This window comes from Scyliorhinus torazame, chromosome 16 (assembly GCF_047496885.1).
Source record: "Scyliorhinus torazame isolate Kashiwa2021f chromosome 16, sScyTor2.1, whole genome shotgun sequence".
NCBI lineage: Eukaryota > Metazoa > Chordata > Chondrichthyes > Carcharhiniformes > Scyliorhinidae > Scyliorhinus > Scyliorhinus torazame.
The window spans coordinates 57879682-58003839 of record NC_092722.1 but is presented as its reverse complement, the minus strand read 5'-3'; the positions used below and the strand labels follow the sequence as shown (position 1 = coordinate 58003839).

Below are 124158 nucleotides of genomic sequence, written 5' to 3'. Positions count from 1 at the left end.
CCAACAGCGTCGCCAATACTGTGGGTATTTCTATTTATCTCGGTGAACCACAAGTCTTTCCCTTATATCGGTCAAATGACCACACAACCAGTTAGTCAGTTCAAAAGATGGTTTATTTACACACACTAGGATTACTTCGACATGCAAACACAATATCTACTACAAGTTAAACTACACCTATCAGCTACAATAACCTATACTTAACTTCAGGGTGACCGACACTGTGCAAATGGATAAGGCCTTTATCTTGATTTCATGTGGCCGGTTCAAAGAAGTGGCTCTGTCTCTGCTGGGCTCATCCATCAGGTAGCGATCGTTGGTCTTGAACTTGGCTGGCTGTTCCTGCTAGAGTTGGGCTGGCACAGGCCTGATCCAAAAGAGGCTGGCACAGGCCTGGCCCAAAAGAGACCGAACACATGGCTCTGTCCCTTTTTATCCCTCTGGGATTTTGCACTCTTTGGGGCGGTCCTTGATCTTGGGCTCTGATCACTGTCTTCGATTTTGGCCAATAAAGGGGCGGGTGCCTTGGTGGCTGGGCGGGTCTTTAGCGGTCATTGACCTTGGCAGTTGGATTCTCTGAGTAAAGGGAGTGGCGCCGATCAGTCTGTGGCTGTACCGGTTTCTTGATTGGAGTCATATTGTTCTGGGGAACGGGCCATTAAAAAGGAAACGAGTGGGGGTTTTGGTCAGGTCTAGCTACCTGCGTTTCAAATACACAGAAGCTCTGTATCTGTCTGAGTCCTGGGTTGGCCATTATTCCCATGATCCTTTGCAGATGGCCATCTCAGATGGCCACAGTGTTTGTTATTCACAAATTGGCGACCGTGTCCCCTACATTTCAACAGTGATTAATCTTCAAGAAATACGTCAATGGCTGTAAAGTTCTTAGATGTCTGATAAACACTAAGGGGAGAATCTTACCAAGTGTCAGGCTCCGAATGAAAACTGGCGTGAAGTTCTTCAGCTGCCCAGACCAGTTTTCTCACCAGATCTTGAACCTATCTGAGTTTTAAAAAAGTGGCCGTGATTTACACCATCACTCTGGTGGGGCGGGGCCTGATAGTACTGGCACCTGACTCCAAAGAAATGGGGGCGCCATCTTTAAAGGGCACACCGATCAGAATTGAACATCAACTCCACCCCCCACATCTAGAGGTATCGGGGGCTTCCCCACCAAACCCAGACAATCATCAGGGGCTGCCCACCCCCTCAGACGATCATTGGGAGCTCACATTCCCCACGATCACTATGGGCGTATCGCCAGCCTTCCCTCTCCCTCAGTGCTTGCTCTCCCCCCATGCCTACAGGTTCCCCTCTCACTGCTCGCACTCTCCCCTCCACCACACATAGATGGCATGCAACCCCCATCATGGGGGTCCCACGAGGGCCAGGGGTCAGTGCCAGGGGATTGCCGGGCATGTCCTTCTCCTCCTGGGGGCTATATTTATCTTTAAACCCCGGCGATATCCCTCGACTGAATCTTGTTTTAAAATATCTGTTGTAAATATCGCCAACGTGACATCACGCTTGCGAGGTATGAATATTCAGTGAGGGGAGATCACATAGTGGGAGGGGCTGGATAATAGGAACATAGGAATTAGGAGAAGTAGGCAATTCAGCCCCTCGAGCCTGCTCCGCCATTCAATCAGATCATGGCTGATCTCTTCCTGGTCCCAAAGTCACCTCCCTACTTGTTCCCCATATCCCGTAAACCCATTTTTCAAATCAGAAGTCAGAAATATATCTATCTCAAACAGAGGTGATGATATGAAAATTTATTCAAATACATTAAAATTACGTTCTCAACTTTAGCAGGCATGAATCTTGTAACCTCACCAGTGAGGGACAGGGAAAATTCAGAAATGCGATCTCGCCGGAGAGAATTGTGTTGCCCGCTTCTCTCCGGATTTTCCGCCCACATCGCCATTCTCTCTGACGGTGAATGTGGGTTGAACATCTCCTCCTATATAAACAGATGTCTTTCATTTCTCTTGGGATATCCTGAGGGCGTGGATGATAGACAAGAGAAAGACTTGCATTTCTCGTAATCTTCCCAAGGATGATGCACCAGCAGAAATTAGCTGGTGCATAACTGAATATACTGTACAATAGTTTGCCATCTATATCCTGGGATGTACTACCATTAACCAGAAATTTAACTGGACCAGCTACACAAATACTGTGGCTACAAGGCAGGCAAAGGCTAGAATCCTGTATTTTGTAACTCACCTCTTGAATGCCTAAAGTCTTGCCACTAAAAGGCAGATGTCTAGAATTCTCTCTAATTGTTTGATGAGTGCAGATTAAAACAGCACTCAAGCAGCTCAGCACCATCCAAGGCAAAGCGCAAAGACAAATTGGCTCACCTTACACCACCATGCCTGTAGTACTTCTACCATCTGCAAAATGCACTTCAAAAGTTCAAGACTTAGTGAGCAGCATCTCTTAAATCTGTGACCTCTAACACCAAGAAGGACAATGGCAGTGAGCATGTGGGAACGCCACCGCCCCAAAGTTCCCGACCAAATTGCGCACCTTCCTGACTTGGACATATATCATGAGTTCCAAAGAAGAATCATATTGGATTTGAAGTGTTAACTCTACTTATCTAGGGCCGCACGGTGCCGCAGTGGTTAGTGCTGCGGCCTCACGGCACCGAGGTCCCAGGTTCGATCCTGGCTCTGGGTCACTGTCCATATGCAGTTTGCACATTCTCCCCGTGTTTGCGTGGGTTTCACCCCCACAACCCAAAAATGTGCAGGATAGGTGGATTGGCCACGCTAAATTGCCCCTTAATAAAAACAACAGACGCTACCAGGCATTTTCTGTTTTAATTTCAGATTTCCAGCACCTCCAAGATTTTGCTTTTATTGCTATTCCTTTACTACAGCAAAATCAAAAACTGTCTTTTTCACAGCACTGTAAGAGGTATATTTACCACAAGGACTGCAACAGTTTAAGGAGGTTCATCACCGACTTCTCAAGCACAACATGGGCTTTGAATTAAATACTGGCCTTGCAGCCACACTTGCATGCACAGAATGGACACATTTATTAAAAGCACAGCATTTTGAGGGAGAATTCTCCTCCAAACAATATTTATCCCTCAATCAACATCAATGGCAGAGCAGTTCTGATGGTCCGAGAGGCCTACTCCTGTTCCTGTGTGTTCTTATGTTCCATGTCCTATTTGTAAGACCATAAGATATAGGAGCAGAGTTAGGCCATTCGGCCCAACGAGTCTGCTCCGCCATTCGATCATGGCTGATATGTTTCTCATCCCCATTCTCCTGCCTTGACCCCGTAACTTTACACGTCTCAAACACTTTTGCACCAGGTTATGTCCTAATTGAAGGCGGGGCTCGCAATTCCTGCCACTGCTGTTGTTTACACTTATGGCTATGTCCATGTTCATTGAAATCTAAGTGACAAGGGAGCTGTGCTTGCCCCAAAGACCTGTGCTTCCTGGGTGACCCGGCTCTTTGCTGTGAAGTTTCCGGAAACAGCCGAAGGAAGTGGTGGCGGGGCGGGGGGGAGGGGGAGCCGAGTCTTTCCGGAAGTTGCCGAGCAGCCGGCGTCGAAGTTCTCCGGAAGTTGCCGAGGGCCGCCGGGCGTCCGTCTTCTCGGACTGAGAGCGGCTTGGTTCGCCATGTTGGTTTGTGCGTAAAAAATCGCTTGCATCCGTCCTAAAGTTTGACTCTTTCACTCAAAGGACGAGCCCCGCTGCTAGTTCATACTCTGGGCCATCTACCAATGCTATTATTTTTGTGATTTGCAGGTAAACTCAAGTGGGAAACGTCCTTCTGAGGGAGGACACCCTGAGGTACATCTCTCTGTCTCTATACAACAAAAAATCCGCCTGGTTTTTCCTTTTTTTTGTCTTCCTCAGCCTGAAATGAGCTTACCACAGAAAGCCAAACCACAGCCTGTAATAAGAGGACTACAACAGCCTGCTTCGTATCCTTCACTTTTTGGGAAACATTCAATTGATCGATATATGTATATATATATATATATATATAAAATTCCAAAAAAAATAGTGACTTAAACCGAGGAGATATTCTTCAACCTTATTTTTTTGATTACTGTTGGTTCATTTTTTTTGGAGGGTCTGGGTGGTTAACGTTGTCACTATAGGTTACTCGGGGTTAGAAGTAAAATCTTTAAGATCTGTTTGGTTTCTGGGCACTTGTTGCAAGTGTGGATGGGTTCAAGGTTTTTTAGTAAAGCCTCTTTTTAAAAAAAGAAATTACATTTACTGTTCAGTGTTTCTGAAAGGAATTGCTTTGTGCCTGGGCTGATTTAAAGGAGGGTGACTGAAATGTGGAAAGAGGAGGGATAGAAAAGAAGCTCTTAACGACGAACAGGGAGTAATCTTGTTTCGATTTTTCTCTTTTTTTAAAAACTTAGCCCCCCCCCCCCATTCGCCCCCCACTCTCCAGTTTAAAAATAAGGTAGCAACACATCTAGAAACCTCTCTCTGTCTATTTCAGGATTTGAGACCTAAGTCATAGGCTCTTTCTCCCTAAAGGAGACAAAAATCCTGTAGAAAAGAGAATCTGGTGAGATTGAAGACTTTTCTATTTCTGAGTGGGGTTGCTCTCGTGTTCATACGTTTTTTGTGTGTGACTTTTAAAAATAAAATAAATGAAATATTTTTCCTGTAGAGATTTTTTCCCCTTGAAAATTTGTTTTTTTTTAAAAGAAAGCTTGGTTGGGGAGGAGGAGGTTAGGGACTGTGTGCATGTTGTGTGTGTTTGTCTGTGTGTGTGTGTGTGTGTGTGTGTGACACGTCTTCAGAAAATGCCGGTTACAGACAGACACCAACCCCACTGCAGTCAGCCTGCAGCTCTCCATTAAAATCTGCAGGCCTGTAGCCCACAGATCTAGTTTAAATCCACAGTGTTTTATACAGATTGATTTTTGTCTTTTCAAAATAGAAACAATCTTGACAAATGGAGAATTATGGACACAATTACGTGTTTTGTGCAGCGACATACGGCGAGTTTACAGTATGGCGCATATTTCATATTCCGACTCAGAAATTGTACTCTGGCCTCTCCCTGAATTGGGGGTCTGGAGTCTGACCATTTTCATTGTTTATTTTTCCTGGGAATTTTTTCAGTCTGTAAACGTGTGTATTCTTTTTACACTTCCGGGCTTGAAACAAAAGCCTTGTTACAAAATGGAGAGAGATTGTTGTACCACTGGGATGAAGCCCAGCCAGAATAGTGGGTAGCGATGATCTCTTCGGGTTGTTCATGTTTGATTGTAATGTGGTGCAATCTCGACTCATGGTTCTTGTTTTCACATTGTATTATTTATAGAAGACCATATGCTTATGGAAGAAAGTACATGCTTTATAATTAAGTTCTTTAAGAATTGCGAAGAGGGGAGGGGGGGGGAAGAGGTGGAGAGAAAGGAATGTTGCTTTGTAAATTTCACTGTGACTTGAAACAAAATGGTGTGTATTAGTTCAGTTGCATTTTAAATTGTAAGATTTGGTTTGTGAAGGGGCTTGATGTTCAGCCAAGGACATGGCTATTAGGAAACGATTCAGTGATTTGCTGTGATATTGAATAAATCATTGTACTAATAGGGATAATGAATGGGTGTGTTAGTGTGGTTTGGGTTGAATCGCATTTTTTTTGTCAGGATGCGCAGGGATGTTTGTTTCTGATGTTATGTTGGTTTGAATGAACTTTTCAATGTTAAACTGCCCTTTAAGATGTTGTGGTAAATATTGTTGCCGTATTAACTTAAAAATACTAAATAAGAGTAAAGCAGAGCAATTCTTGTTTCATTTAGAATAAATTACATGTTTGGTTTGTGGGTGCTTTATTGCGATATAGTTTACAGGTCTTAATAGAGATCAAGCTTAGAAATTTGCATGGGTGAAGCTATTTTATTGAGTGGCAAATTCTAAAAAGCTTTATTTTGTTGCACCAAGTTCAAGGCTGTAGCTTTAGGCCTTGGTTTGGGATGTGGTTTCTCGGCTAGATAACTGCTCTCCCAATCCCACAGTTGATGCTGGGCATGCTCAGACACCCAGCAGTAGTTTCCTGCTAAATAGTGATTCGGAAACGGAATAAAGCACTTCAACCTTGCTAGATAGTGTGCTACCTTTTAACAGCCATAAAGCATGCAGACGCATATCTGATGCAGACTTCCTAGTAAATAATGTACTTGGTGCTGACTGATGTGCCACACAGGTACCGTTTTTATCTGGTATATTAAAATCTGTGAAGCGTTAAACAAAAAATTGGTAAAATTGTATTTAGCTTTATTCGGTATGTAGCTTCATTCGGTATGTTTGGCTATGCTTGCACATGGTGTTAAGGCTGTTGCGTTATTTCTGTATTAAAGTAATCAGGATTACTGTTTTAGCTCATATAAGCAAGCAATTTTATTGTGTAATACAGTCAATTGGTAATTGGCATTCGGAAAAAAAGACTGTGATTTGAATGCATGAGTTTTAATTTGTGAGCATATGTGTAATTTTTTTGTATATACGGCTCTGTTCAGTTGCCCACACCCTAATGTGAACGCAGCCTGCAGTAACTGGCTGAATTGAGTTTTCTGCTGGATCCCTAGGAGTAAATTATCAATGCCAAACATTTTTAAATTTCCATTTATTTTAAAATGTGTACAGAACCAGTTTTACTAATTTCACTGAGTAATAATTTTATTTTGTTCTACAACTGAGGTTAAATATGTTTTTGGGTGATGGAAGCCCTCTTTAGCAGTTTCATTTTTGAAGGTTAAGGCCAGTGTTGCAGCAAAAAAACCCAATGCTGTGTGAGTGCAAGTGTTCCATACTGATGTATTGTTTAATCCGACGGTCACAAATCACAGCTGTGCAATGAAAATATGGCAGTGTGTGGAAAGAATGCAGGGTGGGGAAGCAGTAGAGGGGGAGGGGGGGGGGGGGGAATTACAAATATTGAACTTTTCTGCTGTAAGATTTCAGTTGAGTTATTATGGGTCTTCATTTGTGACAGTTTAAGTTCTTAACCTTTATAATAACATAGAACATTAGAACATAGAACATACAGTGCAGAAGGAGGCCATTCGGCCCGTCGAGTATGCACCGACCCACTTAAGCCCTCACTTCCACCCTATCCCCGTAATCCAATAACCCCTCCTAACCTTTTGGACACTAGGGGCAATTTAGCATGGCCAATCCACCTAACCTGCACGTCTTTGGACTGTGGGAGGAAACCGGAGCACCCGGAGGAAACCCACACAGACACGGGGGGGGGGGGGGGGGGGGGGGGGGGGAGACTTCACCCAGACAATGACCCAGCAGGGAATTGAACCAGGGACCCTGGCGCTATGAAGCCACAGTGCTAGCCACTTGTGCTACCGTGCTGCTTGTTAAAACTGTTAACGGTTGATAAAACCGTTAAAAATATTTATTTTGGCTTGTATTTTTTACTGCAGCTTTCAAATTGAACCGAAGTACTTATGGAGACTGATTTGGTCTCACATGAAAGTTAGCACTTTTCAATATGTATGGATTTACTTTTATTTTGTATATTTCTGCCTTTGCAATGCAAACTGTTTCCAAATGGAAAAGGAGGTTATCGGTTCCCAAGCCTCTGGAAGAGGCTTACCTCCATGAATTTGCTGTGAATATTACATCAACATGATGACCTTAATGGAAACCTGGTTGAGGGCGATGACATCTTCCTTACCTTGTTAGCCCTTCCACCTATTGCCCTGCTGGGACTGATGGAGGTGGTGGTAGTTTCTTATCTGTTGCAGTTACTTATCTGTCTAACCACAAGCTCAACTTTCAACTTTGTCTTGTCCTCATTAAAATGATTACTTTCTCATCCTTGCCATTCCCCGAGTACGACGCTCATCTCCACTTTTAAGTCCAAGAGACACATGCTAGGAGAGAAATCTGGTTTAATTGTTCAGCATCAGATCTGGACCATATAAAGCACTATTGGGTTCTCCCTCATCTGCCAAACTGTTTGCTACTCCAACGGCATTTCTCTACTGCAAACCCTTTCTCTCCTGTCTGCTCTAGCAACATGTGCGAGGAGCTCATTGACTTGTTTGAGACTATCTGATCAGCTACTTCTACCACTTCTCTCCTTTCTCCTATCCCATTGGGCTAAACCTTCCTACCCTTGCCCCAAACTCGCATCTTTCTCTAGTTTCTCTCTGACCTCCACTCGTGCTCTCTTCAGGCTCATCTTGTTTGCGAGATGGCTTGTATCAATGTCATAAATGACATCCTGTGTGACTGTGACAAAGGTATACTTTCCCTGTAGGTGTTTCTCACGCTGTCTGCAGCCCTTAACAGGGTTGATCACATCCTCCTCCTCTAATCTACTGTCACCCAGCAGGGTGGGGCTACAGCTGTCTGGTTATCTACCCTTTCGTAGCCAGAGAATCATTTGCAATGCCTTACTTCCTCTACTGACATCTCTGGTATCTTCTGAGGCATGGTGGCACAGTGGTTAGCACTGTTGCTTCACAGTGCCAAGGTCCCAGGTTCGATTCCGGCTTGAGTCACGGCCTGTGTGGAGTCTGCACATTCTCCCCGTGTCTGCGTGGGTTTCCTCCGGGGTGCTCCGGTTTCCTACCATAAGTCCCGAAAGACATGCTTGTTAGGTGAATTGGACATTCTGAATTCTCCCTCGGTGTACCCAAACAGGCGCCGTAGTGTGGCGACTAGGGACTTTTCGCAGTAACTTCATTGTAAGCCTACTTGTGAGAATTATAAAGATTATTATTCTGCGGATCTAATTTTGGCATAAGAAATAGCCTTATGTACATGTTGCACATTGGTAATGACATCTAAAAATGCTGTCAATTTCTTTGCATATTCTGATGGCACCCAGCTCTACATCACCATCTCTCTTGGCATTCCACTGTCTTAAATTGCCATATTGCTAGTCTGACACATAGCACTACATGGATGGAAATCACCTACAACTATACATTTGGAAGCTGACCAAAGCCAGTGTCTGGCCCCCAACATAAACTCAGTTCTCAAGCAGCGAACTCCATCCCACTCCCTGATGAATAGTCTGAGGCTTCTGCCCACATATCCACCCTATCACCAAATTGGCTTGATTCCACCTCCATGACATCACCTGAATTGCCCCTACCTCAGCCCTCATTCCTTTGTTACTTTTGAATTTGGCCTTTTCAATGCACTCCTGGTTAGCCCTCCACATTCTACCCTCTGGAAACTTGATGCGATCCAAGCAACTGCTGCCCATGGCCTAGCTAACGCCAAGTCCTATTCTCTCATCACCCATTTGTTTGCTGGCTATCAGTGGCTCCCAGTTATGCAGTGCCATGATTTTAAAAATGGTCATTCTTCTCCATAACCTCAAATTCCTAATCTTTGTTATCTTCTTCACCCCTACTGCCATCATATTTCTGTTCCTCCAATTCAGACCATATGAGCATCATTGATCTTAATCATCCCATCATTTGCAGCTGCTAGATCCTAAACTCTGATTTCTCTTACTAAACCACTCCACTTCTTAAAACCTACTTACCTCTTTGAGCAAGCTTTGGTCGCCTGCTGTAATATTGCCTTGTGTGGGATGTTTTGCTACATTAAACGTCCTTTTTAAATCCAAGTTGTTGTTGATATGTGGTTCAGTTTGCACAGTGCCTAACTCTTGTTTCTTGGAGTGCTTTGTTTCTTTGGAGCCTTACCCAAGGTGTCCTGGTTTAGCTCGGAAGCATGTTGTGTAGACTGGAAAAGCTTGATGCTAAAAACTGCAAAATAATTGTTCTGAGAAAGCTTTATGATTCCAATGTATGCAAATTTCCACAGTATTGTTGAAGATTTGAAGTACTTCTGTGTAAGCTTCTATTTTTAAATATGGATTGTCACAGATTTGAAGTATGATGGGTGTGCATTGCTACCTGGAATTTGAAAGACCTAATGTTTCTCCTTTTTATTCTTTACATTTGTCTTGGTCCAATTATGATAAATACGAATTATTTCCAAGTTTCACATTTTAACAAAACTGAGAAAGAAGACTGATTTTATTTAAAAGCATCAGCTTAGTTAAAAATGAAATTTTCGTTTATGAATGGTTTATTTATCTCAGCCAGTCTTTCCCCACTTTGAAACTGGTGACTCTTGTGCTTTGACAAATGATGGAAGCCTTCCACACCTTGCTCTAATGACCATTCTTTGTGTGAGAGCTTACATAGTATTGGTAGGCTATTCTCTGCAAAAGGCATTGCAGGTAAGCCTAAGGCAGGGCATAACTAAAAGCTTTACCAAGTCTTTTGCTCTTTCCCCCAATCGCTGTACCACAGCTGCTGTGGTAGACTTAACATGGATCAGGGACTGAACCAGGGAGCATGAGGCTTATTTGGTTCCGTGATCCCAAAGGCTGTGTCTTTATCTGCTCCATCATTAAGGGGGAGGTCTTAATTTTGCATATTTTCATTTCTAGCTATACACCACATGTGGCAAAAAGCACATGCAGTGAGCACATTGATTCAAAGTTTATGGTGTTGCTGGGGATTGGGAGTAAATGTTCTAATGGCCCTAGGCTTCCGAAGTAGTACTTGACGGAAGTACTGGTACGCATTTAATAATTTTTAAAAAGCTTGACTGAAACTACACATCAAACCAAACTCATCACACAGCTACTGCATGGGCAAAGACGTATTGGATAGAATTGTAATAAATATGGTGAAATGCTTAGTACATTTCTTTGCCTGTTAAATAGCTTAATGCAATTTGTTTTGCTATTATATAAGTTCAGTACTGCATTATGAATTGGTGATTAGACAGAGTGATCCCTGTAGTATACAGCTGAATGTTTCTTTAATCAACAATGGGGTCGGTAACTAGAGAACACAAATTTAAGATGACTGACAAAGAAACCAGAGGGGATTCGAGAATTTTTCAAAATAAGTTGTGATCTGGACTAATGATGGAAACAGATTCAATAGTTATGGACTTAATCTGGATCCCAACAATAACATATAAGTAAGGTTTCAGTTTTGATCTCGCTGTGTGTCCTCTTTTTAAAAAAAAAAGTATTACTTCTGATTCCCAGTATTGAATTCTCATCCATTGATATAGCAGGAGATGAAGGTTTTGATACTTAAATTTCACACTGTAAATGGAGCTCCAAGGATTAATGGTGAAACTTATTTAGTGGGGGAAAATTGAATCAGTCAAGGCATAAGTTTTATTTTTTAACCATTGGAAATTGATGCAGCAGAACTACATTGTTTTATTTTTCATCTAATATTTGTAGACAAGGAGACCAGAAATTGGAGTAGTTGAGAAGACTATTGTTAAACATTAGATTGGCACATATTTCCATGTAAATGAAGACCAAATGTATTGAGTGCCTGCCCACTACCTTTCAGGGAAAAAATAATTGCCAAGCAAGTATCAAAGCTTGTTTGACCTATTGCAGCATAGAATAGATTGTGAAATTTGACGAACATTTAAAAAAATTTAAGGGTTAGTATTGAAATGAAAATAAAATATTCTTGGTTTGACCTAATTCTTAACCTATTTGAAGCTTGATGTAAATTTGAATGAAATTCCATTTAATTCAAAGGCAGCCGTTGTATTAAATGATAAATCAGTTCCAGTGAAAATGCTAATAAATTGCATTGTACTTTCTGGTGGGAGGACTATGCATCAAAGTGGTCATTACATTTAACTTTAATGAATGATGTATTTTTCAGGCAGCTTTCTGCTGAGTTGGTACTTAATTTTGCAGTATAAAACTTCACAACAAATAATTTTATTGCTGTTTGTGAGCAGTGCTGTTGCATTGTGCATTTGTAGCCTTATGAATGAAATTATTTGTTTGAAAGTTTCCTAGGAAGTGATGTACGGAGTTCGGACAATCCAAGCATATTACTTAACGCCTATTTAGAAGCACTTTTGGAGCATGTCACTTCCAGTGTTCTGACTTTGCCCCATAGATACTGTGTTGCAGCTTCAATACGGGTGGGAATAATCGTATTATGCATCTGTATTTAACTGATGATGGCTGACTGCTGATCATCTGGTCCAGTCATAACTCCATTTAATTTCATGGGATGTGGGCATTCTGGCTATGCCAGCATTTATTGCCCGTCCCTTATTGCCCTTGAGAAGGTGGCGGTGAGCCACCTTCTTGAACCGCTGCAGTCCATGTGGTGTAGGTACACCTACAGTGTACTTGGGAAGGGGGTTCCATGATTTTGACATCCAAGTCAGGATGGTGTAACTTGGGTGGGAATTTGCTGGAGTTCCCATGCACTTGCTGCCCTTGTCCTTCTAAGTTGGCGAATTTGGAAGGTGCTGTCAACAGAGTCTTTGAGTTGCTGCAGTGCATCTTGTAGGTGGCATACATTACAACCATTGTGTGTTGGTGGTGGAAGGGGTGAATGGTGAAGGTGGCGGATGGAGTGCTAATCAAGGGGCAGCTTTGTCTTTTATGGTGAAGAGATTCTTGAATGTTGTTGGAGCTGCACTCGTACAAGAGAATGTGGCGAGTATTACAACACACACTTTGTTCCTTTTAAGGTGGTGGACAGGCTTTCGTAGTCAGAAGGTGAGTTATTCATTGCAGACTTCCCAACTTCTTATCTGCTCTCATAGCCACAGTATTTATATGGCTAGTCCAATTACGTTTCTAGTCTATGGTAATCCCCAGGATGTTGGTTGTAATTGGTAGAGCTGCTCCGGAGCACATGGTTCCTTAATAATTACTCTAGAACATCGGAATATAAGAACTGGGAGCAGGAGTAGACAATTCAGGCCCTTGAGCCTTCTCCTCCATTCAATATGATCATGATCTCATATGCAGCACGGTGGCGCAGTGGTTGGCACTGCAGTCTCACGGCGCCGAGGTCCCAGGTTCGATCCCGGCTCTTGGTCACTGTCCGTGTTGAGTTTGCACATTCACCCCATGTTTGCGTGGGTTTCGCCCCCACGACCCAAAGATGTGCAGGGTAGGTGGATTGGCCATAGTAAATTGCCCCTTAATTGGAAAAATTAATTGGGTACTCTAAATTTATATGAAAAAAAAAATGACAGATCTCATCTCGGCCGCCACTCCACTTTCCTATCTGTTCTCCATAACCCTTCAAACCATTACCAATTAAAATTCTGTCTAAATTCACTCGTCCCGTCACCACACTCTGGGGTAATGAATTCCACAGATTCACAACGCTTTGAAAGAAGTAATTTTTCCTTCTCCTCGGTTTAAAATCTGCTACCCCTTATCCTAAAACTGTGACCTCTCATTCTACATTACCCCACAAGAGGAAGCATCTGCTCTGTCTAGTTTGTCAATACAACCCAAAGATGTGCAGTGTAGGTGGATTGGCCACGCTAAATTGCCCCTTAATTGGAAAAAAAAGAATTGGGTACTGTAAATTTATAAAAAGAAAAAAATATCTACCACCTCTCAACCTATGTCTGTGACCTTTAAGATCATAGGATGTTGGCCATTAAGCCCGAGGACTTGTCTGCCTTCAATCCCAATAGTTTGTTTAGTACTTTTTCCCCTATTGACGATTGTTCTAAGCTACTCCCTTTCTATTACCTCTGCATTACTTGTTACTATTAGGATGTTACTAGTGTCGTCCAGTGTGAAAACTGAGGCAAAATATTGATTTAGCGTCTCCACTATTTCTGTGTTCCCCACTATTAACTCCCCAGTCTCATCCTCTAAGGGCCTAACATTCACTTTAGCTACTCTTTTTCTCTCTTGTATACCATAGAAGCTTTTGTTATCCGTTTTTATATTTTGCGCTAGTTTACTTTCATAATTTACTCTTTTTATAACTCTTTTAGTAACTGGTTGTTGATCTTTAAATCATTTCTCAATCTTCCAGCCTGCTATTGGCCTTTGCAATATGGTATGCCTTAGTTTGTGCCTTTGTTATCTTTAACTTCCTTGCTTAGCCATGGATGTTTTTCCCCCTATTACAATCTTTCTTGATCTCTGGAATATAATAGTTGGGAGGAATTGAAGATTTCCTTTAACAGCCATTGCTCATCAACTGTCCTACTTTTTAGTCTTCCTGCCCAGTCCACGAGACTCATCTTTCATTCCCTCACCCTACAGTATAAATATCTCCCACTTTCTATGCCCCTAGCTTTGACAAAGGGTCACCTGGACTTGCAGCGTTAGCTCTTTCCTCTCCTTCCAGATGTTGCCAAACCTGCTGAGATTTTCCAGCGTTTTCTCTACTAGGCCCAAATCTGTCCTCATGTCTGCGTAATTACCTTTGTATAACAGCCAAAAGGTGAGTTGGTACTTAGAGCGACCATGTGATAAGTCTCCATTGAAATTTGATCTTTTCATTGCTGTATATTTTGAATAAACATGGAGGGAGTATTTTGAACAAAGGGCTGCTCTTTTTCTTCCTCCGCTTTTGTTCATAGTAAAGTGCTAAATTTGTGCTGGATACTTTTACCCAAGTTTTTTTTGTGTGTGAAATTTCCTGATATTCTCTTCTTCCTCATTGATGTCCTTCAAGGTCTGGAGATCGGTATGATGCAGGGCTAACCCCAGCAACCCATTGGTGAATCATACTAGTGCTGCTCCTTGGCTTTCCTTGTATATCAGAGAATGTGGAAGCATGGGAAGTTACTTCATTACGTTAACCTTTGAGGAACTATGAGTGGCACGGTGGCATAGTGGTTAGCACTGTCTCACAGCTCTAGGGACTTGGGGTCAGTTCTGGCCTTGGGTGATTGTCTTTGTGGAGTTTGCATTTTCTCCTTGTGTCTGCATGAGTTTCCTCCGGGTGTTCCGGCTTCCTCCCACAGTCGAAAGATGTGCAGGTTAGGTGGATTGGCCACGCTAAATTGCCCTTGGTGTCCAAAAGGTTAGGTGGGGTTACGGGGTTAGGGTGGAGGCATGGGCTAAAGTAGGGTGCTCTTTCCAAGGGCCGGTGCAGACTCGATGGGCCGAATGGCCTCCTTCTGCACTGTAAATTCTATGATCTAACTGACTGCCCTTTCTAGTTATTAATTGGAAATGTGTGGCATCGTCTAGAACACTTTTAAAAAAAAAAAAAATTTTTAAAAATTTAGAGTACCCAATTAATTTTTTCCCAATGAAGGGGTAATTTAATGTGGCCTAACCACCGAGCCTGTACATCTTTGGGTTGTGGGGGCGAAGCCCACGCAAACATGGGTAGAATGTGCGTACTCATAGGTACGTGCAACAGGGCAAGGTTTACAATTGGGGGAAGGGTAAATACGATATTGTCAGACAAGAATTGAAGTGCATAAGTTGGGAACATAGGCTGGCAGGAAAGGACACAAGTGAAATGTGGAACTTGTTCAAGGAACAGGTGCTACGTGTCCTTGATATGTATGTCCCTGTCAGGCAAGGAAGAGATGGTCGAGTGAGGGAACCATGGTTGACAAGAGAGGTTGAATGTCTTGTTAAGAGGAAAAAGGTGACTTATGTAAGGCTGAGGAAACAAGGTTCAGACAGGGCATTGGAGGGATACAAGATAGCCAGGAGGGAACTGAAGAAAGGGATTAGGAGAGCTAAGAGAGGGCATGAACAATCTTTGGCGGGTAGGATCAAGGAAAACCCCAAGGCCTTTTACACATATGTGAGAAATATGAGAATGACTAGAGCGAGGGTAGGTCCGATCAAGGACGGTAGCGGGAGATTGTGTATTGAGTCTGAAGAGATAGGAGAGGTCTTGAATGAGTACTTTTCTTCTGTATTTACAAATGAGAGGGGCGATATTGTTGGAGAGGACAGTGTGAAACAGATTGGTAAGCTCGAGGAAATACTTGTTAGGAAGGAAGATGTGTTGGGCATTTTGAAAAACTTGAGGATAGACAAGTCCCCCGGGCCTGACGGGATATATCCAAGGATTCTATGGGAAGCAAGAGATGAAATTGCAGAGCCGTTGGCAATTATCTTTTCGTCCTCACTGTCAACAGGGGTGGTACCAGGGGATTGGAGAGTGGCGAATGTCGTGCCCCTGTTCAAAAAAGGAACTAGGGATAACCCTGGGAATTACAGGCCAGTTAGTCTTACTTCGGTGGTAGGCAAAGTAATGGAAAGGGTACTGAAGGATAGGATTTCTGAGCATCTGGAAAGACACTGCTTGATTAGGGATAGTCAGCACGGATTTGTGAGGGGTAGGTCTTGCCTTACAAATCTTATTGAATTCTTTGAGGAGGTGACCAAGCATGTGGATGAAGGTAAAGCAGTGGATGTAGTGTACATGGATTTTAGTAAGGCATTTGATAAAGTTCCCCATGGTAGGCTTCTGCACAAAGTAAGGAGGCATGGGATAGTGGGAAATTTGGCCAGTTGGATAACGAACTGGCTAACCGATAGAAGTCAGAGAGTGGTGGTGGATGGCAAATATTCAGCCTGGATCCCAGTTACCAGTGGTGTACCGCAGGGATCAGTTCTGGGTCCTCTGCTGTTTGTGATTTTCATTAATGACTTGGATGAGGGAGTTGAAGGGTGGGTCAGTAAATTTGCAGACGATACGAAGATTGGTGGAGTTGTGGATAGTAAGGAGGGCTGTTGTCGGCTGCAAAGAGACATAGATAGGATGCAGAGCTGGGCTGAGAAGTGGCAGATGGAGTTTAACCCTGAAAAGTGTTAGGTTGTCCATTTTGGAAGGACAAATATGAATGCGGAATACAGGGTTAACGGTAGAGTTCTTGGCATTGTGGAGGAGCAGAGAGACCTTGGGGTCTATGTTCATACATCTTTGAAAGTTGCCACTCAAGTGGATAGAGCTGTGAAGAAGGCCTATGGTGTGCTCGCGTTCATTAACAGAGGGATTGAATTTAAGAGCCATGAGGTAATGATGCAGCTGTACAAAACCTTGGTAAGGCCACATTTGGAGTACTGTGTACAGTTCTGGTCGCCTCATTTTAGGAAGGATGTGGAAGCTCTGGAAAAGGTGCAAAGAAGATTTACCAGGATGTTGCCTGGAATGGAGAGTAGGTCTTACGAGGAAAGGTTGAGGGTGCTAGGTCTTTTCTCATTAGAGCGGAGAAGGATGAGGGGCGACTTGATAGAGGTTTATAAGATGATCAGGGGAATAGATAGAGTAGACAGTCAGAGACTTTTTCCCCAGGTGGAACACACCATTACAAGGGGACATAAATTTAAGGTGAAAGGTGGAAGATATAGGAGGGATATCAGAGGTAGGTTCTTTACCCAGAGAGTAGTGGGGGCATGGAATGCACTGCCTGTGGAAGTAGTTGAGTCGGAAACATTAGGGACCTTCAAGCAGCTGTTGGATAGGTACATGGATTACGGGAAAATTATATAGTGTAGATTTATTTGTTCTTAAGGGCAGCACGGTAGCATTGTGGATAGCACAATTGCTTCACAGATCCATGGTCCCAGGTTCGATTCCAGCTTGGGTCATTGTCTGTGCGGAGTCTGCACGTCCTCCCCGTGTCTGCGTGGGTTTCCTCCGGGTGCTCCGGTTTCCTCCCACAGTCCAAAGATGTGCGGGTTAGGTGAATTGGCCAATGATAAATTGCCCTTAATGTCCAAATTGCCCTTGGTGGTGGGTGGAGGTGTTGAGTTTGGGTAGGGTGCTCTTTCCAAGAGCTGGTGCAGACTCAAGGGGCCGAATGGCCTCCTCCTGCACTGTAAATTCAATGATAATCTATGATTAATCTAGGACAAAGGTTCGGCACAACATCGTGGGCCGAAGGGCCTGTTCTGTGCTGTATTTTCTATGTTCTATGTTCTATGTACTCCACCCGGACAGTGACCCAGAGCCGGGATCGAACCTGGGACCTCGGCGCCGTGAGGCAGCAGTGCTAACCACAGTGCCACCTTCCTGCCCTGTCTAGAACACTCTCTGGCCTTGGGTGATTGTCTTTGTGGAGTTTGCATTTTCTCCTTGTGTCTGCATGAGTTTCCTCCGGGTGTTCCGGCTTCCTCCCACAGTCGAAAGATGTGCAGGTTAGGTGGATTCACGAACTGCAGGAAGGCTCGTCCTGACATTCCTTGGTGTATATTTTCATTGTGAATCCTGACCGTGTACCATCTGCCATGTTTTGAGTCTGAATGGATGACTCTTTGTCAAAGAAACTTACTGTTGTCTTGAGCATTGTGGCTCCTGGGATTTGATTTCTATCCTGAAAAATGCAGTAGCACTTTCCTTTGCACTCGTAAGTACTTTTGTTGGTTGTGTCGATGAATTCGTTGGCTTTGTGGATCAAATACCAAAACGTGACCCAATATCACTGTTGCCTATGGTTTGGGATAATGCAAAATAAACCATGGCATGAACTAACCTACAATTGTATAGTTCTCTCTTTATTGTGAGGAAGCAAGGAGTTGTCAATTGACTAGGATTATTTGGTAAAAATTCCAGCAACCACCATGTCTGGTCATGGCAGTTGGTACAAGGTCAGGATTCACAATGATTTGATAGCTTGTGGACCGAGGTACTGAAAAATATTTCAGCTTCACTCAGTCCCTTTCAATTTGTTCTGCTGGTTGGTTTAGAAAACTGGAAAATATAAAAATGTCAGGGTGAGCCTTCCTGAAGTTCATGGAGTCTGCAATTAGGATTTGACATAAGAACATGGGATAATTCTTTAAATACTTTAGTGCCCCATAACTACCAAATAATTTAGTAACAAGAATGTATTTGATTGTTCCTCAATCAAGCAAATACAGCTGAATATTTTGAGCTGTTCAGTAGCTTTTGATCTAATAGTTTTTTTCTACTTCAGCCATTACTTTCAGGGATTGAGCAATGTTACTGTAATATGAAGATTACTGCAATTTCACTTTGTTTCCCTTTAAACTGTTTAAATAGCCTGGACAGACAACTGTAATATTCAGTTGTGTGGCCATATCATAATGGTGACTGGTATGTAGTCTACAATGTTTACTGTTCGGTTACCTTTTACTCACCTTAGATACTGTGTTAATGCTTCAGAATTATTTTTCCTTGTTTCACCCATTGTGTTGCGTAAAAGATTTATAAATCTCAGTTTTGACTTTTTTTTTTAGATCCCTGAGCCTCAGCAATTTTTTTTTGGGGGGGATTATCCAATTTTCCACTGCCCTTTATGTGAAGAAGGGCTTTGTAGTATTACCGCTGAATAGCCCATCTTTAATTTTGGTGTCCTGCCCCTTGTTCTGGACTGCTGCTCTAGAGGAAATAGTTTCTCCCTATCAGGAGTTTATAGAATCAATAATTAGGGCGGCATGGTGGCACAATGGTTAACACTGCTGCCCCACAGCGCTAGGGACCCGGGTTCAATTCTGGCCGTGAGTAATTGTTTGTTTGCACATTGTCACCATGTTTGCGTGTGTTTCCTCCAAGTCCTTCGGTTTCATCCCACAGTCCAAAAATGTGCAGATTAGGCGGACTGGTCATGGTAAAATTGCCCTTAGTGCCCAAAAGATGTGCGGGTTCGGTGGGGTTACGGGGATGGGGCAGGCGTGGGCCTAGGGAGGGTGCTCCTTCAGAGGGCCGGTGCAGACCTGATGGGCTGAATGGCCTCCTTCTGCATTGTAGGGATTCTATTCTTTGCCAAAAATAAATAAAATTTAGAGTACCCAATTATTATGTTTTCCGATTAAGGGGCAATTTAGCATGGTCAATCCACCTAACCTGCACATCCTTTGGGTTGTGAGGGTTAAACCCACGCAGACATGGGGCGAATGTGCAAACTTCACATGGACAGTGACCCAGGGCCGGGATTCGAACCTGGGTCCTCAGCGCCGTAGTCCCAATGCTATCCACTGTGCTACCGTGATACCCTGAAGGGATTCTATTCTATGGATCTTCCAACCTCGACTAGGTTACCCTATAATCCTCTATAGTGAAGGAAATACAGGCTTTGCAACTTTTGCTGATGTCCATTCCTCTATTTGTCCCATTCCGCCTCATTATTTTTCTTGTGAATCTGTGCTATACCCCCACAAAGGCCAATGTATCTTTCCAGAGATGAAAAAAATGAAAAATCGCTTATTGCCACAAATAGGCTTCAAATTAAGTTACTGTGAAAAGCCCTTAGTCGCCACATTCCGGCGCCTGTTTGGGGAGGCTGTTACGGGAATTGAACCGTGCTGCTGGCCTGCCTTGGTCTGCTTTCAAAGCCAGCGATTTAGCCCTGTGCTAAACAGCCTCTTTGGTGTGCGGTGCCGAAAACAATGCAGGATTCTATACAAGGTCTAATGAGAGCTCTGAATGGCTTTAACACAGCTTCATTCTTTGTATCTAGTCCTCTCGAAATAAAGGCAATCAGTCATTAGGCAGCACCTTCCAAATCCATGACCACTAGCATCTAGAAGGATAAGAGCAGCAGATACATGGGAACATCACTATCTGGAAGTTCCTCTCCAAGTCGTTCACCATCTTGATTTGGAAATATATCAGCGTTCCTTAGCGGTCGCTGGGTCAAAATCCTGGAAACCCCCCCCCGAATGCTTGCCTACCCAGCGAAGCCCTGTAAAAAGTAATGAAAAAAAAACATCTCATTACCCGTTAATTTTTAGGAACATTCCATATTTTTAAAAGTAATTTATCTACATAGTTCTAAATGGTCTGGCCATTTAGAAAATTCTCATTCATCTTATCTCCCACTTTCACACATTGAACCCCTCAGTCATAGTTTTGCTCCTACTTAATCTAACCTTGTTCCAACATTTACTGTGATACCAAATTGTCATTGACAGAAAGCCAGGTAAGGGTGGCAAATTTCCTTCCCTAAAGTGAGCCAGATGGGTTTTTACAACAATTGACAATGGTTTCATGGTCATCCTTAAGACTTTTAATTCCAGATTTTTATTGAATTCAAACTTCACCATCTGCCATGTGGGATCCAATCCCAGGTCCCCAGAGCATTACACTGGGCCTTTGGATTACTAATCCGGTGATTATTGTTGCTAATTTTGCCTTAGTTTAATTGCTCTGTTTCATTACCTTTACTCTTGAGTCGCCAGGTATCTTTATGATTCCGCCACGTGGTTCAAGTCAGAGTAATGATCAATAATCCAATACACCGATTAGTAAGATTTAAATCAAAGCACATTTATTATACACAGTAATCACTACTCCTGCACAAATTCTACGTTTAAGCTACTTCTGCAACTAACAGGCCTATACTTAACTTGGAACTGGTCCACCAGGTCAGGGAAACAAATGGCCTTTCGTTTGGGTTCTGAGCCTGCGGGATTCGAAGTTGGCACAGATTGATAGCTTGGAGCGCCTATCTAGTAGCGAACGTTGAAGTAAGACTTACAGGTTCGATCGGCTGCTGAAGAGTGACGAGAGCTGGAAGCGAGCCGAAGAAGAAGAGCTGCAAGCGATGGAAGAGAGAACATCTTGAACTTGGGGCTCAATTCTTATAGTCCCCAGGGGCTTCCCGCCTTTCGGGGCGGACCCTGTACCTGGTCCCAAGTGATTGGACTTTGTCCCAATCGCTTGGTTCGATTTTCTCCAATGCTGGAGTGGTTCCCTGATCAATGGGCGGTCTTGAGGTGGTCGTTCACCTCCCTTTGTGTAGGCTTCTGCTGCCGCCGAAGAGTCTTGCTTTGTGTCTAAATGTTGCTCATTTTTCCTGGGGATTGTTCATTAGTATACAGATGGCTGGTGATTTGTTATGCTGATGGTTGCTGGTATCGATCTTGTCTGGCCTTTCCAGAGGTAAACACCAAGCCAACCTGTAGCTGCTCGTTTTTGTTCTGTTGGCTGACTTTCCCATCAGCCTTTGCCGTTCGCCATTTTAAATCGGGAGTTGGCCATTTTAAGTGGCTACATTATGTCACTGCCGTCCTTATATAAATATATATTTATAAATATTGTAGGAAAATGCTGATGCCCAGTGCAGATTTCTAGGCGACACCACATCCTACCTATTTGAGTACATACCCATTATCCATACTTCATTCTACCTCCTATTAAATTTCCTTTCCAGACAAATAGGTTGTTTCCAATTCCACGTGCTCTCGCTTTAGTTAATAGTCTGTTGTTCAGAGCCTTGCCTAATGCCTTCTGAAAGTCTGTACAAATACCATCCATAGGCACACCTTAAACTCTGTTTGTTACTTCCTAAAAAAAAATGATTTGTTTGACGGAACTTGCCTGTTGTCCATAGAATACCTACAGCATAGAGGGAGGCCATTTGGCCTATCGAGTCTGCCCCAACCCTCTGAAAAAGCACCCTACCTAGGCCCCACTACCCCACCATATCCCCACAACCCACCTAACCAGCACATCTTTGAACTGTTGGAGGAAACCGGAGCACCTGAGGAAACCCACGCAGACACGGGAAGAATGCAAACTCCACACAGATAGTCACCCAAGGTTGGAATCAAACCCGGGCTCCTGGCGCTGTGAGGCAGACATGGTAATCACTGTGCCACCGTCGCTGTTCCAATCCATTCTGGCTCCCTTTGATTAACTCATATTTGTCCACTGGCTCAGCCTTCTGTTAAAAATATATATAATTTCCTGTTCTTTATCTTTGCCTAGCTGGGCTAACCACAATCTGTGGCTTAGAGAGTTGTTGTGCTATCTCCCAGATCCTTACCTATGACATGTCAACTACTAAGGTAAATTGGTGAGCTTGAGAATGCCTTTAATTTCATCCCTCCCGCTGTTGGGAACACCTGGATGTCCTCATTTAATTAAAATAACAATTGAATGGTTATCCCATCACACTGCTCCAGCTTTTATGAAGGTACGGTATAATAGCAGTAAAAGTTCCACAACTAGACTACTAGACAGCAACTTTATGATGAATTTAAACCTAATCATGTCAATTTGTGAAATTAAATCCAATAAAAGACTTCAGAACAAAATGACCATGAGAACGAATTCAAAGGAAAAATACTGGAGCTGCCGGAAATCTGAAATAAAAACGGTGGAAACACTCAGCAGATCTGACAGCGTCTGTGGAGAGAGAACTGAGCTAAGGTTACAGGGTGACGACCTCTGACAAAATGTTATCAATTCGAAATGTTAACTCTGCACGCTCTCCACAAGTGCACACGTACCTGCTGAATTTTTCCAGCATTCTCCGTAAGAATTGTTAGATTGTTGTAAAGTCCATTTGGTTTACATAGGTTCTTGAAAGAAGACCATGCCACCGGAATGAGGCGCCGGAACGGGCAGCATGGTGGCATTGTGGTGGGCAGCACGGTAGCATTGTGGATAGCACAAAAGCTTCACAGCTCCAGGGTCCCAGGTTTGATTCCGGCTTGGGTCACTGTCTGTGCGGGGTCTGCACATCCTCCCCATGTGTGCGTGGGTTTCCTCTGGGTGCTCCGGTTTCCTCCCACAGTCCAAAGATGTGCAGGTTAGGTGGATTGGCCATGATAAATTGCCCTTGGTGTCCAAAATTGACCTTAGTGTTGGGTGGGGTTACTGAGTTATGGGGATAGGGTGGAGGTGTTGACCTTGGGTAGGGCACTCTTTCCAAGAGCCAGTGCAGACTCGATGGGCCGAATGGCCTCCTTCTGCACTGTAAATTCTATGATAATCTATGACCACCTTTGGTCTATCTGCACGTGACACCAACCCCACAATATATGATTGACTCTATGCCTTCTGAAGTGGTCTGCCATTTCAAACAAAGGATGGGAAAGGAAACACAGCCTTGTCAGTATAGTCCACGCAACAAAGTGTGGCCTGTTGTGATGCAAACACGGATCTCTCTTCAAAGTATAATATATTTCTGTTCTGTATTATCTAATTTTTATGATAGCTAGTTACTGGAGTGTTTTAAATGGAAGCAGTTGTGAGCTTTGAGATGTCTTCTGTCCTTTTACTTGCCATTAGGACAAGAGATGAGTATCTACATAACATTGTTTCTGAGTTTGCCATTGAAGTCCCAAAAATATGGTCATTTGTTCAAATTGGTAGGCAGAAACCCCCGGCTTGTAAAATATATGCAAGATTATATTTGTGCGAGGGATGCATAATTGTCACTTCTGTCAACCTGTTGGTGATGTTTGTGAAGGTTCAAATGCTATTCATTAATGTTGCATCTATCACCCTGTAAGCGTTAACTGATAACTGCTGAAAAAGGATCTGGGGTTCCTATAAGAAACATACGAATGAAAAGAAAGTTCTCTTGAATACGTTCTAGATGCAACAAGGAGACAGGCAATATTAGATTTAGTTATGAGTAATGAGCCCAATTCAGTTAGTAGCCTAACTGTGCGTGAATGTTTATCAAACGGTGATCACAACAATTCAGTGTAGCATTTGAAAGTGAAAAGAACGTTTCAGACACTAGAATTTTACACTTGGGTAAGGCTGACTTTAACGGGATGCGGCCGAGACTGTCCACAACTGGGAAGATTTGTTAATGGGTCATCCAACTGAAGATCAGTGGAGCATATTTAAAGAAACATTTAAAGAGATGCAGAGCAAGTAATATTCCCCTGAGAGGAAAAGGCTCCCCTTCACAAAAAAAGCAGACACGGACAACGAAAGAGGTTAGGGGCAGCTTAAAACTAAACTAAAGAACTTCCAAAAATGCAAGACGTAGCACAGATCTGGTTGAATGGGATAGGTTCAAGGACCAGCAGAGGGTCACAAAGCAGCTTAAAAGAGCTACAAAAAGGGATTATGAAAGGAAACTTGCAAGGGACATCACAATAAGAAAATTAAGAGTTCTTTAAAGGGAAAGCGGGTGGTGAAGAGCAGTGTAGGCCCACTAAAAGCTGAAAATGGAGATATTGTCAGTGGTAATGAGGAAATAGCCGACATGTTGAACAATTACTTTTTCTACTGTAAATACTGAGGCAAGGAGGATAACGTGCCGGAGGTCCTGCAAAAAATTTTTTTTTTCTTTTTTATAAATTTAGCAGTATCCAATTCATTTTTCCAATTAAGGGGCAATTTAGTGTAGCCAATCCACCTACCCTGCACATCTTTGGGTTAGGGAGGCGAAACCCACACAAATACGGGGATAATGTGCAAACTCCATGTGGACAGTGACCCAGAGCCGGGATCGAACCTGGACCGCGCCGCTGCGAGACAGCAGTGCTAACCACGGCAGAAGTCCTGAGAAAATGAATAGTTTAAAAAAAATTTTTTTTTACAGTACCCAATTAGCTTTTTTCCCAATTAAGGGGCAATTTAGTGTGGCCAATCCACCTAACCTGCACATCTTTGGGTTGTGGGGGTGAAACCCACGGAGACACGGGGAGTATTTGCAAACTCCACACGGACAGTGACCCAGGGCTGGGATTCGAACCCGGGTCCTCAGTGCCGTGGGCAGCAGTGCTGACCACTGTGCCATGTGCCGCCCGGAAAAAATTAATAGTTGACAGAGGACAGGGACTTAACATAATTGACGTTAGTACAGCATCACTAACTAGGAAATTAATGGAACTAAAGAGTGACCAATCCCCAGGACCTGATGGTTTCCATACGAGAATGTTAAAGGAAGTAGGGGAGCACATTGTAGATGTCCCAGCTATAATCTTCCAGAGTTCTCTAGATTCAGGAGTAGTCCCTCTGGATTGGGAAATTGCACATGCCACTCCACATTTTAAGAAGGGTGAAAGGTGGAAACCAAGGAATTACAAACCAGTTAGCCTAACATTTGTGGTTGGGAAATTGCTGGAGTCTACAATCAAGGATGGAGTAACTGAACACATCACAAAATTTTGGTTGATTAGGGAGAGCTGGGATGGATTCGGGAAGGGAGGGCTTTGACTAATCTTATTGAACCTTTTGAAGAGGTGACTAAGGTAATTGTTATGGGCCAGGGTTTAGAGAACCCCAAAGTGTATCATGGAGTTCACCTGACTCACAACTTTTAATAGATTGTGGTATGGGGAGCACACGGCCCACTCTACAGGTGTGGTACAGCAGAAATGGAAAAGTATTTTTTAAAGCAAAATAATGTTTATTCTATGAACTCAAGTTAACTTTTTTAAAACATACAGTGAACATCTTAGCAACATTAATTCAAATACAACCCCAAAGAATACAACACTAAGTAATCTTTAAGCTGTCCTTTTAACATCCATAAGACTTGAAAAAAAACCTTTAAACAGAAGCACATCAGGTTAAAGTCACTACTGAGAGCAGTTATTAGGTTTAAATCGCCAAAGGATCGATTTACAGTTTTTAGATTACAGAGAGAGAGACTAATACCCCTTCCGACTGTGACTGCAGCTATCCAGCTCTGAAAACGAAACGAAAACACACCCTGCAGCAAACAGCCTAAAACGGAAGTAAAAAGCTGACAGACAGCCCAGCTCCACCCACACTCTGACATCACCGATAAACACCCATTTCTTAAAGGTGCTCTCACATGACAGTAATGGACAGGGAAATGTCTATGGATGTCACTTATATGAACTTCCAGAAGCATTTGATGAAGTCCCACTCAAGACTGTTAAATAAGCCCATGGAGTTGAGGGCAAATTATTGACATAGTGAGGAAATTGATTGAGTGGCAGGCGACAGAGTGGGGATAATGGGTAATTGCTCTAATTGGCAGGAGGATCTGTGTTGGGGCCTCAATTATTCACACTATTCATTAATGACTTGGATGATGGCATAGAAAGTCATTTATCCAAATTTGCGGATGATAAAATGTTAGTTGCCACTGTAGACAAACTATTTCCATTGGTTGGAGATTGTAAAACTAGGGGGTATAGTCTACAATTTAGGGTTAGACCATTCAGGAAAAGTGTTGGGAAGAACTTCTTCATGCAGAGTGGTAGACGTTCGGAACTCCCCCTCAAACAGCACTCTGAGCTAGATCAGTTGTTAATTTTAAATCTGAGATAGAGTTTTTTGTTGAGCAAAGATATTAAGGGATATGGACCAAAGACAGGAATATGGAGTTAGACCACAGATCAGCCATGATTTCATTGAATGGCGGGGTAGGCTCAAGGGGCTGAATGGCCTACTCCTGTTCTTCTGTTCCTAACTCGTGTAAGGATCTGGCTGTATAAAATTATTGTAACTTTTTGTAATTGTCTCAGTTTGATCATATTTCTAGGTGAATGCAGCAAGAACACTTGCATGTACCAATGTAAAATTCTCACTTAAAGGACTTCAAAAATTGAAGTATTTGGTGTTTATTTCAGAAAATAATTTAAGTTGTCAGAAAAATTTGAGCATTGTTCAACTTCTGCATATACTTATGTATTTATAAACTTGCTTTAATAGCTTTTGCCCAAACTGTGTGGCATAATAACTTATCATTAAAATCAAGAGCATGCTTGATGGGTTGTTTCCAGTTTGAATTGCAGAGGTACTGGTGGATTACGGGGATAGCATTAAGTATTGTTTTATAGGAGGCTTTTTGCAGTGAGCTCAAGACTTTTGCGAATATCTCATACCTTCTTTACATTTGTAATTCTTATCTATCAGCCAGCAGTAAAGCTGATGACTTGTCAGTTGGAATAAGATTTGAACAATCAGTCAAGATTATTATTTAGTATGTGCTTGAATTCCTTAATATACATGATGAGTAAATATTCCAGGTGCCTAGTGAGAGTCTTGTCCTAGTTGTGCTCTGCCCAAAGTAAGCTTGATTGAATTCATACTGTCTGAATTAATTGAGTCACCAGTTCTCTCCTCTTGTGCTGTAATACTGGTGTCTCTTTCAAACTTCCAGCAATTTAAGTTTTGAAAGTATCATGGGAACAGTATTTTTCTTGAATTTGTGTTTGGCTAAGATATGGTGGCATGGTAGCAAAGTGGTTAGCACTGTTGCTTCACAGCACCAGGGACCTGGGTTTGATTCCCGACTTAGGTCACTGTCTGTGCGGAGTCTGCACGTTCACTTCGTGTCTGCGGGGTTTCCTCCGAGTGCTCCGGTTTCCTCCCAAAAGTCCCGAAAGACATGCTTAATAGGTGAATTGGACATTCTGAATTCTCCCTCAGTGTACCTGAACGGGCGGTGGAGTGTGGTAACTAGGGGATTTTCACAGTAACTTCATTGTAGTGTTAATGTAAGCCTACTTGTGACACCAATAAAGATTATTGTTATTGGCATATCAATGTGATGGCAGATTTCGCTGAATTTTGATGTAATTGACTTCAACTAATAATTAAAAGAAACTAGGCTTCTTTAAAAAGTAAGAGATGGTTTCATTCAAATGCAACCAACACCCTACTAGTTGCACTTGCCCATGTAAAATCCATTGGAATTTGAGTGATATCCCTCCCTGCACTACATTTTGGATGCTGCGTTTTTAAAAAATAAACATTTTATTGAAGTATTTTTGGTATAGTGACAACAACAAAATAAACAATATACATGAAACCATAAACATAGTGCAAAAGCTATTTACCTTTCGTACAGGTCCCACCATTAATGACCCCCGCCTCTAATCTAAACTACCCCCCCCCCCCCCCCGCGCTGACGATTAACTTCCCGCAAAGAAGTCGACGAACGGTTGCCACCTCTGGGTGAACCCTGACAGTGACCCTCTCAAGGTGAATTTGATTTTCTCCAAGCAGAGAAAGCTTGCCATGTCCGATAGCCAGGTCTCTGACTTCGGGGGCTTTGAGTCCTTCCATGCTAATAGTATCTGTCTCCGGGCTACCAGGGAAGCAAAGGCCAGAACGTCTGCCTCTTTCTCCTCCTGGATTCCTGGGTCTTCCGACACCCCGAAAATCGCCACCTCTGGACCCAGCGCCACCCTTGTTTTTAAAACCTTGGACATGACGTCCGCAAACCCCTGCCAAAATCCCCTAAGCTTTGGACATGTCCAAAACATGTGGACATGGTTCGCCGGTCCTCCCGCACATTTTGCGCACCTGTCCTCCACCCAAAGAATCAGCGAATCAGCTCATCCGGGCCACTGTCATGTGAGCCCGGTGAACAACCTTAAATTGTATCAGGCTGAGCCTGGCACATGTTGCAGACGCGTTGACTCTACTCAACGTGTCTGCCCATAGACCATCCTCTATTTCACCTCCCAGCTCCTCCTCCCACTTGCGCTTCAGCTCCTCGGTCTGCGTCTCCTCTGACCCCATAAGCTCCTCATAAATGTCCGAGACCCTCCCTTCTACCCACCCTCTGGAAACTACCCTTTCCTGAATCCCCCTTAGAGGTAGGAGTGGGAAGGTTGACACCTGTTTACGAAGTAAGTCCCGCACCTGAATTTGTTTCCCCTCGTCAACCCAAACTTTTCCTCCAACGCCCTCATACTCAGAAAGCTCCCCTCTATGAACATATCCCCTATCCTCTCAATCCCCGCTCTCCGCAATAACCGGAACCCTCCGTCCATACTCCCCGGGGCAAACCGGTGATTATCACAGATTGGGGCCCAGACCGATGCTCCCACATACCGCCTCCACTGGCCCCAAACTCTCAGGGCTGCCACCACCACTGGGCTGGTGGAGTACCGTGCCGGCGGAAACGGCAGAGGCGCAGTTACCAACGCCCCCAAACTGGTGCCCTTACATGAAGCCACCTCCATATGCACCCATGCCGACCCCTCCCCCACCACCCACTTCCTGATCATGGCTATATTAGCCGCCCAGTAATAGTTGCTAAAATTTGGCAGAGCCAGCCCGCCCTCTCCCCGATTTCGCTCAAGCATTACCTTCCTTGCCCGCCCAGACGAAGCCCGTTGACTTTGTTGACCTGCTTAAAAAAGGACCGGGGAATAAAGATGGGGAGACACTGAAACACAAATAGGAATCTCGGGAGGACCGTCATCTTAACCGTTTGCACCCGCCCAGCCAGAGACAACGGAAGCGCGTGCCATCTCCGAAAATCGTCCTTCATTTGGTCCACCAGCCAGGCCAGATTCAATTTATGCAGCCGGTCCCATTCCCGCGCCACGCAGATGCCGTGGTACCTAAAGCTTCCCTTTACTAACCTAAACGGCAGCTCTCCCAGTCGCCTCTACTGTCCCCTCGCCTGGACCACAAACATCTCACTCTTTCCCATATTAAGCTTATACCCTGAAAACCGGCCAAATTCCCGTAGAGTCCTCATGATTTCTTCCATCCCCTCTATTTGGTCCGAAATGTACAGAAGCAGGTCATCTGCATAGAGCGAATCCCTGTGCTCCCCCTCCCCCCGGACCAGTCCTCTCCAGCCCCTCGAGGCTCTCCGAGCAATTGCCAACTGCTCTATAGCCAGCGCAAACAGCAGTGGGGAGAGGGGGCATCCCTGTCTCGTCCCCTGGTGCAGTCTAAAATAGTCCGATGTTGTCCTATTCGTCCGTACACTTGTCACAGGAGCCTGATACAGTAACTTGACCCAGTCAATAAAGCCCCACCGGAATCCGAACCGTCCCAGTATCTCCCACAGATAGTCCCATTTTACCCGATCAAAAGCCTTTTCTGCATCCATTGCGATCACTACCTCCACCTCCCTACCCTATTGGGGAGAACCAGGGGGCATCCTGATCACAGTTAACAGCCTTCTTACATTGGCCACCAACTGCCTGCCCTTAACAAACCCCGTCTGGTCCTCCCCAATAACGTCCGGAACACAATCCTCGATCCTGGAGGACAAGATTTTGGCCAGCAACTTGGCATCAACATTCAACAGGGAGATCGGCCTGTAGGACCCACACAGCTCCGGGTTTTTGTCCCGCTTAAGAATCAGCAAAATCGTTGCCTCTGACATTGTCGGGGGCAGCACCCCTCTTTCCCTTGCCTTATTGAACATCCTCAACAACACAGGCCCCAATATTCCCGAGAATGTTTTATAAAACTCCACTGGGTACCCGTCCGGACCCGGGGCCTTACCTGCCTGCATGGCCTTCAAGCCCTCCACCATCTCCTCCAGCCCGACTGGGGCTCCAAGCCCTTCTACCCGCTCCCCGTCCACCTTTGGGGAAATTCAGCCCCTCCAAGAAATGCCTCATCCCCTCCGGCCCGGTAGGGGGTTCCAACCTGTACAGCCTGCTGTAGAAATCCCTAAACGCCTTATTCATCCCTACTGAATCACTAATCAGGTTCCCCTCTCTGTCCTTTACTTTCCCTATCTCCCTAGCTGCCTCCCTCTTCCTAAGCTGCTGTGCAAGCATTCTGCTGGCCTTCTCTCCATGTCCATAGATCGCCCCCCCCCTCGCCTTTCTCAGCAGCTCCACTGCCCTCCCTGTGGTCAGCTAAACTCTGCCTGTAACCTCCGCCGTTCCCTTAAAAGCCCTGGCTCTGGGGTCTCCCAGCATACCTCCTATCAATCTGTAGTAACTCCTTTACCAGTCGGTCAGTCACTGCCCTGTCCACCTTCTCCCTATGGGCCTGGATCGAGAGCAGCTGCCCCCTGACCACCACCTTCAGTGCTTCCCAAACCACCGCTGCCGAAGTTTCCCCCGTGTCATTGACCTGCAGGTAGTTCTGAATACATTTCCTCAGCCGCTCGCACACCCCTTCATCTGCCAAAAGTCCCACATCCAACCTCCAGTGCGGGTGCTGGTTACTGTTGGATGCTGTGTTGATTGTGTAGTGATATAGTCTCAAAATTTCAAGAATCTAATGTTTTCATTGTATTGGTCATTCATTTTTTGGGGGTCGGTTTAGTTCAGTGGGCTACATAGCTGGTTTGTGATGCAGAACAAAGGCCAGCAGCGCCAGTTGAATTCCCGTACTGGTTGAGGTTATTCATAAGGGCCCGCCCTCTCCCTTGCCCCTCGCCTGAGGGGTGGTGATCCTTCGGTCAAATCACCACCCGTCAGCTTTCCCCCTGAAAGGGGAAAGCAGCCTATGGTCATCTGGGACTATGGCGACTACCTTTTGCCGTGCATTTTGTGTGATAACCAAAATGTAATCATGCAACAGCTAGTTAGATTTTGGTGGATTCAAAGGCAAATTTGAATTTGGTGCAATGTTCAGTTGGACAGGTGCCTGGCCTTTAGTTTGTGGTCATTAGCTTTTTTTTGCAAAGTTAGTTTTCTCTAAGTTACAGATCATATTATTTACATCCATCCAGGACACATGTCCACTTGATTGGCATTCCATTCACCACCTTCAATATTTCAGACCCAGGAAGTGTAGAAGATTGTAGTTTAGTCGGGCAGCATGGTCGGCACGGGCTTGGAGGGCCGAATGGCCTGTTCCTGTGCTGTACTTTTCTTTGTTCTTCTTTGTTCTTTGTTCTTCCCTCAGTCACCAGCACACTGATTCTGCAAAGGGTCACCTGGACTCAACATTAGCTCTTTTCTCTCCCTACAGATGCTGCCAGACCTGCTGAGCTTTTCCAGCATTTTCTCTTTAGTTTGTGGTCATTGCTGCTTTAGGAGATTTAAATGTTTTCATTTTATTTGTGTTAACAAGGGAAAATCAGATTTTTCTTAGCAATAATGTGTAAATTATCAGCTGTCATCCTTGGGGGGCTTTTAAAATTTGTGGCATTTGATTTTACAGCAATGATTGGAGGTGCTGTCAGAATCTTACAAATCGGTTTTGATGTGTTTGGAAAGGATTCAAAGTTTTCCCCATTTACTTAATAGTTTCACAGTTTCAATGCTTCAACTTTGATTTGGAGCAAAAATATGTCCATCTGTTGGGATTGATTTTTGAGTGATCTCTCATAACAAATTTGAGATAGAAAACTATGCACAGGCACAGCATGCAACCTGTATGGAATATAGTGCCCTGTCAGTTTCTGTAATGAGTAGAAGTTTGTGTACTCTTGGGATTGTAGCTGTCTAAAATTGTAAATTTGTTGGTGTGTAGTAACAACTAGAAGAGTATCAGTGGAGCAAATGGAGCTTGAAAATGTTCATGTGTTGTATATAGGTCCCCAGCGGATTGTTGAGACTCTTTCCCCACTTGTGCACAGACAATATTAAATTTGAGTTCAGCAGATCTGAATTGATCAAATTGCTGATTTCTAACTGTAACTAGCCTTTTTTTCCAGTCGTGGATGAGGGCGTTACTGACATCAGCATTTATTGCACATCCAAAATCCTTAAGGGAGTGGCATTGAGCAACCTTCTTGAACCCCTGCAGTCCATGTGGTACAGGGACACCCAAATTGCTGTTCGGGAGGGAGATCCAGGATTTTTGTCTCGTGACAGTGAAGAAATGGCAGCATGTTTCTAAGTCAGAATTTTGTGGGACTTGGGGAACTTGTAGATGGTGGTGTTCCCATATTCTTGGAACCCTTGTATTTTTAGATTATAGAGATCAAGGGTTTGCAAGGTGCTGTTGAAGAAATCGTGGTGAGTTAATGCAGTGTATTTTGTAGGCGGTAAGCAGAATCAGTGTGCTGGTAACTGAGGGAAGAAATATTTAAGGTGATGGATGGGATGCCAATCAAGTGAACACTGTGTTCTGGATGGATCTAAATAATATGACCTGTAACGTAAAGAAAACTAACTTTGTAATGGCAGCATTGAAAGGGACACTGGCTCTGGGAGTTTGTCATCAGCTATTTGAAGAAATGTCATCCAGTCACTTTTCTGAAGCTCAGTCTCTAGTTGAAAATGATGTTTGCGCAGTCTGACTGATCAGGGAAGGATAGCAATTTTTGGTGCTAAAGGTTGCGAGGGTAAGCACACGAATGAGAGGAGTGTGCAGTGGGGGAGAAAAGATGGTTAATTATCTGAGGGGTATAGATAATTAAGAGGGCGCATACAGAACTACTTGGCTTTGACAGATTTGAAGCCCCAGGTTCCTGTGGTGCAATTGAGAATTCTGGGTGTCAACAGACCAGATTCAGCCCCACTCCTGAGATCGTGCATGCTTTAGGCTGACGTTGTAGTACTGCGGGAGTGACGTTTTAAGTGCTGGATGGGGTGCCGATCAGATGGACTGCTTTGACCTGGATGGTGTTGACCGTCTCAAGTGTTTTGAAGCTGCACTCGGGCAAGTGGAGAGTATTCCATAACACTGCCGACTTGTGCCTTGGAGGAGGTAGAAAGGCTTTGGGGGTGTCAGGAGATGAATCACTGTTTGCCAGATTCTGGCCCCTCATCTGCTCGTGTAGCCACAGTATTTGACTGGATCTGCAACATTTCAATGTTGACCTCCAGGATGTTTCATGTGGTGACGTGGATTTGAAGATGGTAATGCCATCATATGGTGCTTTGATTCACTGGATGAATTAAAAATGTTTTACACACAATGATATTGACTTGTGAAGTATAGTTACTGTTTTAATGTAAGAAATGCAGCAGATAATTTTGCACACAGCAAAATCCCACAAACAGCAATGTGCAAATGACCAGTTAATCTTTTCTTTGTGATGTTGGTTGAGGAATAATCAATGGCCAAGATAATGGGGGATAACTCCCATGCTGCTCTTCATAGGTATTTTAATTCTTTGTGAGATGTGTGTCGCGGCAAGGCCAGCACTTGTTGCTCATCCCTAATTGCCTTGAGAAAGAGTGGAATTCCACAGGATTGTTAGCCCCACCACCGCAGGCAGATGGGGCCTCACTTTAATGTTTCATCTGATAGAGGGCACGTTTAGCAATGTAGCGCTCTCTCAGTACTGCACAGGAATATCAGTCTGGGTTTTGTGTTTAAGCCCGGAATGGGACTTGAACCCGAAACTTGTGACTCAGGAAACTGTGATACCAGCTGACACCCTGAAAGGGGAGGTGGCTATAATCCCTCCTATTAGTACTTGTGTGATGTGAATGTTAGTTTCTACAAAGCACCCCAAACCTGAATGTTGTTCAGGACTTGCTGCAAGTGAGCACAGGCTTCGTTATTTGAGAAGTGCGAATGCAATCACCAGTGAACATTCTCACTTCTGATCTGATGAGGGAGGGAAGGAAGATCACGATGAAGTAGCTGAGGGTGGTTGGGCCGGAAATCAATTATAAAAAAAAAAAAAAATTACCATTAAGGCAATTAAGCCTGGCAATACATCTACCCTGAACACCTTTGGGTTATGGGGGCGAGCCCACACAGACAAGGGGAGAATGTGCAAACTCCACACTGACAGTGACCCGGGACTGGGATCGAACCGGGGTCCTTGGCACCGTGAGGCAGCAGTGCTAACTACTGCACTACCATGCCGCTCTAGAAATCCATTTTGATAATGCATAAGTGTTAGAATTCTTTCCAGGATGGCATGGTGGCGCAGTGGTTAGTCTGCTGCCTCGTGGCGCTGAAGATCCAGGTTCTAATCCAACAGTGGGTGACTGGCGTTTGTACGTCCTCCCAGTGTCTGCATGGGTTTCGCCCAATTTCCTCCCACAGTCCAAAGATGTGCAAGTAAGGTGGATTGGCCGGACATCCGGTGGGGTGGGCGAGCAAAAAAAGGAGCTCCCGCCGGTGGTCGCGATTCGCGGCGATTTCGGGGAAATCCCCGAGACCCCACGCACTCCCCGACTATCGTCGGCCTTTGGGGCCGCCACGAGCAGCCAGTGGGGTCGGTTTAAAAGCCGGCAAAGAACCCCGCACTCGTGTCGGGCGGCGGAGGCTGAGGCGCCGGGCCCGGCAGGTCGGAGCTGCGAGGGCGGAGCTACGAGGAGGCCGTGGCGGCAGGCCCGAGCGCCATGTAGGGAGACTGCTCCACGTCGGATGGCTCCCACCTAGGAAGAAGAAGGTTGAAGCCTGGTCCCAGGTGAATGTAGAGGAGAAAGAAAGAAGATTTATGGAAGATTGGTAAAAGTTTTTTTTTTCAAAAAAGAAGAATGTCAGATTAATGAAGGGCAGGAGGGTGAAGGGGGAGAGAGGAGAAAGGAAAGAAGATAAAAATCAATAAGCCGCTAAAAGATGCGAAAAGCAGCGTCAAAGAAAGGAGGAAACGCGGGTTCGCCGCCGAAGGAGAAGACGAGCAAAAGCAAAAGTGTTGACAGGATGGCGGAAGCCGAACTGCAAGGCGGGACCGCACTACTTACGGTGGAGAAGATGACCGAGGTGATGGTGGTGGAGCTGGAAAAACGTTTGGTGAGGCACATGGAGATCCTGAGGAAAGAGATGGTGGTTGTGGTGAGGTCATTGTTGGAGGAGGCAATCGGCCCGATCAGGGTGGAGGTGGCAAAGGCATTGGCCGAGGTGAGAGAGCAGGGCGAGAAGATGAAGGAGGTGGAGGAGGCCGTGACACGACACAGCGACCAGGTCACCTCGATGGGGGACGGGCTGCGGAGGGTGGTGGAGGTTAACAGAGGGCTCCGAGCAAAGCTGGAAGACTTGGAAAACCGCTCAAGGCGGCACAATTTGAGAATTGTGGGCTTGCCCGAAGGAACAGAGGGCCCAAGGCCAACGCAATACTTTGCTAAGAAGTTGGCGGAGCTGATGGGGGAGGGTGAGAACCTCACCCTGTACGAGCTAGACCGAGCTCATCGGTCATTAAGGCCGAAGCCCAAAGTGAACGAGCCTCCAAGGGCAGTAATTATCTGCTTCCATAAGTTTTGCATGAAGGAGAAAGTATTAAGCTGGGCGAAGCAGAAGCGTGAGGTGCTGTGGGATGGTACTGCGGTTCGGATCTACCAGGACTGGACGGTGGAGTTGGCAAAAAGACGAGCGGCATTTAGGCGAGTGAAGGCGGCTTTGTACAAGAAGGGGGTGCGATTTAGTGTGGTGTACCCGGCGAAGTTGAGAGTAACATATAAAGCCAAAGACTTTTATTTTGAGACAGCGGAGGCGGCTGAGGCGTTCGTGAGGGCAGAAGGCTTGGGACAGACGTGAAGAGCGGAACTGGAAGAAAGACTGTGGACTGTGTTTGAGCGGCTGGAAAATGTACAAATGTTACAACTTTCTTTTTACAGATTTGTATTGAAATTTACTTCTCTTTGCATTGTTACAGAGTTCAAGTTAATGGCGTTCTGTGTTGCGACGGTTAAATGTTATGTTAGTGAATTGTAGGGGTTGGATTGGTGGGTTTGTTTTGGTGTTTCTTTCTCTGAGACTGGGCGGAAGGGGGCGAGAGGTATTGGCGGGGGGGAGCCACCCGCGCTAGCTAACTAGAGTCAGTTAGTGAACGGGGGTGAGGTGAGAGGAGGACTGCGGACGTTGGAGCCTGGATAGCAGGCTTCAATCGGCCTACGAGGCGAGCAAGAGGGGGTGGAGGGAGGGGTGTTGGGGGATGTTTTTGTAGGGGGGGGTTCTTGGGAGGGGGGGGGGGAGAGAAGGGGTTCGATGTTAACAATGGACAGGGGTGGGTCAGGCTCATGGGGCAGGGCCCGGTGGTATGGTGATGGTGGATAAGAAAGGTGGGGGTGAGAGACCCCCAGTAAGGATAATCACGTGGAATGTGAGAGGGCTAGGAGGTCCGGTCAAGAGGTCAAGGGTGCTTGCACATCTTAAAAGTTTGAAAGCCGATGTAGCAATGCTGCAGGATACTCACTTGAGGGTGAAGGACCAGGTGAGACTTAAAAAGGGCTGGGTTAGCCAAGTGTTTCACTCCGGATTTGATGGATGGGCTCGAGGGGTAGTGGTGCTGGTCAGCAAAAGGGTACGCTTCCAGATGGAGAAGGTGGTGGCAGATCAGGGGGGTAGATATGTGATTGTGACAGGGGCATTGGAGGGGAGATTAGTGGCGCTGTTAAGTGTAGACGGTCCCAATTGGGACGATGTGGGATTCGCGAGGAAGGTGTTTGGGGCTATTCCCGACTTGGATACGCATGAGCTGATTGTGGGGGGCAGACTGGAACCTGGTGCAGGAGCCAAGGTTGGACAGATCACGGCTGCGCTCGCTGGTCCCATCAGGGGTGGGGGCGAAGGCGCTGGCTGGGCTAATGGTGGAAATGGGAGGGGTCGACCCTTGGAGGTTCCTGCACCCAAGGGAACGGGAGTATTCGTTTTTCTCAGCGGTCCAGAAGGTATACTCGCGGATCGACTTTTTTGTGGTGGGGAAGGCTTTGCTGGCTGGAGTCAAGGGGTCGGAATACTCTGCAATTGCAGTGTCAGATCACGCTCCACATTGGGTGCATATGGTGCTAGAGAAGGGGGCAGTGCAGAGACCGGGGTGGAAACTGGATGTGGGGCTTTTGGGGAACCAAGTATTCTGTGAGAAAATTGAAAACTTAATTAAGGAATATGTAGGTTTCAATTGTACGGGTGAGGTGTCGAAGGCAGTCGTCTGGGAGGCTCTGAAGGCGGTGGTGAGAGGTGAGGTAATTTTGTTTAAGGCTAGGGTGGATAAGGAGGAGAGTTGGAGCGGCAGAGGGTAATAGATGAGATGTTGTGGGTAGATAGGAGTTATGCAGAGGATGGGGACCCGGCGAAGCTGGAAAAGAGGAAGGAACTACAGGCGATCTTCGACCGACTGTCCACCAGGAAGGCGGTGCGCCAACTGAGACGAGCAAGGGGTGCAGTTTATGAACATGGAGATAAGGCGTATGTTAGCAGGTCAGCTCCGGAGCGAGGCAGCGGCAAGGGAAATTCTTCAGGTGAAGGATAGGGCAGGGAAGTTGGTGGTGGCCCCAGTGCTGATTAACAAGGTTTTTGAGGAGTTTTATGAGAGGCTGTACGAGTCAGAGCCACTCGGAGGAGACCGTGAGATGCAGGAATTTCTCGATGGGTTGGAGTACCCGAGGCTAGGGGAGGGGGGCAGGGCTACATTAGAAGGAGCAATAGTGGAGCAGGAGATAAAGGATGCGATTGGGAGGATGCAGTCGGGGAAGGTGGCAGGACCGGATGGGTTTCCGGTGGAATATTATAAAGAATTTAAGGATAGGTTGGCACCCTTTTTTTTTTATATAGTTTTTTTTTTTAGTTCAAGATCAATGGTACTTTATTTACACACAAGATTAACTGACACATCCAACAATAAACAACTATAACAACCTGTACTTAACTTCAGGCACCCGACTTGGGTCAGAGGCCTTTGTTCGAATCTGGATCTACTGGGTCTGGAATAGGTTGGCACCCCTGATGGTGGGGATGTTTGAGGAGACGATAGGGAAGGGGGTGTTGCCGCAAACCTTGGGCAGGCATCGATTTCCTTGTTACTAAAAAAAGATAAGGATCTGACGGAGTGTGGGTCGTATCGGCCCATATCACTTCTGAATGTGGACGTAAAAGTGTTGGCGACGGTACTGGCGGGTAGGCTGGAGGAGTGCCTTCCGAAGGTAATAGGGGAGGATCAGATGGGGTTCGTGAAAGGCAGGCAGCTGTTTTCGAACATTAGGAGGGTTTTGAACGTTGTTATGGCACCGGCGGAAAGAAAGGAAACAGAGGTAGTTGTGGCATTGGATGCCGAGAAGGCGTTTGATCGGGTAGAATGGGGGTACCTTGTAGCAAAATATCAGTTGGCGCAGACACTGGCAAGAGGAAGGAAGATAGGAAATTGATGGAAAGTAGTCATGATCTTTGTAGGCAACAAATACTAAAAGATAGAAGCTAGAGAATGTCCGCACAAATAATATCAGTTCGATATATTTCTCTCTCCACCGTGGGACGAGACATGGATGTCCTATGTCCCCCCTGCAGTTTGCACTTGCGATTGAGCTGCTGGCCATCGCATTGAGAAGTTCGGGAGCATGGGAAGGAATAGTGCAGGGGGGGGATAGAGCATAGGGTGTCCTTGTATGCTGACGACTTGCTGCTGTTTGTGTCGGAGCCGAGTGCGTCGATAGGAGGAATATTGGAGCTATTGCGGGTATTTGGGTCTTTCTCTGGGTACAGGTTGAAGCTGGACAAGAGTGAGTACTTTGTGGTGTCTCGGCCAGGGGTGGGGGGGGCTGCCATTCCGTAGAGCAGGGACTCATTTTAGGTATCTGGGGGTGCAGGTTGCCCGGGAGTGGGGGAGACTTCGCAGGTACAACATCACTAGTTTGGTGGGGAGAGTGAAAGCCGATCTGGCAAGGTGGGACGGCCTTCCCCTGTCACTGGCAGGTCGGGTACAGGCGGTTAAAATGAATGTGTTGCCGTGATTCCTGTTTATTTTTCAATGCCTACCGATTTTCCTGCCAAAGTCTTTTTTCAGGGAGATTGAGGGAAGGATTACCTCATTCATATGGGGAGAGAAGGTGGCCAGAGTGAGAAAGGTGCTGCTACAGAGGGGAAGGCAGGCTCCCGAAGGTCTCCCGAACCTGTTGTACTACTACTGGGCGGCGAATGTGGAGAAAGTGCGGAGCTGGGTCAGAGGGGTGGATTCTCAGTGGGTCAGAATGGAGGAAAGTTTGTGCAGGGGGTCGGGGCTGAAGGTACTTGCAACAGCGCCGCTCCCGATAGCTCCGGGGAAATATTCAGGGAGTCCGGTAATAATAGCTTCATTGAAAATCTGGAGGCAGTTTTGCCAACACTTCGGGTTGGGGTTAGGGTCAAGGGAAATGCCGATTCGGGGAAACCACAGATTTGAGCCAGGGAGGTGGGATGGAAGTTTTCGGAAATGGGAAGAGAAGGGGATTAAGACGCTAAAAGATTTGTTTCTTCGGGGTCGGTTTGCAGGATTGAGGGAGCTGGAAGCGAAGTATGGGCTAGAGCAGGGAGAAGCGTTTAGGTACATGAAGGTTCGGGATTTTGCCAGGAAGGAGATACAGAGCTTCCCAGAGGAACCGGCCTCCACATTGCTGGAGGAGGTGTTGACGACAAGGGGACTGGAGAAGGGGGCAGTGTCAGCGGTGTACGGAGCTATTCTGGAAGAGGAGAAGGCACCACTGAAAGGGATCAAAGCAAAGTGGGAGGAAGAGCTGGGAGAGGTTATAGAGGAGGGGGTCTGGTGTGAGGTGCTCCGGAGAGCGAATGCCTCCACCTCATGTGCGAGGTTGGGGCTGATACAGCTGAAGGTGGTATATAGCGCGCACCTCACGAGGGCGAGGATGAGCCGATTTTTTGAAGGAGTAGAGGATGTGTGTGAGCGTTGCGGCGGGGGGGCCGCGAATCACGTTCATATGTTTTGGTCCTGTCCAAAGCTAGGGGAGTACTGGAAGGAGGTGTTTAGGATAATTTCCAAGGTGGTGCGTGTGAAACTGGACCCGGGTCCCCAGGAGGCCATATTCGGGGTGTCGGACCAGCCAGGGTTGGAAACGGGAGCGGAGGCAGACATCATAGCCTTTGCCTCGTTGATCGCCCGAAGGCGGATTCTGCTGGGATGGAGAGCAGCCTCTCCACCCAGTGCCCTGGCGTGGTGGGGGGACCTGTTGGAATACTTTACCCTTGAGAAGGTTAAGTTCGAACTGAGGAGAAGCTCAGAGGGGTTCTACAAGTCATGGGCACTATTTATTATGCACTTTCAAGAACTGGATAACATCGAACATTAGTTGGGGGGGGCGGGGGAGCTGTGTAGATTAAGGGTGACTATGGGTAATCCCTGATTCCTTTTTGTCATTTGGTTATGTAAACATGTGGGCTGAGATTTGGGGGTTGGTGGGCGGATGGGATCGTTGTTATGGGGATTGACATATCTTGCTGATTAATGTTTATTGGTGATGGGTGTAAATGTGGGAGAAAATGTGAAAAAGGAGGAGAATTTAAAAAAAAAGTAAGGTGGATTGGCCATGATAAATTACCCTTAGTATCCAGAGGTGGGATGGGGGTTGAGCCTGGGTGGGGTGCCCTTTCAGAGGGTCGGTGAAGAATTGGTAGGCCAAATGGCTTCCTTCTGCATTCTAGGGATTCAATGGATAATAGTTCTACTGTTCAAATTTAATGGGGTTTGTATCTGTTTCCATATTCTCGAATACTCAAATGTTCTGGCTGATGTTTTGCCTGCTTGCATTGATCAGGAGTCAGAAGTGACAGATGAATAATGTTTCCTTCCATTTTTTTCCAACCAGAATGAGAAATCAAAGGGAAGCACAAAGCAAAATTCCACAAGTGCAGCTGTAAATTGCCTGAGGGAGTAACTTATGTGACGTAATTTCATTAAAATCATAGAATCATAGAATTTACAGTGCAGAAGGAGGCCATTTGGCCCATCGAGTCTGCACCGGCTCTTGGAAAGAGCACCCTACCCAAGGTCAACACCGCCACCCTATCCCCATAACCCAGTAACCCCACCCAACACTAAGGGAAATTTTGGACACTCAGGGCAATTTATCATGGCCAATCCACCTAACCTGCACATCTTTGGACTGTGGGAGGAAACCGGAGCACCCGGAGGAAACCCACGCACACACGGGGAGGATGTGCAGACTCCGCACAGACAGTGACCCAAGCTGGAATCGAACCTGGGACCCTGGAGCTGTGAAGCAATTGTGCTATCCACAATGCTACCGTGCTGCCCAAAATATGCAGTAGTACTGTTGAAGACTTGGTTCTTGTTGAGTTGATCTTGTTTCTCATTTTTTTAAAGGGGAAGTTTAGGCCAGGGAACCTTTTCTGTTGAATAATGATACTGCAAATGTTTCCTTTGTCATCTGTGTCTCATTTAAAAGCACAACATTCGTGACCACCAGTGTATCACCAGCTAGCATTAACCCAATAATGTGAATCTGGTCTGGCTCTTTTGGTTGTTAGATCATAGAATTTACAGTGCAGAAGGAGGCTATTCGGCCCATCGAGTCTACACCAGCCCTTGAAAGAGCACCCTACTTAAAAAAAAATATATATATATATTTTTATTCTCCTTTTTCACATTTTCTCCCAAATTTACACCCAGCAATAAACAATAATCCATGGCGAATGTAATGTCAATCCCCAATATCTAACATCAATCCCGAAAGAGTACCCTACTTAAGCGCGCACCTCCACCCTCTTCCCGTAACCTAGTAACCCCACCTAACCGTTGGACACTAACGGGCAATTTAGCGTACCCAATCCACCTAACCTGCACATCTTTGAACTGTGGGAGGAAACCGGAGCACCCGGAGGAAACCCACGCAGACACTGGGAGAACGTGCAGACTCCGCACAGACAGTGACCCAAGCTGAGAATTGAACCTGGGTCCCCGGCGCTGTGAAGCAACAGTGCTGACCACTGTGTTACCGTGCCGATGATTGTATAAATTGACAAGTCTCCCTAAGAAGGGACCCTTTTTTTCTGGTTTAGCCTGTTTAGCTTTGAAAGTATGACCTGCTCTGCATTGATTCTTTTTAAATTTTCTTGCTTTCCATTTGAATGCAGCGACTGATTTGCAAAGTAGTTCATTGTTAAACACAACTGATTCAGTGTCTGGATAACTACAGATTTGTTAGTTATTCACTTTGTCCTTCTAATTCTCATGCTTTTCCTCCCAAGTCACCATCTGATTTTTGATTTTCTCTGCTCCTTAAAGGTAACTTCTATCATTTCCTGAGTAAAAAGGGGTTAGCAAAGCTGACAAATATAGGAGAAGGATTGAAAGTCAGGGACAAGAAAAGATAATATCAAATGAAACCCATCTCTCTACGATCCCAACTCTTTCATTAGTACATGTGGTGATGGGCTGGAAGAAGAAATGGAGATGAAGCGATTAGAGACTGCTTTGTTGCAGGTAGTGAGGTTTGGGTTATGGGTGCGAGCCCATACAGATAAGGGGAGAATGTGCAAACTCCACACTGACAGTGACCCGGGACCGGGATTGAACCGAGGTCCTCGGGCTAGATTGTGAAGGACAGAAAGGAAAGTTTAAAAGGAAGGCTGAAATTGTAGCAAAATATCAGTTGGCGCAGACACTGGCAAGAGGAAGGAAGATAGGAAATTGATGGAAAGTAGTCATGATCTTTGTAGGCAACAAATACTAAAAGATAGAAGCTAGAGAATTTGGCTGTATTAGGTGTTCAAAGGAGGAAAAGGTTAAGTTTGAGTTAGGACCAAGATGTAATTGGGTTTGTTCAGATTATGGATGTGAGTTTCTTTCTCATGAGACAAGAATTACACATCCTGGAGGTGGTAAGGAGCTGTGCAGTAGATGAACTGTTAACCAAATCCAAAGTGTAGGCAGCGTGTTGACTTGTGTGTGATTTTGACAATTTATCAGAGTATTCTATTAACTTTATAGTTGTTTTGACGCATTGTCTGGACATTGAAAATAACCTGTCTATTCCACCAAGTTTAAAAAGATTAGCGAAGACTAGGTAAATTATGAAGTCACGATTATATGGTATAAATATAAATATTGTCATTGATGTTTGGCACTCAGAAAATAAGCTGTGCAAGGCCTTGATCACATGGTGCCCCAAGACTAGTTTGAATATGATTCCTCGTGGCATTATTTGTATGTAAAAGCTGGATGAGGTGGGAATTTATTCAGAAGTGGCCATACTCAAGATGATGGTTGTTTTTCATGCTGGCTTGATTGATACTTATGCGCATCATTAGGATGTGATAAGTGCAGTATAAGAACTGATTGGACAATTTTTAAAAAAAATTTAGAGTATGCAATTCTTTTTTTCCAATTAAGGGACAATTTAGTATGGCCAAACCACCTACCCTGCACATCTTTGGATTGTGGAGGTGAGACCCACGCAGACATGGAGAAAATGTGCAAACTCCACATGGACAGTGACCTGAGGCTGGGATTGAACCCGGGTCCTCAGCGGCGTGAGGCAGCAGTGCTAACCACTGCGCCACCATGCTGCCCAATAATTGGACAATTATTTAGTTCATTCAGATTTACCATATTTCTAGATAGCTGCACCTAAATAACCTCCATTCGTGTCAGTTGGTCAACTTGCATTAACATTTATTTATGATTCTGTTTAAAGACCGACGAAACTCGATGAGTGAACTCCAAAAACAATTTAACGCATCAATGAAAGTTAAGTGCCACGTTCCTGAATTTATCAAATTTATTTGGGAGTGCACTTTCTTTCAAAAATTTTGTCGTTTTGCCCATAAAGAATGCCTGCTGGCGTACTATATTACTATAAAGGTAGATATTTTTATTTTTTTATAACTCCTGCTTTCCACCCTGCCTTTTGTTCCTCCCTCGCCTCTCCCTTTTCCTTGTCTGTGCTTGCTTAAAAACTTATAATAATAATCTTTATTATTGTCACAAGTAGGCTTGCATTAACACTGCAATGAAGATACTGTGAAAATCCCCCAGTCGCCACACTCCGGCACCTGTTCGGGTACACTGAGGGGGAATTCAGAATGTCCAATTCATCTAACAAGCATGTCTTTTGGGACTTGTGGGAGGAAACTGGGGTGCCTGGAAGAAACCCACGCAAACATGGGGAGAATGTGCAGACTCTGCGCAGACAGTGACCCAAGCGAGAATCGAACATCGGAGCCTGGCACTGTGAAACAACAGTGCTAACCACTGTGCTACCGTGCCGCCCGAGGCCTAGAGGCGAAATGGCGGTTCTCCATGCTGACCTCAAAGTACCGGGGGGGAAGGGGGATGACTGGGAGTGGAATCATAAAACTTGTGCATCTTTTTAAAAAGTAAGAGTGACTTCTTCATAGTGCCTTTCACAACATCAGGGCAATCCAAGTACTTTCCACTAGTGAAGTACTTTTTAAGTGTAGATACTGTTGTAATGCAGGAAATAGGATAATCTGTGATGTTGATTGATGGATAAACTTTAGCCAGGATATCCTTGCTCTTTTCAAAATAGTGGTGTGGGACTTTTTTTGTATAGCTGGGATGGAAATAGTTTCTTGGTTTAACATTTCATCTGAAAGGCGGCATCTCCCGACAGTGCCCTCAGTATTGCACTGGGTATGTCGGCCTAATTATTTTGTGTTCATGTCCAGTTGAGTATGGGACATATCTTGGCAACTTTCCACATTGCTGGGTAGATGCCAGTGTTGTGGGTATACTGGAACATCTTGGCTAGGGGTACAGAAGGTTCTATAGAATGCATAGAATCCCTACAGTACAGAAGGAGGCCATTCATTCCATTGAGTCTGCACCGACTCCCTGGAAGAGCACTCTACCTAGGCCCACACCCCCACTCCAAGGCCCCAAGCTCATCTTCCAGAGGAAGTAGTGATTTACTAGTTTGCCTTTCAATTTGATCTACTGTATTCGCTGCTCAGAATGCGGCGTCTCCTATGCTGGGTTCACAGGCAGGGTGATCACTTTCCAGCATACCCCCACTCAGTCTTCAAGCATCACCTCCAAGCTTCTAATTTGTTGTCCTGTTAATAATCATCTTGCTTTTGCACTGACGTATCTGTCCTTGGCCTGCTGTAGTGAAGCTCAATGCAAGCTTAAGGAACAGCACCTCATCTTCTAATTAGGCACTTTACAGCCTTCTGAACTCAACGCCGAGTTCAACAAGTTTAGGCCATGAACTCTGTTCCCACATTTTAGAACTATAGGAGGCTAATCGGTCCATCGACCCTCCAAAAGAGGAGCCTACCTAGGCCCACTTCCCCATCCTATCCCCATAACCCCATCTAACCTGCACATCTTTGGGAGGAAACCGGAGTACCTGGAGGAAACCCATGCAGACAAGGGAAGGACGTGTAAATTCCACACAAAGTCAATCCTCTGACCAGAGATGAGTTTTACCAATTAAACCATAATTGACACACAAAAACACAGATAAATATTGTGCAAAAGCTACTGGCCTCTTAATGGTGCAATCATGGCAAATATTGACGGCTTCACCATCATTAATACAGCAAAAACTAGGCCAATTCATAACGTTTTACAGTTTGGACAAAATATCAAGTTAATTGTTTCTCTTTCCACAGATGCTGCCCAATCTGCTGAGTATTGCCAGCATTTTGTTTTAAATTTCAAATTGTCAGCATTTGTAGTATTTTGCTTTTGGTTGATAGCACTTGAGTGTGCTATATTCTGTACATGATGTACATAAGAGACATGGATCTGCTTACAAGAGTAACCTTTTGCAATATGTGCAAAAGTGTTGGGAGATGGCCGTAATGGAGACTTGGAGTGAGAAAAGGGTTGTTTGTCAGATTGATTGATTTATGTTTTGTATGCTTTAAGCACTAGATGAACCTCCCCAGCTACAAGAGAATTGTTTCTAGACTTGAGCCGACTTGGGTACTTTAAAAGTTACGTGGAAAACATTTGATATTAAAATAAGACCTATCTTATTGCATCTTTAGCATTGGATGATTCTGTTTAAATTTGGAGATGGTGACTAAGAATATGATTAGAAGAAGGAAACAAGAGCAGCAGCAATATTAAGTAGTGTTGAGGCTGTAAGAGACATGATAGAACCGGTTGTGCAGGATTGAAATAAACAAGGCTTGCAAGTGACTCATTTAATGGCATATAGAAGGTTGAGACTTACTTTAAAAAAAAAAAAAAAATATTTATTAAAAAATTTTAACAACGCAATTTTTTCCCCCTTACAAACAATAACCCCCCCCCCCCCCGGTAACAAATTAACACAAAATCAAACTGAGCAAGATATATACATGGCAAAATTGTATATTTACATAGCTTGATACACTGGCTCTCACCCGCACGTGCCAGTTTCCCTCACCCTCCATGTTATCTCCTGCTCCTCCATCCCCTCAAACAATCTCTCCTCCCCCCACCCCCACGGTTGCTGCTGTGCTGACCGACCTTCCTCTAACGCTCCGCGAGGTAGTCTAGGAACGGTTGCCACTGCCTGTAGAACCCATGCGCAGACCCTCTCAAGGCAAACTTAATCCTCTCCAGCTTTATGAACCCAGCCATGTCGTTTATCCAGGCCTCCAGGCTCCTTCCACAATAGCAAGATCCTTCGCCGGGCTACTAGGGACGCAAAGGCCAGAATTCCGGCCTCTTTCGCCTCCTGCGCTCCCGGCTCATCCACTACTCCGAATATTGCTAGCCCCTAGCTTGGCTTGACCCGGACTTTCACCACCTGAGATATTGCTCCCGCCACTCCTCTCCAGAACCCCTCCAGTGCCGGGCATGACCAAAACATGTGAACATGGTTCGCCGGACTCCCTGAACATCTTCCACATCTGTCCTCTACCCCAAAGAACCTACTCAACTTCACCCCCGTCAAGTGCGCTCTGTGAACCACCTTAAATTGTATCAGGCTGAGCCTGGCACATGAGGAGGAGGAGGAGGAATTAACCCTACCCAGAGCCTCAGCCCACAAACCTTCCTCGATCTCCTCCCCCAGCTCCTCCTCCCATTTACCCTTCAACTCTTCTGTTAGGGCTTCCCACTCTTCTTTCATCTCTTGGTGTATTGCCGAAACCTTGCCCTCCCCGACCCATACACCCGAGATCACCCTGTCTTGAATTTCTTGTGCCGGGAGCAACGGGAATTCCCTGACCTGTCGCCTCACAAAAGCCCTCACCTGCATATATCTAAATGCATTTCCCGGGGGTAGCTCAAACTTCTCCTCCAGTGCCCCTAGGCTCGCAAGTGTCCCGTCAATGAACAGGTCCCCCATTCTTCTAACCCCGCCCGATGCCAGCCCTGGAACCCCCCCGTCCACCTTCCCCGGGACAAACCGGTGGTTACCCCTGATCGGGGACCACACCAAGGCTCCCACTGCACCCCTGTGCCGTCTCCACTGGCCCCAGATCCTTAACGTTGCCGCCACCACCGGGCTTGTGGTATACTTTGATGGCGAGAACGGGAGCGGTGCCGTCACCAACACCCCCAAGCTCGTTCCTTTACAGGACGCCATCTCCATCCTCTTCCATGCCGCCCCCTCTCCCTCCATAACCCACTTGCGGATCATCACTTGCACACACGGGGAGGATGTGCAGACTCCACACAGGCAGTGACCCAAGCCGGAATCGAACCTGGGACCCTGGAGCTGTGAAGCAATTGTGAACCCCCTCCACCAACACCCCGATTTACCCCCCCCCCTTCTCTTCTGTTGGTACAGAGGCGAGGGTATCTGGTCTCTCCAGCGCAAAGTTTAGTGCTGGTGCCGTTGGTTTTTGTACAACTGTGTTGTGAACTGTTTTAATAATCAGAGTATCCTACCCTCCCTCCCTGTATGTTGGTACTGAGGTGAGGGTCTCCAATGCAAAATTAGTGTTTGTACCGTCTGGCTGTGTATATATATATATTTTTTACTGTTTTAATAAAAAGATATGGCCAATTCACCTGCCCTGCACATCTTTTTAGAGTTGTGGGGGTGAGACCCATGCAAACACGAGGAGGATGTGAAAACTCCACACGGACGTGACCTGGGGCCGGGATCAAACCCGTGCCCTTCGTGCCGTGAGGCAGCAATGTACTGCATTAGATTTTATGTGAACATTTTTTTAAATTTTAGAGTAGCCAATTATTTTTATTTTTCCAATTAAGGGGCAATTTAGCATGGCCAATCCACCTAACCAGCAGATCTTTGGGTTGTGGGGAGACATGGGGAGAATGTGTAAACTGCACACGAACCAGGACCAGGATTCGTACCTGGGGCCTCAGCGCCAGTGCTAATTTATGTGAACATTTTGAGTCATGTTATTATTACTGGAAGTCACAGTTGCATACATATTCCATAATAGTTTTTTTTAACTTGGGAGAAAATGGTAGCTTTTGAAATTCTTAGATTCCTTTCTAAAAGGGAAATGTATAAATACATGCATGTAAAATCTGATTTGCATCTGAAAGTATAACGGTTTGATTAAAATTTTCATCGGGCCTTCTTGTGCATGCTCTTTTTGTAACTGTTACAAAAGCTTACTTTCTTTGGTCTGCAGTCTTTCCAGATGAGGGAGGAACTGAGCTGGCAAGTGGTGGTGATAGGAAAAATGGGGGACATTTTATCTGAAATATACATCAAACAGAATGTGATTTTACTTTTTTGTATGCAGGGAGTGAGTGCTCTGCCAGTCTTTATCGGAGTACAACCTTTGAGCACACAATGTGCTTTTGTAGCTTCCAAAGTACAGTTTATGCTTGTTTCCATTATGCAACCAGCTGCCAGTTAGTTTTGCCTGACAGCACTTGGGTCTGAAAATTGAAAATATTAAAAACCAAAAGGAAACCGCCAACTGTCAAGTCATGCTGTGTTGATTGTCATTGTCACATTTTGGAAACTACCCGGAGCTACTGGGGTTCGTTGATGCCTCTCTCAAATTATAATTTTGGGTACATGGTTTCTTGTGCTGTTGCCAACTGTTGTAAGTTAGAGCTGGGAAAATGGATGACAATATTGAACATATTTTAGCAACAGTACTGTAGTCCTGGAAGAGTCATGCTGAACGGTTTCCAGAGTATTCGGGTATTTGTCAGGCTGCTGCTGCTCGTGTTGGCTGGAAAGTCAAGTTCTGGCAAACCTTCAAAAAGCTAAAGTTTCTGTTGTGTTTTCTGGGAATTTGCTGAGGGTGGGGGAGAGGAAGAAACCCTATGAACCATTTCATTGTAAGCCATTTGGGACATACTACAGAGAATGTTTAGTGATTATAACCATTCTAACAGGATTCTTGTCTTAAGGTTCCAGGGTGGTCTTTGAGAGTCATGGTTGCTTTCCTGAAAGTAATATGATGCCAAAGGCAATTATCCTTAAATGTTTATGCTTCAGCATAATCTTTAGTTCAGTATCCAAAACTGAGTTCAACTTTGCATTTTAATGATTGAAAGTTGGCAATGTTGGAATGTATGTAGGACTTTGTAATGCTAGATCTGTTTCTTTCCTTTGGGTAAAAGCATTCTGCTTGCATTTCAAGAGCATGTAAATTTTAAACTAAATTCTACATGTTAACCTCAAGATTTTATGCTACCATTTCAAATCACGATGTACGTTGTTTACTGGTCGTTCCTCCTGACTGAAAGGAATGGCATAGATATGGGAACCATTAAAAAAAAAACAGCAGGAAAAATCCAAAAGAAATTGGAGTGGTTCAGGATGTTTGGATGAATATTAATCTAGTTCATGACAAAGGGACTCATGGAGATGTCAGCTGTGGCTCAATTGGCAGTGCTTTCACCTGAGTCGAAGGATGTGGGAGTGCTGCCCTCGCATAGATGCCGTTTATTCAGATAACTGGTTAAACAGGTGCTTTCTGTTCTCTCAAGTGGACAGGAAAAAATTCTGGGAGAGGGGGAGGGGGTTTGATAATAATGGAAAGGGACGGGTCAGGCTCATAGGGCAGGGCCTGGTGATATGATGATGGTGGATAAGAAGCAGGGGGGTGAGAGACCCTCAGTTAGGTTAGTCACGTGGAACATGAGGGAGGCCCAGTCCACAGGTCAAGGGTGCTGGCGCATCTTAAAAGTTTGAAAGCCGATGTAGCAATGCTGCAGTAGACTCACTTGAGGGTGAAGGACCAGGTGAGACTTGAAAAGGGCTGAGTTAGTCAGGTGTTTCACTCTGGATTTGAAGGAAGGGCTCGAGGGGTAGCGGTAATGGTCAGCAAAAGAGTATGCTTCCAGATGGAGAAGGTGGTGGCAGATCAAGGGGGTAGATATGTGATTGTGACAGGGGCGCCGGAGGGGAGGCTAGTGGCGCTGGTAAGTGTATATGGTCCCAATTGGGACGATGTGGGATTTGCGAAGAAGGTGTGTGGGGCCATCTCCGATTGGACACACAAACTGATAGTGGAAGGGGACTGGAACTTGGTGCAGGAGCCAAAATTCGACAGGTCACGGCTGCGCCCGCTAGTCCCGTCGGGGAGAAGGCACCGGCTGGGCTAAAGGTGTAAATGGGAGGGGTGGACCCTTGGAGGTTTCTGCACCCGAGGGAGCGGGAGTACTCTATTTTCTCAGCGGTCCATAAAGTGTACATGCGGATTGACCTTTGCATGGTGGGGAAGGCGCTGCTGGCTGGGGTTAAAAGGTCGGAGTACTCGGCAATTGCAATATCAGATCATGCTCCGCATTGGGTGGATATGGTACTGGAGATGGGGATGGTATAGAGATCAGGGTGGAAGTTAGATGTGGGACTGTTGGGGGACCAAGGGTTCTGTGACAAAATTGAAAAAGTTATCGAGGAATATGAAGATTTTCACTGCAAGGGTGAGGTGTCAAAGGCAGTTGTCTGGGAGGCTTTAATGGCGGTGGTGAGGGTTGAGGTGATCTCATTCAAGGCTAGGCTAGACAAAGAGGAGAGGTTGGAATGTCAGAGGTTAATAGATGAGATGCTGGAGGTTGATAGGAGGTATGTAGAAGATAGGGACCCAGCGCAGTTGGAAAAGAGGAAGGAACTCCAGACGGGCTTTGACCGACTATCTACCAGGAAGGCGATACGCCAATTGAGGCGAGCAAGGGGGGCAGTTTACGAGCAAGGAGAGAAGGCGGGCCATATGTTGGCGGGTCAGCTCCGTAGGGAGGCTGCGGCAAGGGAAATTTTCCAGGTGCGGGACAGGGCAGAGAAGTTGGTGGTAGCTCCAGATCAAATTAACAAGGTCTTTAAGGAATTCTATGAGAGGTTGTACAGGTCAGAGCCACCTGGGGGAGGCTGGAAGATGCAGGAATTTCTAGATGGGCTGGAGTACCTGAGGTTAGGGGAGAGGGACAGGGCTACATTAGAGGGGGCGATAGTGGAGCAGGAAGGATGCAGTCAGGGAAGGTGGCAGGGCCGGATGGGTTTCCGGTGGAATGTTCTAAAACAAATTCAAAAATAAGCTGCCACCGCTGATGGTGGGCATGTTTGAGGAGGCGATAGGGAAGGGAGTGTTACCACAAACTTTGGGGCAGGCATCGATTTCCCTGTTACGTAAGAACGATAAGGATCTGACGGAGTGTGGGTCGTATAGGTCCATATCACTTTTAAACATGGACGCAAAGATATTGGCGGAAGTACTGGCAGGTAGGCTGCAGGAGTGCCTCCCGAAGGTGATAGGTGAAGATCAGACGGGGTTTGTGAGAGAAAGGCAGCTCTTTTCGAACATTAGGAGGATATTGAACGTGGTTATGGTACCGGCGGAGGGGAAGGAAACAGGTGGTTATGGCATTGGATGCCGAGAAAGCGTTTGACCGGGTAGAATGGGGGTACTTGATGGCAGTTCTAGAGCAGTTAGGAATTGGACCCAGATTTGTGGACTGGGTAAAGCTATTATATAAGGAGCCGAGGGCCAGTGTCTGCACAAATAACATCAGCTCAGAATACTTTCCTCTCCACCGTGGGACTATGCCGGGATGTCCTCTGTCCCCCCTGCTGTTTGCACTCGCGATTGAGCCATTGGCCATCGCATTAAGAAGTTCGGGGGTATGGAAGTGCGGGGTGGGGGTGCGAGGGTAGACCATAGGGTGTCGTTATATGCCGATGACTTGTTATTGTGTCGGAACCAAGTGTGTCAATAGGGGAAATACTGGAGCTGCTTCGGATGTTTGAGTCTTTCTCAGGGTACAAATTAAATCTAGACGAGAGTGAGTATTTTGTGGTGTTTCGGCCAGGGGTGGGGGCAGGAATAGAGGGGTTGCCATTCCGTAAGGCATGGACTCACTTTAGGTACCTGGGGGTGCAGGTTGCTCGAGATTGGGGGAGGGGCTCCGTCAGTACAACATTTCTAGTTTGGTTGGGAAGGTGAAACCTGATCTAGCAAGGTGGAGTGGTCTCCCTCTGTCACTGGCGGGTCGCGTACAGGAGGTTAAAATGAATGTGCTGCTGCGATTACTGTTTATTTTCAATGCCTGCCGATTTTCCTGCCACAGGCATTTTTAAGAGAGATTGAAGAGATGATTATCTCGTTCATATGGGGAGGGAAGGTGGCCAAAATTAAAAAGGTGCTACTACAGAGAGGAAGGCAGGCGGTTTGGGTCTTCCGAACCTGATGTATTATTACTGGACGGCGAATGTGGAGAAGGTACGGAGCTGGGTCAGAGGGGTTGACTCCCCATGGGTCAGAATGGATGAGAGTTTAGGTAGGGGGTCAGGATTGAAAGCGCTAGCGACAGCGCCGCTCCCGACGGCCCCGGGGAGATACTCGGGAGAGTCCAGTAGTAATAGCTTCGTTGAGAATTTGGAGGCAATTTCAACAGCATTTCGGGTTGGGGCAGAGGCAAGGGAAATGCCGATTCGGGGGAACCATAGATTTGAGCCAGGGAAGTGGGATGGAAATTTTCAGAGATGGGAGGAGAAAGGAATTAGGACACAAAGATTTATTTCTTGGGGGTCGTTTTGCAGGATTGAAGGAGCTGGGAGCGAAGTATGGGCTGGAGCAGGGAGAAATATTGAGATACATGCAGGTTCGAGACTTTGCCAGAAAGGAGATACAGAGCTTCCCAGTAGAGCCGGCTTCCACATTGCAGGAGGAAGTGCTGACGGCAGGGTGCCTGGAGAAGGGGGTAGTAACGGGCTATTTTGGAGGAGGAGAAGGCGCCGCTAAAAGGGATTAAGGCAAAGTGGGAGGAGGAGTTGGGAGAGGAGGAATCCTGGTGTGAGGTGCTCCGGAGGGTGAACGCCTCCACCTCGTGTGCGAGGTTGGGGCTGATACAGCTGAAGGTGGAGTATAGAGCACACCTTACAAGGGCGAGGATGAGCCGTCTCTTTGAGCGGGTGGACGATGTATGTGAACGTTGCTGGGGGGGCCCTGCAAACCACGTTCATATGTTTTGCTCCTGTCCAAAGCTGGAGGATTACTGGAAAGAGATGTTTAGGGTAATCTCTAAAATGGTGCACGTGAAACTGGACCCGGGCCCTCGGGAGACCATATTCGGGGTGTTGGCCCAGCCGGGGTTGAAAACAGGCGCGGAGGCAGATGTCGTAGCCTTTGCCTTATTGATCGCCCGAAGGCGGATCCTGTTAGGGTGGCTATCGACCTCTCCACCCTGTGCCCTGGCATGGCGGGGGGACCTGCTGGAATTCTTAACGCTTGAAAAGGTCAAATTTGAATTGAGGGGAAGGATGGAAGGGTTCTACAATTCACGGGCGTTATTCATTATGCACTTTCGAGAATTGGATCACATCGAACATTTGGGGGTTGGGACTTGTGAGGGTTTGGGGAGGGGGACTGTATGTGTTGATGATGACTATGGGTGATTCCTTATTCCTCTTTGTCATTTGTTTATGTTAACATGCGGGCTAATGTTTGGGGGTTTGGTGGGAGGATGTGATCATTGTTATTGATATGGGGATTGACATTACATTCGTTACTGATTATTGTTTATTGGGTGTAAATTTGGGAGAAAATGAAAAAGGAGGAGAATAAAAAAATATTTTTTTTAAAAACCTAACCGACACGTCTTTGGACACTAAGGGGCAATTTACAGTGCAGAAAGAGACCATTCAGCCTATCGAGTCTGCACAGGCCCTTGGAAGGAGCACTCTATCCAAGCCCACACCTCCACCCTATTCCAGTAACCCCACCCAACCCAACGTTTTTGGACACCAAGGGCAATTTATCATGACCAATCCACCTAACCTGCACACCTTTGGACTGTGGGAGGAAACCGGAGCACCCGGAGAAAACCCACGCAGACACTGAGAGAAGTGCAAACTCCGCTCAGATAGTGACCCAAGCTGGGAACCTGGAGCTGTGAAGCAATGGTGGTAACCACTGTGCTGCCGTGCCCCCAATTTAGCATGGCCAACCACCTCACCACCACACACCCACCTCTGCATCCCCTGAGCTACTGCCACCCCTTCAAATGCTGCGCCAAAGTCGGGATTCAAATGCCAGAAGACCTTTGCCAATAGTAAGGCCAGGAGCTAGAGGGAAGCTCTCACTCATTCCACTAGGAAGGCATGCTCTTCTGCTGGCAACGTGTCTGAGCTGGGGAGTGGGGTGGTGGAGGTCGAAAGGGTGGGGGAGAGCAGGAGGGTGGGGAGTGGGCATGGAAGAGATGCACCTGTGTGCTGCTTACTATCTATATGAGGGGCCAGTATGGAGAGGACTTCACTGAGTATTTTGACACCGGGGAATATAGACTGAAATCTATATTAGTATATAAAATAACATTTTTACTATGTACTTTCATATCATAGAATCCCTATAGTGCCCATCGAGTCTGTACGGACACTTCAAAAGACCACCCTACCTAGGCCCAATCCCCCGCCCTGTAACCCCACCTTAAGGGGCAATTTAGCATCACCAATCCACCTAACCTGCACATCTTTGAACTATGGGAGGAAACCAGAGCACCCGGAGGAAACCCATGCAGACATGGGGAGAATGTGCAAACTCCACACAGACAGTTACCCGAGAACAAACAAAGAACAAAGAAATGTACAGCACAGGAACAGGCCCTTCGGCCCTCCAAGCCCGTGCCGACCATACTGCCCGACTAAACTACAATCTTCTACACTTCCTGGGTCCGTATCCTTCTATTCCCATCCTATTCATATATTTGTCAAGATGCCCCTTAAATGTCCCTATCGTCCCTGCCTCCACTACCTCCTCCGGTAGTGAGTTCCAGGCACCCACTACCCTCTGCGTAAAAAACTTGCCTCGTACATCTACTCTAAACCTTGCCCCTCTCACCTTAAACCTATGCCCCCTAGTAATTGACCCCTCTACCCTGGGGAAAAGCCTCTGACTATCCACTCTGTCTATGCCCCTCATAATTTTGTATACCTCTATCAGGTCGCCCCTCAACCTCCTTCGTTCCAGTGAGAACAAACCGAGTTTATTCAATCGCTCCTCATAGCTTATGCCCTCCATACCAGGCAACATTCTGGTAAATCTCTTCTGCACCCTCTCTAAAGCCTCCACATCCTTCTGGTAGTGTGGCGACCAGAATTGAACACTATACTCCAAGTGTGGCCTAACTAAGGTTCTATACAGCTGCAACATGACTTGCCAATTCTTATACTCAATGCCCCGGCCAATGAAGGCAAGCATGCCGTATGCCTTCTTGACTACCTTCTCCACCTGTGTAGCCCCTTTCAGTGATCTGTGGACCTGTACTCCTAGATCTCTTTGACTTTCAATACTCTTGAGGGTTCTACCATTCACTGTATATTCCCTACCTGCATTAGCCCTTCCAAAATGCATTACCTCACATTTGTCCAGGTTAAACTCCATCTGCCATCTCTCCGCCCAAGTCTCCAGACAATCTAAATCCTGCTGTATCCTCAGACAGTCCTCATCGCTATCCGCAATTCCACCAACCTTTGTGTCGTCTGCAAACTTACTAATCAGACCAGTTACATTTTCCTCCAAATCATTTATATATACTACAAAGAGCAAAGGTCCCAGCACTGATCCCTGTGGAACACCACTGGTCACAGCCCTCCAATTAGAAAAGCATCCCTCCATTGCTACCCTCTGCCTTCTATGGCCTAGCCAGTTCTGTATCCACCTTGCCAGTTCACCCCTGATCCCGTGTGACTTCACCTTTTGTACTAGTCTACCATGAGGGACCTTGTCAAAGGCCTTACTGAAGTCCATATAGACAACATCTACTGCCCTACCTGCATCAATCACATCTACTGCCCTACCTGCATCAATCACATCTACTGCCCTACCTGCATCAGGTCGGAATCGAACCCGGGTACCTGCCGCAGTGGTGCTAAACACTGTGCTATCGTGCCACCATTTCTATACGATGATTTCTATGTTCTATAAGCTACAAACTTCTATGATACTGAATATTACTAAGATGCTTTATTGCTGTTTTGTTTTTGCTAGTGTCTTGGGCCAAGTTAATTTTGAAGGGTTTTATTTGTATATTCCTTCATGGGATGTGGGCTTTGCGGGCAAATTCGGCATACGAAATAAGAGCAGAAGTAAGCCATTCGGCCCTACAAGCCTGCTCATCGTTCAATAAGACTGTGGCTGCTCTGTTTCTGCTTCTAAATTCCTTCCACAATTCCATCTACCCCCGATAACTAGATTCCCTTGCCTAACAAGCAACTATTACCACCGCCTTAAAAATCTTCAACTGTCTTTTGAGGCAATGTGTTCCAAAGTTGCACAACAATTTTCTCCCCATCTCTTGTCCTAAAAGGGCGACTGCTTAGTTTTAAAACAGTGCCCCCTAGTTCTTGACTCACTTATACGAGGCAACATCCAGCTTGTCCAGACCGTTCAGGATCTTGTATATTTCAGTCAAGTCACCCTGACTCTTCTAAACTCCAGTGAACCGAGGCCAGCCTGACTAACCTTTCCTCATAAAACAACCCACTCATTCCAAGTATTAGTCTAGGAAATCTCCGCTGAACCACCTCCACCGCATTTACATCCTTCCTTAAATAAGGAGACCAAAACTGCACTCCGTATTGGTCTCACCAATACCCCTGTATAACTGAAGCACAACTTCTTTGCTTTTATTTTCAATTCATCTCCTAATAAAGGATAACATTTCTTTAGCCTTCTTAATTACTTGCTCTACCTGCATATTAACGTTCTGTGACTCATGCACTAGAAAACGTGTAAATTATTCTGCACTTTGGAATTCTGGAGCCGTTCTCCAGTCAAATCATACTCTGCCGTTTTGTTCTCCCTGCCAAAGCCAACGACTTCACGTTTTCTCATATTATACTGTGCCAGACTTTTGCTCACTCAAGCCATCTGCAACCTCCTTCTGCCCACTTCACAACATATCTTTCTACCCATCTTTGTGACATCTGCACATTTAGCTGCCATGCCTCTGCTCCCCTCATCTGAGCCCTTTTCCCATCCCTAATTGCCCTCAAAGTGAGTTAAAATGGGATCACATTGGAAAATAATTTGCTTCAATTCACATGTATATAATTCAGCCAAGGTGATGATCTGTTGTTAGCATAGACTTCATCCTGTATGATGTTGTCTAACTGCATTGAATGCAGATATGTTGAGGTCACTTTGGTGGTTTGATACAAATGTATTGGTCCAAAGTCTTGATGGTAATACGAAACAAATAAAGGTAACACTAATGTTTTTGCACACTTGAAGTCTAATAATTCCACCTGTTTGAAGTGACCTAGAAGCATTGGCATTCACTACAGATACTAAAAGGTGCTATAAATTAGATAAGACCATAAGACATATGAGCAGAATTAGGCCATTTGACCCATCGATTCTGCTCCGTCATTCAATCATAGCTGATATGTTTCTGATCCCCTTCTGATTCTACTGCCTTCTTCCGATAACCCGTGATCCCCTTATTAATCAAGAACCTATCTATCTCTGTCTTAAAGACACTCAGTAACTTGGCCTCCACAGCTGTCTGCGGCAATGCGTTCACCACCCTCTGGTTCTAAGATCATTCCTTGTGACATACAATTTCTAGACTTTTTTTGTCTTTGGCTTCTCCCATCGTTGAATTTCCTTGTTCTTTCCTTTTCTGTTCTGAAACCAGTTACTCATACTGGGTATAGTACTGACCACCAGCCACTGAATATCCCAGTTGATTTCACCAGTGACTTTGGAACACAGTCTCATTAGTTGTGGAGGGAATTCATGGCAGATCTCAATCATGTTTGTGCATGTACCACCAAGTCAGGTTACTGAATAGAAGTAAAGAGCTAGCACATTGTTGAATTGTGCTTTCTTTTCTCCTGCCTCCCTGTTTACCATCCCCTGTCCCCAGAAAGAAAACTCTGGAACACTGAAGGAATCTGTGCCATCCAAGTTTGATTGATTAATCTTGTATAATCAGAATTTGTGTTTTGGCTTATTATTACGATCCAAGACCTGACCCCAACAGTGGCAAGGACACTGGACCAAAATCCAAATATTTTAGTTTATTTCATGTGCGGAAAGAATGATTCACTCCTGGAATGATCACATTTAAAAATAGGGCTTTGGTATTTCTAAAACAAAACTTTATCCTGAATACAATATTGAAAATTTAACTTCACACCCGGATTGCCCCTTAACACAACTATACAATTTCCCATTAAACGACAAGAAAAGAAACATGTAGCTCTTAATCCAGCTGAAAAGTAGGCCATAGGGTAATACTTGCTTTATTAAACAGATTTGGGCCTTCCAATGGCAACCATGTGTGAGTGGTCGCACACAGGGCAGCTCCTGCTTGAAGGCATAGAAAAGAGCTCTTTTCACCCCAAAACGGGTGTAGCTTTGATGGGAAAGTAACTGAAGGTTAGAAGAGAAGTTCCCTTGGGAGTGGCATGCCTGCTGGTTACCAAACCTGGCAGAAGAAGGTGAAAGATCTGGCTAAGGAGTTGGAAGAGACATGTGGCGCAGCAGCTAGTGGAAAGATGGCGGAGGGGGGAAGGGTCTGTGCGATTGGAAAGCCCCAGATGGAACAGTTGATAGAAAAGGCATATAAAAGTGGATGGGATCGTTGTTATTGTTATGGAGATTGGCATATCTTGCTGATTATTGTTTATTGTTGGGTGTAAATGCGGGAGAAAATGTGAAAAAGGAGGAGAATAAAAATATTTTAAAAAAGAAGAAAAGGCATATAAAAAAGGCAATATTACAATAATCATGGGGGACTTCAATATGCAGATGAAACTGGTAAAATCAGGTTGGTAGTGGATCCCAAGAAAAGGAATTTGTGGAATGTCTAAGAGATGTTTTTTGGAGCAGCTGTGACGGAGCCTACTAGGGAACAGGCAATTCTGGATTTGCTGATGTGTAATGAGGCAGACTTGAGTAGGGAAATTAGGGTGAAGGAACCCTGAGGGAGCAGTGACCACAATATGATAGAATTTACCCTGCAGTTTGAGAGGGAGAAGCTGGAATCAGATGTAACGGTATTACAATTAAATAAGGGTAACTACAAAAACATGAGGGAGGAGCTGGCCAGAGGTGATTGGAAAAGAAGCCTAGCAGGGAAGACAGTGGAACAGCAGGAGTTTTTGGGGTTATTTGGGAGGCACAACAGAAATTCATCCCAAGGAGGTGGAAACATGGTAAGGGGGGGGGGAATAAGGCATCGATGTCTGACGAAGGAGGTCAAGGACAGCATAAAAACAAAAGAAAAAGCATACAAAGTGGCGAAGATTAGTGGGGAGTCAGAGAATTGGGAAGCCTTTAAAAGCGAGCAGAGGACAACTAAAAAAGCAATAAGGAGGGGGAGATGAAAAGTACAAACAAGCTAGTAATATAAAAGAAGATAGGAAGAATGTTTTTCAATATATAAAAGGTAAGAGAGAGGCAAAAATAGACATTGGACCACTGGAAAATGTGGCTGGAAAAGTAATAATAAGAAACAAAGAAATGGCAGAGGAACTGAATAGTTACTTTGCACCAGTCTTCACAGTGGACGACACCAATGGGATGCCGCAGCTCCAGGAGAATCGGGGGTGCAGAGGTGAGTAGTAGCCATCACTAAGGAGAAGGTTCTGAGGAAACTGAAAGGTCAAAATCATCTGGACCAGATGGACTACACCCCAGGGTTCTAAAAGAGATAGCTGAGGAGATCGTGGAGGCATTGGTAGTGAGGACTGGAAAGTGGCTAATGTAATACCGTTGTTTAAGAAGGGAGGGAGGCAGAAGACGGGAGATTCTCGGCTGGTTGGCCTGACTTCGGTCATTGGTAAGATTTTAGAGTCCATTATTAAAGATGAGATCACGGAGTACTTGGAAGTGCTTGATAAAATAGGACTGAGTCAGCACTGCTTTGTCAAATGGAGGTCGTGTCTGACAAATCTGTTAGAGTTCTTTGAGGAGGTAACAATGAAGTTAGACAAAGGAGAACCAGTGGACATGATTTATTTAGATTTCCAGAAGGCCTTTGACAAGGTGCCGCACAGGAGACTGTTAAATAAATTAAAATAAAATTTTAGAATACCCAATTCAATTTTTCCAATTAAGGGGCCATTCAGCGTGTTCAATCCACCTACCTTGCACATCTTTGGGTTGTGGGGGCGAAACCCACGCAAACACGGGGAGAATGTGCAAACTCCACACGGACAGTGACCCAGAGCCAGGGTCGAACCTGGGACCTTGGCACTGTGAGACTGCAGTGCTACCACTGTGCCACCGTGCTGCCCGACTGTTAAATAAGTTAAGAGCCCATGATGTTGGGCAAGATCCTGGCATGGATAGAGGGTAGGCTGACTGGCAGAAGGCAGAGAGTGGGCATAAAGGGGTCTTTTCAGGATGGCAGCCAGTGACTAGTGGTGTGCCTCAGGGGTCGGAACTGTGACCACAACTTTTTCATAATATGCATTAATGATCTTGAAGAAAGAACTGAATACACTGTTGCTATGTTTGCAGATGATACACAAATCTGTAGAGGGATAGGTAGTATTGAGGAAGCAGGGGGGCTGCAGAAGGACTTGGACAGGCTAGGAGAGTGGGCAAAGAAGAGGCAGATGGAATACAATGTGGAAAAGTGTGAGGTTATGCAATTTGGAAGGAAGAATGGAGGCATAAACTGTTTTCTAAATGGGAAAATGCTTAGGAAATCAGAAGCGCAAAGGAACATGGGAGCCGTTCAAGATTATCTTAAGGTTAATGTGCAGGTTAAGTCGGCAGTTAAGAAGTCAAATGTAATGTTAGCATTCATGTTGAGAGGGCTAGAATACAAGACCAGGGATGTACATCTGAGGCTGTATAAGACTCTGGTCAGACCCCATTTGGAGTATTGAGTGCAGTTTTTGGCCCCGTATCTAAGGAAGGATGTGCTGGCCTTGGAAAGGGTCCAGAGGAGGTTCACAAGAATGATCCCTGGAATGAAGAGCTTGTCATATGAGGAACGGTTGAGAACCTCTGGGCCTGTACTCTTTGGGTTTAGAAGGATCACGGGGGATCTTATTGAAACTTACAGGATACTGCGAGGCCTGGATAGCGTGGACGTGGAGAGGATGTTTCCACTTGTAGGATAAACTAGAACCAGAAGACACCATCTCAGACTAAAGGGACGATCCTTTAAAACAGAGATGAGGGGGAATTTCTTCAGCCAGAGGATGGTGATTCTGTGGAAATCTTTGCCGTGGAAGGCTGTGGAGGCCAAATCACTGAGCGTCTTTAAGACTGGATTTAGATTTGTTTATTGTCACGTGTACCGAGGTACAGTGAAAAGTATTTTTCTGCGAGCAGCTCAACAGAGATAGATAGATGATTACTAAGGGGTTCTGGGGAGAAGGCCGGATAATGGGTATGAGAAAAGTATCAACCATGATTGAATGGTGGAGCAAACACAATGGGCCGAGTGGCCTAATCCTGCTCCTATGTCTTATGGTTTTATGGGATGTCTGTGGTACAGGTGAATGTCTCTGTACCTAATTGGGACGATGTAGGTTTCATGAAGGGGTTGCTGGCAACGATCCAGGACTTGGCCATGCACCAGTTGATTATGGGAGAAGATTTTAATTCTGTGCTAGAGCCGAGGGTAGATGGATCGAGCCACAGATCAATGGGTAGGATATGAATGGCAAAGGTTTATGGAAAAGATGGGTATGGTGGACTCGTGGTGCTTCAGAAACCCAGGTGGAAGGGAGTATTCCTTTTTCTCATGTTTATAGGGTGTATTCAAGAATCAACTATTTTATGGTGAGCCGGGATGGATTGGGGTGGAGGGGGCAGAGTACGCAGGGATAGTAATCTCAGACCACGTGCGCCTTTGGCTGGAGATTGGGCTTGGACCGGAACGGGAGCAGAGGCAGGGTTGGAGGCTCAATTCGGGGTTGTTGACAGATAGAGGGTTTTGCGCTAAAGTGCGGTCTGTGATTAAAGATTATGTAGAATTGGACGAAAATGGGGAGGCGTCGGCGGCCACATTTGGGAAGCACTAAAAGCAGTGGTCCGGGGGGAGATTCACTCGTTCAAGACACGTACAGATAGGGAAAGGAGGGAGGAGTATGAGCGGTTAATGAACGAGATAGTGGAGGTAGATGGGGAGTATTCGAGGGCACCCACCACGGAGGGTCTGACGAGGAAAAAATTGCAGGGGCAATTCGATAGATTGACGACGGGGAGGGCGGTAGGACAGCTGCGTAGGGCAAGCGGGTGTAGTACGAATACGGGGAGAAGGCAAGTCGAATGTTAGCGTATTAGTTACGAAGACAGGCCACGTCTAAGGAAATATTGAAGATACGGGCTGGGACAGAGGATGTGGTGTCGGAGCCGGGCAAGATGAATGAGGCATTTAGGGATTATTATAAGAAGTTGTACAGGGTGGACCCGGGAGGTGCAGAGGGGGACAAGGGACGGTTTCTGGACGAACTGGAGTTTCCACAGTTGGAGGAAGAGAAGAGGCAGGCGCTAGAGGAGCCCTAGGGAGGTATTGAACCGTATAAGGGGCATGAAGTCCAGGGAAGGCCCCGGGGTCCGATGGTTACCTGCCGGAATTCTATAAGGCATTCGTGATGGAGCCATATCTCTTGTGGGTGTTTAATGAGGCGTTGGAGAAGGGGGAGCCGCCGGAGACGATGACGCAGACAACGATTACATTCATACCAAAGAAGGGGAAAGACCCGTTGGAATGTGTGTCGTGTAGGCCCATTTCCTGTTAAATACGGATGTGAAAGTGCTGCCTAAGTTGGTAGCTGAAAGGATGTGTCCTGGAGGTGGTTGCGGAGGACCAGACAGATTTCATAAAGGGCAGGCAGCTTTCTAGTAACATAAGGAGACTGTTAAAAATGATCATGACCCCGTCAAGAGCTCAGGTACCGGAGGTAGTGGTGTCCATGGACGTGGAGAAGGCATTTGACCAGGTGGAGTGGCGGTACCTGTTTGAGGTCTTGAGAAAGTTCGGGTTTGGGCCGAAGTTTGTGGAATGGTTGCGCCTGTTATTTGTGGCACCGAATGAGAGTGTGCGGACCAACGACATGGGCTCATGAAACTTTGAACTGCACAGGGGAACAAGGCAAGGGTGCCCGCTGTCGCCACTGTTGTTTGCGCTAGTGATAGAGCCTCTGGCAATGGCTCTTAGGGAGTCGACAGAGTGGCAAGGGATTACGTTGGGTGTAGGGAGCACCGGGTGTCGCTATACGCGGATAGCCTACTATTGTATGTTTCAGACCCGCTGGAGAGCATGGAGAGGATCATGGGCCTGTTGGGAAAGTTTTGGCCGTTCTCGGCAAATAAACTAAATGTAGGGAAAGGAGGAGTGTTCCTGGTGAACGTGTTGGGTCAGCAAGCCAACTTGGGAGCCTTGCCATTCAAGGTGTCCAGAGACAGGTTTGGTACTTGAGGATTCAGGTGGCGAGGGAATGGGCGATGAATGGAATCTAACAAAGCTGGTGGAGGAGGTTAGGGAGGATCTGAAGAGGTTAGACACATTGCACCTGACCCTGGCAGGGAGCATCCAAGGGGTGAAGATTAATATTCTGCTGAGGTTCCTGTTCATATTCCAGACACTTCCAATCTTTGTACAGAAGGCCTCCTTTCGAAGTTTGGGTATGATTACCTCAGATTTTGTATGGGCAGGGATGGTCCCAAGGGTTTAAGAGGACCCTGTTACAGAGACAGAGGCAGAAGGGAGGGCTGCCTGCTACACTATTACTGGGCGGTGAACGTGAAGAAGGTGAGGCGGTGGTGGCAAGGAGAGGGGGCAGAATGGGTTAGGATTGAGGAAGAATTCTGTAGGGGGTGCAGCTTGAGGGCTATCATGATGGTGGGATTGCCAATGGAGCCAAGGAAATACGTGAAGAGCCCGGTGGTGAAGTCCACTTTGAAGGTCTGGAACAAGCTAAGGAGGTACTTCTGGATAGAAGGGTTGTCGGTGCTGGCGCTGCTGAACGGAAACCACGGTTTCGAGCTGGGGGTGATAGATGGTGTGTATAGGAAGTGGAGAGAAGTGGGTCTGGCTAAGGTGAGGCATCTGTACCTGGAAGAGGGGTTTGTCAGTATAGAGGAACTGAACGAGAGGGTGCAGCTTCCCAGAGGAAGTGAGTTTAGGTACCTTCATGTGTAAGGGACTTAGCGCGGAAGGTTTGGAAAGAGTTCCCCAGGTTGCCAAGGTACACACTGTTGAAGCGACTGCTGCTTCCGGATATGGAAGGGGAGGGCAGGATCGGATGGGTGGCTGGGAGAGCAGGTGGTGAAGGTTAAGGAGAAGTGGGAGGGGGAGCTAAACTGGAGCGTTTAGAGTGAGGCGCTACGAAGGGTGAATGCGACCTCGTGCGCAAGGATGAGCTGATGCAGTTCAAGGTCGTACACAGGGTACATATGACTCAGTCAAGAATGAGTGCATTCTTCTAGGGATTGGTAGATGAGTATGAGAAGTGTGAGCCGGGACCAGTTAATCATGCACATATGTTCTGGGGCGCGAAAAATTGGAAAGATTCTGGGCGGAAGTGTCCACCGTGCTAACAAGGGTAGTGGGGGAGGAGGTTGAACCAGGCTCTTCGGTGGCGATATTCGGGATATCGGAGAAGCCGGAGCTGATGGAGGGGAGGAAGGCTGATTGCCCGGCGAAAAATTCTGTTGGAATGGTGGTCAGCAACGCCGCCGGGGTGGCATCGAGGCTGGGGGACTTGTATGACTTTCTTCGGCTGGAAATGTCAAGTACGAATTTAAGGTTCAGCAGAGGGCTTTGAGGCGGGGGATGTTCGTGGCCGTGTTTGAGGAGCTGTTCGTTGCGGGGGGGAGGAGGGAGTTGGGGGTGAAAAAGGGAAAAATTTGTACAAACTGTATAGTTTTGTGTCGGGGAGTTTACTCCCCAAATTGTTTATATTTTGTAACCTTTTATACAAGTTTGGAATGAAATATGTTAAAAAGAACAGATTTTGCTTTGGTTGGAACCCCTTCAGCCTTTGGCTGAATATTTTCAGATAGCTGCTTCAACTAGGTTGTTTCAGCCTCTTCCTTATCTTCAGACAAGACTGCTCTGCTTTAAAATATTATTACTCTTTTTCAACTACCCTACTAGAATTGTGAACTCAGAGACAGGACGATCAGAACCCGGCTCCTCTCTCTCAAAGCTTCTCCAAACTAACTTAGCCTCTGCCTTTCTGAGCTCCACCCAGCAATGACCTAATCTCTCCAAGCTGCAGAACATATTATCTCTGCAGGCTGCAAAAGCATTAACTCCCCAGGGACATCCCCAGTCAATCCCATTCTTCTGGTCAATTTCACCTGCTGTTTACTGGAAACAAAACAAAATCCTTTTTAAAACATGACCATTGCAGCCAAACGCACTATACCCGCAGGCTTTTAACTCTTAATATTTAGAAGCCAGTATTCCAAAAATCCTCCAACCGTCACACTTGTACCTTGACCCACAAAATCTACTCTGCCTCAGCACAGTGAGATGTAACTGAGATTGGTGTGAATTAATGATCCCTTTGCTGTATCTCAATAAAATACCTTTATAAATGATTCCTAGTTATTTGGCAAAGGGTTTTCCCAGGACCATTACTGACCAAAGTAAAATTATCTGTTTGAATGTGATGGAAACTTGACTCAATCGAAAGATCAATTTAAATAGTTTTCAGATAACTTTGTTCTCTTTGTATGCTGTAGTGGAATCCAACTGTGACAGTATTTTATTCACCTTATTGGTGACATCTTGCATTACTGCTTGTCAGCTGATTAATCTGTGGATAGATTTCCTAGCTAAACATGGTTTTGGTTCACGTATGTTATCGTGGTATACTCGTTTATGAAATATTGTTGTACTTAAGATCTAAGCCTCAATTTAATTGAGCTGTATCTAGGATCATTTTAGTGACATTTGATCTGTTAAAAGGAGTGCTATACCACAAGCTTGTATTTATATAGCAACTTTAACATTGTGAAATGCCCCAAGGAGTTTCATTAAACAGTGGTTAGCATTGTTGCTTCACAGCTCCAGGGTCCCAGGTTCGATTCCCGGCTTGGGTCACTGTCTGTGTGAAGTCTGCACGTTCTCCCCGTATGTGCGTGGGATTCCTCCGGGTGCTCTGGTTTCCTCCCACTGTTCAAAGATGTGCAGATTAGGTGGATTGGGCATGATAAATTGCCCTTACTGTCCAAAAAAGGTTAGGTGGGGTTAAGGGAATACGGTGGAGGCGTGGGCTTAAGTAGGGTGCTTTTTTCAAGTGCCGGTGCAGACTCAAAGGGCCGAATGGCATCCTTCTACACTGTAAATTCTTTTTTAAAATTTTGTAAAATTTTTTTAAATAACTAACCCACGCCACCTCCCCGCCAAAAATTGCTGAGTATTTCCAGAAAATACACTGTAAATTCTATGAAACAAAGACACTCAGCCACATATGGAGATATTAGGTCATATGACCAAAACCTTGGTTGAAGGTTTTTTGAGGATTGTCTTAAAAGGAGGAAAGCGGGTTGGAGAGATGTAAGGGAGGGTCTTTCAGACCTGTGGGCTTGGGTCGCTGCTAGCACAATGAGGGTTGCAGTAGCAGATTGATCAAAATTGAAGTGCACAAAAGGTCAGAATTAGAGGATTGGAGATATGAGGATCGTGGAGCTGGAGGAAATTACTGAGATATGGAGGGTCATAGCATGGGGAGGATTTGAAAACCAGGATGAGAGCTTTAAAACCAAGTTGTTGCTTGGCTGAGAGCTGATGCAAGTCAATGAGGACAGGATGACGAGGGAGTGGGACTCTGACCCACGGACAGTGACCCAGGGCCGGGATCGAACCTGGGACATCTGCGTTGAGACACAGCAGAGTTTTGGATGACCTCAGGTTTAAGGAGGGTAGAATGTGGGAGATCAGCCAGCAGTGTGTTGAAATAGTTGAGTCCAGATGTACTAAAGGCATGAATGAGGGTTGCAGCAGCAGATGAGCTGAGACAGGAGTGAAGAAGGGTGATGTTATGGAGGTGGAAATTGTCGGGCATAGTGATGGTATGAATGAGGTTGGAAGCTCATCTGGGACTAAATGTGACTCCAAATATGTGAACAGACTGGCTTAAGCTCAGACAGTTTCTAGGGAGATGGATCGAATCAGCAGCTAGGGAGTGGAAAATAATGGTTTCAATCTTTCCAATATTTAATTGGATGAAATTTTTGCTCATCCAATACTGGATGTTTGTTAAGCAGTCTGATAATTTAGTAACAGTGAAGGAGTTGGGTGTAATCAACATACATGTGAAAACTGAAAAGTATGCCTTTGGACAGTGTGGCCAAGGGGCAGCATGTAGATGGGAAATAGGAGGAGGTCAGGATAGAATCTGGAAGGACATCAGAGTTAACAGTGCTGGAGCTGGAAAAGAAGCCGTTGCAAACGATTCTCTGGCTATGGTTAGATTAGAGTGGAACTAGGTGAGAGCAGTCCCAACCAGCTGGGTGGCACTGTAAAGGCATTGGAGGAGAGTGGTGTGATCAACCCTCTCAGAGGCTGCAGACAGGTCAGGAAGGTTGAGGGAAAGTTTGTCAGTGGTCGCACCACCCGGCAATGTCAATGTTAGACGGGGCACTTGAGGTTGTTACTTGTAATGAGGCTGCACTGAGTTTCCCGATCAGCCCATTGGGGCATGTGAAGAGAGGCACATGGGGATACTGTAGGCTTACCTAACAGGGAATTTAGCCAAGACAGCAGATAGGTCGAGGGGTATTGAAAGGCTCGGGTAGGGAATTGGGAGGGCAGAGTGCCTTAGCACTGAGAAGTGAAAGGAGGCATGAGGATGGAAGAGAGACTAGGAGGGGTAAAGAGAAAAGGTTTTAATATAAATTTAGAGTCCCCAATTCATTTTTTTCAAATTAAGGGGCAATTTAACGTGGCCAATCCACCTACCCTGCACATCTTTTGGGTTGGGAGAATGTGCAAACTCCACACTGACAGTGACCCAGGGCCGGGATCGAACCTGGGACATCGGTGCCGTGAGGCAGCAGTGCTACCCACTGCGCCACCATGCTGCCCTAAAGAGAAAAGAAGTTAAAACAAATGTAGAAATAGAGTGATGCAGAGCTACAGCGAAAATAATTATGCGACTAGACACTCAATTTACAAACATCTAATTATATAATAATTTTGGTACAACAAAAAACGATTGTAAATTGGAAATAGATGTGATAATAAAAAGGAGTATATCTTGTGGTTGGAGAATAATGACTCTGGAAGGGTGGAATTAGCATGAAATGAAAATGAAATATTGTCATAAGTAGGCTTCAAATTAAGTTACTGCGAAAAGCCCCTCGTCGCCACATTCCGGCGCCTGTCCAGGGAGGCTGGTACGGGAAGCATCAATGAGCTGTTGCCAATTTGTAAATCACAGAATTCAGTGCAGAAGGAGGCCATTTTGCCTATCAAGTCTGCATGACCTTCTGAAAGAGCACTCTACCCAGGCCCACTCCCCTGCCCTATCCCCATAACCCCATCCAAGCTGCACATCTTTGGACTATGGGCGGAACCCAGAGCACCTGGAGGAAATCCACGCAAACACTGGGTGAAAGTGCAAACTCCACACAGCAAGTGACCCAAGGCCGGAATGGAACTCTGGTCCCTGGCGCTGTGAGGTAGCAGTGCTAACCACTGTGCCACAGTGCCACCAGACCATCTTGTTTGTATTACTGCAGAATGGTTTCAAGTATTAGATAACATTTTGTTTTACCCATGAGATTTGAGATCTATGATGAATCAATATAAAGAATGATTAGAACAATTTTATGCTTTTTGTCTTAAGAAGTGGAAATGTTATTGAGATTTAATAATGCTCTTTCTTTTGAGTTCAGCTTTTCAAGTTTACTTTATTTTAAATTCAGTTAACCGAATCAGTACATGTTGCGGTTAGGCAGAGCGATGAATAAACTTTTCATTGAGACTTGAGGCTTTTTGCGTCCATGGACAATTGAAATAAGCAGGGATATCATATTTGAATGTGCAGGCGTACCGATATCATAAGCCTGCATTTGCAAATTAGTGATCTGGTTAGAAAATTGGCTGTAGGAGACAGCGAATAGAGCAGATGCTTAATGGGCAGCATTTGACTAGTGGTGTCCTGCAAGGGTTTGTTTTGGGGTCTCAGTGATTCACCGTATTTATTAATTAGGTGATGGAGTAGAAAGCCAAATATCCAAATTTGCAAGTGACACACTTGGCATTGTAAGCATGTAGGTGGAAGCGTAACATTGAAAAGAGATATTGATCGATTAAATTAATGGGAAAAATGTGGAAAATAGAGTTTAAGCTAGGAGTTAGGTCATCCACTTTGCTTGTAAAAAGGATAGAAAAGAGTCCGGCGCCAGTGCTGTAGTGTTTAGCACTGCTGCCTACGGCGCTGAAGATCCAGGTTCCATCCAGGCCCCGGGTCACTGTCAGTGTGGAGTTTGCACATTCTCCCCGTGTTTGCGTGGGTTTCACCCCCACAACCCAAAAGATGTGCAGGTTAGGTGGATTGGTCACGCTAAATTGCCCCTTAATTGGAAAAAAATAATTGGCTACTCTAAATTTTTTTTTGTTAAATCCATCGCAGGTTTTGGCCAAGGGTGGTATGACCGGTACAGACTTTGGAGGGCCGAAGGTCCTGTTCCTGTGCTGTATTCTTTGTTCCATGCCGGTTCTCTGTTGAACAGTTAAGCCAGTCCCATTGCCCTGCTCTAACCTGTAGTCCTGCAAGTTTATTTCTTAAGTCCCCATCCAGTTTCCTTTTGAAATCATTGATCACCTCTGCTACCACCATCCTCACAGGCGAGTTCCAGGTCATCAATACTTGCTGCTTACAAAATATTCTTCATCACATCCCCCCCTGTATCTCTTGCCCAAACCCTTAGTGCCCTGTGGTTGTTGTACGTTTAGCTAATGGAACAGCTTTTCCTTCACTGTCAAATCTACATCTGCCACTGTCATGTTCTTGTGTACCTCTATTAATTCTCCCCTTATTGATCATTAAAATGTAATTGAAAGGTGAAGAGAATTACCAAGAAGGCCATTGATGCTAGTATTTTATCTGGTGGACCAGAATGCAAGCGGGTATAAGTCTTCCTTCAGTTATGCAAGTTTGGAGTACTGTGAGCAGTCCTGGGCAACACGCATAAGGAAGAATATGTTGGCTTTGGAGTGAGTGAGCAGCGATCACACAAACCAGGATTTCCTGAAATTGAGAGGGTTATAGGGTGGCATGATCAATGTTTTCAAGGTATTAAAGGGAATAGTTAGGGTAAGTAGACTCACCAACCAGTGGAAATAATTTATCTGATTAGGCAAATTCAAAAATGTTTAGTTGGACCTTACAGGAGTGAAGTAAGGAAATATTTTTTCACACAATGGTAGAAGTTTGAAACTGGCTCCTGCAAACAGCAATTGATACAAGATCAATTAATTTTAACAATGAGATAGATTTTTGTTAACTGAAGGCATTAAGTGACATGGGATAATGACACATATATAGAGTGTTCAGTCGCAGATCAACCATGATCTGTTTGAGATGCTCGCAGAAAAATACTTTTCACGGTACCCTCGGTCCACGCGACAATAAACAAATCCAATCCAATGAATCCGTTGAATGGCAGACCAGGCTCAAAGGACTAAATAGCTTACTCCTGTTCCTACATTCCAATACACTGTTGAATGATTATGCCCCTCTGCCTCCCATCTAGCGTGTGCTTTCTGAAGAAGAAATGGTATGCTAACAATGCAAAGCTTTTACTTTTAAGTTGCTGATACCGCAAATGCCATTTTTTCAGATCATTGGTAAGAAATTTGACATGTTTGCTAACGTATGGCATTATGACTAGCTTACAGATCAGCAATGGAAGAACTAAGAAGAATTGGTTTGCTCAGAGATATTGGAGTTTGCACCTCCCTGCTCCTGGCAGAAAAATAGCACGGTAAAATAGCTTTAGTGGCGAAGGATGAATAACCAGATAGCGCAGAATTTAAGATGATTGGCAAAAGAACCAGAGCAGTCGTGCAGAAAGACCTTTTTTTAACATAGTGAGTAGTGAGAATTTGGAATGCACTGTCTTGAGAGGTTGGTAACAATTTAAGGATTATAACAGAACATGGTAAACCTGCACATAGAGTGATTTGAACAGCCAGTATTGGGACAGAACCCATTATTAGCACCACATAAGAACCATATATATATATATACAATCTAGATATCAAGCTGACGCAGAAACAACAACAGACAGGGACTGGAACCCTGGACCCTCCGATTAAATCTCTGACATGGTACCCATTCAGCCATCTGAGGAACCTGAGGGGTTGGTGGGTGCAGATTCAATTAAAGCCTTCAAAAGGGAATTAGTGAATACTTGGAAGAAGATAAAATTTCAGGGTTATGGACAAAGCAGGTGAGCGGAGCATACTGGATTACTCTTTGAAACAGCTGGGCCAGACTTGAGTCGAACAAGCTCCTTTTGTGCTGTTCTATGACATGAATCTTGTTATAGTGTGCAGGTGATTTTGTTGTATTACAAAGTTCAGTCTCCTGATGTCTTTGCTGAAAACCGTTTAAATTGCCTAAATTTCTCCCAGGGAACATATTTCCAAAAGGGCTGGTGAAATATGTGGACATATGCACATGTATTTAACTTGGGGCTTGTGCCCCAATTTCCATATGAACATAGACTCAAATCGTCACCAAGTGAATGTTGAGTATAGAAATATATTAAATTATATCTTCATATTGTCAGATTGTTGTTGGGGATTTGGGAGATTTAATCTATTGTTAGGATCGTGAAAACCTAGATGTTCTCATCCTAATCAGGTTCCGGGTGTTAGTTTGTGAAGACCATATAGAGAGGAATATGAATGGATTTTCATATATCAGCTGGTATAGATAATGTCAGATAGGAGACACAGGAATTTTGGGTGATGTGAAGTTTATGGAGGAGATTGGTAGGCTATCCTGGAGAGAATTAGAACAATTGAAGCTGATGATGACAAAATATGGATAAGGGATTCGGTAGTAGATGACTGAAAATGCAACTTTTTACTATTTAGTACTTTGTTTGCTAAAGGTTCTCTGTCGACAATATATCTGGGTGCCCCATCTGTTCTTATAATAATGACCTTTCCAATGCAGAGTTTTGGGTTGAATGTAATTGGAATTTTCAGCAGTATTTGTCTCAACTGTGCCGATTTTCCTGACTATTGGGCCATTACGTTTTGAAAAGAATTGCCCACATGCAATTACTGCAACAAGTTGAATTTTGGAGCTGGAATAATTAATCTGCATGTTGAAAATTAAATGAAAAAATGAAATGTTAGTTGCCAATCTGCATTCTGACCCTCTGTGCAGTTGCCTCTTAGTATGTATGCATTTCTGTTGCTTTTTTCTGTTATACTTAAATATTTGTGGCTTTGTTTTTGTACAAAGTACAGATTTTTAATGCTGCCTGGTGGCCGTGTATGTGCTTGGGACCTTTGGACAGTTATATTCTGTAACTACTTAACCAGATGGCCAAATATCTGATTTTGGCAATGATCCAGACAGATGACAGCATTCAGTTGCACTATGGTCAGGTTACCTACACTGTCAGTGTAGTACACAGACAAAATTGAACGTCTAACTTTCATTAACATGGAGACTTGCCTGATAGTTGCAGGGCAGTAGGATCGGTTTAGTAGAATCATTTGATTGAAGCTGGAATGAACAGTACTGGAAAGAGCAGTCCTGGAATAGAAAGTGATCCCTTTGAACATTTGTTTTTCCTTAACACCCCATTTTACTACAGAATTGCCAGAGGACCTGTACAACAGACACTTGAAGAACGCATCTACCCTCCCCAGGCAGCAGTAGCAACGGTCCAGTATACAGTGAGTATGCTCCTTTTAACAAGGATTTTGAATTTGTAAAAGTTTGTATTTCCTGTTAAACAGCTGTCTTAAAATTATCATGGCAATATGTTGATATTGGAATTAGATATGAGAAAATTCTATGGTGCCAAATACCTTGTATCAGTTGTTACCCTCCTGATTTGTATCTGATTCCTGTGTGTGTTGCCAAGGCTTTGCTTGGTGTGTTGACTGCACTTCGCTTTCTGCTTGAGTATCATTCTTGTTTATGAATTTGAGTCCAGGAAATTAATGTTTGGTAGATAATAAGAGCTTCACATGCGTTGTGCTTTTGTGTATTTAAATTCAAAATTATCAACCTTTTGTATTAGATTATTGCAACAAGTACAGGCATTTTTATCGGTAATTAACTAATTTGATTGTTTGTCAAATTTGCTCTAGGGTAGATGGCATTTGGTAAAGCTCAAAATTGAAATGATGGAATGAGTATACAATGTAGACTGTCACCGTTGTTGTAAGGCACTGGACACCAATACTTGTTTTTTTTTCTCTTGGCTTTTTGTGACATACTGTTTTCTCTGTCAGTTACAATTGTGAAATAAGACTGTTTAGTACTTAGTGTTTTTTTTTGTGTGTGTAGTGTTCCCAACCCACCCCAAAGCTGATGTTAATTGGCAAACAAAAAGGGAATTGTGCTGTATCTCACAGCTCTTGATGTAACAGAACTTGGCATGACTGCTATTGTGTATAATATATGCCTTTAGAATTCAGGAATACTTCAATATCCGAATTCAAATATTATCAAGTCATCCCCGCCTACAATTTCTCCTTGAATATCCTTTGCTCATTACCTTTCCAAAAAGTTTTTTTTAATAAACAATTTTAATGAGGTATTTTTGGCATTACAAACAACAACAGTATAAAAACAATGTACAAAGAACAAGAAACATAGTGCAATCACTGACTCCCATCCCACCAAGACCTGCCTAATTGACCCCCTATTCTACACTACCCTAACCCTCCCCCCACCTCCTGCTGACGATTAATTCTCCACGAAGAAGTCGATGAATGGTTGCCACCTCCGGGTGAACCCTAACAGTGACCCTCAAGGCGAACTTAATCTTCTCTAGGCAGAGAAAGCTCGCCATGTCAGTTAGCCAGGTCTCCGACTTCAGGGGCTTTGAGTCCCTCCCAGCTAACAGTATCCTTCTCCGGGCTACGAGAGAAGCAAAGGCCAGAACATCTGCCTTTCTCCTCCTGGATTTCCGGGTCTTCCGACACCCCAAAAATCACCACCTCTGGACTCATTGCCACCCTTGTCTTCAAAACTCTGGACATGACGTCCGCAAACCCCTGCCAATATCCCCTAAGTTTTGGACACGCCCAGAACATGTGAACATTGTTCGCTGGTCCTCCCGCACATTTTACACACCTGTCCTCCACCCCAAAGAATCTACTCATCCGGGCCACTGTCATGTGAGCCCGGTGGATCACCTTGAATTGGATCAAGCTGAGCCTGGCGTATGTTGCAGTCGCGTTGACCCTGTTCAACGCGTCCGCACACAAGCCATCCTCCATCTCCCTACCAAGCTGCTCCTCCCACTTACGCTTCAGCTCCTCGGTCTGCGTCTCCTCCGCCCCCATGAGTTCTTTGTCAACGTCCGAGACGTTCCCCTCACCCACACATCCCCATGACACTACCCTATCCTGGATCCCACTTAGTGGCAGGAGTGGGAAGGATGATACCTGCCTGCACAGAAAGTCTCGCACCTGTAAATATCTAAATTCATTCCCCCATGCCAACCCAAACTTCTCCTCCAGCGCCCTCAAGCTAGGGAAGCTCCCCTCTAAGAACAGGTCCCCCATCCTCTCTATTCCCGTCCTTCGCCATACTTGAAACCCCCTATCCAAGCTCCCCGGGGCAAACCGGTGATTGTCACATATTGGGGACCAGACCGATGCTCCCACTTCTCCAACATACTTCCTCCGCTGACCCCAGATCCTCAAGGCCGCCACCACCACGGGACTGGTGGAGTACCTCGCCGGCGGTTATCAACGACCCCAAACTGGTGCCCCCACATGAAGCTGCCTCCATCTGCTCCCAAACCGACCCCACCCCCACCACCCACTTCCTTATCATGGCTATGTTAGCCGCCCAGTAATAAGTATTGAAATTCGGTAGGGCAAGCCCCCACTCCCCCCGATTCCGCTCGAACATCACCTTCTTCACTCGCGGGGACTTACCCGGCCACACAAAGGCCAGGATGATTTTGTTAACCCTCTTTAAAAAAAGGACCGCGGGATGAAAATTGGGAGACATTGAAATACGAATACAAAACTTGGTAGGACCGTCATTTTGACCGTCTGCACTCTCCCAGCCAACAACAGCGGGAGCGCATCCCATCTCAGAAACTAGCCCTTCATCTGTTCAACCAACCAGGACAAGTTCAACTTGTGTAACCGGCCCCAGTCGAGCGCCACTTGTATCCCTAAGTACCCGAAACTGTCCCCATCCTCAGCCGACCCTCCTGACCCCTCGACTGGACTACAAACATCTCACTCTTTGTCATATTCAGTTTATACCCCGAAAACCGGCCAAACGCCCCCCAAATCGCCATAATTTGACCCATCCCTGCCCCTGGATCTGAAACATATAAGCGCAGGTCGGCCGCGTACAGCGAGACCCTGTGCCCCCCCCCGCCCCCGAACCAGTCCCTTCCAGCCCTCCGAGCAATTGCCAGTGGCTCTATAGCTAGCGCAAACAGCAGTGGGGAGAGGGGGCATCCCTGTCTTGTCCCCAGGTACAGTCTAAAATAGTCAGAGGTCGTCCTATTCGTCCTTACACTAGCCTCCGGTGCCTGGTACAACAGCCTGACCCAGTCTATAAAGCCCCTACTGAACCTAAATCGTCCCAGCACCTCCCATAGATAGTCTGCACCCATTGCCACAGCTACCTCAACCTCCCTACTCTCTGGGGGCATCATAGTCACATTGAGCAGCCTTCTTATATTGACCACCAACTGCCTGCCCTTGACAAACCCGGTTTGATCCTCCATTATTACATCCGCCGCACAGTCTTCAATCCTGGAGGCCAAAATTTTGGCCAGCAACTTGGCGTCCCCATTAAGCAGTGAGATCAGCCTATGTGACCCGCATAGCTCCGGGCTCTTATCCTGCTTCAATATCAACTAAATAGTGGCCTGTGACATCATCGGGGGCAGCACTCCTCCATCCCTTGCCTCATTGAAAACCTTGACCAGCACCGGCCCTAAAATCCCCGCGAACTTCTTATAGAATTCCACCGGGTACCCGTCCAGCCCCTGGGCTTTACCCGACTGCATTGCCTTCAAGCCTTCAACTATTTCTTCGGCCCTGATCGGGGCCCCCAGCCCATTTACCAGCCCCCTACCTACCCTTGGGAAGGTCAGTCCGTCCAAAAAGCATCTGATCCCCTCAGGCCCCGTGGGGGGGTCCGAAGAATAGAGCCTACTGTAAAAGTCCCTGAACGCCCTGTTTAGTCCTGCCGAGTCCCCTGCCAAATTCCCACCCCCATCAACCACCCTCTCTATTTCCCTGGCCGCCTCCCTCTTCCTAAGCTGCTGTGCTAGCATTCTGCTGGCCTTCTTCCCATGTTCGTAAAACGCACCCCCCCCATGTTCGTAAAACGCACCCCCCCCCATGTTCGTAAAACGCACCCCCCCCCCCATGTTCGTAAAACGCACCCCTCCCATGTTCGTAAAATGCCCCCCTCCCATGTTCGTAAAACGAACCTCTCACCTTTCCAAAAAGGTTGCACGTTACAGGGTTGATCACTTAATAGAATTGTTTAAAATTTATTCTTTTCATATGGTATGGGTGTCGCTGTCAAGGCTAGCATTTGCTGCCCATCCCTAATTGCCCTTGAGAAAGTGATGGTTAGTCGCGTTCTTGAGGCACTGCAGCCATGTGGTGCAGGTAGCTAAACCCACAGTGCTGTTAGGGAGCGTGTTCCAGGGTTTTGACCTGGCAACAGTGAAGGAATGATGTGGTTCCAAGTCCGGATAGTGTGGTGTGGAGTGGAATTTGAAGATGGTGGTGCTCCCATACTGCCCTTCTTCTTTGAGGTGGTAAAGGTTAGGGAAATACAGTTCTGTCAAAGGAGTCTTGATGAGTTGTTGCAAAGTAGCTTGTAGATGGTACACATGGTTACCACTATGCATTGATGGTAGAGGGTATGAATGTTTGTGGATGGGGTACAATCAAGGGTGCTGCTTAATCCTGGATGGTGCCGAGCTTCTCGAGAGATGTTGGAGCTGCATTTATTCAGGCAAGTGGAGAGTGTTCCATCATGCTCCTGATTTGTACCTTCTAGATGGTGGATAAGATTTGAGGAGTCAATAAGTGAGCTACGCGCTGCAAGATTTCTAGCTTATGACTTGCACTTGTAGCCACAGTATTTATGTGGCTCGTCCAGTTCAGTTTCTGGTCAATGGTAACCCCCAGGATCATAGAATCCCTACAGTGGAGAAGGAGGTCACTTGGCCCATCGGTCTCCACTGACCCTCTGAAAGAGCACCCTAACCAAGATCCCAACCTATCCCTGCAACCCCGTAACCCCACTTAACCAGTACATCCTTGGAAATTTAGGGACAATTTTAACATGGCCAACCCACCTAACCTGCACACCTTTGGACTGTGGGAGGAAACCCATGCAGGAACGGGGAGAGTGTGCAAACTCCACACAGTCACCCAAGGCTAGAATTGAGCCAGAGTGACCTGAGGCTGGAATTGAACCTTGGTCCCTGACGCAGTGAGGCAGCAGTGTTAACCACTGCCACCGTACTGCCCCTGGATGATAATATAGTATGGGATTCAGCAATGATAATGTTGTTAAATGTCAAAGGGTGATGGCTTGATCCTCTCTTCTTGGAGATTGCCTGGCACTTGTGTGGCACGAATGCTAATTCCCACTTGTCAGCTCAAGTGTTGATTTTGCCCAGGTCTTGCTGCATTTGGACATGGACTGCTTCAGTAAAAGAGGAGTCGAAAATGGTGCTGAACATTGCTAGGTTTATGCCTTTCCATTTTTAAGCGGGTGTAACATTTGAAATCCTTCAGTCCTCTGGCACAACACTCATATTCAAGGCCGATTGGAAAATTGTGAGTAGAGCCCCCCTCTCCCAATTTCCAATTTAGAAAATATTTTGTTGAGGCATTAATAATTTTAACAATTTTAAACGTCAAATTTCAATAAAAACAACAATACAACAATATAACCAACACACCCCAGCCAACATGGCTTACACAAACAATGCCACCTTCCTCAACCACCCCTCCATTGGTTCTCTTGTCCTTACTTGTCTCTTCCATGCCTCCCCTCCCCCCCGTTGACAGTTTTAATAGGCAAAGGCCAGGACACCGGCCTCTCACTCCCTGGGCTTCCGACACACCAAAGATTGCCACCTCTGGAATTGGCACCACCCTTATTTTTAACGCCTGTGACATGACGTCAGCAAATCCCTGCCAGAAACCCCTCCACCTCGGACATGCCTAAAACATATGGACGTGGTTCGCAGGACCCCCCTGCACAGTGTCCATACCTATCCTCCACCTCCTCAAAGAACCTGCTCATCCCGGCCACAGTCATGCCCTGTGGACGCATGAACTCTCCTCAGGGCCTCTTCCCATAACCCGGTCTCCAACTACCCACCCAGCTCTTCCTCCCACTTTCCCTTCACCTCCCCTATTGGGGCTCCTTCCCACTCCTCAATCCCTTATAGATCTCTGAGATCTTCCCCTCTCCTACTCCTGTTCTCAACCTTATTTGAAGTCCCTGGTGCGGCACGTGCGGGAGGGTCGAAACGTACCTCCACACAAAATCCCTCGCCTGCAGGCAGTGGAGCCCATTCCCCCTGGCATCTCAAACTCCTCCTCTAAGCTCGGGAAACCCTCATAAAGCGCTCCCCAAATCTCTCCATCCCTGCCCGCGGCTACCTCTGCCCCCCCCCCCCCCCCCCCCCCCCCCCCCCCCCCCCGGTCCACCGGAGCGAACCGGTGGTTATCACATGTTGATGCCCACACCGACGCCCCCTCTAACCCCATGTGCTGCCTCCACTGTCCCCACACCCTCAGGGCTGCCACTTCGACCCAGCTTGTGGAGTACTGACCGGCGAGAAGGGAAGGGGTGCCGTTAACAATGCCCCCAAACTTGTGTCCTTGCATGGTGCCCCCCCCAAACACGCCCCCAGTCTAGCAGCACCTTCTTCACCCGCGGGGTTTTACCCGCCCAAACAAATCCTGAGATCACTGCATTCACTTTTTTAAAGAGCGCATTGGGGATAAAGATTGGGAGGCTCTGAAAAACAAACAAAAACCTTGGGAGGACCCTCATTTTCACTGTCTGTACCCGCCCTGCCAATGACAATGGGAGCAAGACCCACCTCTGAAAGTCCCCCCTCATCTGATCTACCAACCGACCCAAATTCAGTTTATGCAGCTGTTTCCACCCCCGTGCCACCTGGCTACTCAAATATCGAAAGCTCCCTCCCACCACCTTGAACTGCATCTCACCCAATCTCTTCTCCTGCCCCCTTGGATCGCAAAGACCTCTCTCTTACCAATATTCAATTTGTATCCCGAAAACTGGCCGAATTCCTCTTAATATCCCCATAATCCCTCCAATACCCCCCCAGCGGCTCCAATATGTATAGAGGTAGATCGCCCCCCCCCCCCCGCACTATCCCCTGCCAGACCCTCCCCCCGCACTATCCCCTGCCAGACCCTCGACATTCTCAATGCCAATGGCTCTATAGGAGCCAAGGCAAACAACAGTGGGGAAAGTGGACATCCCTGCCTCGGCCCCCCGTGTAACCTGAAGTAATCTGATCTCGCCCGATTGGTCTGTACAGTCGCCACTGGTGCCTGGTATAGCACCCGGACCCAGTTCACACATCCCTGCCCAAACTGCCCCAAGGCCACTACCACCTCAACCTCGCACCCCTCTAGAGGCATCATAATTACATTAAGCAACCTCCTCATGTTGATCGCCAAATGCCGCCCCATCTGGTCCTCCCCTTTAACCCCTGGCACGCAGTCTTCGATCCTTGTGGCCAGGATCTTCGCCAATAGTTCCGCATCCGCCCCACATACGTTCCAGAATCGGCTCCTTCACTCCCCTCCGGCAGACCCACAATCCTTATGTTACCTACGTGACCGGTTCTCCAGATCTTCAACCTTCTCCTGGAGCCGCCTCCGCTGCCATCGAGGCGAACTGCTCCTCGTGTTCCCCAGCCACCTCCTCCATCTTTTGGATCGCCTGACCCGCCAGCGTCATTTTCGCGGAGTCGACCACCGCCTTGATCGAAGCCACTGCCCAGGCCAGGCCCTCCAGACTCTCCTTCCGTTGCTGGGTGAATTTCTCATTAAAGAAGCTGACCAGCTGGTCCGTCGATCACTGAACCGGCAGGGCCCTTCCCCTCCGCCATCTCGGAAGGGCCGCACCAGCTCCAACTGAATGATTCCCTCTTTTTTGACTGCTTCTGGCCCTCTGCTCCATACACCTGAGGGTCAATCTTTTCCACTCTCCACCATTTTTCTGCTTCACATACACCTGTTAACTGGGGGAAAAATACACCATGAGCGGGAGCCACCAAATGTGCGACCACTCACTCCATGGCCGCCACTGGAAGTTCACGATTTCCTATTTAGACTACTGCTACACCGGCATTTTCTATTCTAGTGAACATGGATGCAAAGTATTCATTTCGTATTTCAACCATGCCCTTTGTCACCACAAGAAGATCTCTCTTTTTGCTTCCGAATCAGTCTACCTTTTCTTTGACTGCCCTTTTACTATTTGTGTTCAGGAAAGACTTTCGGGTTCCATTTAAGTTAGCTGCCAATCTCATCTCTTATACTCTGTTTACCCCTCTTATTCCCTCCTATTAAATTTCTGCTGTACTTTCTATATTCAGTTTGTTTCCTTATTACAAATAAGGTAGGTGTTGGCATAGGGTAGGTGGTGGCATAGTGATAATGTCACTGGACTAATTAGCCTGAAGCTAATGTTCTTGGGACATGGGTTCAAATCCCACCATGGCGGCTGGTGGAATTTAAATTCAATTAACAAATCTGGAATTGAAAGCTAGTCTCAGTAATGATGACAATGAACTATTGTTGTTTGTCGTAAATTCCCATCTAGTTCACTTTGTTCCTTCAGAGAATTAAATTTGCCATCCTTACCTGGCCTGGCCTACATATGACTCCAGAACCTCAGCAATGTAGCTGACTCTTAACTGCCTCCTGAAGTAGCCCAGCAAGCCACTCCATTCAAGGGAAATTGGGGATTTGCAACAAATGCTAGCATTGCCAGTGATGCCTACATCTCTTAAAGAATAGAAAAAACTTGAAACTACAAATGTCATAAAGAAGGGGCTGGTTTAGCACACTGGGCTAAATCGCTGGCTTTTAAAGCAGACCAAGGCAGGCCAGCAGCACGGTTCAATTCCCGTACCAGCCTCCCCGAACAGGTGCCCGAATGTGGCGACTAGGGGCTTTTCACAGTAACTTCATTGAAGCTGACTCATGACAATAAGCAATTTTCATTTCATTTTTTATAAGCCTCATTTTTCTGTTTAATTTTAGCCTTTATCTTGAGTCATCCAGGGAGTTTGAGCTTTCCATGTTCTTTTTCCCATGAGTAGGAATTTGTCTGCTGCACCTGAATCATCTCTCCTTTGAATGCTTCCCATTGTTTCAATTGCTGTTTAGCCTACCAGTTTTTGATTTCAATCCACCTGGGCCAAATCTTTTCAACTCAGTTGAAGTTAGCCTTCCTCCAGTTGAGTATTTTTATCTTTGATTGTACCATGTCCTTTTTGATAACTATTGTAATCGTCATGATTCCCCAAATATTCTTCCATTGGAACCAACTCCACTGAGAATCATAGAATCCCTACAGTGCAGAAGGAGGCCATTTGGCCCATCGAGTCTGCACCGACCCCCTGAAAGAGCAACCTACCTAGGCCCAATTCCCACCCTGTTCCTGTAACCCCACCTCTCCTTCTTTGAGCCTGGTCTGTTATTGCCACTTACTGATAGTTATCTATGTGGCAACCCAACCCTTCATCCTCATTTACTGTGCCTTGTATATTAACATAGCCTATAAATCCCCCCTCCCCCCGACTGCTTTTTATTTCTGAACTATTCTTTAATTTGTTTTCTCCAATTTCCTTTGTTACTTGTTTCTTCTCTTTTAGCGTTTCATCCTGGTGCCCACCCACCACAGAAAAGTCAGTTTAAACTTCCCCAGTGTACAAGTTAAAAAGGAAATTCATTCCAACTTTGTTGAAGTGCATTCCATCCATCTTGAATAGGACCCTTTTTATTCCGAGTTGATTCCAATGCCTAGGAATCTCTTTATTATCATCCTGAACTTTCTGCAGGCTGAGCATCTCCTGGAAAGAGTGTTTCTGGGAATCCTTAGCATCTTGTAGGTCCTGCAGTGTTTCTCATCTCTAAAACTCTGAATTTCAGTTTGAGAAACTGGAGGCACTTCATGCACACATGATTAGCCAGAAAACCCGAAGCCTCCTGGATTTCCCACATGGTACTTGTTGATCCATATAAAACTAAATTATGTAGTCCAACAGTGGAATTATGATCTACAGCTTATATTGTTATTCTTTGGAGCTGTGGATGGGCCTGTGCTGCATCCTAATTCCTCATTCTGATTCTGATCTATAGCAGCAATGTTTTAATACTTACAGAATGCATTGCCTTTAACCCAGTGTTTATTAGATTCATTTTATTCGGTTAGTGGCTTTATTGATCATTTTCAAATATTCCAGTAGATTTTGGTAAGGTTTTCATGAATATTCAGACGTTTTCCACCTTTAAAATCCTTTACTTGAGGTATGCATTTTCTCCTACTGATGTAGAGAATTTTGTACTTCCACTCCAATATTGTTCCACTTTTGGATGAGCAGGTTTATCGTCTTGAGTCTGCATGGCGCCTGTATGCGGATTCAAATATCCCTTGGTGGGAGGAACGGGAGGGGGAGGAGGAGGATTTCTTCCCAGTGCCCTGGTGAATATTTCTCCAACTAATAGAGAAACAAAAGCTAAGAAGGCCATTTATCCCAAGTATCTTGGGATTCTTGTTGAGAAAAATCGTAATAGATGCAATTCAAGCTATGTCTTCCATTGATGCTTGGTTCTTTGTCTCATTGCGAAGTCTCCTTATCATACAATAATTCATGATGGTCACCCACAATTTTGGCAGTTTGTAGGTGCTGGGGTTCATAGAAGCAGCTGTTGTGTGTTACCATTGATTAAACAACTAATTGAGCAAACTAATTGGCACCATTGCTGTTAAAGCTACTTTGAAGTATCAGCTTGGTTCAACTGAAGGGCAGCACGCAGTGGTTAGCACAGCTGCCTCACGGTGCCGAGATCCCAGGTTCGATCCCAGCTCTGGGTCACTGTCCGTGTGGGTTCACCCCGTGTTTGCGTGGGTTTCAACCCAAAGATGTCCAGGGTAGGTGGATTGGCCACGCTAAATTGCCTCTTAATTGGAAAACATTAATTTGGTACTCGAAAATGTAAAAAAAAAAGCTTGGTTCAACTGATAACATTCTTGTCCATTCAGATTGTGTTTTGAACCATGTTCCAGCCACCTGAGCTATATAATCGAGGGGGACAATTCAGTGTAGCAATGCTGGAATTGTTTATTTTGGTGGTTCAGGTGGTTGCAAAATATCCAAACGCTCTTTTGGCAATGAACAGGATACTATTTCTTTTCCAAAACAAATTAACTGGCAATCATCTCTCAGATTTTTGTGGGATGTTGCATTGCACAAATAGGCTAAATATATATATATTTGCCTAAATAACAGTGATAGTACTTCAATGCATTCACTGGTTGCAAAGAGCCCTGAAGACGTGAGCTGTGATATAATTGGAAGATCTTTCTGAAGCATTTCACTATCTGAAGAAATAAAGATTAACCAAGGGGGGGGCTATCTCGGTCATAAATCATGGTCTCTGGAGAATTGTATTAAATGGATAGCATCCACAAACACCCCAACAGCTGCATGCCCTGGTGAGACATTTCCCTTTCCGTGTAGGGTATCCCATCTTTTGTAGAGAGAGTCTCTGTATGTGAATTTCAAGAACTCTTGTTGTTCAGGGCCCCATGTTAAACTGCCACCATTCCGACGCCATCTTGGTTTTTGCTTGCCTTCCTTGCCGCTGTTCTAAAGGATCCACTGCAATCCGGCCACTTTCTCCTCCTTTTTTCATCCGTATCCAGGGGGGATTCCCTTCTGGTTTACCGCACAGTGTTTTTAGCCGTCAAAATTGCCGTTGGGGCTCCTATCAAGAGCCCAAAAGTCCGTTTCACCGGGAGCTGCCGAAACGTGCGACTCAGCTGGTCATCGTCGCACCCGGAAGTCCTCTGTATGTGAATTAAACTACACCGGGCATAGTAACAGGCGATAGCTTTTGTTAGTAATCCTGTGGTGCAGTAAGTTTGATTTGCAGGCATTTGTGGGCAGCACGCTAGCATAGTGGTTAGACACCGCTGCTTCACAGCTCCAGGGTCCCAGGTTTGATTCCCGGCTTGGGTCACTCTCTGTGCGGAGTCTGCACATTCTCCCTGTGTCTGCGTGGGTTTCCTCCGGGTGCTCCGGTTCCTCCCACAGTCCAAACATGTGCCGGTTAGATGGATTGGCCATGCTAAATTGCCCTTGGTGTTCAAAAAGGTTGGGTTGGGTTACGGGAATAGGGTGGAAGTGTGGGCTTGCATAGGTAGGGTGCTCTTTCCAAGAGCCGGTGCAGACTAGATGGGCTGAATGGTCTCCTTCCCGTACCAGCCTCCCCGAACAGGCGCCGGAATGTGGCGACTAGGGGCTTTTCACAGTAACTTCATTTGAAGCCTACTTGTGACAATAAACGATTTTCATTTCATTTCACTTCTGCACTGTAAATTCAATGATTATTCATTGTGAGAGCCTGGATTAACAATACCACTGACATGTGAGTTTAAGTCTTCTCCCACTCCGATAAGGATGTTACAGATTTGACATTGTTGTTACTGGAATCCTACAAAATTTTCTAATCACAATTCATGGGTACACCGAGTATTGCAGTGGTCACACAGACCAAGGGCACGTGACATTCTTGTGATCTGAATGTTTGACTGAACGTTTCACACAATCATCAATTCATGGCTTATCCAGCACCGACCATACAGAAGAACAACATGGAACAAAAAGAATTGCTGAAGGGGCTAAGACAATCAAATGGTTTAGCTCAGCACTCCCCGGCTGCTTTTCAGAAGAGCAGTTTAAACGAAGGGAGTCGAGAGCTGAATTGTTCAGCTATTTTTGATCTGCCCCATTGCTCTTTTGCAGTATTTTCTGTTGCCCATTTCGAACAGTTTTGAAGCCTTTTGATGGTTTGGAGCTTATGCTATTTCAGACTCGAGAATGTGCATTTCTGCATTGATAATGAAAAAGTTTGTAAGAAGTCTTCCCAAAGAGACGGTGGTGTTTTCATTGATCCTTGACCGACCGGGAAAATAAACCTCCGATTTGCATAGTACATTTCATGTCCTTGGAGTCTGACAAAGCATTTTACACTTCATGAGTTGGTTTTGATGGACTATTGAAGGCAAACTGAGGAGCCAATTTGTCCACAAACAATGAGACCAATTACTAGTTGATATATTTTGGTGGCATTAGTTGAGAGATAAACATTTCTTTCAGGCGAACCAGCCCCTTAAATACAGTAACTGAATACGATTTTTCTGCAAGAAAGCCACCTCAGTAGCTCATTCTTTGCTTGTTTTTGATCGACCCAAATAATGAATTCCGATTACTGTTGCTGTCCTAAATGTTTCCATTGATGCACCAGAGTTGAGGGGTAAGGCTAATGAATAGAAAGTGCTGCACACACTAGCTGGTCTGGCTTTCATTCATTCATTCATTCTTTCTACATGTATGCTGGGCAATATAGCCTGTATTCTTGAGTCACTTCAGCTGCAGTGGGGGTCTGAGCATCTGCATAATCATAAGCAGAGGCTTCTCCTGCCATAGGCTTCCGATGGAAAACCTTATTAGACCTATTTTAAACATAGAAAATTGTATTGTTTAGGTAAGTTAGGTCAATTTTATGATACAAACCTTATTTGTAATTAGTTCAATATGATGGAGAAAGCAAACAGTGGTTTCAAGTATTTTCAAAACGTTTGGAACTGTTTGATATAATTATTTTAGGTATTGGTTGCTGTTTACCTCGATGTGAATTTATGAGCTTCATGGTTGTTTTTTTATGTTATTGGTTAGCATTTCCCTTTCTGTTGTGACTATGTTGTGTTTTAATGAAAATGAAATTTGAGACATTTATGTGGAAATTTTAATACAGAAAAGTATGACATAAAATGCATACCAGTTTCATCATGTTATACCCATCCACATCATGGACCTGCTGGTGGTCAATTCACGGTAAGTCACATTATATATTGTTCTATAAAAGCAGTGTTGTACCATGTACCATGGTGGCATTAGTTGAGAGATAAACGATTTTTCTGCAAGAAAGCCACCTCAGTAGCTCATTCTTTGCTTGTTTTTGATCGACCCAAATAATGAATTCCGATTACTGTTGCTGTCCTAAATGTTTCCATTGATGCACCAGAGTTGAGGGGTAACATAGTTTTCTGTTGAAGAGTAGTCATGTCCTTTTTAAGGCCATAAGATGTAATTGCTTTTAAATAAACAGGTTTCATCAGAGTTTATTGCTGTTCTTCTGCCTGGTTCAGAGCCCTGGCGTACATAAGCATAATTGGTAACGTAACTCTGGTAATTAGACATTCTCTAACTCGCCGAAGTGAAGGTATTTTGAATTGTTGGAGGAATTTTGAACATTCCAAATGACTGCTTCTCAATTTTTTGGAGTTTGATAGACTGGCGGTACATGCTGGATATATCGTTTTTATTCTGTTATGAGTAGTTCACCTGTAGTTATGTTAACTGTAAATTGGATGGCTTAATATGCATTTTATACAAGGTATTTTTAATCATTCATTGCACAAGATGTTAATTTTAAATATAATTATTAAATAGCTGCAAGGCTGAAACATTTGGTGAAATTTGTGAATTGTGCGCTGGTTTTACTTCCACGTTGAAACCATCCAACATGAACAAAAGTTTCCCTCTCAAATTGATGTTTCACACTTATAATGAATGAGCTGCCTGCTGATATACTGTTTTTAATATATTAGATATGCGATCACGCTGGGAATATTTTTAATCAATATATAAATTATGAATATTTTTGGAGGAACCATGGAGGACAGTGCCTCATTTTCCAGGAGCAGTTGATGGCATTGGCAGACAGGATTGGTAATTTTGTGATTCTAACACCAACAGACTGCCAATGTTTGAAGCAGAGCAGCTGCCTGTATGGATGGATTCAGCTTAGACTGCAGCTGTGTGTTCCCACCCATCTGTAAGCGGAATCCGTTTCTCACAGGCTGTCTGTGAGTTAGTGGCGGATACACAATAGGCATATGCCACTCACTGAAACCAGATGAGTTCTGGCTACGGTGTCCCTTTTTGAGGGATTAAGTTACAATCAAAACAAAACTGATTTAAAGATATGGTGGGTAAATGTAGTTTACGACTGTTGAGTCGTGCTCATCTAGAAGGTCACAGTGCCAGTCGTTAAGCGGACTTGGGTTATCTTATAGATGGAGTTAAAGTCAAACCTGAATGGTTCATGTAAAACTGGCACAGTATCATTTTTTGTATGTTTTATTTTATGTTCTCCTGATGACCTTTGCTCTTGGCTCTGTTCCATGCTGCCAGATGCCCTTTGGTACTTCACTACCAGTCAATAGACACAAAGCCAAGTCCAACCCTATATCTGGCATTCATACATGTCTAACTTTCAGGAAGGGTCACTGCATAGCAAGCAGTATTGGAAACATTCAGGTTCTCTCATCACCTCCCCTGGCCAACCGTCAAGGGCAGCAAAACCAATGGTAGCAATCAACTATCAGAAACTCTGACCTCAATCCAAGTTTGAACTATAGAGCCTTTTGGTCTGTGTGACTTCATATTCCTTCCCCACAAAATTCTCCAGTGAACTAAAATAGCGATTTCCAGCAATTACTGCAATTAATGATATTCTTTGATCAAAGTTTGTAGCTGTGTTTCACAATTATTTACAGTTTCTGTGGTGACAGTTGCATTAAGTTCAAAACAGGCTTTTATTTTTAGTCATCTGAAAATAGGATTTTGTCTTAAAAAGATAACCATGAATGCTGGAAGTGCGGAACCAGCCTGTGAGCTTCAGAAATAACATTCAATCTTGCATGTTTGGAAGCATTGAGTCAATTGTTTTTTTTGTTTGTCCACCTTGATCTAGGAGAGAGGTTGTGGGCTTGCAAGTGTTGTCATCTTGTATAGAGTAAACACTGGAACTACGAGGCACCAGTGATCAAATGATGTTTAAGTTGGTAGATGGGGTGTCATTTGAGTGGGTTTTGTCTTGGATGGGTGTTGAGCTTGAGTGCTGTAGGAGCTGTACTCATCTAGGCAGGTAGATATGGGTGGCACAGTGGTTAGCACTGCTGCCTCACAGCGCCAGGAACCTGGGTTCAATTCTGGGACCATGGTGCCATGAGGCAGCGGTGCTAACCTCTGCACCACCCTGCTGCCCCTGCCTGACCTGAATGTCGTCCAGTTTTTGCCTGCAGGCAAGGACTCCTTCATTGGGTGGGAGTTTCCCCTCCCTCTGTGGTGTGTTCTCCAGTGGCAGAAGGTGGCTAACCAGTGGCTGGTGGCAGGCTCTTCTAGTCTTGCTGTTATCAACAGGGTTTCCTGTTGAATACAGCCCTCCTGCCACGGAGCCCGCAACAGGGTTGTGCTGTCGACGGGACGTAAGATCTGGATTTTGCCTTGGATGGATGTTGAGCTCCTTGAGTGCTGTAGGAGCTGTACTCATCCAGGCAGGGCGGCACAGAGACCCAGAATCAATTCCAGCCTCCGGTCACTGTCATGGAGTTTGCATGCTCTCTCCCCGTGTCTGCGTGGGCTTCCTCCGGATGCTCCGGTTTCCTCCCACAGTCCAAAGATGTGCAGGTTAGGTGGATTGGCTATGCTAAGTTGCCGTTTAGTGTCCAGGAATGTGTAGGTTAGGTTAAGGGATTATTGGGATAGGACAGGAAAGTGGGATTGGCTGGAGTGCTCTTGGGAGGGTCGGTGCAGACTCAATGGGCCGAATGGCCTCTTTCTGCACTGTAGGGATTCTATGATTTTGCCAGAAAATCCCACCCAATATCTCTGAAGGTGTGGACCAGATATAAGTCATGTGAAGTCAGTTATCCGAAGTACTCTACAAAGTGATAAAAGTATGTACTTTTCGCACTTATTAATATGTTTGTAATTGCTGCAGATATCTTTAAAATGTTTACTACAGATGCATTAGGCACATGCAATCTTTGCTAATAAAAAATTGCATCACATCAGTTTATACATAGTGTACTGTACTGATCAACGTGGAAAAACACTAATATTTCCAATTCCTACACCAGTAAACAAGCACCCCGTTTTGTTTTGATGTTGCAACAACCGGTACTCCATTCAGTAGGTACTGCATCTTCATTTCATGATTTGAGCGTCACTGATTCCCATCTACAATAAATTGTCAGGTGATTTATTATAAGCCAGGTGCATTTTGTTTGCTGTATTGGTGCCACTTAATGTGGCGACTTTTATTTGATTTCTTCTCAATCCGTCTGAAATTAAAGAAGGATGATTATTTGATGGGCTTATGGCATGTTTCAGATGATAGTCATCTATGGGTTTTGCATCCTCATTCATTTTTAATGGGTTTCCAGAATTTCAGCCCATATTGACGGGTGTTATCTGAACTACTAAAATTGTAAGAGGCTAGATTCATTTGGGTCTAGCATTTGGAATTCTGGTTTTAAGGTATTAAATGATACAGGCAACGTGCCTCAATGACTACCGACCAGTGGCCCTGACTTCAGTCGTAATGAAGTGCTTTGAGAGGTTGATCATGAAGCGCATCACCTCCATACTCCCAGAACGCCTTGATCCACTGCAATTCGCATACCGCTGCAACCACATCAGACACCATTTCCCTGGCCCTACACTCATCCCTAGAGCATCTTGAAAACAAGGACTCCTAATTATAGACTACAGCTCCGCCTTCAACACCATAATCCCAGCCAAGCTCATATCAAAGCTCCAAAACCTAGGACTTGGCTCCCCACTCTGCAACTGGATCCTCGATTTTCTGACTAACAGACCACAATCAGTAAGAATGAACAACAACACCTCCTCCACAATAGTCCTCAACACCGGCACCCCGCAAGGCTGCGTACTTAGCCCCCTACTCTAATCCCTGTACACACACGACTGCGTGGCAAAACGTGGTTCCAATTCCATCTACAAGTTTGCTGACGATATGACCATAGTGGGCCGGATCTCGAATAACGATGAGTCCGAATACAGGAGGGAGATAGAGAACCTAGTGGAGTGGTGTAGCGACAACAATCTCTCCCTCAATGCCAGCAAAACTAAAGAGCTGGTCATTGACTTCAGGAAGCAAAGTCTGTACACACCCCTGTCAGCATCAACGGGACCGAGGTGGAGATGGTTAGCAGTTTCAATTTCCTAGGGGTGCACATCTCCAAAAATCTGTCCTGGTCCACCCACGTCAACGCTACCACCAAGAAAGCACAACAGCGCCTATACTTCCTCAGGAAACTAAGGAAATTCGGCATGTCCACATTGACTCTTACCAACTTTTACAGATGCACCACAGAAAGCATCCTATCGGGCTGCATCACAGCCTGGTATGACAACTGCTCGGCCCAGGACCGCAAGAAACTTCAGAGAGTCGTGAACACCGCCCAGTCCATCTCACAAACCTGCCTCCCATCCATTGACTCCATCTACACCTCCCGCTGCCTGGGGAAAGCGGGCAGTATAATCAAAGATCCCTCCCACCCGGCTTACTCACTCTTCCAACTTCTTCCATCGGGCAGGAGATACAGAAGTCTGAGAACACGCACAAACAGACTCAAAAACAGCTTCTTCCCCACTGTTATCAGATTCCTAAATTACCCTCTTATGGACTGACTTCATTAACACTGCACCCTGTATGCTTCATCCGATGCCAGTGCTTATGTAGTTACATTGTATATGTTGTGTTGCCCTATTATGTATTTTCTTTTATTCCTTTTTCTTCTCATGTACTTAATGATCTGTTGAGCTGCTCGCAGAAAAATACTTTTCACTGTACCTCGGTACACGTGACAATAAACAAATCTAATCCAATATAGTATGGTAAATAAAGTAATGATAGAACAGAATCTTCAGTTGATCGTTTGTCCACTAACCAATTACTTATTTGTCATTGTACTTTTTTGATTATTCTTTTTGTCTACTGTATATAGTCCATCGGCCACAGAAAAATACTTTTCACTGTACTCCGGTGCATGTGACAAATCAATTAATCAACCATTGCAAAGCTGTATCTTACTGTCTCAGTGATACATTTTATGTTTTTTTGACAAGGGCCAGTAGTTTAAAAAAAAAAAAAAAAAAAAAATATTATACATATGCGCGGGCGCGCACACATTATGTTTTGCACTTATCACAAATGCTAGAATGCAGGGCGGCAAGCGGCACAGTGGTTAGCACTGGGACTGTGGCGCTGAGGACCCGGGTTCAAATGTCCGTGTGGAGTTTGCACATTCTCCCCATGTCTGCTTGGGTTTCACTCCCACAACCCAAAGATGTGCAGGTTAGGTGGATTGGCCATGCTAAATTGCCCCTTAATTGGGGGGGAAAAAAAAATTGGGCACTCTAAATTTATTTAAAAAAAAACAAATGCTAGAATGCCAAATTGTAAACTATTACGACGATTTATACTGCAGGAGAAAAGGGTGCTGCTGACTAGTTGTCAAGGCATTGCCATGAAGAAGACAATGGGGAACTGTAGGTTCCACAAGCCCCCAGTAATTTATTCAAGTTGCGAAGCTTGAACATACTCCTCTTTGTTTGCAGAGATTGGACTGCTGCATATGAACATGTGTTGCTTTCAGCAAGTGTAAATGAACCACGTCACGAGCTTGACTAATTATCTTTTATTGGTTGTTAGTGTAGTTCTTAGCACCCTCTGGATTGTTCAGTGAGTGCTGCCCAATCATCAAATCACATTTAACGGTAGGCATTTTGTTTGGCTTTGCAGGCGCTAGTTAGTTGAGTGTAGTTTGTACTCTGCCTATTGCGAACAACAGAAAGAACATACTGTTTGAGTCGATCAGCCAGTCCCTGGGGTGTACCTGGTATCACACAGGCACCAAATTTCATGCACAATTTGCTGACTTGTGTGGTAGGTAGAGGATTATTTTGGTGTGACAGCACCCCATTAGTGGAAAATACCCGTTTCTTAGACATTAGAAGCAGTAGGAAATGGCTTGTTCAAAGTTTTGAGATACTTCGCCTTTCCTGGGGAATTTGAGGTAGACCGGCATTTTTCAGTCTGAAAGTGGCGGCCTTTGGCCCATTAAAGAGTTTTTGTGATGCACATTGATCTGATCAGCCTTGCCATTGTTTTGCAGGATAGCTTTAATGCGCTCTATTTCTGCTTCAAGCTTGCAAAGTGAGCAAATGATTAGGGCCCTATTTACAAGATTACTGATTAGGCCAATTAAATGGAGCTATATGAATCCCAATGTGTGTATTGGCCGGTGAAGTGTGCTTCCAGTGCACTGTAATACAGAACTCAGTGGATTTCTCAGCTAGCATGTGGTGAAAAAGAGAGTGTGGGATGGAGCATATTAAAGGGGGGGGGGGGGGGGGGGGGGGGAGGAGGTGGTAGGGTAGGAGTAATGCCACTGGACTAGTAATCCTGAGGCTCAGGTTAATGCTCTGGGGACACTGGTTCTAATCACACAGGGTAGCTGGTGGAATTTAAATTCAATTAATAAATCTTATATTGAAATTAGTATAATGGTGACCACTGTAGCCAGTTAAGATGGCTAACTCCCGATTTAGAATGGCTAACTCCCGATTTAGAATGGCAAAGGCTGATGCGAAAGTCAGCCAACAGGACACAAACGAGCAGCTGCGGGTTGAGTGTGTATTTACCTCTGGAAAGGCCAGACAAGATCGATACCGGCAACCATCAGCATAACAAAACACCAGCTATCTGCATACTAATGAGCAATCCCCGGGAACAATGAGCAACATTTAGATACATAAAGCCAACCCAGACTCGTCGGCGCCAGCAGAAGCCTACACAAAGGGAGGTGAACGACCACCTCAAGACCGTCCATCGATCAAGGAATCGCTCCGGCATTGGAGAAAATCGAACCAAGTGATTGGGACAAAGTCCAATCACTTGGAACCAGGTACAGGGTCCGCCCCGAAAGGCGGGAAGCCCCTGGGGACTATAAGAATAGAGGCCAAGTTCAAATCGGCCCTCTGCTTCTCTTCTGGACCGGGTCACTCAGCAACGCGAACCAACCCTTGACAGTGACCGGTCCAGCCATCGCTGAAATCGAGTAAGTCTTACTTCAATGCTCGCTACGAGATAGGCGCTCCTAGCTACCAATCTGTACCTACTTCGAATCCCGCAGGCTCAGAACCCGAACGAAAGGCCATTCGTTTCCCTGACCTGGTGGGCCAGTTCCGAGTTAAGTATTGGCCTGTTAGTCGTAGAAGTAGCTTAGACGTAGCATGCATGCATGAGTAGTGATTACTGTGTATAATAAATGTGCTTTGATTTAAATCTTACTAAGCGGTGTATTGGATTACTGATCATTACTCTGACTTGAACCACGTGGCGGTATCAGAAGGATACCTGGCGACTAAAGAGAAAAGGTGAAAAACAGAGCAATTAAACTAAGGCAAAAGTTAGCAACACCACAAAACCATTGTCAATGACGATAATCATCCATCTAGTTCACTGATGTCCTTTAGAGTTGGAAATCTGTCACCTTTAACTGGTGTGCCCTACATGTGACTCCAGACTCACAGTAATGTGGTTGACTCTTAAATGCGAGCCATTCGGTTGAATGAAATGGCTCCAGAGTCTAAAAGAAATTGACCGGACATCAGTCCTCCTTGGTAACACCTGGAGACTTGTGCCAAATTTAGTAGAGTTGCTCCATAGAATAGTCAAGCAAAAGCCTAACCTGGAATAATACCGTACAGTATCCTAGGCATCACCATCCCTGGATATTTCCTGTTCCACCGACAAATCAGCCCCACTCTTAGATGGCATAGTGGTATGCAGTGAAAAGATTGGTTGGCCTGCGAGTCCTCAACACTGACTTTAGATCACATGAAGTCTCGTATCATCAGGTCAGAAATGGACAAGGAAATCACCTGCTGTTCACTACCTACCAACTCCTGTCAGCTGGTTTAGCTCAGTTGACTGGACTACTGGTTCGTGATGCAGAGCGAAGCCAAAAGTGCGGGTTCAGTTTCTATACATGCCAAGGTTATTCATGAAGGCCCCACCGTCTCAACCTTGCCCCTCATATTGACATCTCTGGTTCTTCTGAGACACGGTAGCCCAGTGGTTAGCACTGTTGCTTCACAGAGCCAATGTCGCAGGTTCAATTCTGGCTCGGGTCACGGTCTGTGTGGAGTCTGCACATTCTCCCCGTGTCTGTGTGCGTTTCCTCCGGGTGCTCCAGTTTCCTCCCACAAGTCCCGAAAGACGTGCTTGTTAGGTGAATTGGACATTCTGAATTCTCCCTCACTGTACCCGAACAGGCGCCATAGTGTGGCGACTAGGGACTTTTCACAGTAACTTCATTGTAAGCTTGTGACAATGATAAAGATTATTACCTGAGGTGTGGTGACCCTCAAAGGGGAAAGCAGCCTATGGTCATCTGGGACTATGGAGACTTTACTTTACCCCCTTCAGCTGATTAATCAGTACTCCTCCATGCTGAATACCACGTAGAGGAAGCAATGAGGCAGACGAGGGCAGGCAGCGTACTCTGGGTGGGGGGCTTCAGTTTCGGTCATCAAGAGTTGCTTGGTAGTACCACGACTGACCAAGCTGGCTGAGTCCGAAAGAACATAACTGCTAGACTGAGTCTGTGACAGGTGGTGAGGAAACCAGCAAGAGGGAAGAACCTACTTTACCTCATCCTCACCAGTCTACCTGTTGCAGATGTATCTCTCCATGGCAGTATCAGTAGGAGTGACCGCTGCAAAGTCCTTGTGGAGACGAAGTCCAGTCTTCATTGTGAGGATGCTCTCCAACTTGTGTGACACTATCACCCTACTAAATGGAATAGATTGCAAACAGATCTTGAAACTCAAACCTGGGCACCCATGGGGTGCTCTGGGCCACCAGCAACAGAATTATATACAACCACTAGCTGTAACCTCATGGCCTGACATATCCCCCACTTCTTCATTACCATCAAACTGGGGATGGTGGTCAATCCAGGTTCATAGAAGAGTGCAGGAGGCCATGTCACTAGCAACACCAGGAATACCTAAAAATGAGGTGTCAGCCTGGTGAAGCTACAACACAACAGGACTACTTACTTGCATGCCAAACGACCGAAACAGCGTACAATAGAATTAAGCCATCCCAAAACCCAGCACATCTGTTCAATAACAAAACTGAAGCAATTGTAGCCACCTCCAGCCAGAAGTATCAAGTGTACGATCCATCATGGCCTCTTCCTGAGGAGGTACCCAGCATCACAGATGTCAGTCTTCAACTAATTTTATTCAATCCACATGATGTCAAGAAATAGCAGAAGGCACTGGATACTACAAAGCCTATGGCCCATGACCACATTCTGGCAATAGTACTGAAGACTTGTGCTCCAGAGTTATCTGCACCCCATGCCAATCTATTCCAGTGCAGCTACAACACTCAACTAACTGACAATGTGAAAAATTGCCCCAAATATATTCTGTCCACAAAAAGCTGGACAAATAATAGAACCTGGCCAATTACCATCCCATCAGTCTGCTCTCTTACCATCCCATCAGTCTGCTCTCTTATCAGTAAAGTGATGGAAGGGGTCATCAATAATGCTATTAAGTAGAATTCGCTTAGCAATAGGACCAGTGGAGCAGTGCAAACAGGGGAGAGACTGCAAGGCATGAGAGGGAGTGAAAATGAAATGACATCATGCTTTAAATGTGATGTCACTGATGGGCAGATGAGCGGAGGATGATAAGTGAGTGTTAGATAGCACAGTGGTTAGCACTGTTGCTTCACAGCGCCAACGTCCCAGGTTCGATTCCCGGCTTGGGTCACTGTCTGTGCGGAGTCTGTACATTCTGCCTGTGTCTGCGTGGGTTTCCTCCTAGTGCTCCGATTTCCTCCAAGTTCCAAAAGATGTGCTGTTAGGTGAATTTGACATTCTGAATTCTCGATGTACCCGAACAGGCGCCGGAATGTGGCGACTTAGGGATTTTCACAGTAAGGCCATTAATGTAAGCCTACTTATGACACTAATAAAGATTATTATAGTCCCCATCCTAAAACAAAGCCTGGTCTCCAGTCGTCTCGGATTTCCCAGGCACTGAGCCAAGACCTTGCTCCACTGGGACCGTGTGGTGGCTGGTGTGCAGCGACCACCCCATGTTAAAATAATCCACCCAAATGAATTTTGGGACGTGGAATGTCAAGACCCTCATGGATAACTTTTGTGAGGGCCACGAAGAAACCAGCACGAGTTGAAGGATAGAAAGAAGTAACGTTTATTAACAATAACATATATATACACAACAGCAACTCCCTTGCCGCTCACTCCTCTCTAGCTGGTTCCAAACTGGCCAGCTTGATTTATGCATGGAACCTGCTAATGATTTCTCCACCCCCCTCCCTCATTGGGGAAGCTCAGGTTATAACATGGGCCCCCCCCCCAAACCCCAAAAGTCCAAGGAATCCACTGAAGACCTGGCGAAAGAGGGCGTCGGACTCGGTTTGCCGCAGGCCGGACACCATTTGCACGAGTCGCTGGATCGGGCAGCGTGTAACGAGGCAGAGAACGGCGCTTCCGTGATGAACGGTTGTACATGCACGGCCAGTGGGCCTGAGGACTCCCCCTCTGAGGCGTCCTGTGTCTCCATCTCGGAGTTGGAGTCCGCTGCCTCCGTCATCTCGGCGACATTATCTCCATGCGGTTCTGCAACGGCCTGCGCAGGCTTTGACTGTGGCACCAGAGGAAGATTGTGAGGAATACTCTCCACTGTGTCTGGTCTCTGTGGCTGTAGAAATGAGCTCCGGGGGTGGGGAATCTTTGTTGCTGATTTTCTCCTTGGTTCAATTGCTCTGTTTTATTACCTTTGCTCTCGAGTCGCCAGGTATCTTTATGATACCGCCACAAGGTTCAAGTCCGAGTAATGATCAATAACCCAATACACCGATTAGTAAGATTCAAATCAAAGCACATTTATTATACACAGTAATCACTACTCATGCACAAACGTCTAAGCTACTTCTACAACTAACAGGTCTATACTTAACTTCGGACTGGCCCGCCAGGTCAGGGGAACAAATGGCCTTTCGTTCGGGTTCTGAGTCTGCGGGATTCGAAGTTGGTACGGATTGGTAGCTAGGAGCGCCTATCTTGTAGCAAGCGTTGAATTAAGACTTACCTCTGTCGGGAGTCACTGCACCGGTCACGGTCAAAGTTGGTTCGTGTTGCTGGGTGACCCGGGCAGGACGCAGAGGTGAAGAGAGCTGAAGAGAGAGCGATTTGAACTTGGGGCTCAACTCTTATAGTCCCCAGGGGCTACCTGCCTTTCGGGGTGGACCCTGTACCTGGTCCCAAGTGATTGGACTTTGTCCCAATCGCTTGGTTCGATTTTCTCCAATACTGGAGCGGTTCCCTGATTGATGGGCGGTCTTGAGGTGCTCATTCACCTCCTTTGTGTTGGCTCCTGCTGGTGCCGAGGAGTCTGGCTTTGCTTTGTGTGTCCAAAATGTTACTTATTGTTCCTGGGGATTGCTCATCAGTATGCAGATGGCTGCTACTTTGTTATGCTGATGGTCGCTGGTATCGATGTTGTCTGGCCTTTGCAGAGGTAAATACACAGCAAACCTGCAGCTGCTGGTTTCTGTCTATGTTGGCTGACTTTCCCATCAGCCTTTGCCGTTCGCCATTTTAAATCGGAGTTGGCCAATTCAGGTGGCTACACACCCTCCTTGTGATCCTAACGCGAAGCGTGAAGGATCACATAACTATGTTGCTTTCCATTCCCTGACCTGGGGAGCACTTCTTTCATGGCCTCTACACTGACCATAACTATGCAAAAATTTTTTAACTGACAATTCTAAGGGGCGCAATGTCAAACAGGGACATGCATTACAAAACAAAAAATTGGGAACCTCTAACTATCCTTAATACACTACTCTCACTTAAACATTTCATCACTCTAACTTCCTCAACCATCCAACAAAATCATAGCGGTTTATACACATTTTTCCTGGCTTGGCAGCCAAGCTCAGGATCGTACAATTGCTCATGAACATTCTTTACATTTCTTTATTTACAATAAAACCGCAAATTAATGATCTTTATTATAGATCGCGGGGGTCTGGTCGTATCCGAAAATAGGGGATCTGATCCTATATACCGGGGTGCGAGCGTGGTAGGCTCTCCTTCTCCATTTTCTTAGACGCACAGTCTGCACGATGCAGCAGAGTATCGTCAATACCAGCAAGGATTCTATTTCATAGGACAGGGAGTGCCAGGTTATAAACCTGGCACACCAAGATGGTGCGGTGTCGCTGGTGACTGGGCTCTGGGTGCTGTGGGGTAGTGAATCATTAACGGCTGGGGGGCTTGAGATCATGGGGTTAGCGTTCACGCGCAACCAAATGTCCATTGTGATGATGAACCATCTGAAGGAAGTCCCCATGGTGCTTCTTCTTTCCCTTCCCTTCCCTTCTCTTCTCTTCTCCGGTCCTGGAGCTTCTGGCGTTCTGTGGAAACAAGCATAGTGTCTGTAACTATCTTGGTTTAACATCTCGTATGATAGCCTGTCTGTCCTTTAGTGCCAATTACTCCCTTTATAATTGGTCACTATGTGTGACTCCCTCTTTTTCTCTCTCCAAAAAACGAATTTTAGGACAAGACACACTTTCAAATAATGAACCAGTGCGAGCTGTCTCGCAGACTGTGCGATTTACCATCCAAATGTTTCAGGATGTAAATAGCATGTGGTTGGCAACCTAAGGGTCACCTGAAACAAAACAAAACTTTTTTGAACTAAAATTTCCAAAATGAGGTGCGTATGGGCCGCGACGGGTAAGAGTTGGATGGAGTCCCCGGGTAGGACGGCTACCAATGCCGTGTCTCTCCTACCCGAGCGTAGTTGACGAGAGGGGGGTTCCCAGGCATAGCGGGTCCCAAGCTGTTTCTCCACTGCCTGAGCAACCGACAAGAACGGGCAAGAAATGTAGTCATCGTGGGGGGGCTGCCGTATTGGTTCCTTCCTTGAACCAGAAGAGCAGTTATGAACGGGCGTCTGGGTTTCCGTCGACAGACGAGTTCCGCTGAACTGGCGTCCTGGATCTTAACAAGTCTCTGCAGACAAACTAGTTCCTCTGAACTAGCGTCTGGCCAATAGCGAGTCTCTGTGGGCAAGTCCTGAGCGGTTTCGGCCGAAGAGGCGTGGGGGCGTGAAAATCTTTTTGCGGTCTGACAAACAACATGTAACAAACTTACAAACAACATAAAACATGCGGCAGGTTCCATCAGAAAGGACACCGTTTCTCCCAAGCGGTTCCTTTAAAACATCATCTGGACACCTCAGTTATCGGTTGCGAACAGGGTCGCAAAGGGGTTCTCGTTTTGGGAGTCAGACCCAAGGTCGTCATCTTCTCCCGGATGCCAAACTCTTGAATGTATTAAGGTTGATAGGGCTGCATGGTGTGACTTGGGGTCGCTCTCGTAGTTTCGGACGCGTCTATATAAGTTGTCTCTGTGCCAATAGTTGGTGTCTAGTTGTGTGGGGACGGAATCGGGGTCGTCATGGTAGTTCGGTGGTCGGTGGTGGGATTTGTTTAGGAAAGTGATCATGAAGGGATCGTAGTCTGATTCGCTGGGTGTGGGTCCTGTTGGATGGGGATCGTAGGGAGGCGTGCTGTGGCTATCGTCCAAGTCACAGTCGCTGTCTCTGCTGCTGCAGTCGGTGAGCGTTCCGGGGCGCAGTGTATATTTTGGGGGCGGAGTCGAGGTCGAGTCCGTGGCTGGGCTGGACGTGTTGGGGGATGGTAGGGTTACGTTGGCTGTGGGCGGGGTGTGGTATGCTGCGTCGAGCATGACGTGGTGTGCGTGGTTAGACTGTGTTCCATATGCCTTCAGCTGGTTGATATGGAACCACGCAGCCTTTCCGTTGGGATACTTTATCTTGTATCCAGAAGGGCTTACTTTGTCCGCAATGGAGTACGGACCCGAGTACTTTGGTGACAGGAATGTGCTGGGGTTGTATACGGAGAGCATGACTTGCTGTCCTACACTGTACTCAGTCGCATGCACTGTCTTGTCGAAACAAGCCTTGCTCTGTTTCTTTCTTGTGCCCAATTTCACTGCGGCTGCTAGCTGAGCCGTTGTAACATTATTCATTAATTGTTCTACTGCTCTCTCGTGTGTGAGGGCCGTCACTTCGGGGCTGGTCAAGTCTAAACCTAATAAAAATTCTGTACCTTTCATGGGGCGTCCGGTCACGAGGGTGTGTGGGGTGTAACCTGTGGAAGTTGAAATTGTATTACGCAAAAACATCAGCACAAAAGGGAGGACTGAGTCCCAAGTGGTGTTGTTTTGCTGGACCATTTTTCTGAGGGTGGATTTTAGGGTCCGATTCATGCGCTCCATGATACCACTCGACTGTGGGTGGTATGCTATGTGGAATTTTTGGGTGATGCCAAATATCGTGAAGACGTTCTGCATGACAAGTCCCGTAAAATGGGAACCTTGGTAGGATTCAATGCTGCGGGGGGAGTCCCCATCTTGTAAAGATGTGGTGGGTCAAAATCTTGGCTGTGATTTTTGCAGTGTTTTTTCTGGCTGGGAATGCTTCCACCCATTTTGTAAACTTGTCTATCACCACGAGTACATATTTATAACCATTCCTGCAAGGGGGCAATGGTCCTATAAAATCGATCTGGAGGTTAGTCCAGGGGCCATTAACGGGTCGGGTGTGGCTGAGTTGAGCCTTTTTGGCATATCTGTCCGGATTATTCTGGGCACAGATAAGGCAATTCTCGATGTAGTGGTTTACATCGTCCTTTAAATTTGGCCACCAACAAATCTGCTTGAGGTGGGCTGTAGTGGGATCGATTCTCTGATATCCATGACCGCCATGGAATAAACAAATCAGTTGATTCCTGTCCTGTTCAGGAACCATATAAAGGGTGTCTTTTAACACCACGCCGTCATGTGTGGTCAGTGCATTTCTAAATCTCTCATTGGGTGCTGGATAGTTTCCTTTTACAATCTCCCTGAGATTGCTGTCCTGCTTCTGGGCCTCCACTAGATCCTCGATCTTTGTCTGCGAGACCTGAACTGCATTCACTGGTGCGCTTTCGGGGGGTGTCCAAAAGTATCCGTGCCTGAAACCTGCTTTAGCCAGTGCGTCGGCTTTTACATTTCCAGGTGGGGAGGAACGATGGTGACTATGAACTTTGACTATCCCAAAAGTCCTGTTCTGTGCTCTCTCTAAGATGTGACGGAGCAATGGGGCTGAGTGGAGGGGTTTTCCGTCTGCGGAAACAAATCCTCTTGCTTTCCACAGGGGCAGGAATTCCGTAAGGCTGTTGCAGACATAGAGGCTGTCCAAGTGTATGTCTGCTGGGCTGGGGAAGGAATCTGGGTGTTCCAGTATATATGCGATGGCCGCAAGCTCTGCTGCCTGCGCGCCTAAGTGACCTGGAAGTTTTAATGATATTTCCTCTAGGGCACGTCCCTGCGCGTCCTCGACATAAATACCGCAACCTGTTATGCGCTTCCCATCCAATACTGTGGAAGATCCATCCACATATATCTTTAGGGGCTCGCACGTGTCTGTGTGCTGGGGACTCTGGGTTGAACTACCTATCTTTCTGGGGGGTGTTTTAGCAGTAAAGGGGCCTGTGTTTTGGTGTGGAGAGATAATTTCACATTCATGGGGGGTTCTGTAAGTTGTCGGCTAAAAAGGTGTGCGTCTTTGTCCGTTTAACAGTGATGTCCCGTCCCCGCAAGAGAAGGGTCCATCTAGCTGCTCTAATCTGGCTTACTGTACCGTCCTTGAGGCGTCCGTCCAGTAATAGTTGGGTGGGGGTGTGTTCGGTGAGAATTGTGATGGGGTTCAGTCCGGTAATATATGAAAAATACTGAACTGCCCAAAATACTGCGAGCAGGTGCCTCTCACAGGCTGAAAATCCCTGCTCCACAGCATCTAAACTTATGGAAGAGTAAGCGACGGGCCTTAACTGGTCGTGCCATTCCTGGAGGAGCACAGCCGAAAGGGTGCGGTCTGTGGTTGCTACCTCTATAGCGTAAGGGGATAGAGGGTCTGGAACTTGTAGTGCGGGGGCTGCTATGAGTGCCTGTTTTAAAGAGTTCACAGCATCCATATGCTGCGGAAGCCATTCCCAGGGGGCTCCTTTCTTTAGGAGGTCTGAGAGGGGTGCTGCCTTGCTGGCGAAACCGTCAATGTGGTTTCGGCAGTAGCCAACCAGTCCTAAAAACGAGTGGAGGGCTGAAACGTTCTGGGGAAGGGGCAATTTAGCAATCCAGTCAATCCTTTTATGCCCGATCTCGTGTTTATCATGTGTGATAATTGTTCCCAAATATATCACCTTATCTTCCAAAATCTGGGCCTTTTTGGGGTTGACTTTACAACCGATTGAGTGTAAGAGTTCCAGGAGTTCAGACAGAAGCTCAATGTGCTCTTCCTTGGTGTCTGTCTGCAATAGTAGGTCATCTACGTACTGGACCAGACATTCGGGACGAGAGAATTTGGCTAAACCATTTGTCAGCTGTCGTGGATAATGGAGGGGGAGTTGTGGAATCCTTGTGGCAGGCATGTCCACATGTACTGTTGATTTTTAAAGGTGAAGGCAAATTTGTACTGGCACGCCTTTGCCAATGGAATGGACCAGAATCCATTACTGACATCCAAAACCGTAAAGAATCGGGAATTGAGTCCCTGCTTGAGCATGGTCTCGGGACTTGTTGCTACTGTGGGGCTGCTGCGGGAGTGATTTTGTTGAGTTCCCGGTAACCGATGGTCAGTTGCCATGATCCATCGGGCTTTCTCACTGGCCAAATCGGGGCATTATTAGTGGAGGCTACTGATCTAAGTACGCCCTGCTCTAACTAGCTTTCTACTACCTTTGAGATTTCTCCCTCTGCCTCTTGGGGAAATCCATATTGTTTTGGGGGGGTCTAGGGTCAGGTCCTGTTATTTGTACGGAGCCAGTCATCCGTCCACAGTCGTGCTTGTGGGTCGCGAATGCTGCCCTGTTCTTTTGCAGAACTGCCCTAACCTGCTTGTCCGTACTAAGCGTGGTCGGGTTGAACCAAAATTCGGCTACTGCGCGAATGTTGTTCGCGTATTCACCTATGTTGAGCATTGCGGGGGCTCTTGCGGATTTTGCCATCTTCCAGACACACTGGTTGACTGGATCAAATGAAAGATTGTGGGAATTCATGAAATCGATTCCGAGAATGTGTTCTGTGTGTGGCAGGTCAACTAAAACTACGGGGTGCTTGGTGGTCTAAACTTAAAACTGTGAGCTTTACAAGACTGATGCTTTACTGTGGCAAAGAAATGGTGGGGGTCTGAGGTGGGGAGGAATGGTGTGATCTTATCGCACGCGTTCGGTAACTGGGTCACTGTTAGGGGGGTGGAGTATAGAAATTCCGCATTGTCCGATGTGGCTGTGCGGTGGGTGGTGACTGGGTTCATTGGAGCCTGAACTATCTGCTATGTGGAGGGTTAGGGCGCTTTCCTATTTTGTGGCTTTCCCTGCGCACATGTTCCCTGAATATATCTCTGTGCTGTTTCATTTAATTCCTCTCAATCAGGGGCGTCGTCCTGATCTAATTTTGCTCCAATGGTTTCCTGGAATCCTTACTGAACTGAAAGCAGTGATTGCAGCTCTGCAACTGCTTCTGGCACTTTGCGTGATCTAGCGTGCTTTGTCTTTGTTCTGTGGTGGCAGCATGGAGTGCTCTTAATGCTGCCTTTAAATCGCTGCACTGTCTCTGCAATGCTTCTACCTGCTTTTCTGTTTCTTCACGTACCAGGACTGCACGTTGCGTGTTCTGATAGGCCTTTTCATATTGAGACTGGAAGCTGCTTAAGTGCGCCAGACAAGACTGGTGTGCCCTTTTGGCATCCTCCACCTCTCCATCTTTTGCTGCCAACTTCCTTCTCAATTCTAAATTCTCCTTTTCTACCTCGCTTACATCGACCGTACTCATTCGATGTATGCCCCCTACTTCTTTCCGGAGCGTCCTAACACCCGCCTCTGTGCCTCGCAATTGTGCCAAGCAGGACACGATTGCCATCGGCTTGCGAGCTTTCCCTAAGCTCTTTTTGAGGATCTCGCTCAGGTTCTCCCACCAAGTATGTCCTATACTCCCGGGGCCTGATTCCTCGTTGTCACAGAATTCATTCCAAAGGGGCCATCCTTTCCCTTTGAGATATTTCCTGATCTCTTCCTCCCAAATGGAACATTGTCCCAGTCTACTGCTGCTGGTCGCTGCGACCACAAATTCCTCTGGGTTCATGAGACGTTGCATTGCCTGCATTGCCATCTTTCCTATCCGAATGCTGCTCTTCAAATTTGGGACGGGTATTAAGGGTACGGCTTTCGCTACTTTCCGATATACAAACTCCCGACAGTTTTGTCGCAACAAATAATCTATCAGTTTTACCTTACGCCCTGTTAGTTACACATGCATACACACACTTCCGAATTATGAGTATTGATCAGAACTGCTTGAACACTTGTGGTTTTCTGTTCCCAATTGGATCTCTAATTCAAATTCTGGGTTCACCACTTCTAGATCGGGTCCCGTCAGATGTCGCCAAATAATGTTGCTGATTTTCTCTCGGTTCAATTGCTCTGTTTTATTACATTTGCTCTCGAGTCGGCAGGTATCTTTATGATACCGCCACGAGGTTCAAGTCCGAACAATGATCAATAACCCAATACACCGATTAGTAAGATTCAAATCAAAGTGCATTGATTATACATAGTAATCGCTACTCATGCACAAATTCTATGTCTAAGCTACTTCTACAACTAACAGGCCTATACTTAACTTCGGACTGGCCCACCAGGTATGGGGAACAAATGGCCTTTCGTTCGGGTTCTGAGTCTGCGGGATTCGAAGTTGGTACGGATTGGTAGCTAGGAGCGCCTATCTCGTAGCGAGCGTTGAATTAAGACTTACTTCTGAGCGGCCAATAGCTTTCGCCTCCCGCACATTCACTGCAGCGGTTCTGGGCGATCGCGGAGACCGCTGCGCCAGTGTCTAACTCCATCTCAAGCGGGTGACCATTGACCCGTACTGTCACCGTAATGGGGTCCACGGGGAGCTGCCACAAAATGCAGCTGCAGGCAGTCGTCCTCCATCTCCACGTCCTCGGGCGTAGTCGCCGCAGGTTCATCCAAACGGAGGGTACGGACCCTGGGCTGGTCCCAACTTCTGTTGGAACGACGGCACCTCTGGCGCCCCAGAACCGGCGACCGCAACGGGGTCGGCGCCCAGAAGTCCGACACGGACATGGCTCCTCGTCCATTGGTTCTGGAGAAGGCTCCCTTCGGGGTGGAACGGCCACTGGCGTCGATCCGGGCGTCGCCTCGCCCAAGGTTCCGCAAGGGTACGGCGAGACGCTTTTGGATGGAAGGGGTTGCGCCTCAAGGCGTGCACCTCCATTCCCTGTTGCTCCTGCACTCCCCGTTCTGCGCTCTCTCGGGACAATGCTATTTGAATGGCCTGTTGAAAAATCAATGTTGGCTCAGCTAACAACTTTCTCTGGGTGGCCCATTGTTAATACCGCATACCAAACGGTCGCGTAACATTTCTGACAAGGTCTCACTATAGTCACAGTAGTCCACAATCCTCCGTAGCCTGGAAAGAAACTCTGCAAGAGATTCTCCTGGAGTCCTCTCAGCGGTATTAAACTGGTAACGCTGGACTATGGTGGACGGGGTTGGGTTAAAATGTTGCCCCACTAAGTTCACAAGTTCATCAAACGCCTTGGTGTCCGGCGCAGCTGGGTATGTAAGGCTCCTAATCACCCCAAACATATGCGGGCTGCTGGCGGTGAGCAAAATGACAACCTGGCGCTCGTTTTCGGTGATCTTGTTTGCCCGGAAATAGTAATGCATCCGTTGTGCGTACTGGTTCCAACTTTCCAGCGCAGCATCAAAAACATGCAAACGTCCGTACAGAGGCATGGTGTAACAGAAAAACAACTTCCAACCTGTATCCAACAAAAATCCAGGGAGGTGGCTTCAGCAGCATAGACAACTATCTACTTTAACCCTCGACGCCAGTTTTGTGAGGGCCACGAAGAATCCAGCACAAGTTGAAGGATAGAAAGAAGTAACATTTATTTACAATAACACATATATATGTATATATATATATATATATATATATATAACAGCAGCAACTCCCTTGCTCCTCCCTCCTCTCTAGCTGGTTCCAAACTGGCCAGCTTTATTTATGCAGGGAATCTGCTAATGATTTCTCTGCCCACCCCCTCATTTGGGGGAAGCTCATACTCCCAAAGGATGGTGGGATTGCCATTAGTCTCCAGCCAGAGGTAAGCAGGCAGGTTATAACAATAACCACTAACTGCAAACTGTGGCAGAGTCTACAGATCCAGGATTGGACTTTTCAGCCACTGCAGAACCCAACTCCCCGAAGTGGAAGCAAGTCATCATCCTGCTCGCTGGTGCTCAGTTTAGGTCCGGCAGGGCCACTCAGCACCTGACCTCATTACAGCCTTGGTTCGAACATTGACAGAAGAGCTGAACTGAAGTAGTGAAGTGAGAGTCGTAACAAGTACGAAGGAAGATGGTTGTTGGTGGTCAATCATCTCAGTCCCAGGACACCACTGCAGGAGTTTCTTAAGGGAGTGTCCTAGGCCCAAGCATCTTTAGCTGCTTCACCAATGACTGATGTCTGCGCAGACCTTTGTGCATGTGCAGATGGCCATTTTGCATTAGCAGGAGATAGATTATTGCAAATACGTTGTAGATTCAGATAATGAGCCTTTAGTTTTGTTTGCATAGTATTCTTTGCATGGATCTTATTCGTTGATATGTGATGAAAGTTGTTACCCAAATTACTATATGGTTGTTGCTCACTGCTTTTTGGATTTCTAAATTTCTCTTCACCTGATCCCTTTATTTCTCCCACCCCTGTTTTAGTTTGAAGCCCTAGCCACAGTCCTAGTTATGTAATTTATCAGGACACTGATCTCAGCCCAGTTTAGGTGGAACCCATCCTAACAGAATCATTCCATAGTTCATGAGTATATACCAGTGTCCTATGAATCAAAACCTTTTTTCTCAAATCGCTCTTTGAGCTACTGTCTAAATCTCTAATCAGCTTGACCCAATGCCAATTGGCCCATGGCTCAGTTTACTAATCCGAGATTATTGCCTTTGAGGTTCTGCATTTTAATTTGGACTCTAGCCCAAATTCTCTCCACGGAACTAGTTCCACCTCTATTGTCGGCTCTCATATGGACGATGACAACTGGACCCTTCCTTCCAACTCCAAGTTCCCCATCAACCTCGAGGAGCTGTCCTTCACCCTGGCAGTGGGTAGGTAACACAACCTTTGGGAGACTTGGTCACTGTTGCAGAAAACAGTATTTATCTCTTGATGGTCCACTTGAATGACATCTTTGGAATACGACCAGTGGAGCAGTGCAAGCAGGGGTGAGACTAAAAGGCATCAGGAGGGAGTGAAAATGAAATGACATCAGCTGTAAATGTGATGTCACTGATGGGCAGATGAGTGGAGAATGATAAGTGCATGTTAGGTAGCACAGGGGTTAGCACTGTTGCTTCACAGCGCCAGCGCCCCAAGTTCGATTCCCGGCTTGGGTCACTGTCTGTGTGGGCCTCGTCCGGATGCTCCAGTTTCCTCCCACAAGTTCCAAAAGATGTGCTGTTATGTGAATTGGACATTCTAAATTCTCTCTGTGTACCCGAACAGGTGCCGGAATGTGGCGACTAGGGGCTTTTCACAGTAACTTCATTGCAGTGTTAATGCAAGCCTACTTGTGTCACTAAGAAAGATTATTAGTACCATAGTACCATAGTGCCATGGTCAGTTTGCTCATCCACACTGCAGCGCTCATTTCACCTGTACAAAATACAAATAACAATTAACTTGTACCTGATGGTCAAAGTCGAGGACTGAGGCTCCTCCATCAGTGCAAGCTGGTTCTCTCCATCTGCCACACTCCCAATCACACCTGCCTCTCCCTGACCATTGACCAAGTTCTATTTATCATTGGCACAAGTCCTGACAAAAGTCACCTAGGTAACTCTCCTCCATGATGCTCTGCATGTTGTAGCTCGGGCTCCAGCTCAACAACTCAGATTGGAAGTTGCTGAAGCTGCAGGCACTTACTGCTGACATGGTTGCTGGGCACTGAGTGGACTTCTCAAACTTCCATACGTTGCAGTCATGGCACATCACCTGCCTTGCCATGTGTATCACTTAGTTTCATTGATTACTTTACCAAATTCATGACCTATCTTGTGATGTATTGATTCAGGCTTCTTTGTGAATGTTGCAAAGTTTCATTACTCTGGATTCTACAGGTGGTAACGAGGCCATCAAGTTTTAAATTTTTTCTCTCATTACCTTGCAATCCTCTTTAATGAATCTAACATTTATCGTTATAAGGTGTTGCACCGCAAACTTGGGTCATAGAATCAACAGTGTAGAAGGAGGCCATTCGGTCCATCGAGTTTGCACTGACCCTTGGAAAGGGCACCCTAATTAAGCCCACACCTCCACCCTATAACCCAGTAACCCCACCTATCTTTTTTTGGGACAATTAAGGGCAATTTAGCATGGTCAATCCACCTAACCTGCACATCTTTGGACTGTGGGAGGAAACCGGAGCACCTGGAGGAAACCCATGCAGACACTGGGATAACGTGCAGACTCCGCACAGACAGTGACCCAAGCCGGGAATCAAACCTGGGATCCTGGAACTGTGAGCAACTGTGCTGCCCATAACTAACGTTCCGGTCAAAACAACCATCTCCTTTTATTGTACCATACCAGGTTACCACAAAAGTATCAAAACTCCACTATAAAGGCTATCAAAAGCTCTACTATACAAAGTATCAAAACTCACAGCTTGGACCTAAGTACCATTCATTACGAGGAAAGTGATCACTTTCCCTCTTGGTGGATCCCGATGTCTCTGAGTCCCAGGCCCAGGGCGCTGCTGCTTACGATGGTTGTTCCTGCAGGTTGTCGCACCTGCAGTTCTTTGTCTCTCCTTATACACATCTTACTGGCACTGATCATGCTTCCAGTCACATACTCACAGGACAACACTAATCAATCACTGTTTATTAGTCACAAATGCTCGCAGAGTGGTGTCTCTCACAGGGGACCGTATTTCTCTCCGGAGCAGGGCACCGATGTCTGTGTTAAAACACAATCCGCCGAGCCACAGCAGCAGCTATGTCTCGCATGAGGCGACTGCTCAATCAGCACCTGTGCTCAATCCCTGGCTGCACATCCTGTTCTTTGCTGCAGATCACAGCAGTTTATGCTGATGAAGATTTAGCTTTTTGAACTTCAGGTTTTGCTGGTGTCTTCACAGATACCCATCAGGCTACAAAAGCAGTGAGACATAATGCATATCATCTTTGATATATTGTGTACTTTTCGTATGAACTGTCTTTGACAGGTGCTATCCCGCATTCTTTTTTGAAACGTGCTGCTCATGGCTCTGTCTTTAGTTTGGGCTCAGCTCTGTGATTGAATAGCCTGCTTGTATTTTTTGTCAGACGCACACACATAATAATAATCTTTATTAGTGTCGCAAGTAGGGGCAACACTTTGGCACAGTGGGTAGCACTGCAGCCTCACGGCGCTGAGGTCCCAGGTTCGATCCTGGCTCTGGGTCACTGTCCATGGAGTTTGCAGATTCTCCCCTTGTTTGCGTGGGTTTCGCCCCAACAACCCAAAAAAAGATGTGCAGGGTAGGTGGATTGGCCATGCTAAATTGCCCCCTAATTGGAGAAAAAAATATAATTGGGTACTCTAAATTTAAAACAAAACACTGCAACAAAGTTACTGTGAAAATCCCCTGGTTGCCACACCCCAATACACTGAGGGAGAATTCAGAATGTCCAATTCACCTCACAGCATGCCTTTCGGGACTTATGGGAGGAAACCAGAGCACCCGGAGGAAATAGTAGCCACTTGTGTAAGCTGAGTCAACACCTTCAGAAGAAAGTAGAAGAGTGATTTGGGAAAAGAAAAAAAAATTCTGACCTGTAGCAACTATATAATTTGGCATCCAGTTTACAGAGCACTCCATTATAATTTTGGGATATGGTGGGGCATACAGCTAATGTCATGAGGCTAGTAATCCAGAGGCCCAGGCTAATGCCCTGGGGAACAATGGTTTAGATCCAACTGTGGTAACTGGTGGATTTACATTGAATTTAAATTCAATTTATAAAATCTGGATTAGAAAGCTCATCTTGGTAATGGTGACCATGCCCATCATCAATTGTAATGAAAATTAATCTGAAAGTAAGCCTGCCATCCTTACCTGGTTTGGCCTCCATATGACCCCCAGACCCACTGCAATATGGTTATCTCTTAACTGCCCTCTAAATTTAGTTGAAGTAATAGCAGTTTCCTAGCTTGGAGACAACAGGAAAACAATCAACAGGAGATAAAAACAAAAGAATAGGAAGCCACACCTCCTTCCCCCATGCACCAAATTCCAGGCATAGCACTCTGTTCACGGATTGCTCTGCTGCCGGATTACTCTGCTGCATAGCAAACACTACCTGATTGTCTAGAGAGCTTATGACTCGCACCAAAGGTACAATTGCTTCGTAATATTATCCAGTATCAATTGATTGACAGTTAATTGCAACTGCCAGACAGTTTGTTAACTCCGTATCGGAACTAACTTGCAGTTTAAGATCCAAGTCAGATTCCAACTGTTAAAATTTAAGTTTGAGAAATGCTCATCAGTGAGATCTCGCTTGCACCAAATTTCAAATTTATCACTCGGATCACAAAGCATGATGTTACCAGAGCACTTATTCAATAGCACCTTCCTAACCTGCGATGACCTCCACCGAGCAGAACAATGTCAGCAGATGCATGAGAAAGCCACCCCTCCAGGTTGCACTCCAACCTGGAAATATTTGTTTTTAAACGTATCTTATTACAAACGTGTAAAGCAGGTTACAGCAAATAAACACCCCGGGAAACATACTCCCCAACAATCAACTATACAGTCTGTACAGATTTTCCCCCTTTTACACTCCCCTTCCCCCCACCACCCTGCGACGAACAACTCCTCAAACACGGTCACAAATATCCCCCCCCCCCACGACTTCCGGGTGCGGCGATGACCAGCTAAGTCGCACGTTTCGGCAGCTCCCGGTGGAACGGACTTTTGGGCTCTTAATAGGAGCCCCATAGGCAATTTTAACGGCAAATAACACTGTGGTAATCCAGAAGGGAATCCCCCCCCGGACACGGATGGAAAAAAGAGAGGAAAGTAGCCGGATTGCGGTGGATCCTCAAGAGCAACGGCCAGGAAGGCAGGCACAAAGCAAGATGGCGTCGGAAGAAGGCAGTTTAATATGGGGCCCTGACCAACAAGAGTTCCTGCGGCGTTGCGTAGATGAACTCAAAAAGGAGATGAAGAAGGAGCTGTTGGCCCCGATATTACAAGCGATTGAGGGGCTAAAGGAGGAGCAAAAGACCCAGGAACAGGAGCTTCGGGTCGTGAAGGCAAAGGCTGCTGAGAATGAGGATGACATACAGGGCCTGGTGGTGAAAACGGAGATCCACGAGGCACAACACAAAAGATGTGTGGAAAGGCTGGAGGTGCTGGAAAACAATGCGAGGAGGAAGAACTTAAGGATTCTTGGTCTTCCCGAAGGTGCAGAGGGGGCGGACGTCGGGGTATATGTGAGCACGATGCTGCATTCGTTAATGGGATCGGAGGCCCCGACGGGTCCGCTGGAGGTGGAGGGAGCCTATCGAGTTATGGCGCGAAGACCGAGGGCTGGAGAAACTCCTCGAGCAATAGTTGTGAGATTTCTCCGATACAAGGACAGAGAGATGGTCCTCAGATGGGCCAAGAAAACTCGGAACAGTAGGTGGGAGAATGCGGTGATCCGCGTGTATCAAGATTGGAGTGCGGAGGTGGCGAGAAGGAGGGCAAGCTTTAATCGGGCCAAGGCGGTGTTGCATAAAAAGGTCAAATTCGGAATGTTGCAGCCGGCGAGACTGTGGGTCACACATCTAGGGAAACACCACTATTTCGAAACGGCAGACGAAGCGTGGACATTTATTGTCGAGAAGCTGGAGTGAGCGGGCCAGAAGAACAAGAACGTTTGGGACAAAGGGGGGGGGGGGGGGGTGAATTTGTGGGATGAAGGGGGGAAAAGGGGGAAGAGAAGACTTCCCAGATTGTTAAACCTGCGACCCTGTAACTTCTCTCTCTTCCCCCATGTCGTGGGGGAGGGGGTGAGGGAGGATGAGGAGCTGTGGGCGCCGGCCATTGGGGGCGGGGCCAAAAGGGGAAGCGCGGGCTTTGTTCCCGCGCTATGGTAATCATGGCGGGAACAGGGAAGCAGGAAGGAGGGGGCCTCGCACAGTGTGAGCCGAGGTCACGGGGGGAAGCCGAGGTCGGCCAGAGTTTGCTGACTTCTGGGAGCAACATGGGGGGTGCAATTACGCTAGCTTGGGATCTAGCGGGGAGGGGGGGGGGTTAACTGGGTTGCTGCTGCTGGGGAGAAGGGGGAGCTGGTATGGGAGGGGGGGGGGGGCCGCCTGGGGGGGGATACAGCTACGTGGGAACCGGGTGAGGAGCTGGATTGAAAAAGGAAATGGCTAGTCGTCAAGGGGGGGGGGTAGGTAAAGAGCCCCCCAACCCGGTTGATCACGTGGAATGTGAGAGGGCTGAACGGGCCGATTAAGGGTACTCGCACACCTAAAGAAACTTAAGGCAGATGTGGTTATGCTTCAGGAGACTCATCTGAAGCTGACAGACCAGGTTAGACTTCGCAAAGGATGGGTGGGGCAGGTGTTTCATTCGGGGCTGGATGCAAAAAACAAGGGGGTGGCCATACTAGTGGGGAAGCGGGTAATGTTTGAGGCAAAGACTATAGTGGCAGATAGTGGGGGCAGATACGTGATGGTAAGTGGCAAACTGGTACGGGGAGGCGGTGGTATTGGTGAACGTGTATGTCCCGAACTGGGATGATGCCAATTTTATGAGGCGTATGTTAGGACGCATCCCGGACCTAGAGGCGGGAAAGTTGGTAATGGGTGGAGACTTTAATACGGTGCTGGACCCAGGGCTGGACAGATCGAGGCCCAGGACCGGAAGGAGGCCGGCTGCAGCTAGGATGCTTAAGGATTTTATGGTGCAGATGGGAGGAGTAGATCCCTGGAGATTTAGTAGACCTAGGAGTAAGGAGTTTTCGTTTTTCTCCTATGTACATAAAGTATTTTCACGAATAAATTTTTTTGTTTTGGGAAGGGCACTGATCCCAAAGGTGACGGGGACGGAGTACACGGCTATAGCCATCTCGGATCATGCTCCACACTGGGTGGACCTGGAGATAGGGGAAGAAAAACAACAGCTTCCACCCTGGAGAATGGACATGGGATTATTGGCAGATGAGGGGGTGTGTTTAAGGGTGAGGGGGTGTATTGAAAGGTACTTGGAAATTAATGATAATGGGGAGGTACAGGTGGGAGTGGTCTGGGAGGCACTGAAGGCAGTGGTTAGAGGGGAGCTGATATCTATTAGGGCACATAAAGGAAAGCAGGAGGGTAGGGAAAGGAAGCGGTTGTTGAAAGAGCTGCTGAGGGTGGACAGACAATACGCGGAGGCACCGGAGGAGGGACTATACAGGGAAAGGCAAAGACTACATATAGAGTTTGACTTGTTGACTACGGGTAAGGCAGAGGCACAATGGAGGAAGGCACAGGGTGTACAGTACGAATATGGAGAGAAGGCGAGTAGGTTGTTGGCCCACCAACTGAGGAAAAGGGGAGCAGCGAGGGAGATAGGGGGGGTGAGAGATGAGGAGGGGGAGATGGAGCGGGGAGCGGGGAGCGGAGAGAGTGAATGGAGTGTTTAAGGCATTTTATGAAAGATTATATGAAGCGCAGCCCCCGGACGGGAAGGAGAGAATGTTGTGCTTTCTGGATCAGCTGGAATTTCCTAAGGTGGAGGAACAGGAGAGAGTGGGGCTGGGAGCACAGATTGAGAGGGAGGAAGTAGTGAAAGGGATTGGAAGCATGCAGGCGCGGGGAAGGCCCCGGGACCAGATGGATTCCCAGTTGAATTCTATAAGAAATATTTGGACTTGCTGGCCCCGCTACTGATGAGAACCTTTTAATGAGGTGAGGGAAAGGGGGCAGCTGCCCCCGACTATGTCAGGGGCAACAATATCGCTCCTCCTAAAGAAGGACAAAGACCCGCTGCAATGCGGGTCATACAGCCCCATTTCCCTCCTGAATGTGGATGCTAAGATCCTGGCCAAGGTAATGGCAATGAGGATAGAGGATTGTGTCCCGGGGGTGGTCCATGAGGACCAAACTGGGTTTGTGAAGGGGAGACAGCTAAATACAAATATACGGAGGCTGCTAGGAGTAATGATGATGCCCTCACCAGAGGGGGAAGCGGAGATAGTGGTGGCGATGGATGCTGAGAAAGCATTTGATAGAGTGGAGTAGGATTATTTGTGGGAGGTGTTGAGGAGATTTGACTTTGGGGACGGGTATATCAGGTGGGTACAGTTGCTGTATAGGGCCCCGATGGCGAGCGTGGTCACGAATGGACGGCGGTCTGACTATTTTCGGCTCCATAGAGGGACGAGGCAGGGATGTCCTCTGTCCCCGTTATTGTTTGCACTGGCGATTGAACCCCTGGCCATGGCACTGAGGGGTTCCAGGAAGTGGAGGGGAGTACTTAGGGGGGGAGAAGAACACCGGGTATCTCTATATGCGGACGATTTGTTGCTATATGTGGCGGACCCGGCGGAGGGGATGCCAGAGATAATGCGGATACTTGGGGAGTTTGGGGATTTTTCAGGGTATAAACTGAACATGGGGAAAAGTGAGTTATTTGTGGTGCACCCAGGGGAGCAGAGCAGAGAGATAGAGGATTTACCGTTGAGGAAGGTAACAAGGGACTTCCGGTACCTGGGGATCCAGATAGCCAAGAATTGGGGTACATTACATAGGCTTAATTTAACACGGTTGGTGGAACAGATGGAGGAGGATTTCAAGAGATGGGACATGGTGTCCTTGTCATTGGCAGGTAGGGTGCAGGCGGTTAAAATGGTGGTCCTCCCGAGATTCCATTTTGTGTTCCAGTGCCTCCCGGTGGTGACCACGAAGGCTTTTTTCAAAAGAATTGAGAAGAGCATTATGAGTTTTGTGTGGGCTGGGAAGACCCCGAGAGTGAGGCGGGGATTCTTGCAGCGTAGTAGGGACAGGGGGGGGCTGACACTACCGAGCCTAAGTGAGTACTACTGGGCCGCCAATGTTTCAATGGTGTGTAAGTGGATGGGAGAAGGGGAGGGAGCGGCGTGGAAGAGAATGGAGAGGGCGTCCTGCAAGGGGACTAGCCTGCAAGCAATGGTGACGGCGCCGTTGCCGTTCTCACCAAAGAAATACACCACAAGCCCGGTGGTGGTGGCTACATTGAGAATTTGGGGGCAGTGGAGACGGCATAGGGGAGGGACGGGAGCTTTGGTGCGGTCCCCGATAAGAAACAATCATAGGTTTGTTCCGGGGAGAATGGATGGGGGATTTGGAGCATGGCAAAGAGCTGGGGTAGTACAATTAACAGATCTATTTGTAGATGGGACGTTTGCGAGTTTGGGAGCGCTGACGGAGAAATATGGGTTGCCCCAAGGGAATGCATTTTGGTATATGCAATTGAGGGCTTTTGTGAGGCAACAGGTGAGGGAATTCCCGCAGCTCCGACGCAGGAAGTGCAGGATAGAGTGATCTCAGAGACATGGGTGGGGGACGGTAAGGTAGCGGACATATACAGGGAGATGAGGGACGAGGGGGAGATCATGGTGGATGAGCTGAAAGGGAAATGGGAAGAAGAACTGGGGGAGGAGATTAAGGAGGGGCTGTGGGTGGATGCCCTACGTAGGGTAAACTCATCGACCTCGTGTGCCAGGCTAAGCCTGTTACAATTTAAGGTGCTACACAGGGCGCATATGACTGGAGCACGGCTTAGTAAATTTTTGGGGGTAGAGGATAGGTGTGCGAGATGCTCGAGAGGCCCAGCGAATCACAACCACATGTTCTGGTCATGCCCGGTACTACAGGGGTTCTGGGTGGGGGTGGCAAAGGTGCTTTCGAAGGTGGTGGGGGTCCGGGTCGAACCAAGCTGGGGGTTGGCTATATTTGGGGTTGCAGAAGAGCCGGGAGTGCAGGAGGCGAGAGAGGCTGACGTGTTGGCCTTTGCATCCCTTGTAGCCCGGCGCAGGATATTGTTAATGTGGAAAGGAAGCTAAGCCCCCGGGGGTGGAGACCTGGATAAACGATATGGCAGGGTTCATAAAGTTAGAACGGATTAAGTTCGTGTTAAGGGGTTCGGCTCAGGGGTTCACCAGGCAGTGGCAACCATTCGTCGACTACCTCACAGAAAGATAGAGGGAACGGAAAAGAAGTAGATAACAGCAGCAACCCAGGGGGGAGGGGGGGGGGGGAGGAGAGGGTGGGGGGGGCGGAATCGGATGGACTCTCAGGGATGTTATTGTACATGTATAGGTATTTGGTATATGTAATTGTATATTGGACTGTTGGACTGTAATTTTGGAGAGTATTTATTTTGGACAAGGCAGTTGCCATTTAGTTTTGTTTTTCTTTTGTTTTTGTTTATATATTATTTATTTATTTGTTTAAAACTGGCCACGGCTATTTATATTGCTTTATTGTTGTGTAAAAGAAACACTACGTATTGTTATGTTTGGCCAAAAAAATCGAATAAAATATATTAAAAAAAAAAAAAATATCCCCCACCTTTTCTCAAACTCCCCGGTGTTGAGCGCCTTAACTCATACTTTATCAACTCTAACCGCAGGAAGTCATACAGGTCACCCAACCATGCCGCTACCCCCGGTGGCGATGCCGACAGCCACTCCAGCAAAATTCACTGCCGTGCAATCAGAGAGGTGAAGGCCACCACATCGGCTGTCCTCCTCTCCATGAGCTCCGGCTTCTCTGAAACCCCAAATATCGCCACCAAAGGGTCCGGGTCCACCTCCTCCTCTACTACCCTGGCTAAGACTGTGAACACTCCCACCCAGAATCTTCCCAATTTTTCGCAACCCCAAAATATGTGCGTGTGATTCGCTGGCCCCCGCCCACACCTCTCACACTCATCTGCTACCCCCTAAAAGAACCCACTCATTCTCGCCCAAGACATATGCACCCTGTTAATTACCTTAAACTGTTTCAGGCTCATCCTTGCACAAAAGGAGGTCTCGTTTATCTTTCGCAGTGCCTCACTCCATACTCCCCAATTGATATCCCCTCCCAACTCCGCTTCCCATTTCTCCTTGATCTTCACCACCCGCTCACCTCCCTGCTCCCCAGCCACTTGTGTGTGTATATATATATATATATATATACCCAATTTTTTCCCTCCCCTTCCACATCCGGAAGCAGCAGTCGCTCCAGCAGGGTGTATCCCGGCAACCTAGGGAACCCCCTTCAGACCTTTTGCGCAAAGTCCCTCACCTGCAGATACCTGAACTCACTCCCCCTCGGAAGCTCTACCCTCCTGCAGCTCCTCCAGACTGGCGTACACGTCCTCCAAATAAAAATCCCTCACCGTGACCAGCCCCACTTCCCTCCACCTCCTGTATACACTATCTTACCCCCCCCCCCCCCCCCCCCCCCCCCCCCCCCCCCCCCCCCCGGCTCAAACCCATGATTCTTGCACAGCGGCGTTAGCACCGACATTCCTTCCATCCTAAAATGCCTCCTCAGCTGATTCCGTATCTTCACCCGTGGACTGCACCACCAGGCTCCTTGAATACCTACGGAGCCATTGGCAACACTGCCATGACCATCGCCCTCAAACTAGACCCCCATACAAGATTACTCCTCCATCCTAACCCACTCTACACCATCTCCTGCCCACCACTGCCGCATCTTGTCCACATTCGCCGCCCAATAATAATGAAGCAACTTCGGCAACGCCAAGCCTCCTTTCTGCTCTGCACCAGGGTCCTCCCATCTTCGACACCTTCCCCGCCCATACAAAGTCCGAGATGATGATATGCACTTTCCAAAAAAAGGCCTTTGGTATAAAGGTCGGGAGAGCCCGAAAGGTAAAACAAGAACCCTCGGCAGAATATTCATTTTCACCACTTGGACCCTCCCCACCAGCGTTACGTGCAGTGTATCCCACCTCTGAAGATCCTCCCTAGCCTCCTCCACCAGCTTTGTTAAGTTCCACTTGTGGAGCTCCGTCCCATTCCCTCGCTACCCTGAATCCCCAAATACCTAAACCTATCCCTTGCCACCGTAAATGGCATCCCCCCCTAAATTAGCCCACTGTCCCAGCTCATACACCGGAATACCTCGCTTTTCCCTACATTCAGTTTGTACCTCGAGAACCCTCCAAACCTCCCCAGCAGGCCCATAATCCTTCCCATACTCTCCAACGGATCCGAAATATACGCAAGAGGTGATCGGCGTAGAGCGACTCGATGCTCCCTCTGTCCCCATATAATCCCTGCCACTCCGCCGACCCCCTGAGAGCCATCGTCAACGGCTCGATGGCCAGCACAAACAGCAATGGTGCCACTGGGCACCCCCTGCCTCGTACCCCCTGTGGAAGTCAAAACTTTGTGAGCTCATATCATTCGTCCTCACTCTTGCCTCCACATACAGCAACCGCACCCAAGCCACAAATCTCGGCCCAAACCTACCCAAAACTTCGAACAAGTACCCCGCAATTCCACCCGATCAAATGCCTTCTCAGTGTCCATGGGCACCACCACATCTGGTACCAGAGCCCCTGACGGATTCATCACCACGTTCAACAGCCGTCTTATATTACTCGCGAGCTGCCTGTCCTTCAAGAAGCCTGTTTGATCTTCTGCAACCACCCCCGGGACCACAGTCCTCCATCCTCCCCGCCAACAACTTAGCCCAATACTTTCACATTCGTGTTCAATAGTGATATGGGTCTATATGACCCACATTCCACCGGATCCTTCCCTTTTTCTGGGATTAGTGTGATTACTGTCTGCGTCTCCGGCAACTCCCCCTTCTCCAGTGATTAATTAAACGCTCTGAACAGACGTGGTGCCAGGTCTGCCGCAAATTGCTTATAAAATTCCTCCGGGTACCCATCCAGCCCAGGAGCCTTCCTCGACTTCATACCTCTGATACTCTCCAGCACCTTCCTCAGCCCCAGGGGCTCCTCCAACGCCTGCCTCTTTGCTTCCTCCACCTGGGTAAATTCCAGCTCATCCAGAAACTGCTCCATCTCCCCCTCCTCTCCCCCCAGATCTGCCTCATAAAGTCCCTGGTAGTATTCTCTAAATACCTCTTTATCTTCCCTGGCTCCGACACCACATCCCCAGCCCCAGTCCCACAGCTTCAATATTTTCCCTGGACGCAGCCTGCCTCCGCAGTTTATGCGCCAGCATGCGGCTCGCTTTCTCCCCATATTCGTATTGCACTCTTGCCCTACGCAGTTTGCCCTACTGCCCTCTCCCCGTTGTCAGCCTGTCAAACTGCCTCTGCAACTTTTTCCTCCTCGCCAATCCCTCCACGGCGGGCACCCTTTAATATTCCCTGTCCACCTCTCTTATTTCGCTCACTAGACGGTCATGTTCCACCCTCCTTTCCTTATCCGCACGAGCCGTAAACAAAATAATTTCTCCCCGGACCACTGCCTTCAGTGCTTCCCAAAAAATGGCCGCCCATTCTGATTCAACCCCACATGGTCCTCAATCGCCGACCGCACCGTATCACAAAAACCTCCATCCGCCAACAACCCCGAGTCAACCTCCACGCCAGCCTATGCTCTTGTCCCGATCTAAACCGAATCTCCAGCCAGCATGGTGCATGGTCTGAGATAACTACGCCCGCATACTATGGCCCTTCCACCCAAACCAAAATCTCCCGACTCACTACAAAGTAGTTAATCGTCGAATATGGACGTGTGAAAAGAAGGAATACTCCCTTGCCCCTGGGTTCTGAAAATGTCATGCGTCCACCATTCCCATCCTCTCCATAACAACCCCACCCCCCCCCCCCCCCCCCCCCCCCCCCCACCCCCCCCCCAAGCTCCCTCGCCATTCGTACCCTACCTATCGACCTGGGCTCAACCAATCCACCCTCGGCTCCAGGACACCGTTATAATCTTCTCCCATGATCAACTGGTGCGCGGCCAAATCCGGGATCGCTGCCAGCAACCCCCTCATAAAACCCACATCCCCCAATTCGGGGACATAGACATTTATTAACACTACTGGTGCCCCTTCCAATACCCCACTCACATATCTCCCACCCGGATCCCTCACTCCTTCGCACTCTCAAATCCCTTTTTTGTGCTCATTAAAATCGCCACTCCCCTGGATTTCAAATCAATCCCCAAGTGACAAACCTGCCCGACCCACCCCTTCCTTAACTTAACCTTGTCCTTCACACGGAGGTGCGCCTCTTGCAGAAAGACCACCCCTGCTTTCAAGCACCTGAGGTGACCTTTTAACCGCCCATCAGTCCCCGGACGTACCCACGTTACCAACCTTACCGGAGGCATGCGCCTCCAATCCCCTCTAACGTCCGTCATCTTCCCTACTTAACTCCCGCCCCCTTAATTCCACCCCTATACCTAGCCCATCCCAGATGGCCCCTTTCTCTACCCCCTGACCATGTCATCTCTCCATCCAACCTGGAAATATATCACTGTTGTTTCACTGCTGGGTTAAAATCCAGGACTTTCCCCTCTGACAGCATTGGACCGCAGATAATGCTGTTGTCTGGAACTCAATCGATGATCAATCAATCAAGATTTTTGGTCACCTTTCTAGCTCGTGCAAAGACTGCATTGCTTATTTGTGGTCTCCATCCCAGCTTGGGATGTTTCTTTGTGTGAAAGCTACTTTATTTTCGGTTGGGCAATTCTATACTCTCTCTCTCTCTCTCTCTCTAAATATATATATATATATATATATAAATTGGAAGAGAAAATATGTAATAGGAATATGTAATACCACCAAGAAAGCACAACAGCGCCTATACTCTGCATGTCCACATTGACTCTCACCAACTTTTACAGATGCACCATAGAAAGCATCCTATCAGGCTGCATCACAGCCTGGTATGGCAACTGCTCGGCCCAGGACCGCAAGAAACTTCAGAGAGTCGTGAACACCGCCCAGTCCATCATACGAACCTGCCTCCCATCCATTGACTCCATCTACACCTCCCGCTGCCTGGGGAAAGCGGGCAGTATAATCAAAGATCACTCCCACCCGCTTACTCGCTCTTCCAACTTCTTCCATCGGGCAGGAGATACAGAAGTCTGAGAACACGCACAAACAGACTCAAAAACAGCTTCTTCCCCACTGTCACCAGACTCCTAAATGACCCTCTTATGGACTGATTTCATTACACACTACACCCTGTATGCTTCATCCGATGCCAGTGCTTTTGTAGTTACATTGTATATGTTGTGTTGCCCTTTTATGTATTTTCTTTTATTCCCTTCTCTTCTCATGTACTTAATGATCTGTTGAGCTGCTCGTAGAAAAATACTTTTTACTGTACCTCGGTACACGTGACAATAAACAAATCCAATCCAATATCTAGTTGATGGAATCAAAACTTTACATGTTCAGTTGAAGTTCACAGCATATTTAAAGGTATAGTGTTCAGTGTTTTAATTTCCCAATGCCACTGGTAGACTACTTAGCCAAGTGTTAAAAGTTCTCAAATATCTGTCATTTAAAAAAAAATACATTGAGTGGAACACCCGTGTAATGTAAGGGTATCACCAAATACAAAATTATGGTAACCCTTTTATAAGTCACTGATTAGTCCTCCGCTGGAGTATTGTGTCCAATTTTGGACACCACTCTTCAGAAAGGATGTGAAGGCACTGGAGAGAGTGCAGAAAACATTGAGAATGGTTCCCGGGATGAGGGATTTCATTTATATGGATAGATTGACTATGTTGGGGCTGATCTCTTTCAAGAGAGAAGGTTGAGAGGGGAGTTGTTAAAATTGTGAGAGGCCTGGTCAGGGTAAATAGTGAGAAGCTGTTTCTGTTGTGGGAAAAGAGAACCAGAGGACACAAATTTTAAGGTGAATTAATCATGAGTGATATGAGGAAAAACCTTTCAATGCAGTGAATGGTTAGGGTCTGGAATGCACTGCCTATGTGTGCGGTGGTGGCAGATTCAATTATAGAGAAAATTTGCCGAGCTATGGGGAAAAGCCGGGGGGATGGGGCTGACTGCGTTGCTCTTACAAAGAGCTGGCATGAGGTTGATTATGTTGTTAAAGATACACGGGTGATGGTCATTGTTTGATTAATGACTGAGAACAAATAGAGTCAGCTGGAATATTTGGTTAGTAGTTTGGAAACAGAAGGTCTGTAATACTGCATCATGTGAATAAACTTACTAATAAGGAAAGGGTTTGTGTCCTGTTTTGCACTTCACCATCTGGCTTCATCAACAGGAATGGCCACCACATGTGCTGTAGCCATTCTATGATCCATGAGTTTAAAACAAATTAAATGTTTTTGTTTCTATTTGCATCTTGACTTGTCCCATTTGAATAGTCTCACCCAAGTTAATTTGCATACAGATCAGAAGTAGTAAAAGTTTTTTTCTATATTACCAAATTGCTTCTGGGGGGGGGGGGTTGAAGTGATTCA

General features: G+C 46.3%; 1 long non-coding RNA gene across 1 annotated transcript; it reads left to right on the top strand.

Moving 5' to 3' along the window:
* The first annotated feature begins 3607 nt into the window (after window positions 1–3607).
* On the top strand, window positions 3608–73973 carry LOC140392368 (uncharacterized). Its single transcript, XR_011935310.1, has 3 exons — window positions 3608–3778; window positions 3890–3957; window positions 73888–73973. It is a non-coding gene; the product is annotated as an uncharacterized lncRNA (long non-coding RNA).
* Window positions 73974–124158: the final 50185 nt, after the last annotated feature.